The following is a 144,179-nucleotide window of genomic DNA, read 5'->3' on the forward strand; positions in this document are numbered from 1 at the left end:
AAATCCCATGTTATTTCCAGGTATTCAAAATATAATTCATCCATACCATTAATACTTTGTAAAACTACCCAATTGGATGTGGAAACATTTGTAATAGCTATAATATTTTTAATAAATGTCTATGTCTTTTAAAAATGGTACACACAATACATTTTGCTGAGTATAGAAGCTGGAACCAATGAAATTATGAACAAATTTTTCTTCCCATGGCAGTTTAAGCAGTTCTGAGTCTCATGACAATTTTGAAGAGGATGAGAATAGGAATGTTTGGTGATAATTGAAACAGATCATGTCTCATTGTTTTCGGTTTCATGTCAGTTTCGAAAATGAGGGGATGCCAAGGTCTGAGGTTCTCTGGTCATAGGGAAATCCAGTGTGCACTCCTGTCCTGGAGGATTTTAGGGCTGACATGATTTCCTTGAGAATTTTCAATTCCAGATTGCCATTTTACAAATGCATATTTCTATTATATGTCCATGTGTGAGTTTTCTTCCTATTTGGTAGAAAATTGAGGTAACATTTAAATATTTTAATCTAAAATTACTGTATATATTTTTTCATTTTGGAAGCAGGAAGAGGAAAGAAGGAAAGCAGTAAGGGAGAAGGTAACTTTCTTTCACAATTCCAGTAGAGCCTTGTAATTCAAGATTTGTGAAAACAACTGTAATCTTAAAAAGTTTCAAGGTCATGAAAGACAAAGAAAGTCTGAGAAATATTTCACACAGAAAGAGACTAAAGAGATAGAGCAATTTAATGCAGCATGTCATCTGAATTGGATCTTCTACTTTCCCAGGGGATATTGGAACAGTTGTCAAAACTTGGATGGCTCTCTAGATTAGATGGTGATAATGTGTAATGTTAATTTCCTGATTTTGATGTATTTTGGTTATGTAGGAGAATGTCTTTGTTTGTAAGAAATACCCACTAAAGTGTTTAAGCGGGATGGGGCATTATGTTGGCAATTTATTTCCAAATGATTCAGGGGAAAATAAAAAGAGATTCTTTGCTCTAGCCTTGCAAATAACTTTACATTTAAAATTATTTCCAAGCCACAAATTAGACAAAAAAAGATAAACTAAAGTTATTTTATTAGACAAACAAAAGAACAATTTGCAAAAACAGTGGAAACTTTTGTTTATCAAAACTTTTAATTAAAAAAGGGAAGGTGATTTATTTCATTCCAAGGCAACTAACCTGAAGTAGTATTATTACATACCTTTATTTTGACTTTGTATTTTATAAAGTCTGCAGATGTCTAGGTCAGAATTGTCTGATAAAGGAAAGACATTTATTAGGTATTTATTCCATGTTGAAAGATGATAAAAAGGTTGACTATTCTGTTAGAAGTTACTTAACAGAAATCTTGATATAATATCTGTGTAATTCTTGTTCCTTAAGAACATCTTGTATTAAAGCTTTATCACACAAAGTTCAAATGAACCTTGGAAGAGAGATACCAAAAAGAATATTGGGCTTCCCTGGTGGCGCAGTGGTTGAGAGTCCGCCTGCCGATGCAGGGGACACGGGTTCGTGCCCTGGTCTGGGAAGATCCCACATGCCGCGGAGCGGCTGGGCCCGTGAGCCATGGCCGCTGAGCCTGCGCGTCCGAAGCCTGTGCTCCGCAATGGGAGAGGCCACAACAGTGAGAGGCCCACGTACCGCCAAAAATAAATAAATAAATAAATATATATATATATATATATATATATAAATACATTTAGAAGTGTTGTGAGCATCAGAGGAATGCTATAGTCTGTCGTAGATAATAGGAAAAAAAGTGTGGTGCTTAAAATAGGTGATTCAGATTATAGTAAATTAGTAATTTTCCATAGCTTGGGGTGAGCATGATAAAACCTTTCATGACAAATGCACGCTTTCATTCTTACTTACCACCAAATACTAATTCACAGTCACTATTAGACAGCAAAAATTATTTGATGAAGACATTGCTTAGCCCATCAGAAATGTGTTACTCAATTTTCTAAAGCTGTTAGTGCTTTGAGAGAATAAATCCCTTGAGCCTTTTCCAGCTTCTCCCGTGTTGGTGTATTTACGTCACGTTTTGAATTACTTTGAAGCTATTCAGATGTTTTAGTCGCTTATAAATTTGCTTTCCTGAACATTTGTTTCTGTGCTGTTCATTGTGACGGATGTGAGTTTTTTGAGGATAATTTAAAACGTGAGATTACTTATTGATTATTCTCATGGTCATTTGCACTCATGATTCCACGATAATTCTTTGTGCACAGAACCCTTTTGTATTTTACTTACAAGTTTTTTTAAAAAAACATGTTTATTTATTTTCAGAATGAAACACTTGGAGAAGAAGAAAGCAAACCCGAAGAGCAGATGCTTTGAGTGATTTCAGAGACCCATCTGGAATGAAGGGTCTTAGCAAAGACAACCTCTATATGTCTGCTTCACACTTCTCTCTGCAGCTGGCTTTGCCTGTCTCACTTAAGGCTGTCAAAAGCTTCCAGCATGGTAAGGATACAACCTTGAGAAAGAAATTGCATCGGTCTCTTAGCCCAGTTCTAAAGTCCTTGGGAATGAGCTGTGATTAGCCTAGTCTAAGTCAGTTCATTGCAGCCAAAATGCAAGACCATTACACATGCTGGGAGTCACCCATGTGACCATGTGAGTTTTCAGAAGGGTCAGTTCTCAGTAAAAGGATTGGGGGAGGGGAGTGGGCAAGTAATCCAGCAATTGCTTGTTATAATTATGATGGAAAACAACATTAATAATTATGGAAACACATCTGATTAACTAAAACACCAATTTAATAGCATACCCAAAGCTCTATTTGTATTAAAAGTAGATTCCTATCAGGACAGAACATCTCCAATTCCACATTTCTTCAAAGTCAAAGTTAATTTCAATGCTTATTTGAGTATATATATGGTACCACCTCAAAAATCTGCAAGAGACCAAATGTTGGATTTGATGACCCGGAAATTCATACCACAAAGCACAGTCAATTTTGTCTTTCCATTCCTCTCCATCCTAACAGAGAGCAACATCTGGATTGAATTTTTGTGTGTATATATATATATATTTATATATAGTTTTATATATATATATATGTATAGAGGCTTGGAATATAATAAATGTCAGAACTGGTCTGGATTTGACAAGCAGAGCTAGAGATCTGAGTTTCCTAAAATTACAGCATGTACCTTCCTAACAGTCTTTGTAATTCATTCCAGAGTTCAGCTGCCCCCTCATGAAGTAAGCCTGGCATGATTTCTAAAAAGACCCTTGTACAAGGATGACCTCAATTGTGAGTGAGGATTTTGAAGTACATACCACGCTTTCAACAGGAAAATACATTTAGAGTGTTTATGGGGACAACTCTTCTCCACTGTATTAGAAAGCAGATTCAGAGCAGAATGGGTCTCATGCAATAGCACCTAAGCAGGTGTAACACTGGTACTAATACTTCTGTGATGTTTCTGTCGGTGCTGTTTCTACACAGAAAAGTTACATGCCTTTACTGGGCGTGCTTGCCATCACGAATGGATACAACTTCCAAAATCAGCACCTGTTTCCTCTCTCCTCACGGGCTTTGAAATCCTACTAAATCTGCTGCCAATTTCCTTTTTTTTTTTATACTCAGTGAAGTGGGGAAGTAAGGTGATAACAAGATAAAATAAATGAGAAAAAAGAACCTCTCTTTAAAATAATGCTACTTATTTTTGCTAAAATCAGTACTCTACATGTATTCTCATTTATATATTTTTTATTTCAAATTGGAGCAAATATTTCAGTACAGTAGAATTTAAGTTAGAATTTTTAAACTTTAATACAGTATTAAGAAGCAATATTGGATTTCTGGAAGTGTCAAACTATTTTCAGGTTTGACTAAAAACCTATTAATTAAGAGGAAATGCAAAAAAAGTGTCATAATATAGTACCTTGAGATGTTGAAATAGATTTGCAGATCCCCCAATTCATAAAATCACAGAGTCATCCATCCAGATCCTTTTACTTTTAGCCTTGCATTTGAGCTGTGTATTCAAAGCAAGAGCTGTTTTTGGAAGATTCTTCATGGAAGACCTTTCTATTACTGAATTCCTGGCAAAACTCTGGGCTTCCCAAGCATCAGCAGAGCATCACTTCCGTGTGTAGCTTGTGTGATTTCTACTCCAGGATAAATGTATCTTTTCAAGTCCAAAGTGAAGATAATAGCTTGTTACCATGCCCATATCCATAGACAAACTTTCTGAAACTAAGGGGACTCTGGTTAAACTTTAATTTCTATGATTATATTATTGTAGGCCCTATATTCCATTTTTATATGCCCCTAATTTTATTTCAAATATATATTAAGGAGCTCAAATGGGAACAATTTTAAAACGAGGTTGTCGACGGTCAAATTAAGTCAGCATCATGAATGCATTAGGACTTTCAAGACATTTTCAGACAGCTGAGTAGGTTCCAGATCAACAGTAAAATTAAATGAGACGTGTATGAGAAAATGTGGATTGGACAGTGAGCTATGATAAGCTCCAGAAGTCTCTGGCTGTCCACCGCAGCTTCCGTCTTCTGAAGCAGAAGGAGGTGGACGAGGCTCGGTGACTTCCCAGCCATGGGAGGTGAGGGCACCTTGCAGTGTAGTAACCGTCTCAGGACTCCACTTTTAGAGTGAGCCAGCCTGACCCGGCCGCAGTTCTAAATGAATCCACTTTGAGAACTTGGGCAGGTTGTACGGCCTCCCTGCCTCTAATGTGGAAACAGTAATTGTACTGACCACCCAGTGTCATTTCGAAGTTATAATGAAGTAATGCTGGGAAATCACAGTGTTAGACACATAATGCATGTGAAATAAATGTTCACTGTTGTAATTATTTTGAAAGTCCCATTCTCATCTCCTCGGCTGGCTGGCTCAGAGCTCCTCAGAGATAGGCCAGAAGCAATACACCATCAGGCTAACACCCCGGGTCAAAATAGGATGCACTTTCCTATAAAATGACCTTACATTGTCAAAGCAGCCCTGAAAAACATCAGGACTCAGCTTCCACCAGATGAATTCAGGGAGTTCCCTGTATTCTTCCCCCAGATTGTCGACTTAGTCAACAGTAAAGAAAGGTCAAGGGATAAATGTGTGGGTCATTCTTCCAATCTCAGAAAAAAAAACCAAGCTCAGATGACAAGAGTAAGGCCCTACTGCTTTTGAAAACAGTCATATCCCAGAAGGTAGATTGTGCTAAAATAATAAAGGTCAGATGTCGAAAGTTTCTTAGTCCTTGTAGTGACTTGACTTAAAAAAAGTATCTGCTCCTTCTTTTGTCTTTCTCTGTAAGGCCTGATGTGGAAGCTGAGGGGGAAAGGAGGGTTAGGGAGGGTGTGTAAACTTGCCTTTTGTTCCCTCCTTGGTGATATGCGAACTTGGCTTTGGAAGATAGACTTCCCAGGGCCATGCAGTAAATTCATACTCTGTAGGTGCCCACAGCTCCAGACCATCTTGAATTCCTCCATTTGAAATGCATGTTGCAAGTCTCAGAGGTGAAGTGCATTTCATCTTTTGATCCAAATATTTCAGTTCACTGAAGCCCTGCCACCTGCAGAGAGAAAACATCTCACCAAATCCTCATTGGAGCTCCAGTACATACAGGCTGGTGTCTCCCTGTTAAAATAAGCAAATTCTTATCAGTCAGCATCTGTTTCCCTTTTTTTTTTTTCCAAGAGCCTGTTTACCAGATTTTTCATTGAGAGACTTCCCCGTGGAGTATAATTCACTTCGTTTTTGCTCATTCATAAGATTTTTTTTTATATATCTCCCAGCTGCAACTATTTTAGGCACATTTCTGAAGACATAATTGAATGTGAGTCGTTTGAGTGAAGCAGAGCTGCAGTGCAAAACTGAGGCAGTCTGAGCTCTTTTGAAATACAGTAAATGGACACAATACGTATTTGTTGGTATAAGTACGTGATTCATTTGGTGAAGAAGTTTCTCAATAATGTCTTCTTCACGTCTATTCAAAAATGAAGTGGATTGTTTTTTAATATGCAAATGTCTGGAAAAGACTGTTTAGTTTCTTTTTTTCCTCCAGAAGTTGCCAGTGCAAGGAAAATAATCTAGACAAAGTAAACTCATCACTTTCATACAACACAAAATCAAATCTCTATTGCCAGGCGTTCCCATGGCAACTGCCTTCCTAAGCAAACTTCTCGACAAAATATACAGCTGTTATTTTATCTCGTTGCTAAGTTCCCTTGACAAAACCACACTATAATAACCACTCACATATATGTGGTTAAAGGGGATAAAGCTCCCATGGGCCTCACATAGCTTATCTTTTAAATGATAACTTAGGAATTCGACCTTCCATCTTCAGCACCATATGGGTCTTTTTTATTTTTTTGCCTTGAAACTCTGCCATATTAGGAAAAATCCATACAAATCTTTAATATATCTTACTGTTAGTTGTGTGAGTAGAATTTTTTCTTTGTTTTTTTCATTATCTAACAATGGAAAAGTATTTTAAATTTCCAAATTTTCATTAAATGAGATGATGATGTGTTCTAACATTTTATATCTACACAGTAAATATGTATCTATCACTATTTATTCTCATTTTTTAAGCATTAGCATGACTGAACTAGTCTTTGGGTACCAATTATTTTGCCCGTCTCTAGAGAGGAACCAGTAAGAAAATTGAACTCATTTTATCAAACTGCCAGGAGAGGGGACGGACTACCTATTACATGTCCAACCATAACATATTTTAGCACCAGCACAAGCTGTAAATAAGCCAGAAGAAAAATAGGCTCAAGCCCTAAAGGAAAGTCAGATTGCCATGAAATATTCAGTGAGATTCCCTTCTCTCACTAGTGAGGCGGCCCAGGATAGCAGGGGAGGGATGTTCCATATCTCGTAGGAGGAGGTCAATGAATGACGTCCCCTTGACAGTAGAGCTCGGGGCAGTGACACTATTAGCCTGCTGCATTTCTCCATTACTTTCCTTTGAAGTAATGATCTTTTTCTTCAGCTTAATTTCACTGTATTTGACAAGAAAACTGGTTGTTGATGCTCCTTAAGATTATGCTATAGCTTTCAGAAAGATTCATTTTTGGCAGTGCTAGAACATAATATTTTATTTGCAAATGAGAGCCAAAAATAGCTTATCCCCACAGTGTTTTCATAGAAGTAAAATGCAAGGAAAATCCTGGTTGTAATTCCTTATCTAGGTCAAAGTTGGTCATCGAAGCCTCTACTTTCATTCTGGAAACGGACAGAGTGGCATTTTCCCTCCACAGTCTGTCTCTGGATCCATACCTATATGCATAAATTAAAAGGGACCCTAGTAACTTCATCTTTCTGGAAATACACACACACACACACACATTAGCTTTGTCATCGTCTCACATGGATTAAGGTGAAATCATGAAGGACAAACCTACCTTCAAATTCACATCTGAATCAGTATTCTTTCAGATTCTTATTATTTATTTATTTATTTATTAGTTTCAGGTGTACAGCAAAGTAATTCAGTTATACATATACATGTATCTATTCTTTTTCAAATTCTTTTCCCATTTAGGTTATTACAGAGTATTGAGCAGAGTTCCCTGAGCTATACAGTAGGTCCTTGTTGGTTATCTATTTTAAATATAACAGTGTGTACATGTCAATATAATAATAACATTTATATAATTTATATACTATTGTTATATAATATTTACACACTGATAATATATTATATACATACTATAATATTCTCCCATGCACTTCAGTGACATTGGAGCCTTGACAGGAGGAAGCCCCAGTCCTAGTGAGCAAATCCACTGTGATGCCTGTCAGGTTCTGCAGGAAACTGTTAGAGAAATATTCTGGAATTGTGTCTATCCATCTCCATTAATTCCAGAATGCAACCTCTTCCTCATTGTAGAAATTAGAAGTTTCCATATTTAAGAGAGTTAGGATATTTCAGAGTATTTCATAACTCTGTTTCTGACCACAATTTTACTATTATCAATGTAGTCTAGAATTTATCAATTTAACCTGTAATTTGACCGTTTATTTCCCAAATGCTACATCACACAATTTCCAAAAGTATAAATTGGCTCAGGGTTTTCTCAATTGCTTGTGTGCCCTCCACTATACTCAATAACAATGCAATCTTTCATTCATTCATTCATATATTCATCCAGTATTCAGTACGAACTATGGGAAATACAAATGACAATAATCCAGGGTCCTTGCCTAAAATTACAACTTAGTTGAGAAGGTATTATCAGCAAATATAATGCAAAGAGAAAAACACTCTCATAAAGTGATGAGTACGGTGCTGGAGAATGCCACAGGAGAGACTTTGAGAACACTCATGGAAGATGAGACCTAAACCAGGTGTGATGGTTAAGTCAGATCTCAATAGACACAGAGAGAAGATGGCACTTCGAGGATGAGGGAGCAAAAGCAAAGTGGTGCCAAATGTCAGGAATATTCAGGAAGAAGAGTGGAGTCCAGTGTGGCAGGATATAGGATGTGCGAGGTTATGGCAGAAGACAATGCAGAAATGAAAGGCTGTTTCCAAATTGTAGAATGACACAAACACCAGTATCGTGTGTGCAGTGGGGATCCATTGACTGTTTTTGAGGCATGAAAAGTCCTGAAATATTTAAGCACTTAAATGCAGTAGGAAAGGCGATCAGAGTACCTGAGTTGGGGGCCAAGGCTATGGAACTCAGTGAGGTTAAAATGATGCCTATGGGAGGGCCCTGGAACTGATAAGAAGAAGGTTTCGATTAGAATGGGTTTGAAACCCACAGCGATTTGTTACTCGTGTTTTCTTGGCTGGAACAGAGATCGAGGGAGTCACAAATGTAAAAATATTTCTAGTTTTGATATTTCTCAACAGTCCTTCCTAGAGATAGTGTACACTCAGAATGAGAGCATAGCACCTGAAATAAAATGAAATATCAGACTATGTTTCACCTAACATCTTTCACAGACCATTGGTGATATGCACACCACCCCTTTAGAAACAGTTTACTGTTGTTTCCTTGTACTGCAATTCACATTTTATGCTTAGTAGCTTTTGATGTGTGTATATGCTGGTTCTCCCAAATAAATGATCAAAGGAAGATAAATGTCCTGATTGGGAATGATCACTTGGAACCTTGATGCCACAGCATAAGTTTTAAGGGGAATATTAATGAGTTCAGAATTGGAAATTTTGAGCTTTGTCATATAGGCAAGAGAAACATGGAGATAGGAGAGAGTTGAGTATTTGGGTCTGGACTCATGGAATGAATATGGTTGAGAATAAAGGTCACCAGCTTTAATAATTGTATATATTACCTAACACGAAGTCTTATACATAGTTCATCATTAAATGCTTTGACTGCTAATAACATCAGTAAAAGCTTGTGGTTCTCTAAGTCAGTTTTAAGCATTGATGTTTTATTGATTCAGAGAAACTTCATGTAAAATCTCTGTTCAATGCCACAGTACTCAAGATGTAGACATTTACAACCTCAGAATAGTACCCTCGAGAGAAATTTGCCAAGAACTAATAATCGAGATGCTATACAGTCAGCCAACTGTGATCTTTTTTAGACAGTAGAACCATGAAATATGTTTCCTATTTCAGGACCTACAATAAAGATTTTTTCACTATTGTAATAGGAAATAATTCTGTTCACTACATAGCATGTCAAGAGGAAATTTATGTTTGAAAAATATTTCACATTCTGTGTATTTTAAAGAACATCTAGATTCTCATTTAAGGCATTGGAAATGTGCAATGTAATAAAAAATAATAAATTCATATTAACCTTACTGTTACTTTTTTCCTATGGGAAATTTAATAAATGTAAAAGGGATAATGGGGAACCATTCATGCTCTTCCTAACATTATTTAAATTAGACGAAGATCAATTAATGAGATATAAATATATTCATGTATGTTTAATATACTTTTTTTAATATGATGAGTGTAGGAAATCATTTAGATGCAGTTGGTTATGGATACAGAGAAAAAGTTTCTCAAGGCAATGTAGAAAATGAGAAAATGAGATGGACATATGAGACAAATTGAGGAACTTATTGACAATCTAGTTTCTAAAAATAATTTAGTGATAAAAGTAGCGATATTTTTATGGAAAAATATATTTTCTATATTTATCTTCCATCTATCTATCTATCATCTATCTATCTATCATCTACCTATCATCTAACTATCTATCTATCATCTATCTATCATCTATCTATCATCTATCATCTCTCTCTCTCTCTCTCTCTCTATCTATCTATCACCTATCTATCAAGACTTGCATGCAGAAAAAACAAACCCTTGGCAACCACCTCATAGATACACATCCAAGGACATTCAAGCATTTATTTTCCTCTCGGTTTCCCAATTCACACTCTTCACTATTTAGAAGTAGGAAAACTGATACCTGGATCCCTCAGCTGTTACCCTCACCTGTTGTGTGATGCTAGTCAGGCCTCTCCTTCCTGTCATATATAAGGTTAAATTCAACCTCATGCGTTGAGGGGTGGAGAACACCCTGAATATGTTTAAATGAATTCTAGACAGATGTTTAAATGTGATTTAGTCTTCATTGTATTTGCTCCTACTGTTCTTCTTTTATTTCTCTGAATTTAATTCTCATGGCATACATTTAAAGTAGATGGCCAGGGCTTCCCTGGTGGTGCAGTGGTTGGGAGTCCGCCTGCCGATGCAGGGGACACGGGTTCGTGCCCCGGTCCGGGAAGATCCCACATGCCGCGGAGCGGCTGAGCCATGAGCCATGGCCACTGAGCCAGCGCGTCTGGAGCCTGTGCTCCGCAACAGGAGAGGCCACAACAGTGAGAGGCCCGCGTACCGCAAAAAAAATAAAAATAAAAGTAAAATAAAATAAAGTAGATGGCCAGTACATTCAGGTTTGGCAATGAGGATGCATAGAGAGTATCATTGTTATAAAATAAAGTGGAAAAAAAAAAAAGCAATAGATTCTCATTAGCAAATGGTTCCTCCATGGGCAAGTAGAAGACTGACAAAAGGTCCATAGCAGTCCTTGTCATAATAATTAATTAAACAGATAAAATAAATATACTGGATGAAATAAACACTTTCAGAATATTAAAACAAATGTCAAAAGAAAGAGTGCATGAGCAGGCAGAAAGGTAGGTGCCTGGAGTTGTCTCTCATCCTCCACAGCCAAATACTTGCAAGCCCTGCAAGGAGCCTGCACACCCCTTTCCTCTGCTGCTTAGTTCAGAACATCACTCTTCCTCTTTGCCTCTAATCGCACCATTTCGTCAACCTTCTAACTAGACAATGAATGTCTTTTTTTCCCATTACTTTTTAAAAAATGACTCATCACTATTTAAAACACTTAAACAGACCCCCTTCCTCCGGGATGGAACCCATCCCCTCTGGGTGGCTTATGAGGATTTTCATCATCTGATTCCTGGAATTCCTGCCACTCTAGGTGGAGACCACATTCTCCAGCCTTACTGAACTAATTACTTCTCACTGAGTCTATCTTCATTTCACATCCCTATCTCCTCCCACTTAATGTTTACTCTCCTTCTTTTTCCAGGTAACTCCAAGGTTAAGACTCAGTTCATGAGTCACACATTCAAAAAGGGGGTTTGTGCTGTCTGTTCGTTTGAACACCTCTTTTAATGGGCTTATGTGCGTGTATATGCAAGTTTATCCATATCAGCATTACAGTCTACAACTGACAAATCACGGTGTTAGAATCAGGTGGGTTCAGATGCAGACAAGAAGATGGAGTTTTGTGGTTTTATGATGACTGTGTTCAAAGTTGATTCATGGTCTATTTTTTAAGCCTCTGGTTTCACCTCACAATTATGTTATAGATTTAGAAATACTTTGTTGTGATGTTTTCACTGTTATACATGATTGTAATATAGTACCAAGAAAGAAATTATTTTTCTTTGAAGGACTATATCTGAACAAAATCTAGATGAGCATTTGTTTCAGTATAACAAGTCTAAATTGAATTTTTGTCTTCTTTTTCTTTCCTTCTCATTAATTTGACTGCACATCAGTGAGGAGTGTGTTTAAACAATCTAAAATAAATAAATTAGTTGTTTAGATTAATTTGGGAAAAAAGATGAAAAAGAAGGCGATCAAAGCAATAGATGTCCAAGAGTACATAAACAAAAGAAAACAAAGAAAGTTGGTGAAATAATCAGCAGGGTTATGCAAGAAATAGGGAAAAATCTAAAATAACTAGGAAAAAACACAGAGCCATATATTTGATATGAAGAAAAAATCTGAAATAAAAGCAAACTGTATGCAATGAGAAAACTTAGAAAATGGAAAACATTGTTAATGTAACAGTGACAAAATTCTGTTCTCTCACAGGATAATATATAAAATATTTAGAAGATATTTTCTTAGTAATAGAGAGTGGGAAATAGAACAGAATTTCGTTTTGGCTTATTTTTAGTTTGAATAAGATGTGACAAATTTCTTCTCTTAATTGTTTTCCAGGATATCTAGCATTCATGGTCAGGGATAAATGGCAATTTATTGTTAACTTTAGGTGTTTTGTAATTTATATCTTTCCAGAATATCTAAGTGTCTCTTAATGTTCCCATATATGAATTGTATATGACCCCATTTAACACCCATGATCACATATATTTTTCAAAGTGTTATTAACTGATAAATCTCTGGAGACAAGAAGAAAATGGGACACAAATTGAGTGCTTAATTAATATATTTTTATTGAGTGAATTTTATTTTATGGTCATACTCATTTAATCTTTGACATTAACAGTAGTAAAGGCAACTCCCAGAAAAATAAAGTAACAAAACCACACTTCTTTTTACTTCTTTCCTGAAAAGAGATAAGATGGTCAGGTAATTTTATTTCTGTGTGATGAAACAAAAACACTACTCTAAGCATGCCCAGGAGATTTTCCTGTCATGAGTCACATCAGTGACAAGGCATTGTACCTTTAAGAAATTGATTAGTACCAATCACTTCAGAAAGACAGTCTGTTCTTCGTAAGGGCATGTTGAACTGGACAGTAGTTTACTGTTGCCCGGGGTTGCCCACACTTGCCCCACGTGTCTTCGAGGGATGCTTTAGTTAAATCTTAAAGCACATATTCTGTTCTTCTGTGAGAGAGTTACTGTATGTTTATTTATTTATGTAATTTTTGCTCGTTCTAACTTAGATGTTATATTTTTTGCTTTGGATGCACATAACAGATATAACTCACACTAACCCAAGTACAAAGTGGGTTTAATGTAAGAATGCCTGAAGACTGAGAAATTCAGTCTCATTCAGGCATCTCTCAACAGAGACAAATCCAACTCCTGAGCTACATTTCCAATTTCAGTCTTGAAAAACATAGCTAATGAATCGTGTGGTCCAGTTCATCTTTCTACCCATGGTCATAGCGTTCCGGCTGGTCTGCTTGTTGGATGCCCACTCCTAGTGCGATCCACTGAACCGAGGGTGAGTTCATTCCTGATGCATAAACTATAGCTGGAAAACAAGAACAGGTGCTGAATTTAATTCTCATGGCATACATTTAAAGTAGATGGCCTTAGCAGGTTGGCCTTAGAGAAGAATGTGAGAAGAACACTTCACTGTCATGTATATTGAATACTAGAGGTGGCGTGGCTAGTACTTGTTGAGTACTTGTTGATGAGATATACCCATTTTATTCACTCATCTATTCCACAAATATTTGTTGAGTTCTGCTCTCAGCAGGCATTGGATTAAAAGCAGGCAAGCCACCTACTTTCCTCACTCCTACAGTGTTGAGTAGAGGCAGATATGAATCAACTAAAATATGATCAAGATAATTGCAGATGGTGATAAGATGTATAAGGAAATAAACAATCATATTATGAAGCAGGGTCAGCAAACTTTTTCTTTAAAGGGCCAGGTAGCAAAGATTCTAGGCGTTGCAAGACATATTCTCACTGTGTCTGCTACTCCACTTGGTCATTGCAGGGTGAAAGTAGCCGTAGGCAATATTAAAAAATGAGTGTGGCTGCATTCCAAGAAAATTTTGTTTACGAAAACAGGCAGTGAGTGCAATTTAGCCTGAGGGCCATAATGTGCTGACCCTATGTCATAGAGAATAACAGAGTGATGGTGGCTCTAGATAGTATAAAAAGAGACCTCTCTGAAGAAGTAATATTTGAGCTACTTTACAAAAGGTGAGAAGGAACCAGTTATAGGTAGGACTGCAGGAATTGCTCACCAGAAGGAGTGACATGGTAAAGGCCTTGGAGGGAAAGAACTTGGAACATTTAATGAAGAGAGAGGAGGCTGGGATGACTGGAGTTTAATGAGAAACTGAGAAAACATTATACTTAAGTTTTGAGAGATAGACAGATGTCAGCTTATGTAGCTCATCAAACTGGAGACAAACCTGAATAACCTGTAAGAATCAGAACCAGGTCAACCAGAACTAATGGGCAGTCTTCCTGGGGCATTGATATGTATCGGTCTGTATGTATCCCCCTTCCTGTCCCTTCATAGGATTCTAATTCCTTGGAAAACAATCGGATTGTCGTTTAGTATACATGTTGAGTCACAGTCTACAAGACTGCACAGAATGGAGGAAAGGACATTTCCCAAAGTGAAACTGAAGGAAGGATATATGGTAGGCTTGCAAGAACACAAATGCATGCCCACTGCTGCTCTTTAGAGAGTGCCCAGAATGGTAAAGAAAACTTTGATCTTCATTATACTTATTTAATATTTATTTAACCCTTACTGATTAGCAGATGAAGCCAGAATGATGATGCACTGAACCATCCTTTATTGTTAAATGACCATCTTTATCCCTGAGAATATTCTTTGCTCTGAAATATATGTTGCTTGAAATTATAGCCATTTCAGCTGTCTTTGACTCAGTAGTGCCTTGGTCATGAATAATTTTTGTATTCCTGTAAATATTTTTGAGCTGTGTCCCAAGATGCAATTTCATTACTTGGTCATAGTTCAATCTTTTGGAATCTCACTTTTGATCCTTGTTAGGTAGGACCAGTGTAGCATTTTTTTTCTAGGTCTAATTTTCTCCCACTCCTTGCGGGAAAACCCTGATGATTATTCTACCCAAAGCCTTGTGAATAATAAGATTTTCTACTTTGGTTTTGGGGAATAGGAAATATTTCTGACTCTGTGTGTTTTCAGAGATTGCTTTTTCTAGACCTCGCAGGTGGTTCTTTCCCCAGCCATGAGTCCTTTCCTCACCACTTGCACTGATGATAATACTCAGCGGAAGTTCAGGATGGACCCTCTGCAAAGCACCAGAGCTGTCTCTCTGTCCACCTGTCCTCTGGTGCTCAGTCCTGTGTACTTGAGCTGCCTTGGCCTCTCCAGGTTTTGTTTCCTTAACTCGGGCAGTAGGTCGCATCCCTCTGCCTTCCCATCTCGAGCTTCAGTCTGGTAACTGTCTCTAAGCAATAAAGGACAGCAATCCCGGAGCTTACCTCATCTTCTTCCTTTCTCTTTAGGATAGCTCTACCGTGATGCCTCCTGCCCTGTTCTTAAAAACTGTTGCTTCTCATGTTTTGCCTATTTTTAAAATTGCTTCAAGAGGGAGGGTCAATCTAGTCCCTGTTACTCCATCTTGGCTGGAAGTGGAAGTCCTCAGTTGCTATGATTTTTTTTCTCAATTTTTCCGTATATACCCCCAGGCACTTTCATTTGTACACATCAGTTCCTAGGTGATCACATCATGACTTTTAAGGAATCCTGTAATCTGAAAAGTTTGAACAGTTTCCTTGAACTCTCCAAAGGTGCTGTGAGACCAGCATTTAGATTCCAAGAGGGAATTAATGAATAATAATGTTATTTATTGATATGTTTGCAAAAAAATCTCTTCTAGGTTAAGAGAACTTTTCATTTTAATAAAGAATTGAAGATCTTAAAAATGCAGATGTCAGTAATTATTTCTATAATACCTGCTTGAATAATTTATTTAATAACGTTTCTTTTGGGTCTTTTATACCAGTTTGTATAGATGACAATTTTGTCTTAAAATAAGAACTCCCTGGGCCACTGTTTGAAAATGGATGGCATGTCTATTATATGCTTTATCGTAAGATAATCCAAATTGATAGTGCAGGGGAATATAAATATGTACATTTTGTAAGAGTCAACTCAGTGTCTCGAAATTCCTTCCTCTCCAGTCCTCTTACTTCTAGCATGAGGTGGATGAATGCCTTCTCCATGGAAGAACAGAGGTCATTTCTCATGGTCAATCTAAAAAAAAAAGTATTTGAAATCGCTGAATAAATTTTAGAGTGTTAGAACTAGAAGGTATATCAGCTAATCTAGCTGGATCATTGATTATGATATATTTTACCTAGTAAGCTTATAAACCACAATGCAGATTTTAATAATTAAGCAAGAAAGAAATTATTCAATATATCATCAAATGTAACATTCCATCATGCATCTATATAAATTATTGAATAGCTCCAGGAATGGAATTTTTAATAAATTATATTCAAGGATACCATGTTGGTATCCTCATAGGAAATAAAAGTGTTTAAGACAAATTAAAAATTTTTAATTTTTGTGCTTTTTTTTGTAGGCAATACACCATTTTTTAAGAAAATGATGATGTGATACTGATCAAGGAGCTCTATTTTAATGATTTTTATTGGTGTTGAACACATTTAATAATTTCACCTTTTATATATATGTATATATATCTTCTTATATATATACGATATATATGTATTTTAGAACATCAAAATAAAATTACCTTGTTATTTTGAAATACTTTATAACTTTTATATGTTATACCAGATGTTTAAATATATATTATATATACTGTTTACTTCTCAAATGTTATTATATATTCATCTCAATTTTCAAATTAAATAAATGCATTTTATTTATGCATTTATCTTATGCAACTTACAGATGCATCCAAAATATTAATTAATCACATGGATTTTTGCCTATGTGTCAGTTAGCTATTGCCATAAAATGTCATTTAAGAAACCATCCCTAAATTTAACTGCTTACAACAGTCATGCATGGTTATAGCCAAGGCTCGGAAGACACGCCAGGCTTGGCCAGGTGGAGCTGCTGGTCTTGACCGGGCTCTATCACGCATCTGGTACTTAGCTGCAGATGGACTGGTCAAGGTTGGGCTGGACTGCGGTGTTCTAGCTCCCTTCCAGGTGTCTCTCATTTTTCTTCTGGAGTCAGTAAGCTAGTCTCATGAGAATCTTTGCAGGGCAGTGGCAGAAATGCAAGAGAACAAGCTTGACTGTTTCTCCTCAGCCTGTCATTCTCTCCCTGCTGTTCCCTCTTCCCCCTCCCGTTCCCCTTCCCCCTCCCCCCCTTCTCTTTCTTCTTCTTCTTCTTTTTCTCTCTCTTCATCTTTCTGTCCGTGTCTATCTCTGTCTCTCTCTCTCTCGATAAAATGACATTTTATTTTTCTGCTAAGTTGACAAATTCAAGTAAAGATGATAGCTTTTAGCCTAAGCATTTAAGTAACATTTTAATAATAATTTTTAAAACTCTCCCTTCAAAGATTTTCTGAAGTAACACAAATTTATTGTATTACTTACCAAGGGTCGTTTTGGCTCCACTCCACCCGTTGCTTCAAAAGTAATGACTTAAATGAATCTTGCTCTGTACCCATGAGCTAGTCAGGTTCGGGAGGCACATCAAAATGTCTAGCTTGAGCTGCCGGTAAACTGTGCTTCATGTGGCTGTGCTGACCTTTGCCCACCCAAATGATAATTTGCTGTCTTTATTTTTATTTTATTTCTGATGGATGCTAACTACAGCCAACATATATGATACCAAGTTGCTCTTTTTGAAATTGCTTTCATTTTTCAAAAACCTAATTGGCATCACAGGCATGTTTTCTTCCCAAACTCCTTCTCCAGAGTTCCAAGTATATATGGTCCTACTCATTATTTCAGGAGTCTCTATTTGCCACTTAAATTTCATACGTTAAATTTTTAAAAAGCACGGATCATTGTATTTTTTTTTTTGCTATATTACATTTTTCAGGTAATTTGAGAAGACATACATAGATGGTTACATTATAAAAAAAGATTCCTTATTTTAAAAAATTACTAATAAACTTTCACCTGACTAGAGAAATTAATAAGAATTTTGTATAGATAGGCTGATTTTCTTCTACCGTTTAATTTTCTTAAAGGGTTGAACATAACCATTTGCCTGGCAAAAATTAATACAAAGGAGTTTTGCTATAAAACTGCTAAACATAAGGATAACTCCTTTCATAGAAACCTCTTCAGAAACACGTAATAATTTTCTTTCACTTCAGAAGATATTGTGTTGGTGATATTTCAGTGAGGTCACTTAATACTCAGTGGCTTTGCATTCCCAGTATCCCCCCTTCCCCCAACCAATAACAAAAGCAAAGTTGAGTGATTAAGTGGTTACTTTTAAGGTATTTCAATTTACTTTGAGCACCAGTGCTCAGATACTAATTAATCCGATCAGGCAGAAATAGAGTAAGGGATACTTTTAACATATAGTCATCTCATTAGACCTTTCCTAGAATTCATACTGATAGACATGTGCTATATTGAACCTGAACAAAAGTTCCTTAATTCACTGTTTGCAGAGCCGTGGTTTATATCCCATTCCAGATATTAGATTTGCATTGCAATTGAATGAGGTATAATCCTGATACATGGACTAAACTGAAACTAATGTTTAGTGAACTTGTGTTACACATTACTGCATTCTGCTCAATTCTTTACATCTACTAATTCATTTAATTATCATTATAATTCTAGGGTACTCCTCTTTTTGCAGATGAGGAAACTGCAGACTGGAGAGTCCAAATTATTGGTCTATCAAAACACAGCCAATAGGAAGTAGTACTAGGTTTTCAACCAGATCTGCCTAATCCAGGAGTCTGCTTTCTTTCTTTCTCTCTCTCTCTCTCTTTTTTTAAATCGAAACTTTCCCTTTTATTCTTTCCTTGAGTGCACATATAATGCTTGGATTTGTGGCAGCCTTCATGTGACCATACAATAAGCATGAGAATGAAAAGCCGATATGCAGAGGATGGTAGTGAAGAAGATATAAAGAGTCTGGATCCTTGACTGCATCATTAAGCAGCTAAACAAATGCCAGCAGCCACTTACCACCAGATTGCTTTCTTTCTATTACGTGCTGGGACTATAGTGACATTTGCTCTTCAGTTCTTTTATGACTGAGGCAAGAAAGCCTCACAGAATAGAATTTTCAATGGCAAGACTCATGGGCCTCTTACTCCAGCCTACACTTTCCAGTTTTGCACCTGTGCTGGTCACAGTTTACCTGCTCAGCCTCCTGCACCACGTCTCCCCCCACAGACCTCTGAGCCTCACTTCCGCCTCATCTCCCGAGCTGCTGGGCAATGGAAATGCCACCCACACATCTCACCTGACCACCAGCCTCTCTCATCTTCTCCTTCAGAAAGGGTCCAAATTATTTATCCACAGCTCTTTGTTCTCGCTGCTGACATGACAATTAGGCATCTTGAGGACAGTGACCAGGTCTCAAGGTGTTTATGAAGTTCCTCTCAGGGCATGTGATAGTGACTTAGTGCCCCCAGGAAAAATAAATGTAGGACTAAGAACTAGAGACCTCAAATTTCAGTTGGACAGTAACGTACTGTATTCTAATATTGTAGTTACACTGCAGAACAGTGTGAACTGCTCCGGTCTGCTCACACGGGGACTTGTTTCCATAGTAAATCTTGCAGTGCTATGCGATCCGCGGTTGGTTGAATCTGCAGATGCAGAACCAGGGATGCAGAGGAGCCAGGGATGTGGAGAGTATATGCGGGTATCCGATTGTGTGGAGAATCAGTGCCCCAACACTCAAGTTGTTCGAGGATCAACTGTATATAAATATACTATAATATATAAGTTGCCATAATTATAATAGTATAATTCTATACTCACACAGTATAATTGTATTCACTTTCATTTCAATCACTCTCGTGGGCCCTTTCTTACTCACCATGGTACGTGCTCTCTGTGCAACGTCCGGTTCACCCATCACATCAACACTCTGACAAGTGTCAATATCCCCATTTCACAGATGAGCTGGAAGATTAGCACATTAAGTGAAATTGCCACTGACACAGAGCTCCTCAGCAGGGAAGCAGGGATGTCTGATCTAAAGCTTAAATTCTACTCCACTGAGTTTCGCTACCTCCTGGAATAGCAAATAGGTTCAGGGATGTCAAACACCAAACAGCCAATAGCAATGGTAGCAGTTTACTCCCAGATCCTGCAAGGCCAGTATTTATTTTACCTCCTCAGGGTGGCCTTCCTACCATGTATATCCTTGTAAGTCATTTAGAAGATGCTGGCTTGAATTATTGTCAAAGGAAAATGGTTCTCAAAGGAGCAGAAATTTTTTCTTCCATTTCCAACTTAGCAATCCAGATATTCCACAATCAAGATGGTCCGGGCTAACATTAAAAATCTATATTTCACTTATTTGTATTTATGTATCTTTATGTAGACCCGAGCAACAGTATTGGGGAAGCTAGAACGTAGGAAATCTACAGTACAGGCATTTTGAAACTTGTATTTGCCCACGGGCCAAAAAGAATGCAGCCACTCTCATCACTCACGTTTTTAATGGCTTGGCTCCTATTTGGAGTTTGTGCTATAAAGTGCAAGGTCATCTTGTCACTCTGACCTTGATTCTAGTTTTCAAACCTAGTTTTAGAAAGTTGCTTTGATGGGAGCCTGAACTATTCCATTACAGAGATTTCCACCTATAATTTCTCCAATAAAACGACTTCAAATGAATCACAGCCATTCTAACAATTTGTGGCCATGCCCCTTTGGCCATAATTCAGAACATAGCACAGGGCTGTCACACGACTTTAAGGTTAACTATTTCTTTAAATATCAGGTCAAAAAAAGCAAGGGCTGCGTAAGGATCAGGATGGACATACTCATTTAGGCAAGCAGGAAAAGTTTTTATAGAGAATTAATCACTGCTAATAATTAATGATTCACACATGAATTAACTTTGTGATAAACCTCAGCCTTGCTTTGCCAACAAATGATAAATCACTTTAGATGTGACAGAGTCATTAAAAATAGATTGCTACTGTGTCTATTAAAATTTCCATACTGTCCCTTTGTATTTGATTATCTATTTTTTTCCTCCAGCAGTCACTTCAGAGTATCAATTGATTTTTTTATACATTTCTTGTAATATTGTTTGTAAACAAGGTTACTAAGAAGGTTTTAAATTATACCAGCTTTTTCCTTATACGGTTTTAGATCTGAATAAAAAACTATCACTATGAGTGAATTTCTTCCTAAGAGCAGCTCACAAGAAGCTGAGAGGATGTGATGGTCACCACTGACCCAGCAGCTCAACGATGTGAAATCCCACGTCTTGGTGACACCCTCAGCTCTCTGGATGTCACTACTTCCTGGTCCCATCAGAGCTGTGACACCTTCAGGCATCACCTCTGTGTTCAAAGCAGGAAGAGGTGGAGAACTTTGCCAGCCTCGTCTCCACATTATATGGGCAAAGCAAGAGAAGCAATGCTTTTTCCAGTAAATTTCTATTCCTTTTTAGGACCAGCATCAAGTCTCTCAGCCACCTGGTAACTGAAACGTTTAGAAACAGTTTGCACAGGCATGGTGAAAATAATTATTTTATTCATTCAAATATGTGTTTAGGATCTACCACGTGCCAGCCACAAGGCTGTCTGTAGCCTTACCTAGATGACCCTTGGAAGCTTTCTCAGCTTAGGGGTCTGTGAGGACCTTGCTTTCTTTGGTTCAAAGTAGTGACACTGAGGGCTTACACATGGAGATCCCATAGAGGCCAACGTGGGAAAATGAATTATTCATGACCCTGCATTAGTGTCTGGGAGGAAGTTGAGAATGTTAACTGTAGGATTAGATGTGTGGCTTTAAGTACAAAGCAGGAGTACAAGCTACATGACTGAGTCAACACCTTGGTGACCCAAGATTCACGTTCAGTTTTTCTACTCAAAAGCAAAACTGCAAAATTGGCAATTTCGGGTGCAGGTTTCAGACTTCATCTCAGTTTTTCTGACTCTCTGACTACATCTCAACTTCTTCACCAGTAGTATATATTGCTTAGTTATTTATAAAGGAATACAGAAAACTTAGAACAAGTTAGCAAAGCTATCAGAAAAGCAGATGCTAAGAACAACATTCGACTGTATTATGGACTGAATGTATCCTCCCAAAATTCATATGTTGAAGACCTAACCCTCAATGTGATGGTATTTTAAGGTAGGGACTTTAGGAGGAGTTAGATGAGATTAATGAGTGTGGGGCCCTCAGGGTAGGATTAGTGCCCACACCTTATCTTGGACATCAGCTTCCAGAACTGTAAGAAATAAATTTCTGTTGCTTTAAGCCATCCAGTCTGTGGTGTGTGATAGTAGCCCCAGCTGCTAATATAGGCTGGGTTAGATAGTCTCTAATGAGACATGCAAAGACCATCACGGTTTGTTTGGGAAGCTTTTTTTTGTGGTTGCTCTTGTTCCTTTAGTCAACAAGTGTGCCACTAAATGTTAGCCAAGCAAGTGTATGCGACTTTCTACACAAGCATATAAAAGAGAAGCATCCTTCAGGGTGGGCTCGAAGTTTCAATCCTAATGAAAGAGAAGCTACTGATTAAGGAAAGCAGCCTATGAGAGCTGGTGCCTGCTTTATAGATACGTGGTTAACATTTAAAAAAATTGATCCATTAGTGTGGCTTGATTTAAATAACAAAAGTTGGATGAGTTTCAGGGAATGTTTGGAATAAATTAGGAGGGGAGAATGCATGTTTAAAAAAATAGTTTTATTTTAGATATTAATTGTAGACATCTTTGAAAAGGAGTCATCATTCACTTAATACATATTTATTAAGCACCAGTTATGCACAAGGCACTGTTTCAGTGTCTGGATTTATCGTTAAACAAAATACAAAGATATAGCTGAGGGAGACAGATGATAAATAATAAATATGAAAATGAGTAAATTATGTACTATATTATAAGTTAAAGAAAAACTAGTAAAGCATGATAGGGAGATTAGTATTTCTATGGTAGTTATGATGTTGAAGAGAATGGTCTTATTGAGAAGGTGAGATTTGAGCAAAGCCTTGAAAAGGTGTGGGATTTGCCAATTGGGTGTCTTGAGGCGAAGGCAGAGGACCAAATGCATGTAACATAAATTGTACGAGTTATTGTAACCACATTTATATTGTATGCAGTCTACTGAGAACCCCATTAGAAAGCTATGGAAACCAGAACAACAACAAAATTTAATTTTCAAAAATAAAAATTTGATTAGGAAGCTAGATCAGACAACTGAATTTTAAATGACATCTAAGAAACATTGTGCAAGTATTCATGCTTTCAATTTCCACTACACTCAAGTTCCATGAGTGTAAGAGAAATCCGTCTACTGGTACCACTCATGACCAATAATTATTCTTCTTTATTTTGTCTTTAGGGAGGTATACTGTAGACATCATGGGTGTTTAAACATTTGGTTAAGGTAGAAACATAGAATTTTGGAGAAGAAAGAAATGCAACAGTTACACTTATTTTACAAGGGCAGACTTGTTACCTGCTCTTATGAAGAATACATTCTAATAGAGAAGATTGACATTAATCATATAGTTTCTGTCAAGGGTGCATAATGCTTGGAAGGGAAAGAACAATTGTTATATGAAATTGTACAGTAATGAAGAAAACTTCACAAGACAGGAAAAGCTTCCCTGGATATAGATCTGCCTTAAAGTCTCATGGAAAAAAGGGTAATAAATAGCTAAGAGTTTTAGGATGGCAACTGCAGAGAGACGATGGCCTCATGGCAGAAGCGAGCCTGGTGTGCTCTAAACCCTAAGAGGCTCAGCACTGCTGTAGTGCAGGGGTGAGGGGGCAGAGATACCAGATGGAGCTAAAGGGCAAACAGGGGCCAGAGTTGGGAATTTTGCTTTATTTTTCTCTAAGAGTAATGACTGGCCATCAAAGTCTATTAGTGGTGGACTGGAGTGTCTCAAACTTGCCTTTTGGATAGATGCTCTGATTGAAGAGTGATGAATGTTTTGGAGAAGGTAATGAATTAAGAGGGTGAAACCTATAACCTAAGGTGGAGATATTAACAGTTCAAACTCAGGGAGCAGTGGAGGGAATGGAGAAAAGTTGACAGATTTGAGAAATGCGTAGGAGAAGTAAATCCAGAGAGGTTTTGTACATGTGGTGTGCAAGGGAAAGGATGATTTCAGGTCTAGGATGCTTCCAGATTTCTAGCCTATGGACCAGGATGAAGGGTGGAGCTGCTGATGTAGGGATTGCCCTTAGCTGATGGCCGGGCCTTGACCAACCAGACTCTAGGATCTTGTGGACCTTTGATGGCTTAATGGTCAGAGAAGATGGTTAGTGTATGCAGATGTGTCTAAAAACCTTTGGAACACACTGAAAGCAATTGCATAAGTCGCAACACTAAAGCCCATCAGGCCAGGATCAGAGGAACTTGCTGGAATGAATGGGTTTTATGGGAATCTCCCCGTCTGTGCTGCACTAAATGTTCCAGTTTTCTATCTTCTTTCCCTGTCGAGAACCACCTTAAACATTCCTCAGAGGACCAAATTCCTAGGAGATGAAGTGAAACTAAAAAGAAAAAAAATTCAGGACCCTGAAAGCTGTGAATTTAGTGGGATCGGCATGTGCATCTTTGCAGGCATGTGTCAAAACACAAGTAGAAACCAAGCTGCCGATTTTCCTCATTAGTAGATATTTGGAAAGTTAATCTCTGATTTTGATTAGGGGAAAGGAGGGAGCATTTGAAAGCCCCATTAGCCTTCAGTTGAGGTGAGATGCAGCCCAAGTAAGCTTACTGGTTAGACGTTGGTGGGTTAATCTGGGGGAGAGTGGGAGCTGCTTTTAAGGATTCAGTTGGGTGGATGGAATTAAATTTGTAACGGTATCGCCAGTGTAAAGTGTTGCCATTGGATTTAGGATATAAAACACACCAATATTTAATGCAAAGCATGACTAAGTCCATTTTGTCTGATCAGAGTTCAGCAAACACACTGCAATTATTCTAAGATCAGTAATACGCTGCTATAAATAATTATATGATTAAAGGAATGAGTGTTGATTATAGCACATTTGCATTTCTTTCCGAACTTTTAGTGTTGGAAACCAATAGATGACTGGATGCCAGTCCTCAGGACAGGGGTGACCTTAGCCGGGTCCCTCACTCCCCGTGTCCACAACTTGACCATCTGTAAAATGAGGCAATGATGGCACCTCCCTCATGAGATCGTCATCAGGTCTGAGACAATGAGGAAAACACGGCAGCAGACAGCACTGACGATAGAAATGACAGCCACATACGAAATTTAAACTTTGTAGGAACCTTTTTAAGAGCAGAGAAAAAGACATCCAGGTGAAATTAATTTTAACGTTTGCTTTGCTTAACTCAATATATGCTACCATTCAACACATAATGAAAATTAAAATTATTGCTATATTTTACATTCTGTGTTTTTCATACAATGTTTTCCAAATCCAGTGTGTATTTTACAACACATTTCAGTTTGAACTAGACACATTTCAACTCCTCTGTAGCCAAACATGGCTAGTGGCTACCCTATCACAAACTTAGAACCATGCCTGGGGCTTAATAGGAATTAGCTACTAGTATTTTATTTATTTTATTTTATTTTAGCTAATATGTCCTTGCCTAAGTTGATGTTTTAATAACTTTTAAACACCCTAAACTTGTAGTGTAAATATTACATATTTTTAAATTCCTTCTATGACCTTCCTTCCTACATAAGCACACACACACAAACACACACACAACTTTTAAATAAAAGGGGTTTTAAGTTATTGTTTGTATTTTCTTAAAGAGAAAATAAAATTGAATTCTAACTTAACATAAATGAATTTGTCAAAATATCAATGTGGAATTTTCATCACATCTGAAACTGTGGATTAAAAATTTTAAATTTGAGACATTTCAGAACAACTAACATTTCACTAGAGGGAGTTTTAGGTCCCCATTTTGAAGAAGTAGAGTTATTTGTATAGAGTAACTATATTGAGCTAAAATTTCAGTAGATAAATTTAGCATTTATATATTAGTTTGAAAATGTTTCATCCTAGAGGAATTAAAATATACTTATGATACTTTTGAATGGAAATGTCAAATAGGTTGGCTTTTTCTGCATCACAAATATGTAGAAAATAATTTTTCTCTCTGAGACAGGTATTTTTGTCATTGTTTAGAAGATCGATAGCCATTGGTATTATTCAAGGTAAATAAACACAGGGCTTTTTTTTTGGACTGCCTCTTTTGACCATCCAGGACCTGTCCAGCCTGAGCCTGAAGGGCCATCAGAATGTCCAGGAACAGGTCAATATCCTTACCTGAGGGCAGCTCAACCTTAGAGTTAAGGGAAAGATAAATGCTCTCTGGATACATACACATTCAGTTGAAGAGCATTTTCCAAGTAAGAAAAGTAAGGATGTTTGGGCCTGATCAATAATAATGTCATATTGTTCATATCAGCTGGGGGAAGTTTCACTGGGTCCCCAACTTGCTTGTCATTTCTGGTTCTGTGCTAGTGGGCTCTCTCCATAGTTCAGGTTTTGGAATGGAATCAAGATCCTTGGACGATAATGCCTCAGTCTGACTCTCATGTTTAAGAATGAGTGTTGGCACGGTGGGATGGGTGGCAAAGCTGAGACTCAAACCCAAGTCTTCGCCCACTTAGTGAGGGGTCAGTCTCTCCAGTGCTGCCAAATGCATCCTAAACTGGGGTGTGATATATTTCAGGCTGTGTGTGTGTGTGTGTGTGTGTGTGTGCGCGCGAGCCTGGGGATGGGAACGGTGTGGGGTTGCATCTTAGTCAGCTCAGGCAAAGTACCATAGACTGGGTGTCTTATCAACAGCAGACATTTATTTCTTACAGTTCTGGAGGCTGGGAGTCCTAGATCAGGGCACCCGCATTCTTGGGTTCTGGTGAAGGCCCTCACCCCTCAAAGACCTCACCTCCTAGTACCATCACCTTGGGGGTTAGGTTTTAACACATGAATTTTGAGAGACAGAAACATTCTACAGCAGGTGGGGACAAGACCTTTAAGGGTTAAAATGTGCTTCAGAACAAAAGGAATAGCACACGTCAAGAAACGGTGAGAAAGCTGTGATAAATAAATATTACAGGCTCCAAGAAAGTAATATAAAAACTTGTCATTTTCATAATATTTTGGTTCTGTTAAATTTACCTAGATATCTTCAAATGATCCAATTGACCACAAAAGCACTAATGTATACATTTTAATAAATCGAAATGAACTCAAGTTTCATAGAAATTGTCTCCAACAGATGCATCTGCCATAATACACAAGTGTCGGCTGATACTTGAGACCTCTGTCTCTACACTGCGAATAAGAACTCTTGCCTGTCTAACCAACCATGTGATTGTGGGAATTAGAAGTCTCCCATGTGGCAAGATGGTAGATTCTTTTTAGGGAGTTCATGAAATTTAAAACTGCAACCATAAGACCATCAATTTGAGCTAGGAAGAATGGAAGCAGCTTCCCAAAGAAGCCAGCCTGCCCGTCTATTAGAGTATTTATTTGGCCTTTGGATTCCTAATTGTGTGTGCAAGACATGGAAAAACCTGACAGCAGTTTAGGGAAAAGCAATGAAAATGATGAAGGGGCTGTTTGCATTGATTTATGAAGACACGTTAAGTGACTGCAATATGAATAAATGTCCTCAATGACGACTGGGGAAAGACAGAATAAATGTCTGCAAAAATCTGCTGGGTGTAAACCCTGAAAAGGGAGATAGATGAGGATGCAGAGGAATGTGATAAGGAATAATGAGATGGAATGGGGAGAGTTTCCACAAAAAGAAATTGTAGTCATTTTCTTCTCCTGAAAATTGTCCATCAATGAAGAAGCTCGATACCGCGATTAGAAGCTCTCAGACTAGACACAGTCAAGGCTGCGGAAATATATTGTAACAACGTGTGCAAGTGAGTGGGGAAGGCGGTTGATGTCTCTGCCGGGAGAGAGAGGAGCCGGGCGATCGTGCTCACGATGCAGTCACGCTGGATCCACGTTTTCTTCTCTCTCCTGCGGGAAAACAAGCAGGGACTGAGAACTTCTGGGTCTTGATTCTGCCTCGTGTACCTGCACTTCTCTCTGGACTCCCTTAAAGAAGCACAGAGAACAGCTCTGCTAAGCAAGCAGCCTTGTATAAGGTTACTTGTTTTTGCAACGCTCACTCCTCTGACCCAAGGGCGTGAGGCGTAGTATTAATGAACTGACATAAGGTTCCTTTCTTTTTTTCACTCGTATCCTCTCTCGCCTGTCCTCCCACTCTGAGGTCTGAGTCTCTGTAAGAAATAGAGAGAAGCTAGGGGAGGGGGCAGAGCATTGGAGTCAGAGTCTCCTCAGCCTCCTTAAATAAAGTGGGGAGCGATGTGGCCGATAATTTCTGACTTCAGCGGAGACAAATAATGAAGTTTCAATAAGGCCTTAACAATTAGCATCGTAACCACCATCGCGTGGGAAGCGAAACGTTAGATTAGTTACGCTTGTAGGAAGTAATCAGCTAAGAATTACTGCACTCATTTTTAAGTGATCATAGAATTACCCTGTTTGCTTCTATTGAGACTTCAACTGAGAATCTCAGCCCGAGTCCATACCACAGCCAAAAAAGGGCAAAGTATAATCATTAAAATGTAGCTTTGGATTCACTCTTAAAATGAAAGCGTGATGATTTAAAAAGAAGTTGTACTAATGTCTGTTTAAATGTTTGTAGCTTATGAGGAAAGACGAAAGCAGCCTCTACATCAATCAATTTGTAGTTAAATGTTTTGAGCCAGAAAATTTTGTAGAATCCAGACAGGTCATAATTCTTTGTCACATTTTGCTATCAGCTGTGACCCTAGCAGGAAACTTTGAGCAAGTAAATAACTAAAAGGTATCATTTCTCAGATGGCTTATACGAGCCAAGATTAAAATGGGAGATTCCCTCGTCGGTGAGATAATCATCAGCTGTATGTTGCCCAGAGTTATTGGATTTTGCATTTTTTATATTTACCATTTTTATTCTTAATATTATGTTTCTATTATTTTGTCCTGTGGGTGGGATAGTTGAATGCATAGTGGTCAACATTTTTCCTTTAAAAGGTAACTTTCACGGTTTTAAGAGTGTTTCTAAATAAGCTAGAAGAAGACATTATGAGTGAAATACATATGGTTTTCTAAGAAAAAAAGGCATTTTAGAATTTGTTGTGAAACAGGAAAACGTGGGGAATCACTCTTATGGAATTAACCCCGGGGAAAAAGCATTTACGAAATTTAAAGGAAACAGATTCTAACATGTACAACATGAAGTAAAAATACAAAACTATTTAGCCATTTTTCCATCTACCCATCATTTATCCTCAGTGATGATCTAAAGCTATTTAGTTACCAGTTGCTCTAAAGCCCATATGACATTCATTTTGAACTTTTAGGTCAGGAAAACTTTCCCTTGCAAGCCAGAAGAATCCTACTTTCATGTGAACTCTTGGGACAGTATACGTGCTTATGCAGAAACTCTCCTTTAATTTCGCATGACTATCTAATTAAATGAATGAAATCCACTTACATTTAACCATATAGTTTCCAGGGATTTGAAATCTTGCTCAGGGCTCTTGAACTTTAATTCAATGTCTGGCTATATTTAAGTCTCTGGTGTGATTCTCTGAGTGTCTACATATCTAAGTTTGTGAATAAAAAGAGACTTGCTTCTATACAAATGAAAATGAAGAATTGATTTCTTAAAGCCTTGAAAAATCCAGTTCTAATATTGTTGAGCTCTATTTAATGTCCTTAAGTAGATGGATAATCAGCCAGTTTGCTACGTCAGATTATAAAATATTCTTTTTTTTAACTGAAGATTTTTTTAAATTGTATATTCTTTATTTTTAATTAATTAATTTTTTAAACATCTTTATTGGAGTATAATCGCTTTACAGTGGTGTGTTAGTTTCTGCTTTATAACAAAGTGAATCAGCTATACATATACATATATCCCCATAACTCCTCCCTCTTGTGTCTCCCTCCCACCCTCCCTATCCAACCCCTCTAGGTGGTCACAAAGGACCAAGCTGATCTCCCTGTGCTATGCAGCGGCTTCCCACTAACTATCTATTTTACATTTGGTAGTATTTATAAGTCCATGCCACTCTCTCGTTTCATCCCAGCTTACCCTTCCCCCTCCCCGTGTCCTCAAGTCCATTCTCTACATCTGCATCTTTATTCCTGTCTTGCCTTTAGATTCTTCAGAACCTTTTTCTTTTTCTTTTTTTTTAGATTCCATATATATGTGTTAGCATACGGTATTTGTTTTGCCCTTTCTGACTTACTTCACTCCGTATGACAGACTCTAGGTCCATCCACCTCACTACAAATAATTTTGTTTCTTTTTATGGCTAAGTAATATTCCATTGTACATGTGTGCCACATCTTCTTCATCCATTCATCTGTCAATGGACACTTAGGTTGCTTCCATGTCCTGGCTATTGTAAATAGAGCTGCAATGAACATTGTGGTACATGACTCTTTTTGAATTATGGTTTTCTCAGGGTATGAGCCCAATAGTGGGATTACTGGGTCATATGGTAGTTCTGTTTTTAGTTTTTTAAGGAACCTCCATGCTGTTCTCTATAGTGGCTGTATCAATTTACATTCCCACCAACAGTGCAAGAGAGTTCCCTTTTCACCACACCTCCAGCATTTATTGTTTGTTGATTTTTTGATGATGGCCATTCTGACTGGTGTGAGGGGATACCTCATTGTAGTTTTGTTTTGCATTTCTCTAATGATTAGTGATGTTGAACACTCTTTCGTGTGTTTGTTGGCAATCTGTATATGTTCTTTGGAGAAATGTCTATTTAGGTCTTCTGCCCATTTTGGGATTGGGTTGTTTGTGTTTTTGATATTGAGCTGCATGAGCTGCTTGTATATTTTGGAGGTTAACCTTTTGTCAGTTGCTTCGTTTGCAAATATTTTCTCCCATTCTAAGGGTTGTCTTTTCACCTTGTTTATGGTGTCCTTTGCTGTGCAAAAGCTTTTAAGTTTCATTAGGTCCCATTTGTTTATTTGTGTTTTTATTTCCATTTCTCTAGGAGGTGGGTCAAAAAGGATCTTGCTGTGATGTATGTCATAGAGTGTTCTGCCTATGTTTTATGCTAAGAGTTTTATAGTGTCTGGCCTTATATTTAGGTCTTTAATCCATTTTGAGTTTATTTTTGTGTATGGTGTTAGGGAGTGTTCTAATTTCCTTCTTTTACATGTAGCTGTCCAGTTTTCCCAGTATCACTTATTGAAGAGGCTGTCTTCTCCATTGTATATTCTTTTTTTTTTTAATTAATTAATTAATTAATTTACTTTTGGCTGTTGGGTCTTCGTTTCTGTGTTGGGTCTTCGTTTCTCTGTGAGGGCTTTCTCTAGTTGCGGCAAGTGGGGCCACTCTTCATCACGGTGCATGGGCCTCTCACTATTGCGGCCTCTCGTTGTGGAGCACAGGCTCCAGACACACAGGCTCAGTAATTGTGGCTCACAGGCCTAGTTGCTCCGCGGCATGTGGGATCTTCCCAGACCAGGGCTCGAACCCGTGTATCCTGCATTGGCAGGCAGATTCTCAACCACTGCGCCACCAGAGAAGCCCTCCATTGTATATTCTTGCATCCTTTATCAAAAATAAGGTGACCATATAAGCGTGGGTTTATCTCTGGGCTTTCAATCCTGTTCCAATGATCTATATTTTTGTTTTTGTGCCAGTACCATACTGTCTTGATTACTGTAGCTTTGTAGTATAGTCTGAAGTTTGGGAGCCTGATTCCTCCAGTTCCGTTTTTCTTTCTCAAGATTGCTTTGGCTATTCGGGGTCTTTTGTGTTTCCATACAAACTGTGAAATTATTTGTTCTAGTGCTGTGAAAAATGCCAGTGGTAGTTTGATAGGGATTGCATTGAATCTGTAGATAGTTTTGGGTAGTATAGTCATTTTCACAATGTTGATTCTTCCAATCCAAAAGCATGGTATATCTCTCCATTTGTTTATATCATTTTTAATTTCCTTCATCAGTGTCTTATGGTTTTCTGCATACAGGTCTTTTGTCTCCTTTAGATAGGTTTATTCCTAGGTATTTTATTCTTTTTGTTGCAGTGGTAAATGGGAGTGTTTCCTTAATTTCTCTTTCAGATATTTCATCATTAGTGTATAGGAATGCAAGAGATTTCTGTGCATTAATTTTGTATACTGCTACTTAACCAAATTTGTTGATTACCTCTAGTAGTTTTCTGGTACCATCTTTAGGATCCTCTCTGTATAGTATCATGTCATCTGTAAACAGTGACAACTTTACTTCTTTTCCAACTTGGAGTCCTTTTATTTCTTTTCCTTCTCTGATTGCTGTTCTAAAACTTCCAAAACTATGTTGAATTATAATGGTGAGAGTGGGCAACCTTGTCTTGTTCCTGATCCTAGTGGAAACGGTTTCAGTTTTTCACCACTGAGGACAAGGTTGGCTGTGGGTTTGTCATATATGGCCTTTATTATGTTGAGGAAAGTTCCTTCTATGCCTACTTTCTGGAGGGTTTTTAATCACAAATGGGTGTTGAATTTTGTCAAAAGCTTTCTCTGCATCTATTGAGATGCTCATACGGTTTTTCTCCTTCACTTTGTTAATATGGTGTATCACATTGATTGATTTGCATATATTGAAGAATGCTTGCATTCCTGGGATAAACCCCACTTGATCATGGTGTATGATCCTTTTAATGTGCTGTTGGATTCTGTTTGCTAGTATTTTGTTGAGGATTTTTGCATCTATGTTCATCAGTGATATTGGCCTGTAGTTTTCTTTCTTTGTGACATCTTTGTCTGGTTTTGGTATCACGGTGATGGTGGCCTCGTGGAATGAATTTTGGAGTGTTCCTCCCTCTGCTAGATTTTGGAAGAGTATGAGAAGGATAGTTGTTAGCTCTTCTCTAAATGTTTGATAGAATTCGCCTGTGAAGCCATCTGGTCCTGGGCTTTTGTTTGTTGGAAGATTTTTAATCACACTTTCAATTTCAGTGCTTGTGATTGGTCTGTTTATACTTCCTACTTCTTCCTGGTTCAGTCTCAGAAGGTTGCGTTTTTCTAAGAATGTGTCCATTTCTTCCAGGTTGTCCATTTTATTGGCATATAGTTGCTTGCAGTAATCTCTCATGATCCTTTGTATTTTTGCAGTGTCAGTTGTTACTTCTCCTTTTTCATTTCTAATTTTTTTGATTTGAGTCTTCTCCCTTTTTTTCTTGATGAGTCTGGCTAATGGTTTATCAATTTTGTTTATCTTCTCAAAGAACCAGCTTTTAGTTTTATTGATCTTTGCTATTGTTTCCTTCATTCCTTTTTCATTTATTTCTGATCTGATCTTTATGATTTCTTTCCTTCTGCTAACTTTGGGGGTTTTTGTTCTTCTTTCCCTAATTGCTTTAGTTGTAAGGTTAGGTTGTTTATTTGAGATGTTTTCTTGTTTCTTCAGGTAGGATTGTATTGCTATAAACTTCCTTCTTAGAACTGCTTTTGCTGCATCCTCGTCATGTTTTCACTGTCATTTGTTTCTAGGTACTTTTCTGCTTTCCTCTTTGATTTCTTCAGTGATCTCTTGGTTATTTAGTAGTGCATTGTTTAGCCTCCATATTTGTTCCTTTTACAGATTTTTTCCTGTAATTGATATCTAGTCACAAAGCATTGTGTTCGAAAAAGATACTTGATACAATTTCCATTTTCTTAAATTTACCAAGGCTTGATTTGTGACCCAAGATATGATCTATCCTGGAGAATGTTCCATGAGCACTTGAGAAGAAAATGTATTCTGTTGTTTTTGGATGGAACGTCCTATAAATATCAATTAAGTCCATTTTGTTTAATGTATCATTTAAAGCTTGTGTTTCCTTATTTATTTTCCTTTTGGATGTTCTGTCCATTGGTGAAAGTGGGGTGTTAAAGTCCCCTACTATGACTGTGTTATCGTCAATTTCCCCTTTTATGGCTGTTAGCATTTGTCTTATGTATTGAAGTGCTCCTATGTTAGGTGTATAAATATTTACAATTGTTATATCTTTTCTTGGATTGATCCCTTGATCATTATGTAGTGTCCTTCTTTGTCTTTTGTAGTAGTCTTTATTTAAGTCTATTTTGTCTGATATGAGAACTGCTACTCCAGCTTGCTTCTGATTTCCATTGGCATGGAATATCTTTTTCCATCCCCTCACTTTCAGTCTGTATGTGTCCCTAGGTCTGACAGCATATATACGGGCCTTGTTTTTGTATCCATTCAGCCAGTCTATGTCTTTTGGTTGGAGCATTTAATCTATTTACATTTCAGGTAATTATCAATACGTATGTTGCTATTACCATTTTCTTAATTTTGGGGGTTTGTTATTGTAGGTCTTTTCCTTCTCTTGTGTTTCCTGCCTGGAGAAGTTCCTTTAGCATTTGTTCACCCACCGCCTGCCCCAGTGGGTGAACAGACAAGCCTCTCGGGCTGGTGAGTGCTGGTCGGCACCGATCCTCTGTGCGAGAATCTCTCCACTTTGCCCTCCGCACCCCTGTGACTGTGGTCTCCTCCACGGCCCCGAAGCTTCCCCCCTCTGCCACCAGCAGTCTCCGCCCACGAAGGGGCTTCCTAGTGTGTGGAAACCTTTCCTCCTTCACAGCTCCCTCCCAGAGGTGCATGTCCCATCCCTATTCTTTTGTCTCTGTTTATTCTTTTTTCTTTTCCCCTACCCAGGTACGTGGGGAGTTTCTTTGCCTTTTGGGAGGTCTAAGGTCTTCTGCCAACTTTCAGTAGGTGTTCTGTAGGAGTTGTTCCACATGTATATGTACTTCTGCTGTATCTGTGGGGAGGAAGGTGATCTCCATGTCTTACTCTCCGCCTTCTTGAAGTCTCCTCTATAAAATATTCTTGACACAAGTAAGTTGTTTAGGGTAATGTTTCAGTCAAATATAACTATCAGCTAAGCAAACATCAACATTTACTGCAAAAGAGGATGGCACACTAAAACACCACACTTTTTCTCCAAAAGTCTCTATATTCCTGTTATCCTGATTCTTTTATGTTCCCATCTCTTCTATAACGTTTGCCAAAAATCAAAGCACTTACTGTGCATAAATGTGTGCATTGAAACAGTTGCTGTTTACAAAAAGGTTAACACGTGGACTGTTGGTTTTCAGGTTTTATTAATAATGAATAATCTTTTCTGTCTTACAAATTTGTGTGTGTGCGTGTGTGCACATGTGTGTTTTAATATTAACTTTGCCAGAGTCCTTTGGTGGGAAGAAGAAAAGGCAATGAATTACAGGTTCTATAAATTATTATCAGGACAAATTCCCTGTACAAGGGCATTTCCTCATGTGAGTCAGAAAAACTACTTGGTGTCTCAGGTTCTACCTTCACAAGAGGCATGGGATTTGCTTGTGGCATGTTGAGATTGATTTAATAAACATTTGCAAAATAAAGTGTGACTCTTACAAAATGGTCATAAAGTAGAAAAGCCATACCCACAAGTGTAAGGCTGTGTATCCAGCCCCATGTGGTTATTAACGTAAAGTTTCTGCATTCAAAGAGGGGACTTGCTGTGACAAAGGCTGGGGGCCAGCATGTCTAAAAGCACTGGGTAAGGGTACTATGTACTTGAAGAAAGACTTCTCCCTGGTGGCTGAGCTGGGGCTGCCCATGCCAGGGGTCATGTCCTTCTACAGCAAGGTCATATAGTACCACACGCCTGCAGTAAATGTGATATGAATTATCTATGTTTGCAGACAACTCATTTCTGCTTCCTGTGTAGCAGACATCCAGAGAAACAGTGTATCGCAGAGCTGCAAAGAGATAATAAATTTTAGATGTTTCTAATATTCCAGAAAACAAGGTCAATGAATGCTCTCTGGGTTTATCTTTGTATTTGCCTTGTGAATTCCGTTTTGTTTTTCCAAGGATCCTCAGCTTCTTCGATTTTTGAAAGGATGAGGATAGGAATTGGAAACCCACGGAGCAGCAGGATTACCTGAAAGCACATGCAGAACACTCTCAGAGCTGTTGTCCACTGTGTTCTCTTTGTCAGGTGTAGATAAATCACGTGTTGTCCTGTAAATTGGGTGCCCAAGGTCATGTGAGTGAAAGAAAGCTCCCACAATGGAACAGTGGAGGCCCAGGCTTTGAGTCTGAGTCTAATGGCCTCAGCACCACTTACTTCAGGTAGCTGACCACCTGGCCACCGATTCAGACAAAGGAGATTGCAGAGGGGATAAAAGCAAGACCTGCGTAATGGATGCACAGCACTCACAGGTCCTGCCTGGATGATAGGAAAGCACTTTGTGGAAGGAAAAAGACCATCTTTTGGATAAAAGATCTTTCTGTTGGCCAAATGGAGTCACCTTTATCGTAACAGTTCACTCTTGACTAATTGTCCTTCATTTCTAAAGAGCCTGCCATCCTTCTGTCTCCATTTTCTCACCCAAGTGCCATTTTCAGATTAGTTTTTACTCCCTCAATGACATTTCAACAATCATGTATATTCCTTCTTCTGTATTCACTTTTGTAATAATAGCTCTCGGGACCTAAATAGAGCCCAGGAACTACAGCTCCACGTGTGCAGGAGTGAAGGAGTCCTCTCTAAAAGCACAGAACCTGGACTGTAAGGGAGGCTCGCATCCTAGAGAGCGAAGAAAACCAGATTGTCTTCTGCCTCTGTTGATCAGGTTACAATCGAGGTCACTTGGCTGCTTTCTTGTAGGAAGGAATCAGTTCTAGGACGTAATGTACAGCGCGGTGACTATATACATGGAATCAATTCTCAACGCATTATGTCAACTCAGACGGAAATTCTAAGCAAACACATTTTGGTGTGTGTGTATGTGTGTGTGTTACTCACTTGAAAATAGGTGCAATCGAGAATTATATGACTCGCCCGTTGGAACACAGAGTTTAAAGGGAAAAAAATGGGAAAGTTAAAAGGACACTAAAGCATTAAAATAATGATGGTAGTGACAACCAATATATTATTAAATATAGTGTCTCTCCTAAGCCTCAGCTCAGCTTTGCAAGGGAGGTTTAATCTCAACAGTGTGCACTGTGGGGATAAACAGCTAATATGCCACTGTCGGTCTCCTTGAAGAAACAGTGACTTCCATGAGTTTGAATTCTTTAGATTCCACATATAAATGAGATCATGCCATGCTTGTCTTTCTGTGTCTGTCTTGATTCCCTCAGCTTAAGGTCCTCCAGGTTCATCCATGTCATCCAAATGGCAGGATTTCCTTCCTTTTTAAGGCTGATTAATATTCTGTCCTGAGTGTGTATATATATGTATATATACACATACCACATAGAATGGTGGTTGCTGGGGGTGGGGAAATGGAAGATGCTGGTCAAAGGGTACAAAGTTTCAGTTATAAGATGAATAAGCTCTGGGAATCTAACGTTCAGCATGGTGACTATATTTAACAATACTGTTTTCTGTTCTTGAAATTTGCTAAGAGGGTAGACCTTAAGGGTTCTCACACAGAAAGAAAATGCTAATTGGGTGGTGATGAATATATAATATAATATTATATTATATTATAGCTTGATTATATCATCATTTCACAATATATATATGTTAAAACATAACATTGTACACTTTGAATATACAGAATTTTTGTCAATTAAACCTCCATTATATAGTATTGTTGTGGAGATGCTAGCAATGCCTTGATAGAGTAAGAGCAGGGAGAGGACAGCTCTGGGAGCTAGATGTGTTAGAACAGATCTGCTACACAGAGCCAGAGGACGCACCAGCTGACTGTGTCCTGGGAGGACCCAGAGAGCGTTCCAGCCCCACAAGCAGTAAAGGAACCCAGAGGCTATTTGTTTGATGACCAGTTCACCATCACTGCCATGTGGTCAGCATGGCAGTGGAGTGGGATACTGTGGACCAGAGACCCCCCAGCATCCATGGGAGTGGCAGGATTCTGAAATGACAGAGGCCAGGTGGTAGCCCTGGCAATAGAATGGCAACTAGTGGATCTGTGGCCAGGGCTGAGGGACAGGGTTTCCATAGGTGTGAAATAGATGGGCAGCCAATTAGGGAACTGCTTGGCCAACAGAAAAAAACAGGTCAAGAGTGGGTGAGCCAAAGACTTATGTTAGTTACCTCAAAGAAAAATCATGACGCAAGGAAGGAAGAAAATCTTGTTTCCCCTACCCTCCTTGGTTCTCTGTCTGGGGAGTCTATAGATGAGACTGACAAAAGACAGATTAACAAGAGAAAAACAAAGATATTTATTAACATATGCAGAGCTCATATCCACAGGAGAATTCAGCAACGAGTAACTCAAAAGGGTGGTTAGAACTTGGGCTTATATAGCATCTTAACAAAGGAATAATACATTTTTAGAGAAGTGACAAAACAAAAGAAAAGGACTTTGAGTTTCTAGGGTAGCAAGTGATGGGAAGGTAAATATATGGGGGAGTTAATGGGAGATAATGGCTAGTTAGTAAGGTTTGCTGTGTGGATTCCTCTAGTGCCGGCTCTGGGCTGATCAGGGTCTAGAGTTGTCCCTGGTGGTTAACTTCTGTCCTTCCTGGTAGAGCTGGGAGGGGGACACCTTTATACATTTATGTCCTGTTTTTAGGCAAATGGGGGAGGACAGCTTTTCTTGTATCTGTTTCTTCTCACTTGCCTTCAGCTCAGAATAATCCCTCTGCCACAGTGGCATATTCTGGGAGGGTGCATTCTGCTGTCCCACAGAATGAAGTAAGGAGTCCCAGGTGTTAGTCAAGAGTGTAGGGACCTGTGCGTGGGAATGGGCAGTGACATCCTCTTGAAGGTAAAGAACAAGTTTACACCTTGCACCTCTTATCACAAGGAATGAAGCACACTGCTTTTGTAGAGCCCTTTGGGTTTGGAGCCAGTATAATCTGAACCTGGAAATACTATGCCAACCCATTATCAGGTGCCTGGGAAGGATGCCTTTTTGATAAGGGCCTAGAATAAGAGTTAACATTGAAGCATGTTCAACATGCAGTTAAAGAAATCCCCCACACACACCAGCTTGAGCCAATGAAACAGCAGATCCCATTGTTGGGAGGGACCTGTGGTCCATACGCATGCTGTGTAGACCTCTGCTCAGCCTCAGTTAGAGCATCGCAGTGTAGACCTCTAGAGTCCTGAAGCCTAGCTGACATCCTGCAGTGGAGAAGCTGTGATTTCTGAGTGTGATAGAGGAAGTGGTGCCAGCAGAGACTTTCGATGCCCTGTCCTGGGCTGGCAGGGTTAAGAGCTGTAGCACCTGATGGCAGCAAGTCTGGCGGCAGTGTCCTTATGGCATGTTTGAATTTTTAGAAACCACTGTTTTACTGTTTCATAATTAATGAAAAACATCACAAAATTATGCATAACTCAATACTTTAAAAATCATTGTTTTAAAGAAACATGGCATGTTTCTCTGTGTTCCTGGCTCTGAAGATTCTAAGCATGGCTCTGAGCACCTCTTGAAATTCTATGGACTGTACAATATTTGTACAACAAATTCCTTTACAAGCCTAGGCCATCAGAGCTTGTGTCTGCTGCTTGTCACAAAGAATTCAAACATTGAGCAATGGTAACGATGATCCAGTCCTTTGCTAGGAAAGTTCCCAGGGGATGCAGGAATAAGAGCTGTCCCAAGATTGGTCTGATGTTACTGGTATTTTAGAAATCATATTTTCTACCGCCCTTATTTTGCACATTAAGGGATGAGTCTCCTGGAAGTATAGTTTGCTGGCATTTTCATGAGTGCGCCTGGTCTTCTTAGTAAAAGAAGCCACGTCTCCCAGTGTCCAAGCCAGACCACTCTCGGCCCCCTGACTCCTGTGATGCTTCTGTATCTCTGCAAACACACAACCAGAAGTGACTTTCCCTTGTTCATTTTACTAACCTCCAAGATGGAGTCGAATATTATGCAAATGGAGGTCATTCCCCTTATGTCTGAAAAATAATGGTGTTGCGTATGTCTTGGTGGCTATCGAACTCCTTATAGATTACTTGTACGATAAGATGAAAGACTTTAACAATTTTGCAGTAATGATAATTGGGTCAAGGATAAATCACGGAGTTAATCAGAAGGGTTTATTAATCAGCACATCTCCAGTGGAGCCATTGGGACTGATTAATAACTTGGTACACAAAGAGAATGTGAAGTTTAAAAATCAATGACCCAATCGACAGCACTGTGTCTTCTGCATCAATGGCATTGAAGCTGTATTAGAAAATTTTCAGATTATTAATCATTAGCCCAATATCCCTGAATAGAAGCTGACCAAAGTAATATGTACCTAGAGAAAAACAGCTAGAAATGCCCTAGGAAACTTTCTATGAATTTGTTTATGTTAGAGCAGAAGACTGTCTCTTCATACAGATATAGCTGTACTGTCTAATTTTAGTTTTAAATAGCAACAGCAATTAGTCCACTAAAAGAACTAATTGCTTGCAAATTTTCATATTTAAACATAAAGCCATTTTTTAAATGACAGTACTGAATAACATTTCAAAGTCTAGGCGAACAATGATTTTTAAAGTATTGAGTTATGCATAATTTTATGACATTTTTCATTAATTATAAAACAGTAAAGCAGTGATTTCTAAAAATTCAAGGAAAGAATGAAAGAAATCATTACTTTGAAAATTTTTATAAATCAGAGAACATTACCAAGAGTGTGATTATAATCAAAGCCTATCTTAAATAACCTATTTCTTATTAACAAACATCATTCTAGGCATGTATGCTAACTCACAATGGACTTGTAATGAGAGGAGCATTTTTTCATGAAATCTACTCCTGAAGATTATAATTATTTTTACTGCTCAAAAATGATAAACTTCCCCCCCCCCGACCCAATTCAAACCCATTCCACTACTGCCCTTCCTTTCTTGAAAATACCTTAGGTGTTTAGTTCACAGAAATAGAATGAGTGACCACATACTTGCATTCATTGGCTTGCCAAAACTTCAGATTTCTCAGCATTAAAATGGTCCTTTTGGTGAAAAGTTGTTCTTCGAAGGCCCTTCCTTCTCCTTAACCGGATTTCAGAGTTTATGACCAAGAACTTTGGAGCCAGCCAGACTGGGTCCGATCTAACTCTGGTCTTAATTAAATGTGACCTTGGGTAAACTGCATACTCTTTTAAGCATCAGGAACCTCATCCATACAAATAATTGGACCACATAATCCATCTCTCTAGCTATGGTCAGGATTAAATAAAATAAGCCTATAAAGTAATTACTCAATAAACGTGTGCTTAATGTTTGTATTAATATTTCATTACCATGAATAAAATAACCATACATTAGAGAAATGGCATTTTATGACCCTATTCTCCATAAACAATGGCCAAGTAAAGACACAAGGATAAGCAACTGATAACAAGATAGTTAGGATGGGCCTCTAGTTAGGAGTACATCCTGAGTTCTTTTAAATGTCCTAGTCTTTAACGTCTGCCTCCAAAAGGGGCAAAAGAGAAAAATGAAGGATGGAAAAACAGGATGCTGGTGCTTTAAATCCGCTGGAAGTCAGGTCAGCTGGTCTGGGGGGGCAGCAGCAACAATGGCACTGCCTCTTTGTACCTCTGTGATCAGAAGCAGCAATCCCAGCAAGATCCCTGATATTTAGAGTACAGGGTCCTTTTTTGTCCATCCTGGCTCCTGCTTGCTGAGTGCAATTTCTCCTGGAACACCTGGACAGGTGTCTACTAAGGAGCTGAGGGTGGAGGACGGGTAGCTGCTACTGTGCTAAGAGCTGAAATTGACCACAAGTGACTGCAATTCGCCATCCAGTTCTTCCCCTGGAAGTTGCAAGCCTTCAATAGAGTCCAGAGTTCCAAATAGTTACATCAGACAGATTCTGCCAGAGCAATTATTATCTGGATGGGGAAATAGATTCCCGACGCTTCCTACTCTGCCATCTTCCCAGAACCCTCCCTGAATGATTCGCTTTTAATTCTTACATTTGTTATCCTTTATACACATAATATGAACAAATATATGGATAATAAATGCAGAAATTGCATGAAATAATGCAGTCCCATTTCTTTTCATATTTTTCTATTGGATTTGAAAATTATGTTTAGTAAATCACATTTTTAGTATTTAAGGAGATTTGTAAAAATGATTTTAATTTTTAAATAATACTTTGTTAGAAATGTCAATGAATTGTATCCTTTTTTTTGAAATCATCTTTGTAGAGCATTAAAAAGGATTTAATTTAGCTTAGTTTTGTATGACTTTCTTAGAATTTTTTCCACATTACATGGTATTTAATGTTATGTTATTTTTACATTCTGAACATAGGGAAAATATTAATCCCTTTTCTAAATTGAAACCAAAAGAATTTTAGCTTCTTAATTCAAAAGTGTTCTCAGGTGTATAACAAGCTTATTGTAAGTCTGAGCTCTTTCCTGTTTACCTCTCATTTAAAAAAAATGATGGCCAAAAAAATGCTCAAATTTTAGTGTACATGGGAGTAACTGGGAATTTTGTGAAAATGAAGATTCTGATTTGGTGGGCCTGGGGTGAAGCCTAGGGTTCTGGATTTCTAATAAGCCCCCAGATTATTCTGATGCTATTGTTCTGCAGACCACACATTAAGAAGTATAATATTACCTCAAACTGGTTACCCTCTGGAGAGAAAATAGGAGAAAGCTTATGTACCTGTTCAGACATTTGTTTCCCCTCACCCACTAAAAGTAAAGACCCAGATAAGAGTATCATCAATCTGTCCACCATCCACCCATCTATCCATTCATCCTTTTATCCAGCTACCTACCCATTCATCCTCCTATCCACCCATTTATTCACCCATTCATCCATCCATATTTCCATTTACCACCCATCCACCAATCCATCCTTCCTTCCATCCACTCATTCATCCATTCATCCAAGAAATATTTATTGAGTATCTTCCATGTACAAGGGACTGTTCTGGGTCCAGGCATCAAAGTCCATATCATAGTGAACCGTAGCTTCTGATAGGGAAAAATAGAACATAAATACCTAAATAAATACATGAAAAAGATCATTTTAGAATTTGATGATTGCCATAACTAAACTAAATCAGCAGAAAGCAATGGAGAGCGATAGAGGCAGTATATCCACCACTTGGGTCCCCAGGACTGGATTTGTATTTGTATAAACGTACACAGATGACTTGATGGGTCAAGGCTACATATTCGTTCTCTTACAGCCTCCTCTTTGAAATGCAGAATGATTGAATGAGATGATCCAAGGAAGGACTTGGCAACATGCTGAAAGCACTCGATAAGTGTTAGCTGTTATTATTTTCTGAGGAGATGATATTTGCGAACCACACTTTGCAGTAATACAGAGAAAAGCCTCTCATGCAGAATGAGAATTTATGAAAATGTTAAAACACCTCATATGCCCAGAGATTAGAGAGCAGTGAATAAATTGAGAAGCTCGATGTTTCAAAAACTGTAGGGTGAATATGGCTGGAAATGAGATTTTGAAGGTAGTTAAGATGATAAGAGTTGGATAATGAAAGAGAATTGTGTCTCATACGAGAGAGTTTGGCTATTGTCCTGATCTATAGGACCATGGTTTTCAGGCTCTAGGGTGTAAAATAATGTGGGGGACCTTGTGTTCACCCCAGAGCTTCTCATACATTTTGTTTTAAGAAGATTTTGAAGCAAATATTCCTTTGGGCAGGAGAAAGCCAGTACCGGCAGTTTTTAAGCCAGTTTTAAAGCAGTGAAATATGTAAAATGCTATAAGCCAAAATGTAATAGTGCTAATATAATGATAAGCTGTAAGAGAAAGACCAAAGATTTACCTCGAGCAGAACATAAACAAAAATAAGTTCTATGACCTGAGAGAGAATAATAGAAAGACATTTTGAGCTGACCAGATCAAATTATAATATCAATTGTTAAGAAATGATACTTTTATAAGTAAAAAGAACAATGGGCCAATAGTTAAAACCAGCAGAGAGTTCAAATAGAAACTGTCTTGTACACAGAAAAGTTCTAGAGATATGTGGTCTTTTCTATGATATGTGGTCACCTGAAGGAAACTGGGCGAAGGCACAGAATATGAGCTGACCTCATGTGTTCATCTCAGAAACATGAGAATCACCTTTGCAGGTTTGAAAATAATCAACATTACTTTCTGGTAATATTTGAGAAAATCAATTTGTCAGAGATACTTTCTCCTTCCCCACGTCAGAGATCCTGAATATAACAAGGACATTTACTTGAGAAGAATAAAGTGGTTTTGGAGAAGACAAAGATGAAAGAACTCAGGAATCACCTTCATCTCTGGGTACATCGATTGACTAATAGAACACAGGACACATGGAAACATTTAACCAAGATGCCTGGTCGAGTGTAAAAGAGCCATTGAATGGGTCTGGCAGAAGACCTTCCAGCCTGCTTGAGGATGAATCTGCCACCTGTTTCTTCATCAGGACAAGAGTGGCCACCATTTTTAACTATCTACAGAGAAACCTATGTGTGAGTGTGCTTTTCTGTGTAAGAATCTTTAATGCTCTGACTTATAAATACCTCGGACTCAGATTTCTGTATTCACCAGTATTTCAGGCAGATTCTTGCATTTATAGAAATCATTTTTTCCCATTTTATTGGGTTGTGGCAGTACTATCTTTGCTTTTGGAGGAAGAGGATTCTGATACCAGTGTGGTAGATAGACTGGAAATGCAAGAGTGCTAGTATTCTGATAAAGCAAAGAACAAAAATCAGAAACAAAAGACGAAGCCTCAATTTGTAGTGTTTGTGGATTTCCATATGTAAATTATTCCACTATAGTTAATTTCAAGCTAGCAATTATTTGACACCCAGCTCACAAAATTCATGAACATTCAGCATTGGGCTCCTCCACGACAGCCCAAGCTGTCGCCAGGACTCCACTGGACAAAGCTCCTAGCCAGGAGGACAGGTAAGAAGCTATGAAATAACACAAGATATTGAGGACTAGTGGTAAGTGACAAAGCTAATGGAATGGCATTAGAATGGGGGAAAAACATCTAGAGTTGATAAACACTTTTGAGTTTGATAAAGTTTGCTAAAACTAATAGATAAAGTTTGGTAATTGATTGCATATTAGAATAAAGAAAAAAGACAAAGCACAGGGCAATACTACAGTATATGTTTTTAATGTGAAAGATTGACTGGATGGTGGTGACTGTGATTGTGAAAACGGGGCAAAAATTTAGGAAAGAAGGGTGGTCGGTTTTATTTTCAACATCTTAAATTTTTTAAGCACTACATATGATGGTCTAGGCTTGGGAAAGAGGACTCAGCTATGAGATGCCTTAACGTATAACCAGCATAGAGATATTTTAATTACTAGGAAAAACTTCTCTCTCTAGCAATTCTAATAAACATCTCTAAGAAAACATATTCAATGTACTATGAATGTCCTTCTATAAGTAAATTTACTCTACCCTTTATGTTCTGATTTAAAATTAAGGTATCAGGACTTCCCTGGCAGTTTAGGACTCCGCACTTCCGCTGCAGGGGGTGCGGGTTCAATCCCTGGTTGGGGAACTGAGATCCAGCACGATGCATGGCGGAGCCAAAAAAAAAAAAATTTTTTTAAATAAAATTAATGGTACCATCTACTAACCTTTCAAAGTAGATCTTGAAGGTGTCCTTGAGTTTTTCATCGCCGTGGTGTCATTCCGTAAAGCGATCATTACTTCCTTTGATTCTGTAAATAGTCAAGGATTTACTCTCTTCTCTCCATGTCAACTGTACTATTTTAATGATCACTCATTTCAGCCATAACCATTAGTTAGGGGGTCTGATTACACCCCCTAGCAATCAGTTCTTCATGTCTCTTGCACATTTAACTTCTTTTAAAAGTCACAATGCCCTTGTTAGGAAAGTTGCGTTATTTGGAGCATAACAAAATTGTGGCCAGGATAACACAGGAAGGGCACGTGAGCTGGCGTTTTAGCCTGGAGGAGAGTGGGCTGGGATGCAGGGGCATAGGATGATGGAGAGGGAGGAGACGTGGTGGTTGTCATCAAGCATTAAAAAAGGGTCCTCTGAACGAGTTATCAACCTGTGGGTCCAAAGGAGCAAATCTGAAGTGCTTGGGGAGGACAATAGCGAAAGGATTTTGGTTTTGTGATGGGGGCTGCCAATCAGAGCTAGCAAAATGTGGATGGGAGGGGCTGGTCAGGGAAGGTATTTAGAGGGTTGGATAATCAGCCAGGAAAGTCATTTTAAAAGGAAATGAGCAGACAAGCAGTATTGGGCTGAAGGACCCTTAAAGACCCATTTAGATGGAGAGATCTATGATTTTCTGAAGTCAGCTTTCTCTACAAACTTTTCGTTTTTCCTGGTGAAGATGTTTGTGCTTTTCCCAAGCACTTTAAGGAAGTCTTGGTTTGTGAGCCAGTAACACTAAAGAAACATTAATATTCTCTTTGGCAATAGATGTATGTTGACTAAAAGACCCTTGATGCTAACGGAGAGAATGTGGGCTTTCTAGTTTGGTCCATGCAGACAGTTCATTAGTTCTAAATTTAGACATAAGTGTTAGTGTTGGAGTGACTCCAAGTTTGACTAATACATCCGAAGATGTCCTTGTTAGAAAAAATAAATGATGGAGAATTCTATTTTTCTACTTTGTGTTTGTGGGTGGAGACGGAAAAACATGCTCTTTTATATTAGCTGATTCCATCTGTTCATGATTATTGAGTAGATGTGAAATTTAATGATGTTAAGTACACAGTAGGTATGCAACTGATGATTTTACATTACAGAATAGTTCTTACTTGGCAGAGGTGAATCAGCAGATTTTCAGAGCATCCTGATTCACATCAACTGCTGTATGTTTCCCCATGTCAAGTTCTCCAGAAATGGAGCAGTGGCCAATGATAAGATGTCATCTTGTTTCAGCAAAGTTTTCTTGAACACCTACTAGGTTCAAGCATAAGTAAGCAAAGATGAACAGGCTGCTGCATTCAAATTTCTGCTCTCAAGGAACTTAGTCTTGACTGAGAGACACATTTCAATGAGCAAACAGACATGTCACTATTACTGCTCAAAAAGCGTCTTATTTGGCATCAATTCTCCCAAACCTCTTAAAAAATAACTGCATGGATAATTCAAAATTTTCTAAACTACATTAAGCATTTAGCATTATGCTTAAAAGCATTAGATAACCTTAAATAAAATAGTTCTACTTTTCATAGATTCTCTCTTCATTAATATCAGAATAAATAATAAAAGATAATTTGTTAGAAGTTTTATATATTTTAATAATTTATTTAATAATAATAATAAATTATTATTATTTAAATAATTTAATTATTATTAAATAATAAATTTAATAATTTATTATTAATAAATAATATTAAATATCAAAAATAGCCCAAGATAGTTAAATTTTAATTTTTATTTGGAAAACACAATTATTACCAATAGAGATGTTGGTCAAAGGGCACAAACTTCCAGTTATAAAACGAGTAAGTTCTGGGGATCAAATGTGCACCTTGGTGACTATAGTTAACAATACTCTATTGTATACCAGAAATTTGCTAAGAAAGTGGATCTTAAAAGTTCCTCTTCTCCTTTAGTTTTTCTTTTCTAACAGGACTCCTATGATTCAGACATCAATGTTTCCACTTGTGAATGTTTATCCATTTCCGCTATTTTTGCTAGGCTTCCTCACCTGCATCTTTCACCCCAATCATTCTGCAGTTTTACCCATCTTACTTCCCCCCCCAGTGCTTGCTTCCTTTATTTCAACTCCTACCTAATACTTCTGTCCAATATTTTGTAAATTCTTATTTCTATTTCAGATGAAAAATAACCTTCATCTTCTTGAGAATTTTTTATCATAAACTCCTTGTCTTTTACAAACATTCAGGCTCCTATGGTCTATGTTGGTTCATCCGTTGTCACTTTGGTCATAGTTGCAATCCTCAGGATTTTAGTCGTTGGCATTTGAGCTTGTTCTCTCTGGGGATCTCACCACCATGCGAGACGCGTGTAAGGTGTGTCAGGGAGAGACCAAAGGCAGGTGGTTGTCTATGACCCTCCAGGTGAGATTAAGTAGAATGGAGAGGAAGGGCCAAAGTAGGATGTGCAGAACCACTGCTGATAACATACCTCCATTATGGTGGACCCGTCCAGCCACTGTTTCATTTTTAAACTTTTCAGGGGGTACAGAATCGACAGGCAAATTTCTTTAGTTTGTGTTCCTCCAGCTTTTTTTCTTTTGAAGGGGGTGTTCTTCAGCAGTGAACTCCCAAAGGCAGCTGGTCAACCTGTTCTCATCAGCAGCTTACCCTAAGAAGACTTCTTTCCAGTTTATGTAATAATTGGACAGCAATAATCAAATAATCATCCTGACGTAGAACTGGGGACAAGCAAGAGCAGATTTTTTTTTCTCCTGCAATTTGTCTTTTTCCACTGCTGTTTCCAGACAACAAATGTCACACCCTGTTCCCTGCAACCCATACACACAACAGCTTACCTCAGGCCTTGCTGTCTCCCTGGGTATTTCACTGTGTGTGAGTGTGTGTGTGTGTGTGTGTGTGTGTGTGTGTGTGCATGCACACACGCGTGCATGCTGCTCAGATCATGTTTTCCTCCAAATTTTGTAGCTTCCTCAAGGTTGATTTGGGGAGAGAACTAGTCTAGCAGCCTGTGCTAATTCACCATTTTGTCCTGGTTTTATCTCCTTGAAATACAGATTCCATTGTTTTATTCTTCTGTTTGAAAACATCCAAATATGGTCCTTTCCCAGTGAATCCAAACTTCTGGGCAGGATTTTTATAAGCTCGACTCAGCCAATTTTGAGCTTTACAATCTGCTGTTCTCTGCCATTTACTGTGTGATCTGGTCACCCACATTTTCTGGCATTCCCTGATAGGCCACAGTCTGTCACATCCTCACGCCTTTTCAAGTGCTATCTGTAATTTACAATATTCCATTCTCTGTCTCTCTTTTTATTTGGCAAAATTATACTCAGTTTTTAAGATTAAAGTCAAATTGTTCATTCTGTGAAATATCGCCTCTTAGAGTAATAGAATTATGTTTTACTTTCTTGACGTGGTGAGAACATGGAAAGAACACTAGCATAACTTTCTTGCTTAGTTTTTAGATATTGTTAAACTTGAACGATTGTTAAACTAAGCTGTAAGTTTACTTTTGTTAATGCATAAGCACCAGGTAGATTCAGCTCCTTAATTCATAAGCACTAGTCTCTAATCTTATAAATATTTATAACTTTTGCTTGAAACCTGATCAGTGTATCAGCATGTTCTTTAAAATTAATAGCCAAAGACCAAAACTAGGCAAATACTGGATGCCTGAAGGTAACTCATTTTAATAAAAGAAATATTTTAAAACATTAAAATAGACTCCTTAACTATTAAGTTGCCTCAGTAACTCCTATCAGTAATAATTCCAAATAAATTCACTTCTCTGTGAATCTCCACGCCGGCTAGATGTAGCCATGATCATTTCTTACCTGTGCAACATCAAATAGCTGCCCAATGATGCACCTGTTCAGGCTCTGACTCCTTACAATTCACTTTTGACACCACAGACAGTGTAACTTTTCTAAAAGAAAATTGTGATCATTCCACTTCCTTCCTTTGTATTGTTCTGTGGTCTCAAGTGCATTGAGAATACAATCTTCAAGGACTTGAATGTCTTGAATCTACACCCCCTGGTTGAGTACAATCTAGACATACTATCAGTTTCTCAAAACTCTTAGCAACGTTCTGCTTTGGAGGCCTTTGCACTTTCTCTGAAACTGAACTTCTCTCTGGAATGTTCTCCCCCAGATATTCACGTGTCTGGCTTCTTATAATAGAAGCCAGACTTAGTATCTGATCAATTGCTAACTTTTCCAAGAGAGTACTCTGGAAACTATACTATATCTGGCTTTTCCATGAGGACGCTCTGTGATAATATCACAGTCCAGCCAGCCCCTTCCTTGCGCTACATCCAGGTTACATGGCAGTGACCCTGCTCACTTGCTTGTTTACGTGCTTGAGCTGTTTTTTACAATCTAGAATAGATAATCCATAAGAGCAGAGAAGAATGGGTCTTTATCATTCTAAAACCGGGGCCAGCCACAGGAAATACCACATAGATAGTCTCAAAGTCTTATTAAAATATTTTTTGTTGAATGAATAGGTGATACTTAATTACTTAGAACTTCTGTGAAAGCAGCTTTTCACTATCTTTTCAATATATTTAATGATGACCAGGATTTATTCTTCATATTATCTATCTTATTTTCTGGGACAGCAAAAATATCCAATATTTGGGGTATCTATTACACTAAGTAGTGAAGAGCTGGTAAGAAATGAAATACTGTGACTGTCTTATGTAATAGTTTATCCCTAAGTGCTTCCCATGATATCTGGAATAGGAGGCGATCAAAATATCATGTGAATAAATATGAGATAAATTATAAATTATTAAACATTCTTTTTTTATTTTATTGAAGTATAGTTGATTTACAATGTTGTGTTAATTTCTGCTGTACAGCACAGTGACTCAGTTATACATACATATATATACATATATATGTATATATATATATATATATATATCCTTTTTCCTATTCTTTTCCATTATGGTTTATCACAGGATATTGAATATAGTTCCCTGTGCTATATAGTAGGACCTTGTTGTTTATCCATTCTATATATAATAGTTTGCATCTGCTAATCCCAAACTCCCCATCCATCTCTCCCCAACCCCCTCTCCCCCTTGGAAACAAGTCTAAACATTATTTTTTCAATTTAATATAGAATTCATGACCAGCAATCACTTCAAATTGTATTTGTTCAGAAGTACAACCAGGGATTTTTAGAAACTTCCCTGTAGTTGCTCATGAAGTTCTGTTCTTCTGATGAACAACTTTCTTGTTTAATATTGCTTGTCATATTCTCCAGCCCTGTATTTGCTGTTACTTCATCTGCTATTAAATGATGCAACACTATCTGATGTTTGTCAAATTCAAAGCTGAACTATGTCCATAGCACCCTTTCTTCTCTCTTGGATCATGTGAAGACCCAAACTGCCAGGCGCCCTCTTGGCTGCCACATGTAGATTGAAATGATCCGTGAAACTCATGTCTGACAATTTTTGTTGTTTCTTCAAAAGTTTTCTTTCTTTCTAGACAGGGACGGGGGAGCAGGAGAAATGGAGCACGTTGGAAATAGGTCCTGATTGTGATCAATGATTACAACACAAGGAAGCCCAGCAGCTTCAATAGGGCAGATCGTTCTAGTACTTTTCTTTTGGAATTCAGTAGCAAGTTTAACATTTATAACTTGGGAGTCACTTTTTCTTTAACATACAAAATTCTTTATTGATGCACTCTGGACATAGAAAATGTTCATTTATCTTCCATAAGTCTGTGATTTATGAGAGGAATAAAATACGTATTAATCATTGGAATTCAGGATATGAAATAATTTTTCAAGTTGCCCAGACGAGCCCATCCGGTGAAATTCTATCATCAATTGTAGGAGATGGAAGAACCTTAGCCTTGAATGTCAATCTGTCTTGAGACACAGTTTTAATTTCAGCCTCTACCAGTGCATCAGTAACTTGACAGTGAGTTATGAATTTCCACTCCCTCAGCTGGACAAGCTGCCCACAGATTTTCTGATAATAGGACCATATGCTGGAGAAATTATCATAGATGAATGTGATTGTTTTAATGAACATAAAAATCTCTCTTCTGTACTATGTGAAAATCGTGTGTATAAAATTAGTTATATGACATAGCATAGGAGCTGTATTCACTGTGCATTTCTCTCTGTTGAAAAATCTTGCACTGCATACTAAAAATCAATTTTCATCAGTGGAGAAGAAAACCTGTGTAGCAAAGTAATATCATTCTACTAATAATTCCCATAGGCCAAAGGCAGACACCACTGCCAGTTTACTCCCCAAAGTGACAGTATAAATGGCAAGAATGCATTTAAATACACAATTTGATGTGATTGCTGTAGAAGACAGAAAGGAAAATCAATTAAATGTATTGTCCGACACTGATGAGAACACAGAAAAATAAAATAGAATGACAGGATTTATTTCAAAGGAGGAATTTGAGGTAAGTACCTTTTAATGACTCCTCGTTCTAATAGAAATCAATGGCTGAAAATATTTTTTAAAATAAAACAGATCAACTGATGCTGAATAACTTGAGGAAGATGTATTAAGCTATGCTAATGGATACCTTCTACAGCCTTTAAGGCATTAGAAGTTGAAGTTCTCAGTTTGTTTGTACATCCTGCCCAGGTCTATATATACCTCGAGAAGACATTCCGTGTTAAGGGTAAAATTGGACTATGCACGTGCAGAATTTAACACAGTGTTTTGTGCGTACTGGGTGCTCAGGATAAGAAAGGTATTATTGTATTGTAGTTACTATTAATAAATTACTTTGCATACCATTTAATGCCAAGCTATTCAAGTAACTACATATGAAATATCCTTCTGAATGTAATTTCTTTATTAAAAGGTACTGGCTCTAAACCAGTGGTCCTCGACTGAGGATGATTTTTGTCTCTGTAAAGATGATATTTGACAATGTCTGGAGACAGTTTTGATTTTCTTGTTGAGGGAGGAGGTTGTCACAAGAATCTAATGGGTGGAGGCCAGGGAGCCTGCCAAACATCCTGCAGTGCCCAGGGCAGCCCGGCAATGACGAGTGACCCAGCCCAAAGTGTCAATCGTGCCAAGACTGAGAAACCCTGCTCTAAATCATGCATGGGATTTCTTCTCTTTCCGTAGCTGCTGTGGCAACTGGGAAAAGTCATAATGAAAACTTGAGAATATCATTTCAGTTTTTCTCCCTTCCCCTCATCAATGCTACAGGAAAGCTGAGTCAGAGGATGTAATAAAAGAGGAACTACTTTAAGAGAAGAGGGGAGAAGCAAATGAACAAATGAGTTGATTTGCCAAGAAAATTAATTAATGCTTCTTCCTCCAAATTACCATTGTGACACAATGGACTAAAAGTGAATGTAAACATTTAGAAAGCAAAAATTCAGAAATCTAACCAGGATTCACAAACACGGTAACCCAACATTGGCCCTGAAGGCCTATGGGAATATGGAATGCACAGAAATGTAACCTAGAAATTATGCATATGGAAATCCAAATTGGAACACAAAGGTGATTATTTTTTAAATACTACTGCCTGCATGTACTGACTTAGTCTGTTCTGACTGCTATAACAAAATACCACAGACTGGGTGGTTAAACAACAGACATTGATTTCTCACTCTTCTGGAGGCTGGAAGTTCGAGATCAAAGTACCCGCAGATCCAGGGTCTGGTGAGGACCCACACTTATACTGCAGAAGGATACCTCTTGTGTCCTCACATGGTGGAGGGAGCTCATGTCTCTCATGCCTCTTGTAAGGGCACTATTTCCATCATGGGGGCTCCATCCTCATGACCTCGTCACCTCCTAACACCTTCACACTAAGGATTAGGTTTCAACACATGAAGTGGGGGGGGGGGCACTACATTCAGTCCATAGCAAGCACCATGATCAATGCCATAATAAAGAAAAAGCAGACATTAATTCCAGAAACTTTCTGTATATTATTATTTATATAATTACTTTATCCTAGATTGTAAATTTCCTCACTGAGTGTTCAGTAATTCTCCATTTTTCTGCTCTGTCAACAAACTCATATCAGTACTGTTAGAGATAATTCTCAGCCATGTGGGTACCACATGATGGTTTTGCCAACCAACATGATTCGAAACATGCTAGAAAAAGCACTCTCTAAAGAATGCTACATTTGCAACGTCTGTTCCAGGTTGTGTGTACAGACAACTCTCTTGGCTAGTTTTTTCACACTCATTTGTAAAGCTGAGTGTTATTAGCTACAGACAAAAAATATTTTTAATCAATGCTTCTCATGAATTTGGAGATGATGGGTGTACAAGAACCAAGAAGAGAGCAGAGACACTTAAGTGAAAAACAACTTGAAATAATTTGTAAAAGTTTATGTTCATGGTGGTGGGCGCCAGCAAGGTCTCCGTCAGAGAGCAGGTGAGGGAACAGATATAACAACTTGTATACAGGATGGGTTACATGGGGTTTGTAGATTATGTGTACCTGCCCCATCCTATATTTTGGAATAACAAAGTATCACATAGACTATGGACATGCTTTGGTGAAATAGTAAACCATGAGTATTTTCAAAATGCAAACATTAGAGAAGGATTTTAACAATTATTTTAACTTATGGGCACACACGCATATATTTTTAATCTCACTTTGTTTCCAAAAAAATAAATAAATAAAAGCTTTGTGATGGACTAAACATCCTCATAATGGCATTTGTTCCCAACAGTGCTCCGGTGGATCAGCTCACAGACCTGATAGATGTTGTCAGAGCTGATGAGATGCTCAGGAAGACAGAGCAGTGATAAAAGAAAGGCTGAGGGTGAGAGAAAGAGGAGTGTGGCCAGAAGCTCTCCAATCTTTCTCTTCTTTGTAGGGAGGTCAAAAAGTCTACCAGGAATGATGAAAATTTTAATTAAATATGTTTAAATTCGAGTTCAAAATGTAGTTTCACTATCCATTGAACTCTTTGAAGTCTCCAAGAAGATAATAAATCTCTGTTGCCATAGGAATTTCACTCCCTGAAATGTGATTAAAAGCAGTTTTTTGTTATCTAGCAAAACTCATTATATGGATTAGTTGTCAATAATGGTAGAGAGGTTTCCTGTTTGAGGCAGTGAGAAGGAAGGAAATTGGCATTTGTTGAGTGGCTAGTAATGTCAACCACAATTACTTGTTTTTCAGGCATGATACCACTTGCTTCTTTTTGCCATAATTGCAGGTGAGCATTACTATCCATTTTATATGTGAAGAAGTTGATGCACAGAATATTTTGTACGGGATCACATAGCCAAGAAAGCAGAAAGATCCAAGGCTCTGAAAGCTTGACGTTTACTCCACACTGTTTGCTTTCTCCAATAATGCTGAAAGAAATGCATGGTTTACTTTCTAAAATGGAACTATCAAAATTTAAACATACTATTTGTTGCAGGTCGGAAGGATTCTACAGAGCAACAAAATCTTTAGACACCATTAAAGCGAATTTTAAAGATATTAAACAAATTTGCTCAAGGAGCTATAACTGTTCTAGAATTACTGGGAAATATGACATCACGGATTGACCATGTCTGTACACAAGCATTTTGGCTTCAACAAAGGGAATTTCAAGAGAAAGAAATCCTACAAATGCAATATCCGCTTCCTTGGTCCTGAGGTGTTGTTTCTTTGCTTTTAGCTTTATACCATGACATCATTCTAATCAGAAATGGAAGGACGCCATGCCAAATTTAGAACATACTTGAACTTTGTGATTTCGTACATTAGAAATAAATTCCAATCTTTAGAAGTCAGCTGGTGAACTATAAAATAAAAGAACATTACTTCCTTTTTCCAAGAAAAGTACCTCCCAACAGTTTCTTGGACATCACATTGCCTGCACAAAACCACACTTCCATGAGCTAAGTGCAAGTCAATTAGAAACACATGTACTATATTGTCCCTGGATCTAAGGGTTACAAAGGAAACACTCAAAGGCTATCATGATAAATGCACCAATCTGGGGATTTGAGTACATATAAAATGGGCTAAAAACTAACTTAACACCCTTATGGAGTATATGTTACTTGTGTTCACCAATTAGAATACTTAGTGCTCATGTTACTGATTTTTGTAAAACCAAGTCAGTACAAGTTAAGATAAAACATTCCCTTGTGGCAGTTCTTCGAAGCAGCAAAACCACTGCAAAATGGGAAAAACAAAACAACTCGAAAATATCAAAAAAATCCTACTTTTCATATAGGCACTTCCATTTAGGTTTATCTGCAAGGTGAGATAGAATGAGATATTCTGTATATTAGAAGTAAATGGTTATCAGGATTTGATGTTTGTCTTAGAGATACTAAATTGATCTACACTTGATAAGTAGGGTATACCACGGTACAAACACAATAAGAACTTATAACACTGTTGTATTTAAACATCAACACTTATCAACTCATCAGCACATCTCCCAAGAAGTTCACACTCTGATTTATTTCTGTTATTGGGAGCTGACTGTAGTCGTTTTCATTAGTAATTGAGAATGCATGTATTCCCAAGAGATTTACCTTAAAAATCTGTATTTTCACAGGATTTAGAGTGACAATAGCTATCGTTCTCTTGATTTTATTTTTGTGTGTAATTTTATCTGTGATCAGTAGTTCTGAAAAAAGTTAAAGAAGTTATGCAATCCATAATAGTATGTCCCAATTCTCACTCCACATCTTGACATTGGCACCCCAATTGTATGATAGCATCTTTGACAAACTCTGGGCTTTACTCACCTCACAAGGCATCATTTCAGAAGCAGTGCAGCCAGCCTGGTGGATTTCATCAGCCGTCACAGACTGGTGCAGTTCCAGGGCCACATTACCGTGTTTCGGTGAAGAGCAATGAAACTTTGAGTACGTGGATAATTTAAAACCAATGTAATCTTTCATAACAGCTCCAATTTTCCTTTTATTTTTTAAGTCTCCAAATGATAAAGATTGGTCATTCAGCTGACTCTAAAGAGATCAGTAGATTGTTTTTATAACTGATGTTTCCTTCTTAATTCGGGCCTTTATGTTTTTCTTGTAATTGGAACAGAACTTTCCCTTCAGTAGGAGCCAGGGGACTGTGAGAGCTGTGGCTTTTGTACATTTCTGTGCCCCTTGGCTTTGTTGAGACAGGGCTGTGTTACGATGACATTTAAGGAGGAAAAAACAAGCTGTCCTGAAAAACGTCAGTCTCACTTGTAGTCTATTTTTGAACCATGTACTGTAACGACATTCCCATCCACACAGCACTGGTGATTTCCCCTCTGGTGGGTTCTAGCCTTCTAGCTACTTGGCAATAAATAAAGTCAGAGCAGAGAGAGAGTACAATTAAAAATTAACTGCGCCCAATTGGCTCCACACTGCTTTCATCTTTGCATGCTTGTTTGATGAGGTGCTTTTCAAGTGTCTTAAATTGCAATATAAAATAAGGCCTCCAGGGCTTCCTTGGTGGCGCAGTGGTTGAGAGTCCGCCTGCCGATGCAGGGGACGCAGGTTTGTGCCCCGGTCCGGGAAGATCCCACATGCCGCGGAGCAGATGCGCCCGTGAGCCATGGCCGCTGAGCCTGCGCGTCCGGAGTCTGTGCTCCACAACGGGAGAGGCCACAACCGTGAGAGGCCCGCGTACCGCAAAAAAAAAAAAAACTCAAAACAAACAAACAAAAAAAAGAATAAGGCCTCCAGTGAACAAAAGCTCTAAAATAAGGAGGAGGAGGTCATCCACCTTGGTTGTCCTCAACTCTTCCTTCCCAAATTTTTACCCCTTAACCTTGAAGCAGTTCCTAACTCCTGGGGGGGATGCTGGACTAAGGAAAAGCTGGTGCTACCATCACCAGATCGAGAATCCAGGAGCTCTGATTTTTCTACTAACTCCTAGCTTGCTATGGAAACGTTCCTGGCCCTTTAATTCAGCCAAGACAAGGTTAGACAAGTTCCAGAGATGTGCCTCAACAACTGAACGAGAGAGAGAGAGGTGGTGGGAGTGGGGAAATGGGGGCAAGTGTACAAAACAGAGAAGCAATTCACTCCTACACATTTCTAAAATAATTATTGGTCATAAATGTGTTCAGTTCTATTCACCAAGGTTGACAGGCTATTGCTCCTGCTGAGAGCCCAGTTCTAAAGGAGAGACCAATTCCAAGCATCCTTGGACTGCACCATCCCAGGAAGGACTAGCCCTTTATCCAATGGCAGGCTGATTACATTAGACTGTTGATAATGTAGAGGGAAACTCTTTATTTTATAATATTCATATGAATTTTCCTTCACTTGCTGCAACACTTCTGCCAGAATCACCATTTGTGGACTTTCAGAAAGACTTGTTAATCACTAACAATAAACACCTCATTTTATAGCAAAGAAAGGAGACAGGGGCTCACACCCAAGACATTGACTAGCATTGCCAGCTGCCTCTTATCCTAAAACAGGTAACAGAATGGTAGACCGAACTGCTGAAGGCTTGGCCAAGGGACAACACCCTTTGAGTTGGGGTTGTGGCCCTAAAATATTCTGTTTGACTCTCAAATCCACAGTCAGTGTATTGTGTTGTGGATGCCATAGGGAACAGTGAGAAAGAGGTGAGAGCAGCCCCCTCACTGTTACTGTAATAGACCACTAGTAAGTGTTTTGCTTTCCATTCCTACAATCTTGGGTCTTAACAAGGTTTAAAGGTTAACATTAGCCAAGAGAACAATATTTCACCAGAGAACACATATACAGTCCTATCAAATTGTAACCAGGACAGCCCACATAGCCAATCAGGACTCCTGGTACTGTTTTTTTGTTGCGTTTTTTTTTAAAGATTTATTTATTTATGGCTGTGTTGGGTCTTCGTTGCTGCACTTCGGCTTTTCTCTAGTTGCAGAGAGCAGGGACTACTCTTTGCTGCGGTGCACAGACTTCTCATTGAGGTGGCTTCTCTTGTTGTGGAGAATGGGCTCAGTAGTTGTGGCACATGGGTTTATTTCCTCTGCAGCATGTGGGATCTTCCCAGACCAGGGCTCGAACCCATGTCCACTGCTTTGGCAGGCAGATTCTTAACCACTGCACCACCAGGGAAGTCTAGGGCTCCTGGTACTGTTGGAAAACAGATGAGGGGGAACCTTCAAGATGGTGGAAGAGTAAGACGTGGAGATCACCTTCCTCTCCACAAATACATCAAAATTACATCTACATGTGGAACAGTTCCTACAGAACACCTGCTGAACACTAGCTTCCCAAAGCAGAGGACCAGTGCCAACCAGCACTCACCAGCCCGAGAGGCTTGTCTTCTCACCTGCTGGGGCGGGCGGGGGCTAGGAGCTGAGGCTCGGCTTCGGAGGTCAGATCCCAGGGAGAGGACTGGGGCTGGCTGCGTGAACACAGCATGAAGGGGGCTAGTGCACCACAGCTAGCCGGGAGGGGGTCCAGAAAAAAGTCTGGACCTGCCAAAAAGGCAAGAGACCATTGTTTCGGGGTGCGCGAGGAGAGGGGAATCCTTCCCCGTCTGCCCACAGAAGGCAGAGCACAGCCTAAATGAGCTCCACAGATGGGCGCGAGCCATGGCTATCAGCTCGGACACCAGAGACAGGCGTGAAACTCTAATGCTGCTGCTGCAGCCACTAAGAATCCTGTGTGCAAGCACAGGTCACTATCCACATGCTGCCCCCCGCCCCAGGAGCCTGTGCAGCCGACCACCGTCAGGGTCCCGTGATTCAGGGACAAATTCCTCAGGACAACACATGGTGCACCTCAGGCTGTTGCAATGTCATGCCGGCCTCTGCCGCCGCAGGCTCACCCCACATTCCAACTATAACTACAGTACCCCTCCCTCCCCCTGGTCTGAATGAGCCAGAGCCCCCTAATCAGCTGCTGCTTTAACCCCATCCTGTCTGGGCGGAACAGAGGCCTGAGGGTGACCTACACGCAGAGGTGGGACCAAAACCAAAGCTGAACCCCAGGAGCTGTGTGAACAAAGAAGAGAAAGGGAAATTTCTCCATGCAGCCTCAGGAGTAGCAGATTAAATCCCCACAATCACCCTGATGTACCCTGAATCTGTGGAGTACCTGAATAGACAAGAAATCTTCCCAAAATTGAGGCGCTGGACTTTGGGAGCAACAATAGTCTTGGGGTTTGCTGTCTGTGACTGACTTGTTTCTGATTTTATGTTTATCTTAGTATAGCTTTTAGTGCTTCTTATCATTGGTGAATTGTTTATTGGTTTGGTTGCTCTCCTCTTTTTTTTATTATTATGAGGATTTTTATTTTTTTTTATTTTAATATTTTTTTCCTCCCTTTTCTTCTGAGCCTTGTGGCTGAGAGGGTCTTGGCACTCCAGCCTAGTGTCAGGCCTGAGCCTCTGAGGTGGGAGAACTGAGTTCAGGACATTGGACCACCAGAGACCTCCTGGCCCCAAATAATATCAGTTGGTGTGAACTCTCCCAGAGATCTCCCTCTCAAAGCTAAGACCCACAGGGAGACTAGCTCAGTGCTTTGTGACCACCTAAAGGGGTGGGATAAGTAGGGTGGGAGGGAGAGGCAAGAAGGAGGAGATATGGGGATATATCTATATGTATAGCTGATTCACTTTGTTAGAAAGCAGAAACTAACACACCATTGTAAAGTAATTATACTTCAATAAAGATGTTTAAAAAAAAAAGCTAAGACCCAGCTCCACCCAACGGCCAGCAAGCTCCAGTGCTGGATGCTCCATGTCAAAACAGTAGCAAGACAGGAACACAACCTCCCCCATTACCAGAGAGGCTGCCTAAAATCATAATAAGGTCACAGGCACCCCAAAACACAGGACCAGATGCAGTCCTGCCCACCAGAAAGACAAGATCCAGCCTCATCCACCGGAACACAGGCATTTGTCCCATCACCAGGAAGCCTACACAATACACTGAACCAACCTTAGCCACTGGGGGCAGACACCAAAAACAACGGGGACTACGAACCTGCAGCCTGCAAAAAGGAGACCCCAAACACAGTAAGTTAAGCAAAATGACAAAACAGAGAAACACACAGCAGATAAAGGAGCAAGGTAAACACCCACCAGACCAAACAAATGAAGAGGAAATAGGCAGTCTACCTGAAAAATAATTCAGAATAATGATAGTAAAGATGATCCAAAATCTTGGAAATAGAATGGAGAAAATATAAGAAACGTTTAACAAGGACCTAGAAGAACTAAAGAGCAAACAAACAATGATCAACAACACAATAAATGAAATTAAAAATTCTCTAGAAGGACTCAATAGCAGAATAACCAAGGCAGAAGAACGGATAAGTGACCTGGAAGATAAAATAGTGGAAATAACTACTGCAGAGCAGAATAAAGAAAAAAGAATGAAAAGAATTGAGAACAGTCTTAGAGACCTCTGAGACAACATTAAACACACCAACATTTGAATTATAGGGGTCCCAGAAGAAGAAGAGAAAAAGAAAGAACTGAGAAAATATTTGAAGAGATTATAGTTGAAAACTTCCGTAATATGGGAAAGGAAAGACTTAATCAAGTCCAGGAAACACAGAGAGTTCCATAGACGATAAATCCAAGGAGAAACATGCCAAGACACATACTAATCAAACTATCAAAAATTAAATACAAAGAAAAAATATTAAAAGCAGCAAGGGAGGGGCTTCCCTGGTGGTGCAGTGGTTGAGGGTCTGCCTGCCGATGCAGGGGACACAGGTTCGTGCCCCAGTCTGGGAGGATCCCACATGCTGCGGAGCGGCTGGGCACGTGAGCCATGGCCACTGAGCCTGCGCGTTCAGAGCCTGTGCTCCGCAACGGGAGAGGCCACAACAGTGAGAGGCCTGCGTACCAAAAAAAAAAAAAAAGCAGCAAGGGAAAAGCAACAAAACATAAAAGGGAATTCCCATAAGGTTAACAGCTGATCTTTCAGAAGAAACTCTGCAAGCCAGAAGGGAGTGGCAGGACATATTCAAAGTGATGAAAGGGAAAAACCTACAACCAAGATTACTCTAGCCAGCAAGAATCTCATTCAGATTCAACAGAGAAACTAAAACCTTTACAGACAAGCAAATCTAAGAGAATTCAGCACCAACAAACCATGTTACAGCAAACGCTAAAGGAACTTCTCTAGGCAGGAAACACAAGAGGAGGAAAAGTCCTACAATAATAAACCCAAAACAATTAAGCAATGGTAATAGGAACATACATATTGATAATTACCTTAAATGTAAATGGATTAACTGTTCCAACCAAAAGAGATAGACTGGATGAATGGCTACAAAAACAAGACCTGTATATGCGCTGTCTACAAGAGACCCACTTCAAACCTAGGGACACATACAGACTGAAAGTGAGGGGATGGAAAAAGATATTCCACGCAAATGGAAATCAAAAGAAAGCTGGAGTAGCAATTCTCATATCAGACAAAATAGGCATTAAAATAAAGACTTACAAGAGACAAAGAAGGACACTACATAATGATCAAGGGATCAATCTAAAAAGAAGATATAACAATTGTAAGTATCTATGCACCCAAAATAGGAGCACCACAGTACATAAGGCAAATACTAACAGCCATAAAAGGGGAAATCAACAGGAACACAATCATAGTAGGGAACTTTTAACACCCCACTTTCACCAATGGACAGATCATCCAAAAGGAAAATAAATAAGGAAACACAAGCTTTAAATGACACATTAAGCAAGACGGACTTAATTGATATTTATAGGACATTCCATCAAAAATAACAGAATACAATTTCTTCTCAAGTGCTCCTGGAACATTCTCCAGGATAGATCATATCTTGGGTCACAAATCAAGCCTTGGTAAAGTTAATAAAATTGAAATTATATCAAGTATCTTTTCTGACCACAACACTATAAGACTAGATATCAATTACAGGAAAAAATCTGTAAAAGGAACAAACACGGAAGCTAAACAATGCACTACTAAATAACCAAGAGATCACTGAAGAAATCAAAGAGGAAAGCAGAAAAGTACCTAGAAACAAATCAAAATGAAAATACGATGACCCAAAACCTACGGGATGCAGCAAAAGCAGTTCTAAGAAGGAAGACTTTTCTTTTTTTTTTTTTTGTGGTACACGGGCCTCTTACTGTTGTGGCCTCTCCCATTGTGGAGCACAGACTCCGGACGTGCAGGCTCAACGGCCATGGCTCACAGGCCCAGCTGTTCCACGGCATGTGGGATCTTCCCGGATCGGGACACGAACCTGTGTCCCCTGCATTGGCAGGCGGACTCTCAACCACTGCACCACCAGGGAAGCCCTAAGAAGGAAGTTTATAGCAATACAATCCTACCTCAAGAAACAAGAAACATCTCAAATAAACAACCTAACCTTACACCTAAAGCAACTAAAGAAAGAACAAAAAACCCCAAATTTATCTGAAGGAAAGAAATCATAAAATCAGATCAGAAATAAATGAAAAACAAATGAAAGAAACAATAGCAAAGGTTAATGAAACTAAAAGCTGGTTCTTTGAGAAGATAAACAAAATTGATAAACCATTTGTCAGACTCATAAAGGAAAAAAGGGAGAAGAATCAAATCAAGAGAATTAGAAATGAAAAAGGAGAAGTAACCACTGACCTGGCAGAAATACAAAGGATTATGAGAGATTACTACAAGCAACTATATGCTAATAAAATGGACAACCTGGAACAAATGAACAAATTCTTAGAAAAGCAGAACCTTCCAAGATTGAACCAGGAAGAAATAGAGTATATAAACAGACCAATCTCAAGCACTGAAATTGAAACTGTGATTAAAAATCTTCCAACAAACAAAAGCCCAGGACCAAATGGCTTCACAGGCGAATTCGATCAAACATTCAGAGAAGAGCTAACACCTATCCTTCTCAAACTCTTCCAAAATATAGCAGAGGGGGGAACACTCCAAAACTCATTCCACGAGGCCACCATCACCCTGATACCAAAAGCAGACAAAGATGTCACAAAAAAAGAGAACTACAGACGAATATTTCTGATGAACATAGATGCAAAATTCCTCAACAAAATACTAGCAAACGGAATCCAACAGTACATTAAAAGGATTATACACCATGTTCAAGTGGGGTTTATCACAGGAATGCAAGCATTCTTCAATGTACGCATGTCAATCAGTGTGATAAACCATATTAACAAATTAAAGGAGAAAAACCATATGATCATCTCAATAGATGCAGAAAAAACTTTCGATAAAACTCAACTCCATTTTATGATAAAAACTCTCCAGAAAGTAGGCATAGAGGCAACCTACCTCAACATAATAAAGGCCATATATGACAAACCCACAGGCAACATCATTCTCAATGGTGAAACACTGAAAACATTTCCTCTAAGATAAGGAATAAGACAAGGTTGCCCAATATCACCACTATTATTCAACATAGTTTTGGAAGTTTTAGCCACAGCAATTAGAGAAGAAAAAGAAATAAAAGGAATCCCAATCAGAAAAGAAGAATTAAAACTGTCACTGTTTGCAGATGACATGATACTATACATAGAGAATCCTAAAGATGCTATCAGAAGACTACTAGAGCTAAACAATGAAATTGGTAGAGTAGCAGGACACAAAATTAATGCACAGAAATCTCTTGCATTCCTATACACTAATGATGAAAAATCTGAAAGACAAATTAAGGAAACACTTCCAATTACCATTGTAATAAAAAGAACAGAATACCTAGGAATAAACTTACCTAAGGAGACAAAAGACCTGTATGCAGAAAACTATAAGACACTGATGAAAGAAATTAAAGATGATACAAACAGATAGAGAGATATACCATGTTCTTGGATTGGAAGAATCAATCTTGTGAAAATGACTATACTACCCAAAGCTATCTACAGATTCAATGCAATCCCTATCAAACTACCACTGGCATTTTTCACAGAACTAGAACAAACAATTTCACAATTTGTATGGAAACACAAAAGACCCCACAGAGCCAAAGCAATCTTGAGAAAGAAAAACGGAGCTGGAGGAATCAGGCTCCCAGACTTCAGACTATACTGCAAAGCTACAGTAATCAAGACAGTATGGTACTGGCACAAAAACAGAAACATAGATCAATGGAACAGGATAGAAAGCCCAAAGATAAACCCACACATATATGGTCACCTTATTTTTGATAAAGGATGCAAGAACATACAATGGAAAAAAGACAGCCTTTTCAACAAGTGATGCTGGGAATACTGGACAGCCACATGTAAAAGAAGGAAATTAGAACACTCCTTAACACCATACACAAAAATGAACTCAAAATGGATTAAAGACCTAAATGTAAGGCTAGACACCATCAAACTCTTAGAGGAAAACATAGGCAGAACACTCTATGACATAAATCACAGCAAGATCCTTTTTGTCCCACCTCCTACAGAAATGGAAATAAAAAGAAAAATAAATGGGACCTAATGAAACTTCAAAGCTTTTGCACAGCAAAGGAAACTGTAAACAAGACAAAAAGACAACCCTCAGAATGGGAGAAAATATTTGCAAACAAAGCAACTGACAAAAGATTAACCTCCAAAATATGCAAGCAGCTCATGCAGCTCAATATCAAAAAAATAAAAAACTCAATCCCCAAATGGGCAGAAGACCTAAATAGACATTTCTCCAAAGAAGATATACAGATTGCCAACAAACACATGAAAGAATGCTCAACATCACTAATCATTAGAGAAATGCAAATCAAAACTACAATGAGGTATCCCCTCACACCAGTCAGAATGGCCATCATCAAAATATCTACAAACCATAATTGCTGAAGAGGGTGTGGAGAAAAGGGAACCCTCTTGCACTGTTGGTGGGAATGTAAATTGATACAGCCACTCTGGAGAACAGTATGGAGGTTCCTTAAAAAACTAAAAATAGAACTACCGTATGACCAAGGAATCCCACTACTGGGCATATACCCTGAACAAACCATAATTCAAAAAGAGACATGGACCACAATGTTCATTGCAACTCTATTTACAATTGCCAGGACATGGAACCAATTTAAATGTCCATCACCAGATGAATGGATAAAGAAGATGTAGCACATATATACAATGGAATGTTACTCAGGCATAAAAAGAAATGAAATTGAGTTATTTGTAGTGAGGTGGATGGACCTAGAATCTGTCATACAGGGTGAATAAGTCAGAAAGAGAAAAAAAATACCATATGCTAAAACATATATGTGGGGAAAAAAAACGGTTCTGAAGAACCTAGGGGCAGAACAGGAATAAAGACACAGACATAGAGATTGGACTTGAGGACATGTGGAGGGGGAAGGGTAAACTGGGACGAAGTGAGAGAGTAGTATTGACATATATACACTACCAAATGTAAAATAGTTAGTTGGAAGCAGCTGCATAGCACAGGAAGATCAGCTCAGTGCTTTGTGACCACCTAGAAGGGTGGGATGGGGAGGGTGGGAGGGAGGCCTACGAGGGAGGGGATATGGGTATATATGTATACATATAGCTGATTCACTTTGTTATAAAGCAGAAACTAACACAACACTGTAAAGCAATTATACTCCAATAAAGATGTTAAAAAAAAAAAAAAGAAAAACAAGGCTTCCCTGGTGGTGCAGTGGTTGAGAGTCCGACTGCCGATGCAGAGGACACGGGTTCATGCCCTGGTCCGGGAAGATCCCACATGCAGTGGAGCGGCTGGGCCCGTGTGCCATGGCTGCTGATCCTGCGCGTCCAGAGCCTGTGCTCCACAATGGGAGAGGCCACAACAGTGAGAGGACCACGTACAGAAAAAAAAAAAAAAAGAAAAACAGATGGGAAATGTATTTGTTCACAGCGCTTTTCGTTAGCATAAAATACATACTCATATATATGTAAATATTAAAGCAGATGCAAATTACATATATAATATAGGTATATATTATATTAGAGACATTATAGGATTTATATTATAATATATTATAAGCACGATTTGAAAGAAAAAGAGAAATGCATTCATATATAAATTATTTGTTTAAATAAATTTTAAGAATAAAAGACTTAGTACTTAGCTGTCTGTTTCCCTAATGAGTTCTACCATTTATTAATAGTCTGGCTATAGGCAATTGACTTAATTGCTTTTGACTTGATTTCTATGACTGCAAAATGGGACAGTGGTAGTAGTTATCTCATAGGGTTATTAAGAAATCTAAATGACACAATTTATATAAAGTCATAATTCATGTGAAGTGATTAGCACCTCCTTCCAAAGAAATGCTCAGTAAAAATGATCTATTATGCTTATATATTTATAGAGATATATTTATGCACAGATATGAATATACATATCAAACATAGATGATAGATATAAGTAGAGTGACGATTTATCATGTATTTTTTCGAATATTTTGTTTCTAAAAAAATCACAGTGGAATTCTAAACCTTCCTTAATACTTTTCAATTTAAAATTTACAGTTTAAAAATGACAGGCATGAAAGTAACAAATTGTTTTCTATATATGTAATTTATTCTCTGAACAATGTCAAGAGGAGCAAGCAAATATATTAATGTTTATGGAATGGAAATTTTAAACCTTTAATATATGCTTAGCTACTTTACATTCTTTGTATCATGCCCAGGATGATTTTTCATTCTGCACTCTAGATTCTTGTTAAGTATTAGTAATGATGTTAAAATTATCATTTCTAAGTGTTTCATGGAGTTATACATTTTGTCAACCATCAGATTTTCTCATAGTTTCAGAATTTATAGGGCAGATTTTGCTAGGAACACATCTATAACCATTTTTAAAAAATGCTTATATGGCTTTTCCAAAGTGTAGGTTGAAATTGGTACAGATTTTGTTTTAGTAAATCACTCCCCTTGAATGTCATTATTGGGATGACAGCTCTCTTAGTCCAGCCTTCTAACCCACAGACTGCCTTGGTGTGGGAACTGCAGGACTATAATTAATCCTGAAGCAAACTGAAATACCCGTGATCATTGCATGGAATGTATTTTAGCTGTATAATTCCTCCCACATTGGTGTTCAGTCTGTGCGTTTTCCAAATGTGGTTGCCAAAGAAAAACCACTGATGAGAATAAGCTTGAAATAGACAAGGTCAAGGGAAAGTAAGTGAATTTAAAAGTTTAATGAGAACCAAAATAAGTTAATGGAGTTAGGAATTCTTTGCCAGTTTTTGGCCAATTGCAATTAATCAAGCCAGCTGTCATTAAGACTGAGAAGGGGGAACTTCCTGTCTTAAAAAATTTTAGGGCCACACAGACAGTGAATGAAATATTTTTAGAGTTATAAACTATCAAAACTGAAAGAAAACATTCATATTAAGTAGTCAAAACCCTCATTGGACAGATACAAATACTAAAACTTAGAGATGTGAAGTGATTTTCCTAATAGCCCTGCATGTTATCAATAAAATCAGGACTAAATTCAGGTTGAGTTTTCCATCCAGAGGTCCACATGATACACTAGACACCAGACATATATCTACTGTGCTATTGTAGCCATAGCTCAATATTTATAAAGCTAATTTCAGTGAACATGATTAAATTAGCTTTAAAAAGTGGAGGTAGGAGAGGGAAAGCCTTATTTACGGTGCAATCCCAACTAATAAATGCAGACAGAATGATGGAGGTGCTAAAATCACCAGTTTGCAACTGCGGCAGTAATAATTGATCCAGGCAGGAGCCATCAATGAATGCTAAAACCATTTCGTAAAAGTTTGCTGGGATCAAGATATTTGAACAGCCTCAAGGTATGTCCCCAAAGGTAGCTTATTCATGACGATGGGAAAACGTAACTTTGCAACAGAGAAAGCTGACAGATGCCACCGTAGCCCCGTGACTACAGTTCATATCCACTAGTGGGACAGATACGTGTCTCCCAGTGTGGTGAGCTGAGGGTGTTGCACAGCTCAGGGAGCATCTCTGCCAACAAACCAACGACATAGACCCCTGAGTCTCACATAAGGAAGCTGTTAGAAATCCGCAAATGAAGGGACAGTTTGAAAACATTCCTCAAAAACCTAAATGTCATAAATTACAAAGACTGACAAGTTGTTCCAGAGGAAGACATGATAGCTAAGTGAAACGATGGACACCAGATTGTGTGTTGACTTGAAAAACAAATGCTGAAAAAGAACTTTAACAGAACAATTAGTGAACTATGAATATAGTCTATAACGCATACCGGTGTTGTATCATGGTACATTTTCTGAATTTGATAATCGTATAGTAGATGTGTAAGGTGACGTCTTTGTTCTTAGGATATAGATGAGAAAGTCTTTAGGGCTGAAGGATTGGGATGTCTGCAACTTACTCTTTATGAGCGGACCGTAATAATAATGAGAATGATGTCATGAAGGGGCAGGAGGAGGAGGGGAAGGATGACAACTATATACACGTACCTTCGGAGACAAAGAGGAATTAACGGGTGAATCTAAACGAAGGATACATGGGTGTTCATTGAACAACTTTTGCAATTAGTCTGTAGGTTTGAAATTTCTTCAATAAAGAGTGTAAAAATATTTTCATCATTATAATGAAAATTGAAAGTTTATATTCATACTACTATGCACAGTAAGATCTTGTGGATTATTTCTGTTTCCTCTGTGCCATGCTACCATTGCCACTCTCTCCCTGGAAGAAACTATTCCTAAAAAAGAGAATACTGTCATTATTATTCTGCACTGCGTTGGGAGTTGGAATATAATACTTTTATTACAGACTCTATAATGTTAGAATGACCATATACTTGGTCAATTTAACCTAAATCTCTCATTAGCTATTATGATGGTGAATTTTATCTGTATTTTGGCACTGTATGTTGGTGTCAAAAATGAACATGGCACCTTCATTAGTCAAAAGTCCAGTACAGTGGGAGATAGAAAGTTTGAATGAGTAAGAATTAGACAGGATGAGAGTTGGGAGAAGAATAAGTCAAGAGAGTGAAGAACATGGGATAAGATCCTGCAAAAAGAGAGGGCTTCGTGTGATCCAGAAAATAATAACAGGCCATCATGTTGGAACTATGGCATAACTGATTCGAGTGGTTTTAGAGAAATCGGTTCCTCTTCTAAAGATTCCAGCTACAGGACCAGCACTTTATGGCTATGCTAACATAATGTAACTGTATCCTAAGTGCCATGGGAAGCTGCTGAAAGCTTTGAGTTCATCTAGTGAAATGAATATATTTCAGAAAGAAGTGAGGTGCTATGTGAGGGATGAATTTGAGGGTATTCTGTGGGGAAAAGGAGGACTTTGCTGGGGCATCCACAGAGAGGAAGGCGCCGTGGGATGGGGTGGGGGGAGGGGAGACAGAGACTTGCTGAGAAGAAATATATTGTGGAGATTAATATGGAGAACTGAGTAAGGATGTCCAAGAGTGAAGACCTAAACAACTTTGACGGAAGGGCCCCCTAGGGGGTGAGCACTTCCAGTCACTGCCTTTCTGGAGATGTCTATTCTCTCCTTACTGGATAGATCTGATGAGCATAACTTCTAGGAGGAAAATTATTTTCTTTCAGAGCTGGAAGGGCACGTTCTATTTTACTCCTGGCTTCCAGTGTTTGGGAGGCCTGAGAGGAATCAATTTTAATTTCTCTTTCAATGTATGTTGAGGTGGAGAAATATCAATATAAATTTGTTTTGATTTCTGTGTCTCCGTAGGAAACTTGCTTTTTATTTCTGTAAGCTATTATAGTTTTTTCTTCATCCTTAGTATTTTCAGATTTCACAAAACATGGCTTTATTTAGATCATTGCATTCATTTTGTGGGGTACAGGGCAGTTTCATTATGGCGATTTTGAGTTCTTCCATTCTAACAATTTTTCTTGTACTATTTTCTTAATATATTTGTCTCCATCATTTTACACACACATACACACACACACACACACACAAACACACACACAGAGACATAAGTAGGGCTTTGAACATAACTGCTTGATACTCATTTTATTATATACAAATATTTTAAAGCCATTTTTCTTCTCTTTATTTTTATACTAATTCAGAGAAATTTTCCTGCTTTTACCATCCCACCCTCAATTCAAAGCATCAAACTTATTCCCTTATTCTAAACTACCATGACGTCTTTCATGTGTCATGATTTCCCCTTACTTTTACTTTCCTGTTTTTTATTTGGTGGAGGCAACCTTTCCTCTCAATCTTCCAGGCGTATTAATCGTAGATTGTTTGACTCCCTTGGTTCTCAGCCTGCCCTGGATTTTCCCTTACATTTTCCAACTTCATTTCCAGTCCTGAATGCTGGCACCTTTCCAGCCTGGCACCTTTAACTAGTGAGGCTGTGGTGTTTCCTACCTTTTTCGGGGTTTTGCAGTTTTATCTGTCTTAGCTTTGGAGATTGATTGAGCCGTGGACCTGATAAGTCACAACTTATAGTTCTTCCAATTTCATTTTCCGAGTTTCAACTCTCCCTGTTTCTCTTTGCTTTTGGATGCTTCCCAACATCTTCAAATATAATTTTAATTGATTCATTTAGTGATTGTTCACATGATCACTTCACTCTTCTCTCTTAAGCAGATGCCTGATGTGGTTTGAACAGACGATACTAATTTTTTGTTTAATTTTCTAGTAGTCCTCTTTAGATAAATTACACTAAAAATAAAGTTGAAAACGCTACAGTGATTTGTGCTATAGATCTTTGAAAGGATGAAGGTTAAGAAGGGAAAATGGGTCCTTACTGAATTCAATTTTGCCTAGAGTCATTTGCCAGAAAATAAATTAAGGCTAAATTAAGTAGCATTTAAAGGGTAAATTGTTATTGAACTTGAGTGAGAGGATTGAGCAGGTTAAAAGTAAAATTGATCCTTTCCCATAATGATCGAAACATCTTTCATATTTTGTATCTTGTGTCATGTTAGCAGGGAAATGTTTGACAGTCCTTTATGCAGTTAATCCATTGATATGAGGGTTTGTCAGATGCAGAAGTCAATGTTTTATGTTTACAGAGATAATCAGGTTAGGAAACCTTTTCCAGAATGGATTTTGCTCACATTATTCATCAGATTCCCCAAGTGTTCCCATGGAAATGCCACGTATCTGTTTCATCCTCTTTTATAACCAGTTTTCCATTTTGTAGCTATGAACTATTTCAAATTGGTATTTACTTGTATTTTGAGGATTTATAGAGATGTATAATCCCCCAATAAAAGAAAATGAGTCACTTTTATGATTTTAGTCTGTGTGCTTAGTCCTCATATTTGAATTTCAGGCACTATTTTAAGGCTGATCATTGAAAGTTTTTTCTTTATCATGACGAAGAAAAATAAGCCTATTTTCTATAATTAAAAATAAAGCCAGTTTCATATGTGTATTTTCTTCTAGACTAACCAGAGACATAATCACCCAAACTGCTATGACTGATTAGGATTTCTTTTCTTACAAAATGTTTCTAAATAATGGCCATTTTATTTTAATTTTATGTTATTAAGTGAATATCATAGATTTTTTAAAGCTATTGGATTTGTTTGTGCTGGCAACAAATCCATCATTTCTGATTTCAGCATCTCACCCTATGTGGCAACCACAACATTCCTAGCTATAGTCCTAGATTCCATGTAATTTAAAACTTTATATTCATTTGCTAATCATCTGCAGATTCTTCTATGGTTGTTGTTTCATCATGTAGTTGGCTCATTTACATTGAGACATTCCTGGGTTTTTTTTAATTGAACATTTCTTTATTTCCCAATTTTACTTTTGTTTTTAATGTTATTTTTATTTCAAATGTGCTTTTAATTTCTAGGTCCAATGTAACTTATTAGAGACATCTAATTTATTAACTTGTACTCATTTTTTTTAAAGTTCTACTCTCTTGAATCACTTATATTTTTCTCTATTGTTTTTAGAATCATAGGATTTTAAATTCCAGGGCCATCTGAATCTTGCTCTCTCCTAGCCATGTTAGGGGAAAAAATACAGTTGGATGGGGGTGCATCCTTCATGATGAGGTATGGTATTGGTAACTACAGATATTTTTCATCAATATTAATGGTGTCTTAGATAAGAGTACTTGTAGAATATAAGAAAGTGATATTCCACATGTATACAATGGAATATTACTCAGCCATACAAAGAAACAAAATTGAGTTATTTGTAGTGAGGTGGATGGACCTAGAGTCTGTCATACAGAGTGAAGTAAGTCAGAAAGAGAAAAACAAATACCATATGCTAACACATATATATGGAATCTAAAAAAAAAAATGGTTATGAAGAACCTAGGGGCAGGATGGGAATAAAGATGCAGACCTACTAGAGAATGGACTTGAGGACATAGGGAGGGGGAAGGATAAGCTGGGACAAAGTGAGAGAGTGGCATGGACATATATACACTACCAAATGTAAAATAGATAGCTAGTGGGAAGCAGCTGCATAGCAAAGGGATATCAGCTCGGTGGTTTGTGACCACCTAGAGGGGTGGGATAGGGAGGGTGGGAGGGAGGGAGACACAAGAGGGAAGAGATATGGGGATATATGTATATGTATAGCTGTTTCACTTTGTTATAAAGCAGAAACTAACACACCATTGTAAAGCAATTATACTCCAAAAAGGATGCTAAGAAAAAAAAAGAAAAGAAAGTGATATTCCAAGCTGTGCTAATTAGTGGTTTTCAAATAGCTACTATTTGTCATTCTTCTCTCAAGGGTATTTGGTTTATGTTGCAATAGCCAAGACATGGAAGCAACCTAAAACAGAGGAAAGGATAAAGAAGATGTGGTACATATATACAATGGAATATTATTACTCAACCATAAAAAAGAATGAAATAATGCCATTTGCAGCAACATGGATGGACCTAGAGATTATCATACTAAGTGAAATTAAGTCAGAGAAAGACAAATATCATATGATATCACTTATAGGTGGAATCTAACAAAAAGATAGAAATGAACTTATTTACAAAACAGAAACAGACTCACAGACTTAGAAAACAAACTTATGGTTGCTAAAGGAGAAAGGTAGGGGTGAGGGAGAAATTACAAGTTTGTGATTAACATATACACACTAACTATATATAAAAATAGATAATCAACAAAGGGCCTACTGTATAACACAGGGAACTCTACTCAAAACTCTGTAATAACCTATATGTGAAAAGAATCTGAAAATGAATAGATATATGTATATGTATAACTGAATCACTTAACTGTACACCTAAAACTAACACAGCATTGTAAATCAACTATACTCCAATATAAAATAAAATTTATTTTTAATTAAAAACAAAAATATGTTTTAAAAATTAGGTCTCTGTGGTTGGAATCCAAATCTTGTACAGGTCTCCTCCAGAAGAAGGTGGACCTTTATTGTTTGGGTAGTTTGAACCCCAAATCTGGACAAGTTATGTGTGTGTATTGGACACTGTTGTTACTTACTTTTTTCCCCCATATGACATATGTGATAAGGAAATACCACTCCATCCTCAGTTTGAGGGGTAGTGTCTGAATAGGCTTAGCAGACCAGAGCAAGCTCATCAGCTCTGCCACGCCTGGTTCCCAATCCCAGGCTTATACCAGGCAAAACACAGCAAACCCTTGTTACATCTTAGTGGTTCAGTGTTGGGGCACAAAACTTACTTTGGCCTAAAATGTCCAAACTAAAAGACTTTTATTCCATGGTAAGGAGAAACATTTTCTCTCTTCCTCTGAATGTTATAATGCTTTATACTGGAAGCGTTCTTTCCACTTTTTTGTTTTATCTGATTTCAGATTATTGACATACTTAAGAGTTCATGTTGCTTTTTTTTTAACCATTCCACGTTCTGGATTTGTCTAGTTGATTCTCATGAATAGGTTCAAGTTTAATGTATTTTGGGCAAGAATACTCCATATGTGATTGGTGTATTTCTGCAGAGTTAGGGGGTCTCCAAGACCATCCTCACTTCTGACACCAGTTGCGAGTTCTGGATCCCCAAGACCACTGTCAGATTTGGTAATTTGCTAGAACTCGCAGAACTCACATTGAAAGCTGTAGTACCCACAGTTATGGTTTATTACAAAGAGACATGAGGACCAGCCAAGCTAGAGGGGTGTGCGGCAGGGTCCAGGAAATCCCCTGCACAGAATCTCCAGTTTGCCTCTCCCAGTGGGTGCACCTTGTAATGATAATCTACATATTTCCCATTTTATTCATTTCAATTGAATGTTTGAAGCCTTGTAAATATTAACCGTTGGTCTCCAAACCATGTTCTTTGGGAGAAAATAAAAACATGACTTATTTCTGTTTCATCATCAGGGCAAAATTTTCTTGAGTTGACTAAGTTCTGTTCTTTGGATTATAATGAATTTTACATAAAATACTTTAGAGAACTTAAATAAACATCATATACACTAAATTTTAAATAGTATGTATCCTTAGTAATATAAACATATCGCAAGCAATATGTACATACCTATAATATCCTTGGTACCCATTAAGAACATGGAGATGTATATTGTTCCTACATTTTTCTTCATTATTTCGGGTACCTTTTACCTCTTCTTCTCTTTCTTTTCCAGCCTCCCTAATCTGATCTATATTTCTCTTAATAAAATACAGGAATAATATCATTTACTGCCAGTTGGAATGCTAACCTTATTTTAAAATAAAAACATTTTTTAATGAAAGCAATGCCTTTTCGTGGTTGGATAGAATTTCAGTGAAAGGTTAAATTAAAGACATTTTTCCCACTTCTTGGAAAAACACATCCTCATGAGTATTAACTTGCACAAGGGAACAAATGGAAACAAATGTAGAAATAAAAGAGATAATCAGATTAAACCACTCATTCACATTTTCTCTAACTGTATGAACTCATGAGGTTTAGATACAAATTTTAGCTACCTCTGACTGATCAAGCTAATCAAACTGACAAGCAAAACATCTTGTGTCACATCATAAAATAATGCTGTCTTGCTTTGATATGGCCTCTCTTAATTATAATTAACATTTTTACATCCCTGGTAAGAAACTCACATTTCACAACAAACACAATATAGACAAACTCAATTCAGAGGAAACTAGAAGCATCAGGAGAGATACAAATAAAGTGTGTTGCTGATGACAAATCTACTAAGGGTTTTCAATCAAATCGGCTTCTTCTAGCACAGATACCTTTGTTTACACAATGTCTTAATTTATTACTTCAATTTATTTGCTGGCTTATTTTATTTGTAGGCTTAGTCTAATTTTAACACTGTCAAGGATAATTCAAAGAGTATCGAGTAAGTCTGCTTAGAAGAGAGAACTTACGTTAATCTTTTCTGACATTAATAGAATTAGACCTTATTAATTCTGACATGATTTATTTCATATTGTGTAAATACTAAGTGCAAGCATCATGTTCTCATTGAAACAAGTGTTTTACATGCCTCATATACTGCAATTTAAAACATGAATTGAAAGTGAGCCTTGAAAACAATTTGAAATTACATAAATCTGTCAAACTTAGAAAGATTATTACTGCCAAACAAGAACTACTGAATGCTGACAAATAGTGCTCAGGGAAGTATCTGGAGAGAAAACAGAGGTTTGTCCCTCTTGTAAAGAAATAGAACAAATGCTTATAATGCTTGTTGGGCTTGCCCATGTGATTCAAGCACATATTCTTTGTAGGTGAAAAAAATTCTTCTTAATATGCCTATGTGTGTTTAATGCACACTTATTTTTCTTTTTTATAACAGGAGAACTAAAACTCAGACAAATGCGTGTTTGAGTTTTGTTTTGTTTTTCACTCGGGAGGACAGTTTAATATAAAATTGTGTGGCTTGATGCAAACAGGTTGTGCTTGCAAAGGGTAAAAAATGTACGGCAAAAAGAGATTTACCTGCCTTACTACTTTTACCTCTGTTTACCTGAGATTTCATGTCATATGTCCGGACATTTTTTTTTTTGTTAATGAAGAGAAACTACGCTTAAGATTTTTTTGTCTACGTCTCTGATTGCTTAAGTGAGCTTTTTAAAGAAATGACTGGGAACATAATGGGGGTGTCATTTCTACTCTACTTGTTACTAAACAGCAAAGTCTCATTTTTTACTTCTCTTTCCCTTGACTCAAGCTGATGTCACCAGCTGATTAGCCAGATGATTTAGGCCAAACAGTTGGTTGACAGTCCTTTGGAGAATCTTTAAAGCATGAGAGTGTTAGAATTACATCTTTTGGGGACGTGATATATCTCCATCTAAGTTGCAGATGTGTGGAAATCGTTTGAACTACTTTTTAAGCACACGAAGATGAAAAGGAAATATTCATATTGGCTTCCGTCAAATATGTGACTTGATCTATGATGCAAAGAATTTTTTTAAAACTAGAAAAGATGTTAGGCCTTTGTTCTTTTGAAACAAGAGCAGAGATAGCATTTCTCTTAAGCCTCAATTATTTATTTGCCAGAAACATATGGGGAGAATTATTAGACAAAGCTTTCATATTTCTGGAAGGATTTATTTTGTAGCTGTCAATTGGGATGTGAATTATGCAGCTTAATATAGTACGTGAATGACTGAAAGTAAGTGAAAGGATTTGCTACATTTGTACATTTTATATAATATCCATTGTTAACTTGAATTAACACACCTTATGCAAAGTCTTAAAGCATACACCACATTAGAGACTGTTTATCTTTGAAAATCATGCAGGACTACTTGATAAAGCTTTTATGTATTTAAGACTGTCTTTAAGAAGTTTGTTTTTTTTCCCTCTGTGTTTCTGTGTCACTTCTTCCCTTTACACAGTAATTTCTAATGCCCTTGATTTCTACCACATTTTAGGAAATAAGCGATGATAATGAAGAGGAGCTGGTGTTGTTCTCTCCTTACAGAATTTTAAATGACCTTTGAAGGATTGGTCGATGTTACAAAGCTTTAATCACTCTTTCAGATAGTGGTTTCTATACATCAAGTTTGCTTTGTTTTCTTTTAACTTAAAGCTAGGAGTCTTCCTGTAGACATATGCTTTCATTTCTCTTGGGTAAATGCCTAGGAATGGAATGGCTTGGTCATATGGTAGATTTATGTTTAACTTCTAAGAAACGGCCAACTGTTTTCCAAGGCAGATGCACCCTTTTACATGCCCACCGGTAGCAGAGGGGAGATCTGATTGCTCACGTCTTCATGCACAGGTGGTGTGGTCACTCTTTGACCTTAGCCATTCAAGTGGGCATGTAGAGGTGGGTTTTTTTGGCGTTTTTTTTTTTTTTGTATTTCCATAATGGAGAAATACATTGAACATTTTTTCATGTGTTAATTAGTCATCCATATATCATCTTTGGCAAAGGGTCTGTTCAAATCTTTCCTTTTTTTTTCAAATTATGTTATCCTGTGGTTATTGAGTTGCAAGAGTTCTTTATATATTTTAGAAACAAATTTTTTCTTGGACATATATTTCACACATATTTTCTTCCAGTGTGTAGCTTACCTTTGCATTTTCTTAACAATGTCATCTGAAGAGGTTTTAATTTTGGTAAGTATACTTCAATGATTTGTTTTCTTTTATAGTGCTTTCTTTTTATTTCATAATTATGAAATATTTGCCAAACCAAAGAAAACATGTTTTCTCTTAGAATTTTTATTTTTTTCGCTCTCACATTTAGATCTAGGGTTGTTCATAGCAGCTTTATTTGTGATAGCCAAATTGTAAACAACCCAAATGTCCATGAGTAGATTAATACATAGGTAAATTGCATATCCATAGAAAGGAATCCTACTCAGAAAGGAAAAGAAATGAATCATTGATACATGCAAAAAAATAGATGAATTTCAAGATAATTATACTGAGTGAAAGAAGTGAAACGAAAAAATAGAGTAGATGATATATAACTCTGTTTCTGTACACATAGAAAACGCAAGCTAATCTAAAGTGGCAGAAATCGGATTAGTTGTTATCTGAAGATGGGTGAGCAGGGGGTGCAAGGAAAGATGTGTAGGATGCATTACAAATGTGCACAAAGAAATCTTGGGGGAGCAAGATATGTGCATTATCTTGACTGTGACAATGATTTCACACTTAAAATATGTGCAGTTAATGGACTATTGATTACACTTCAATAAAGCTTAAAACATAAATAATAAATAAATACAAATTTGAATGAAAAGAACAAACTTAACACTGCATTGACAGCCTTAAAAGTGAACCCAGCAAGGATTTGAGGACTTACAGGATGGCAGATTTTGTACTAAATGTTTCATATAATTTATCTTATTTATTGTCCACAGCAATCCCATAAAACTGGGATTAATAGGCATGAGAAAAATTAGCACCAGTGAAGGTTATTGACTGTATGGTATCAAATAGCTATGAGACATCAGTGGATTGGCATTTAATTTAAATGTTAATCTTTTAAATTCTGTCAGTTCTTTGAATTATGAATCAGAACCGTGTTATATTTGTACACAAGAGATACCATTTGTTTTCTGACCTTGATTCTTGCTAACTGTATCCTAGTCATAGAGGTTTTGTAGTACATAATTAAAAGCTAAAAAAAAATCATAGCAGTAGGCTGATAACCAACTTCCATGTTACAATATCATATATCAGAATGGATATTTCTTAGTCAAATTGCTGTTATGTAACCAGACATCTCCATTGCCAGATGTAAACATGTTATCTGTCATATCACACAGGCTGGCTTGAACTTTGAAGTAATAAAAACTATGAATTCTTGAAATATGTGAACACTTTTATCCAATTTAAAAAAGGCAAAAGGAAGGAAAGAACAGAAAACTAACAGATCATAATCAGGTATTAGGGGAAAGCTATGAAGATCCGATATGAACTCCTCTGACTCCTTTCTGGCTAATAGTTATCCAAAACCATTCTTCAACTGGAGAGTGTTTCTCCTCCAAAAAGAAGGAGAAAGTGTCCAATGGGTAATATATTATGGCTTTAGTAGATATTTTGGTAGAAATCTTATAAATGGTTTTGCCCCCTGGGAGGAGTTGAAAGCAATGTCTGAGGGAGACCCTCTTTGTTCTAGGGGTTCAGCCAAGAGTGGAGTCACCAACCACTGCAGCTGGTGATCAGCCCAATAATTCAAGTGTAGCCTCGACCAACAACAGAAGAGGAGCGAGACAGCACACAACGCATTCCATGGATGCTACCGGAAAGGGAATCCTGGGCTCCTTTATTTAAAAATAAAATAAAACATGAAAAGTCAAGTATGGACTATATTAACCATGAATGATGATGATATCCAATAAAATAAATAACTGTGTGATTTATTACTTATTCTGCCAGGCCTCACTTTCCCTTCCATGCTGGAACTAGAGCTAATAAAGGAAATGAAGATGCTGAAGATCATTGGAGGGATGTGAGCTCATGGGAACATTCATTTCGTATCTGCATCTGACAGTGGCCTTTCGTTTCTGAATGTTCTTCTTTTTCTCTTTTCTTTTCTTTGTTTATTCAAGAATAGTTGATTTACAAAGTTGTGTTAGTTTCAGGTGTACAGCAGTGATGCAGATATATATATATATAGTTTTTCAGATTCTTTTCCATTATAGGTTATTACAAGATATTGACTCTAGTTCCCTGTGCTGTACAGTATGTCCTTGTTGTTTGTCTATTTTATATACAGTAGTGTGTATCTGAATGTTCTTTAGTGTCTCCTGAATCTTCTGGGAAATGCAGCTTCAGAGAGAGAACTATGTGAAATGTGTGATATTTGGGATAGACAAGTTCGTTTTACCAAATTTACATCTGTTAGATGTTAGTTGAGGTGACTTCAGATAACAGATTAATATTTCAGAGATGTCAGGTTTGGCTATGTAAAAGGGAAATTCACCCCAAATACTGAATTTCCATATAGTTTTGTTCAGCAAGGTGTATATGAAAATGGGCATTATCACTGAAGATAAAAATCAAAGAAGCCCAAAGCAAATATTTCATAAAACATCCTTCCTACTGAGGAAATGGGTGTCCAGTGTCATGGTAAGAAGTCAGGCTTTGGAGAGTCCTTGGCTTGCCCCAGGCTTGCTGTTTCCTGCAGGTTGCTGGTAATAGTCACATTGTCTATTTTGAGAGTGACCTCAATTTCATTATTACTTTCCAGCAGCTCTGGAAAGGAATCACAGCAGTCATTCTCACGTTTATAGATGTGGAAGCCACAGTCCAGAGAGAGCATTTGACTCATTGATATCTTGAGGCTGATGAATGGGGTTAGCAGGCATTAGCACCCAGGTCTTCGGGCAACCTGTTTCCTGTTCTTCCTCTTTCCATCAGACAGAGACACACGGATCATTAGCACACGGAATTGACGGTTCACAGTAATTAGGGAACACAGGACGTGTAGGTGTCTACAAGTGTATCTCTTTGTAAAGGTGAGGTTCTAATACCTTCGAGACTATTTTAGGTTGGGTTTCACAAGAGGCAGACTCATACGAGGACTTGAGGGCCAATAGTTTATATGGGGGGGAGCAAAAGCAAGCGCCATCAAGGGAGCGGGGAATAGAGACAAGGAAGGGAGGACACGGAGCAGGGGTCCTTGTGGAGTGGACCACTTCTGTGGACAACCACGCTCAGTTCTGGGGTGTCTCTGGGAGACACTGAGGAACACACCTCTGGACCACCCACCTCAGGCAACGATACTGGGATGCTTGTGCTCCAGACCCCACCTACCATTTCCCAGCATTTGAGGCTATCCCCAGGGGCTCTAACACCCCAATGCCTCCCCGGGGAGCCGGGTTGGAGCCGCAGCTGCTTTGGGAAGACACGGGAGCAGAGGCCTAAGGATGCACCTGGAGCACCTCCCACAGACACCACTGAGAGTGGACTGGAAGGGTTTGGGGCCAGATGGCTAAAAAACTACGGCAAACTCAAATGTCTTCCTAAAAGGATAATGTCCTCTACTGCTCTGAATAACTTTCCAAACTCTAATCAAGTCAAGGGAGTCAGATGTCCACATGTTGTCCCAGAGCAAACCCTGCTCCTGTGAAAAGTGTGTCCGCCACCCCACAGACAAGGCTCAGGAGAGGGTGCTATGGGCTGAGTGTCTGTGTCCCCCCAGTTCATGTTGAAACCCTGTCCCCCAAGGTGATAGTGTCAGGAGGTGGGGCCTTTGGGAGGTAATGAGGTCATGAGAGTGGACCTGCCACGATGGGATCAGTGTCCTTATAAAAGAGACCACAGAGAGCTCCCTCACCCCTTTCTCCAGGTGAGGCCACAGTGAGAAGATGTCGTCTATGAACCAGGAAGCCAGTTCTAACCAGACGCTGAAGCAGCCTCTGCCTTGACCTTGGACTTCCAGGCTCCAGACCTGGGAGAAATCACTCTCTGTTGTTTAGACACTTCCAAGCTGTGGTATTCTGTAATAGCAGCCAGAATGGACTAAGACAGGTGAGTAGGACTGACATATTTAGGGAAAAGAATCTCAGGCAGGGGGATCAGTATATGCCAAGTTGTCCAGTCTGTCATGACTAGATCACGGGGGCTGGATCAGGAAATTCACTTTGGGGCAAAGTGGAATTCTGCGTGATTGGGCTTGCCAGGTTCTTGAACATCAGAATAAGAAATCTGAATTTATCCTTGCAGCAAATACAGTGTCAGAGAAAATTTTTGTTCTGGAGCAAGAGTCTTAGAAAAAATATGGAAGCCTATTCCTGACACAATGCCATGTCCCTGGGAAAGAGGAGGTGTGAAGAGTGAAGAGGATGCTTTTACTCCTAGTTGATGTCACCCTTGTCCCCTGTTGTTTAGATAAAAACAAACAAAAATTACTTCAAGGTCCTTCTTTAGCAGCGATTGTGGCAGCCAATGGGTGCAGAGTTTGGGTAGTTTCAAAAATGATATGAACTATCATTTTTAAATAGTATTATAAAATGAAAGAAGTGATTAAAAATAAATTCGAAGTAGTATTAAAATGTTAAATTCACTTGGAAACCTGGATGGAACAAATGTTCATTTGATGAAAATCTTTGCTGAAGTCTAGTGGATATTCACTTGAATGTAGGAATTTAAGTGCTGAAAGAACATATTTCTCCCTGGGTCCAAAAACAACACTGGTGGAGAAGTTGAATACGCAAAATAATAATAACTATCATGATAATAATGATAATTTCCATAACATAAGGTAAGCAAGGCTAGGAGTGGATGGTATGGCGTTCCTATTGATCGAAAGTGGAAATATTGTGGAGGCTATGAAAAAAATGTTACTTTGAGATAAACATTTACATGTCTTATAATCAATTTTATTTTTTGGAAAAAAATGGATAATTTTATTGTCATTTATAAGTTGAGAAAATTGGCGGAAAATTAGATTTATCTGGCGTGAAGAAATGGTGATTATTTTCGGAATTAAAGGAATACTGTAAATGTACATTTAACAGACCGCTAATCAATTCTGCCACATAAATAAAGCATGATTACGTTCATCTGGAATGAAAGAATGGAAAGGGTTTAAATAGCCATGCTTTTAAATAGTCGCAGCCCTCTCTTACCAAATTATTTTTAGTTCTATTTGATTTGTCCAACTCAAGTCCTGGGATGTAAAATATATGAATGGGTCACTCTTGGAGCTACAACAAACAAAGCAGTTTCCAGTGAGATTATGAATATCGTTCCCCAAATTTTTATCAATGAACCAAGGGCAGGACAAAAGCTGCACACTTGGATAAGCTGAGTGCAGCATTTATGGTGCCTTTAAATTATTGTACAGATTCTTTCCCTCTTGTGTTCCGAGTGCTTGTTCCTAGATTTGGCAGCGATGTAAAAATCAACTTAATTACATACATCTCATTTTCTAACTGTATTAGCCAGGAGCTGTAGAGTTTAATAAACATTGGGGCTTATGTAAAAATAAAAGAAATACTTTAAAATGCTAATAGAATTCAGATGAACCTCAGGTGCTTGTAATTAGTAAAAGACAGTAAGCATCTTATAGGTACATAGATACTTGTACTGAAACAAACACAATTGCTTAAATACTGAAAACAACTTAAGAATGAAACCCTGAAATAAAAAAAAAAGAATGGATTCAGCATTGTAGTTTAGACCTAATCACTTCATATCCCAACTGTTGTAGTTTCCTCTAATTCATCTTCCAACATTTTATTCTTTAAATATCTGTCTCACAATTATTAGATATTTCTCTAGAATTGGTCTTGAAAATCATGTTCCTCTCATGCTTAGAATATTTCTGAGACTGTTCATTTGCAAATATATTAGGAAGCACATTCTCTAATTTGGAATTCCAGGCCATCTACATCTGGCGTCACAACAGGTCCAGTTTATGTGCCCACCTGCCTCCAGCCTTGCCCTGGACGCCTGCACTATGGCATCACTTAACCTCTCAATACCTCCTGGTACCTCAACCTTCAGGGATGCTTGGGCTTCTGCACCTGGTCCATGCGCCAGCCGCAACGGGAGTCAGCTGATGCTCTAGCACCCACGTGCTCAAGAGGCAGGTGAGGCCACCAGGACACACACGTGCTCAAGAGGCAGGTGAGGCCACCAGGACACACACACCAGGACACACACACCACTGCCATGCAGTGGTATCATCTGCAACCAATGAGTGACAGGAAATGAAAGAAGAGGGATGTAGTGGCCAAGTTCTCCAGAGAAGCAGAACCAATAGGCAATATACAGAGATATATAGAAGCAGATGTATTATGAGGAATTCACTCACTCAATTATGGAGGCAGAGACATCCCACTACCTGCCACCTAGGAAACTGATGGTATAGGTCCAAAGCCCTGAGAACCAGGAGCTCTGATGTCCAGGGTAGGAATAGATGGATGTCTTAGCTCAAACAGAGAGAACTAATTTAACCTTCTACTACCCTTTTGTTTTATTCCTGCCTCAACAGTTTGGATGAGGCCCACTCACATTGGGAAGCAGATCTGGTTTCTTCAACCCACCAATTCAAATGCTAATCTCTTCGAGAAACACCATCACAGACACACTCAGAAATCATGTTTCTCCAGGTACCTGGGCATCCTGGAGCCCAGTCAGGTTGACATATGAAACAAACCATCACAAGGGCAAACAGAATTATTTGTCTTTCCCTGTGCCCCCTGACCCCAACCCAGGAAGTCAGGAGTCCTACCACTTCCCAGTGTACACAGGCTCCCCCTCCCATGATATCCTTGAAGCCACACTTGGGACAGTAATAGGGCACGTCTGCTTGTCAGCCTGACTGCCCCCCCACCTCCAGCAGTAACAAGTACCCCTTCACCCTGGCCAAGCCAGGAACTGAGACTCCGCCTTCACCTTAGAAGTAACAAGCCAGACCCACCCTTCTCCCAGTGGTGTGGGATTGCTGCTAACAGAATATTTAAGTAAGCTCCATAGCCTCATAACACTACACCCAGAGTGTCCCAAAATTCAATCCCAAAATCAGTCACATCAAGAACCAGGAAAATCTCCATGTGAACAAAAGGACACAGATGGTAGAATTATCTGAAAAAGAACGGCCAACAGAAAATTACTGCAATGAAGCACGCTTGAAACAAAATGAAAAAATATACCATTCTAACATTGAACCAGAAGAAACAGATTTTAGACCTGAGAAATACAGTAACAAAGAAAAGATTCAATGGGTGGACTCAGCAACAGATTGGCGAGAACAGAGGAAAGAGAATCAGTAAACTTGAAGATAGAACAACAGAAATGAGCCTCTCTGAACAACAGAGAGAAAATAGGCTGAAGGACAAAATGAGCTGAGACTCTGGGACATGCAGAATTCTGACAAAAGTTTTAACATTTGCCTCACTGGACAACAAAAGAGGAAGAAGGCGTACTGAAAAAATACTCAAAGAAATAATGGCTGGAAATTTCCCAAATTTGGCCAAAGACCAATCAACCCAAACAGGATACATCATATTTAAACTTATGAAAACTAAGACAAAGAAAAACATCTTTTCCTGAATGAAGAAAACTAAGAGAATGTGTCATACCTACACTCAAAGGAAGTTCTCTCAATAGAAAAGAAATGATGAAAGAAGGGACCTTGGAACATGAGGAAGAAAGGAAGCACTCAGTAAGTAAAAACATCATTAAATACAATAGTCTTTCCTTCTCCTGTTGTGTTTTCAAAGTCATATTTGACAGGTGAAGTGAAAATTATGATGGTCTGATGTCCCTCTCACTGTACGACATAGAGGAAATATTGCAGACAATTATATTATAAACCGGGGAGGGTAAAGGGATGTTTTCTACCCTTACCCTCTAACTGATCCAACCATGCTGGAAAACAGTTTTGGAATCTTTTCCCAAATTAAACGTATATTTAGCATACGACCCACCCATCACACCCCTGGGCATTGATCCCAGAGAAATGAACACCTTTGTTCACACAGAAACCTGTACGTGGATCTTCACAGCAGCTCCCTTTGAAATAACCAAAAACTGGAAACAACTAAAATGCCCTTCAATAGCTGAATGGTTAACAAAAAATACTGGCCCATTTATTCCATGGAATACTACTGAGCTATAAAAAGGAGCACACTTTTTTCTAGTTTAATGGATTCTATTTCATTTTTATTGACATATAGTTGATTTATAATATTATATTAGTTTCAGGTGTCCAGCATGGTGACTCAGCATTTTTGCAGATTATACTCTGTTATTCGCGGTGGGGAGGGGGGGAGGGGGGGAGGGGGGGAGGGAGAGGGTATGTGTGGCCTGAACTCTGCTGTCCTGGAGAGGCATCATTCAACAACCTTCCTCTCTATTTCTGATTTCTGCTCTTTCCCTGTCTTCCTCCCTCCCTCATTTCATTCCTTTTTTCTTCATTTTCCTCTTTCAGTGTTGGAATTTTCAGTATTTAATTGTGGTTGCAGTCAGACAGATGGAGTATGTGACCGGACTCTAAAACTTCTTACTATCATTCAATTTTTATCTAATGCTCAAGTGCCAGGTCTTGGGAATTTTATTATTAGCCTTGAAATTATCAGCATTCAGCATTTGCGTCTGCTTCCAAAGTATAACGATGACCGAAATGAGGAGCACCAATAATTCATGTGTAGGAATGGAGTGTGTAAGGGTGTGTAAGGGTGCAGCACCTATCAGGTGATGTCAGTGGTGGGGGTCACTGGAAGGGGCTTGATTTGGTGGATTAGGAAAGAACGGTGAACAAAGTCGCCGAAGAAAACTACCTCCCTTACGATGACAACCATGTCCACGTCTTTGATCGTGCTTTTCTCATGAACCCCATCCTCCCAGCCCTATGGTGTCTGCCATTCTGCTTCTCAGCCTCTTGGACACATAGTCTGCTTACCTGAAGATGCTTCTAGCTGTAAAATCACTCCATATCCCAGCTCACCTCCAGTGTTTCCTTGTTATCTCATATCTTGGCATCGTAATATTTCATTGTGTTGTTAGATCTTTGATAACTTCTGTCTGACTTTTAAGATTTTTCCCCAGTTTTTATTGTCCTCTTCATTAGAAGAATTGAATATCCGAACCCACCATCCCCATATGCAGAACTCCCTTCTCTACTGATTTGAGATGACTTTTTTAAAAAATATACAATGTTGTATAAGTTTAACCCAATTTTTAGATTTTCCTTTCTGTTCTATAATTTTTTTTCTATATATAATTTTCCTTTCTTTCTATAATTTTTTTCAGTAACCAACTGCTTTACTTATTGAGGCTTTGTAATATGTTCTAATAACTGTTAGAACGACCCCTCTTCATTGTCCTATGATTTTTTATTAGTCTTCATTATTCCAGTTTTTTGTATTTCTGTTTATTCCCCATGAACTTTAGGACAACGTTAACTAATCCCTGCCAAAGCTCTGTTGTAATTTTGGGGGAATAATCTTATATGTACATATTGAAAGAAGACAAAACATCTCTGTGATATTGGATCTTGTTGATGGACATGTTCATAATTTTTCCATCCTTTAAAAGTTTTCTTCATACAGATATTGTCATTTTTGTTATGCTGATCTTACATAGTTTATCTTTCTGATGTTATTCTGAAAGGAATATTTTCCCATTATTATTTGGTGTTTGCATAAATAAAAGCTGTTTATTCAGTATGTTAATTATATAATACCAGATTTGGGTTGTGGTGCAGTCATTAGCAGTAAAAATTATCTTGGCTTTTGATTTAATTAACAAACTTTTCATTGTTAAATAATTATAGATTCACAGGAAGTCACAGAGATGGTACAGAGAGGTCCCTGTAGCATCGCCCAGTTTCCCTCCATGGTTACATCTCACATAATTATAGTGTAATAGCAAAACCAGGAGGTTGACTGGGTACAATGTCTATGTGTAGTTCTATGTCATTTTATAACAAGTGTAGTTTGTATAACCACCACTGCAATCAAAATACAGACTGTGCTATCACCGCAAATATCTCCTTGTGCTGTGCTTTTATAGTCATACCCTCCCACCCATCTCCACCTTCCTCAACCCCTAGCAAACACTAATTTGCTCTCCATCTATATAATTTTGCCATTTTGAGAATGTTACATAAATGGAAACGTGATATATGACCTTTTGAGATTGACATTTTTCACTCAGCACAATGCCCTTGAAATCCACATGAACTGTTACATGTATAAAAAGTGTGAGGATTAAAAAAATTGTGAGATACACTTGAAGAAAATGTCCAGAATAAAACACAGGAGAGAAAAGAATGGGACAGAAGCAATATCTGAAGAAATAATTTTTTCTTCTTTCTAATAATTTTCTGAAAATGACAAATCAAGCTGCCAATAAAAGAAATCATGCTGTTGCTGTATATGAGCAACAGCATGATAAATATGTAATTTTTAGATAGTGCTTTATAACATCATGGTAACACAGCTGAAACCACTGAGATGAGAAACCGTAAAAGCAACCAGAGGGGGAAAAAATCCAGATTATTTTCAAGTGAACAATGATAAAATAAATACCTGGCTTCCAGGAGAAAACAATAGAGTCAAGAAAACAACATGTTTGAAGTTCTGAAAGAAAGTAACTCCAGATCCAGAATTATATATCCCGCAAAGAAATCCTTTAAAGATGAAGGTGAAATAATAGTTATTTTTATACAAACAAACCTAATCCAGTTCATCGTCCTTAAATTTTCACTAAAGGAAATACAAAAAAAGTGTCATTCTGGCAGAAGGAAAGATTTCCAAAATGTTGGTTTAGAGATGCAGGAAGAGTGAAGAGAAAAAGGTAAAGATTTGGGTAAATGAAATAAGGATTAACTATATAAAATTTTTTTTTAACTTCTGGAATGAAAAATGAATTTAGAATCAAAACAAACAGCAAAAACATCGTATGGGTGAAGGTTAAATTGAGTAAGAGTTGTAAAGTCTTTGTGAGTATCTTGACTGAGGTAAAAGTGCCAATTTATATTAGGTATTAATAAGTCAAGAATGCATATTACAGTGTCTCTGACAATCATTAAAATAATAAAAAATAGATAGTACAATTAAAAAGCTAATGGGGGAGAGAGTAACAGAACAATCTAAAAAACTTAATCTCAGAGAAAAAGAGAACTTAGAAATAAGTGACTAACAAGATGGCAAATCTAAACACAAATACGTTAGTTATTAAGTATAAAAGGACTCCAATTAAAAGACCAAAAATTGTCAGTCTGAATTAAAGCTTGTGCATGCACACGCACACACACCAATTCTATGCTGTTTACAAGAGATTCACCTAAAGATTACGTGAAGGTTATATAAGATTATACAAAGGTTAAGGTAAAGTGATGGGAAAAGACCTATCACGGAAACACTATAACCAAAAGGCCTTGTAGTTAGATTAATATCAGGCCAAGCAGACTTTAAGGCAGGACACAGCACTAAAGAGGGGTATTTCAAAATGATAAAAGTTCAATTCACCAGGAAGACGTAATAGTTACTAATTTGAATTCATCAAACAGTATTGCTTCAAAATATACATGCAAAATAAAGAACTAAAGTATGGAGAAAAATTCACATCACAGTAGATGATAGCACACCTTTCAGAGTAACTGATAAAACAAGCAGATGACAAAGATGAGCCATAAAGACATAAAAGATATTGGCAAAGCAGACCCAACAGATGTATCTAGAATATTGTCTCCAATGTCTGCAAAACACATGTTATTTCCAATATGCACAAAACTCTTACAGAAATAGACTGTATTCTCTGTAAACCGAGTTTCAAATTATTTCTAAGGATTAAAATAATACAAAATATGCTTCTTGAAGATAGATGAGTTAAGCTAGAAATCAGAAAACCAAACAATTCCCAAACCTTTGGAACATACATCATATATTTCTAAATAATCCATGGTTCCAAGAAGAAATCAAAATTAAATTTGGAAAACATTTTGATAGAATATAATCTTAAAATAATCTGATTAGTTCAAAACTTGGATATGGATATGGCTAAAGACAGGAGTATGGATTTTGTGGGTTTTTTAATTGTGAATAATATATAGAGAGTATAAAGAGATATTAGAGTATGTTAGAAATATTATGTAGATATTTAGATACATCAGGAAAAAAGGAATGTATAAAATCAATGAGCTAAACACTCACTTTAAGAAATTAGAAAAATGACAGCAAACAAAACTTGAAAGGTGGAACAATGGGAAAAAAAGAAAAAGTGAAAGAAGTAATTAATAAAATAGAAAATAAACAGACCCCAGAGACGATCACCAATGCCAAAGTTTGGTTCCTTTTAGATACTACTAAAACTGGTAAATTCTTGGTGAAATTGATCAAGAAAAAGAGATGGACAAACAACCATTATCAATAGTGAATAAGGACATATTACTATGAGTAACATGGAAATGCACTTATTTAGTTATTTATTTTTTTAGATTGAAGAATTTATTTTTTGGTGCAGAAAAATTAAGACATTATACTAAATCAAAACTCAGCTAGTTAGCAATTCGTGAATGCCAATTTTAAGGATTGTTTCTAGACAGCTTCATATACCTGTTTTGTTTATTTGAAGGTTAGATTAGCATTAGGGTCATATTGAAATATGCAATAGAGGGTATCCAGATAGGTAAAGAAATCTAATCACTAATGACAATAATAATAACTATTAACATTTGATATAAATTATGATGATCTGTGCAGTGGTGAATCTATAGAGTAGAAATTTTGAAAGAATTAAATAGCTGAGTATTATATGAAAAATCTCTAAAATATATATATGTAGATATATATATATATGTTTTAGGTGAACAAAAAAAATCAAGGTACAGGAAATGTGTAGTTTATGAAAACATTTTATTAAAAAGGTCTAAAATAACATTATATATTCATATATGCTTTAATAGACATATAAAAATTCCAGAAAGATGCAAAAGGCAGGGGTTAGTCTTGTGGGGTTGAAAGTGAGAACCAGATGGCTTGGGGACAAAGTGGCCATAAGACTTTTCCCAGTGCATCTTTAAACATAAACATAAAAGACATGATAGATGTAAATCTATATATATATTTTTTAAATGCTGTGCATTGCATAATTTCGATGCCCTTCATATCAGATTCTAAGTGCATGAGATCCTAGGGGGAAGCATTCCCTAAAACCTCCTGTGAATGGGATATGAAAGGGCACACTCAGGTCATGCACTACAGCAGGCCTGTTTTAGATCCATGTGATATGTTACATCATTTTTTTTAATTACATTGGAAATAGAAAATAAAATAAAATGAATTAAAATTGCAAGAATTGGAAAGAAAGGAACAAAGCAATTATTATTTGTAAGAGATATAACTGCCTCCGTAGAAAGGGACAAAAAGTCAGCAAAGATTGAACTAATGTTCTTTCAATTTGCTATCACTGCAAACAGGAACACTTCAGTACCATATTGTTAATTAAAACAATTCAAGCTAATTCAGGCCACACTGAATTTTCGGAACTCCTAGAGTGGGTATAGGTCATTCATTTTTAACACTTTGCTGTGTGCTTCCTTGAAGTATCATAGAATGGTGTCATACGTTAGTTTGACCTGTCTCCTTGGACAGCAGGATCCCAGAACGCAGAGATTCTATTTTATGATTCTTTCTTTAGCCCCATAGACTGTCTCAACTTGTGGGCAGTTTGTGTTGAATAAGTGTACTCGTCTTCAAGTGATACTTGGATTGAGTAAATAAATCCAACAGGACATGGACATCCTAGGTTTTGTGAACTGTCAAGATCATGCTGTCATGCAGGACAAAGTATGTCCCCAGACCAACAGCATCAGCATCAGTTGGGAACTTAGAAACACAAATTTTTGGAACCCCAACCCAGACCTACGTAATCAATGGGTGGGTTTTACTGAGACCCCCAGGTGTTTCTGATGGATGCTGAAGTCTGAGGGCTCCTGGTCTAGGAGTAAGAGTATCACACAGAGACAAGATGACAGATATCTCAGAAAATTAATGATCTGGAATCACTTTTTCTGGGCAGTAATTGTTTGCACCAGTTCTCTTTTTAGTAGCCTTGTACTCATCTAATTACTTTGCAGAAAGTTGCCCTTGACTCTCATGTCATACATTTAGGGTTAGACGCACACACCTGCGAATTTCCCACAGAGCGGCATTCCTCAAACTTTGCTGGGCAGAGACTGCCATGTGGAGGGCTTGCTGAAAACTCTGCCCTACACTTGGAACTTAGAGTCACTGGATCTGGGGTCATCTCTAGAATTCTGCATTTAAAAAACAAAATAAGCCATCTAATGAATCTGTAGCAGGTGGACAGGGGACCACATTTGAGACCTATCACCCTGCAGCACTGCTATACAAGTTGTGATTGCAAATCAGTGGTTGGCATCATCTGAGATAGTGTTAAAAATCCAGACTCAAGAGTCCCATCCCAGGCCTATAGATTCAGAAACTTCATTCTAGCAAGATACTCAGGGCATTTGCTACGCATATTAAAGTTTGAGATGCCCTGTTGCAGGCAATTCGTGAGAACACTAGGGCCCATGACTCTGTGTGAGAAAACACTGGCCAGAGGGAAGGTGAACTAATTTCCAAACAACTATTTCCGATTGCCATTTCTAGCACTCTGTTGAATGACACCATTCTTACTCTACTTCACTTCTGATTACTCTTTTCTCCTCGATGACTCTACTTCACTTCTGATTACTCTTTTCTCCTCGATGACTGCAGTTCTAGGAGAAACCTAATACATACTATGTTTATAACAGTACACATATAAATAGCTCTAATGAAAGCTCAATGGAAAATATACAGCATTACAGATGAAATTGATGTAATTAACAATAAATTACGTGGAATCCTTTATGTTTTAGTAGATCAAAATAAATTAGTTGATTGTAGGAAGTTAATAATTAATTTGAGATGTTTATGGCAAGTTATTGACCCAATAATGTATTCTGTTTTCTTTCTAGATTTTAATATTTATATAATTTAGCAGTTGTTTTTTTAAAAGGGGAATATTTTAAAGTCTTATAATTGGATCTATTTCTATTAATTTATAGTCAAGTGGAGTACATTTATTTAAGATTGAGAAATACCATTTGCATTGCATTAACATTTTGCTAAGAGAGACAAAATGTTGATACTTATTAGTATAAAGGAGCTTATTAGACTTCGAAGACGTGGCTTTGAATTGATTTTAGTATAAGCGAAACTTTTCATTTTTTAAAAAATATGGTTATTTGGATACTTAGCCACTTTTCTTGTTTTCTTTGTAGTTTTTTTTAAACTCTATTTTTTTTTGCTTGTGATTTTCATAATTTATTCATCTTTTTCTCTGTATTTATACCTTAGGGACTGTCCTGCAGCTCTTGGTAGTACTTAATGACTAAAAATATCTAGATGTCTCAGAATTAATGATGCACTTAGAGTCTCTAAATATTGCAGAAGGCTTGCCTAAACTTGGGCAGAAACCTGGCCTCCTGTGGGGTGTTGTATGGGCACACATCCCTTTGGAAGTAAGATGGGATATAAATAAACACATGCGTAAATAGATGTGGCCTGATGGAAAAAACTACAGGCGGATTCTTCATCTAAAATTATACACATGACTATCTGACATTCCATCACTATAAGGCATTCCTTCAAGAGACTGCATCTTCAGAATCCCACATGCCCTTGAGAGGGATACACCTTATGTCGTGCTTCTGAGCGATTGTCTTTAGATTGCAGAGAGTGTGAGAATAAGCATCGCTGGGAAGGGATCAGCAACCCAGTCAGGGAGCCACAAGCATGCCAAACACAAGTTCTGCCTATTTGTTAAATTTTCTAACTCAGAGACTTTAAAGACAAATGAAGGTCTTTTATTAACAGAGAAATGTGCCTTTTTAAATTTGCATTTACATAGAGAGAAAAGCCCAGCAGGGTTGTTTGTTTTCAAATTAAAGAAGCATAAGAATAAGTTATATTACATCTGGGAAAAGATGGGGCCCCTGGCTGGGATGCAGGCCCTCCGTCCACTAGACTCGAAGACCTGATTATCCACTCGACTTTGCTAAGTATCTGGTGTATTTTGGGTGATTGGCTTTGTCTCTCTGGGCACAGGTTTTCTCACCTCTACAGCAAATAGGACTAGATGATCCCGAATGTCCCTGCACTGCGTTTGTTTCCCAAAGAATGAAAACAAGTGAAAAAGAAAATGAGTAATTCAAATTTTCTCTTCAGCTCATTCTAAAATTACCTCCTCAGGCTTACAGATCTGGAGTTGTTTTCTATAAATCAGTGAATTAAAAAAAAATTATTGGAGAAAAGGGAAAAATAATTTAAGCAAAGCAATAAAACCATTATTTCATGTTGAAGCTCCAGGCTTTGTGGGTTTCGAATAGAATTTAAAGCTGGATAAGTATTTTATTTCTGACCACGCATTAACCCATTCTTTAAAAGTGACTTCCTATTTTTCGAAGCACCGCAAAATTTCTCATCTCTTTCAGATACTGTACTAAACGCATTATTAACTGCATATGAATTTCATTTTTAAAAGTAGGAAATGAAATGACTGCTAAGTTCTTGCCTGAAGAGTTGAGAGCATCCTATATAAGCTACTGAATCCCATTAGAATGAATTTCACAATGAATACACACGTGAATAGTAATTATTGATAGAAATACAATAAATCCACCAACTTTCAGAGTGCCAAATGGTAATAATGAGTGAGTACAGTTGCGCCTGGATGAAATTAGCTAAAAATATGATTACAAATGTTTATAAATATAGATTTTAGAAGGAAATTTATATTTCAAATAATTTTCTCTGAACAAACCATACTTCTTTAAATATCCCCAGTATCCATATTTTTGCCTTTTTAATATCTAAGTCTCAAAGATGATAATGATGTTTGGTGTTTGGTTATCTATAGAGTGAGTAAATGCTACTTAAGGTGATAAAAGCAAAAAAATTTAGGAGAGGAGATGATGATAAAAGCTATATTTGTGTGTCAGGTGGAGCTACCTAGGAGATGCTCTCTACATCGCCCTTAGAATATTCTCTATCTACTTAGCCAATCAGTCGTTCTTTATAAGAATGTTAAATCACTTAAGCCATAACTAATAATAGTACAAAACTTGAAATGAATTTATAGGTCCACTCTTTTAGGATTTGGCAAAATGAGGAATCTTCCTCACCAATGGACTGAGAGTTTCTATGAGACAGACATTTCAGAGCACCAAGAGATGGAGACTCACTTCAATGACTTGATAAATGGTGCCTTTACAAAGCAGTTTTAGGGACTTTTAGTTTTAGGGACTCCCCAGCTCAGGAGAGAGTCCCCTGCCCCCACCACAAAACTGGCCTGCCCATCAATCAGGCAGGTGGTCACAGGGAATTATCCACAACCCACAGTTCAGTTTTATGGAGAAGACCAGATGACCGCTCTTGAGAGATGGGTGCTGGCGAAGGGCCAGCAGACCCTACTAATCACACCAATTATTTACAATTCTCCATTCACAACCCTCTCAGTTAATCTGAGGAAAGTGCAAAGACGACATCCACCTAAAACTCTCTTAACTTAATGAGGCACTAAGAGATTGTATTTTTCACTGTTCTCTAATGGAAACATAGAACAGAAGCTTATACAATCCCTTAACAAAGAGATGCTACATATTTTACATTTCTTTCTTTCTTTTTATAGAAAGCCTGTGGGAAAGAGGTACATAGATCTTGGAATAATTTACTCAAGAGCAACCGACAAGGCTCAACACCAATTAATTCTGATTTTGAATTTTTTTAAAAGTGACATTTTAACATGCTGAGTGCCAAGTTTGTTTTGCTGTCATTTCAATGACAACAAAATGTATTGGCTAGTCTTCATAACAACTTCTTAGAATATTAGTATATTATAGGGAGATCTTATATTTTATATATGTGATACAAGAAAGAGATTTTCCTAAGTAAGTGTTTATAAAAATTACTTGTCAATTCTGTTACTGGAAGAGCAGAATCTATGGCTGGTGATTAAAAGCATTTTTTTTCCATACCATACCTAACACAGACTATGAACAACTGTGTCATATTGGTTTGGAGGATTCATTGTGAGAAGAACTAACTCATCTATTGGAACCAGTGACTTACTAGAAATTTGTAACTTCCACCCTTGACTTTCTCATTTTTTACAACGAAAGTTCCAGAAATAGCCTCATATGACCGAAAAAACAGATTTGAAGTTCAAGGCAAATTGTTAGCCATTATTTTTCCAGTGGGGAAAGAAAAAAGTGAAGAACGTCATATATTAACCTTATTGTACAGAGCAGCTTGAATATTAAGATGTAACCTCCTAACTTAATCCATTGATAAGGACACTCTTTTGAGTATAAAGAAATTAGAGACGTAGAAAGTATGCAGAAATCAGGGCTTCAAAGAATCTTGCAGTTTGATAAAACTGAACACATTTCTTTTGCTGAATTGGCAGAATCATAAATCAGTTGGTTGAGGGTATACATAATATGACTTTTTTTTCAATAAGAGGATTCTGGTGGTTGGGTTGGCAAGTTTAAAATTTGATTTTGAGATAAATCTTAGAAATTATAAAAGTCAGATTGAATTTCCAGCAGATTCCACAGTGATGGAATATTCTATCATCTTCTTGACTGCCTCTCTTGCAGGATTCATAAGCCTCCCAGCTTGTGGGCGGGCACAGCTGGAACAGGAATTGTTGTGCCTACCTGACCTGATTATTTCTGGAGTTTCTAGTTCTTTCCACTTAGCTTCCTGCTGTCACTTTCTGAAACAGCTTTCGCAGGTGCGTTAGCCCATGGACAGTTGTTTACTGCTGAGCCATTCTCTGCTAAAATGGGCCAGTAGCCCCTTTGCAACTGAGAACCAAGGACATGACAGTAGAGTATTTTTCATTCTAACCAAAGTTGGAGGCCGTGGATTTAAAGCCGTGTCAATGTGCATGTTCTCATGGGTGTTTCCTTTAAAACTACATGCAGAACCTTAGAGCAGATATTCCTAAAATTCTTGGTTACTGATGTTAGTTAACTATACTGAGTTCTTTAAAGGGCACTGTCCTTTGAGCCCTCCTAGACCACATGCTTAAAATCCAAATTGCTTCTAAATTATTTAGAACTAATGTGTCACAATAATATTAAAAACAATTTCTTAGAGCTATCATAGCTATCTTCTAACGACAAAACGCCTGCAACCCATTGGCTCCCTTATTTACAAAAGTATGAAAAATGTTGGTTATTGTGTGATGGAAATAACACAATTTGTGGTGTTGTAACACTGCCAGGCATTCATGATACTCATGTGAGCCTTAAAATTCATGTCAACTGTGTATTCGTTCTGAAAAGTCATAAAGGCATAGAGGAAATATTAAGGATACATTATTGATGAATGATTATATAACAAGCTTATGTAAAAGTGCATGGCATCTATTTTTGACCTGAGACCTGTAATTCATGGAATCACATTCTTAAAATATTTTATTGTGCTCTGAAAAAAATGTCCCTCAATGAATACACTAATATGGGGATTTGGCTCTTCTACCTGCCTTTGCAGCTTTGAGAATCAATTTTAAATGAAGAGAAAAGCACATTTGTAATAACTTCTTTCTCTATCTAACAAGCTTATTGTGTGTCTTGGAAATTAAGAAGCTTCTTATATTCCTACTAGTGAAATGACTCTCAAATTCATATAACATTTGTGTAAATTTACTCAGAAGAATATATTATGGCTCATTTTCAAACTGCCTCGCTGTTGGGGTGGTATTGGGCATAAACATGGATAGAATAAAATGCATGGAATATACTAAAATTTGTCACGTAAATATCTCATTTCACTGGATAGAAAAGATAGAATTGTTATTCGGCCAGAGAATAGAAAAAATAAAACATAAAATACTCTAAGTTGGATGCCCTCCATCACCTTCAGTCAAATTACATAGACAAGTTATACAGTTACACAAGCTGATTTTTTTCATACTTGACATTTGAGTAAAGCTACTTACTTTCTCACAATGTTAAAATTTTATTTTGCAGTTACCTATACTAAACATGACAGAAGCTATGACTAAAGTAAAATAGAATTTAAAATTAGCTAAAAACTCATAAAAGTTTGGATTGGGTTTCTTAACCTCCTTGAAATCAAGTACCCTAACATTTTAATTAAACAGAGAAATTTCAACATACTGAACTGAATCCTATTTGCCTAGTCAGGGAAGGAGATTTTAGGATGCTGGACTCACTAAATTATACTGGTTTGGTTGTACATTTGACATACACATGGATAATCTGCCAGGGGAAAATTCTAACAGTGGGAAAAATATTTTAGTCTCATAAGCAATGAATTTGATATTCAATTTTGTTGATAACAATCCAAGTCTCCTGTCTGATACATCCAAAAGAATAAAGATATAGATGCTTTAGGTGGTGAAGGTGATGTTACGTCCTCTGTTAGAGTGTTCTGTTACTTCTCTATGGATTTTCAACAGCCTTTGCACATCCTCAACTTCCAAATATCTTTTACATTATCCAAGGTCAGAAAAACCATATGGCTTTATAAAGATCAAAGAGTGAAGCCAGAAACCCCACACTTTTAAAAGTAAAGACAAACTCCCCAGTACATATTTTAGCATCAAGTGCATATGGCACACGCTAACTGAAAAAATTTATGTGGCAAAGTTAACCTACTTAGAAGTGGAATAACGTGTCCTTTAAGGCAGAAAGGACAAGCCCATCTTCCAGTGGGAAAGTGATACAGTTAGAGACATCAGGGGAAGAAACGAAAGAAACTGGATTACAGAGACTCCAAACGACAGGTAGGAGCAGTACAAAGTGGAGAAATTAAGTGAGAAATTAACCTCCAATCTCTGAGGTCATTCTTCGTATTGAAATTCAGTTGTTTTAAGGAGTCCTTAATGCTAAAGACATGATTTTCTCATAGCCAAGGGGGAAAGTTCAATTACTGTACCCATGTAATCATCCATTTTAAATCATTTTTGTGTAAAGATCGGGTGTATTGAATGGATTTGTCATACTCAGAATGAAACTGGTGCAAATGAAATTCCTGTTAAGGGGCATTAGCTTTACTATTCTCTCATTTGCTATAAAAGCCTTTAAGTACCAAAATTTGGGATAGACTGGCTTATTATCAGTCAAGTAGGGGAGGGAGGTGCTTCCTGACGGGTTTAAAAGCAAGTGGCTTTTTTAGTTTATCGTCTAGGGAAAAACATCAGTCTTCCTCTTGTTTTTAGGGTTAATTAGATACTATTCTTTTGCTGTTCTAACTCATTTGTTTTCTAGATCTTACTGCCAAATATATTTTAATGGTATTTTTTAATGTCAACCTCATTTTCCCTGTCATTACCATCCATGGGCTAATCAAACAATTATCTTGTCATTTATTTTATAAGCCATTCTATAAAAAACCCATAGAATCCTTTCAGAATTAAGGGGATACCATTATATTGATCATAAACATTATTTTATTGAATATTTCACAGATAATTTTAGTAAAGAAACAAAAGTCTATGTAAATAAAAGGAGTATGTAAAAATTATTGAAACATTAAGAGCTGATGTATGTTGTTATTACAGCTTTTAGAGATTCCTGATAAAGTGATCTATGAGCAATTTTAACTGATGTATTTCAACAGTTGCCCGGTATAAGTTCCTTAGATTTTGACCATTAAATTATCATTTCTTTATTATTTAATGTGATCATTCAACATTATTAATGCCTGATGGGAGAATTTTTCACATACTGAGGTATGGGAAAGTCATTCTGGCTTATACACGATTTGGCTTGAATTTTATGCTAACCAGAACAGACTCTTACAGCCTGTAAAACATGCATCGTACATCTGCTTTAACCATTAGGGAAAAGAATGCATTTTAAAATCAAAATGGAGTAACTGTGGTTCAGGCATTCAAAATGGAGGTGGGTGGCCATAATTTCAGACATGTTCCTGCATCCCTGTGAACATGAGTTTTCTGACCCGTGTCAGACTGAAGGACACCACCAGCCGTTCTCAAAACAGTATCTGTGAATAGCTGCCAGCTGCAACCGTATGGTCTCAAGGTCTCCCCTTGTAACTATGCAACCATTTCAGACCCCAACCAATCCTTGCTTAACAAGCACCCGTACTGCTTGCTGGCTCCAATTATAATTCTTGACAAGCACCTTACGTAACTCTGTGGTTTTTGCCTTTATAACCCTCGCCTATTTTGTAGTCTGGAGAACACGATTCAAGTGCTTCTTGGATCTGTGTCTCCTGGGCTAACGTCCTCAGTTTGGCAAGAATAAAACTCTTTTCTATTCCTATTATAGATTGTTTATTGATTATTTCCATCAACATACCTAAACCTAACATTCCCCTTGAAAGAAAATTTACCCTCGTTTTAAGTCACTGTGATGGCTTTGGCAAAATTTTAAAGAATCAAATCATGAAGGTTAAGAGATAAGGACTTCATCTACAAGCAACGAGATTTTGTTGATTCCCTCCTACTCTGGGGAAAACCCTTAAGCTTGTCTCTCCAGTCATTCTGACCAAGGACAATGTGACATTTAGGGAGGAAGTCTGCTCCATTGGAAGCAGGCATTTTTACCTCCCCAGAATGGATTTCCACTTGGACCAAAGACCAGTCTACACTGTCTTGGCCACGTTCAATTTTAAACATGGCTTCTGTCATCACCAGTCCATCGAAACTGAAAGCACCGAAGGGGTCCACCTATAGCGTGTCCTAAAACCAGGGTCTATTTTGGCTTCCTGGACATGGGCACCTGCTGTATTTCCTCAGTTTGTCTGAAATTCACATCAGGGACTCTTTCTTAGTTTCTTACTCCCCTGGAACTTCTAATTTTCAGGGTTCTTCTACATCCTTCTATTCTTATCACTCAACTCTGGTGTCCTCTCCTGGCTTCCAGGCCACACATCTCCAACCTGCATCTTCTGCCAGTCTCACTGCTGAGCAGTGGGTGTTTGTCCAAACGCTGGCAGGCCAGCTCCACTAGGGTTTCCATCACAGACATCTCAAACTCATGACGTTCAAAACAAAACTGTCATTTTTTAAATTTATTTTGAAAAAAAATTTTAAATCTATTTTACTGAAGCATAGTTGATTTACAATGTTGCATTAGTTTCTTCTGTACAGCAGGGTGTCTCAGATATATATATATATATATATATATATATATATATATATTCTTTTTCATATTCTTTTCCATGATGGTTTATCAAAGAATATTGACTATAGTTCCCTGTGCTATACAGTAGGACCTTGTTGTTTATCCATCCTATATATAAGAGTTTGCATCTGCTCATCCCAAACTCCCACTCCATCCCTCCCCCACCCCCACCCCCTTGGCAACCACAAGTCTGTTTTCTATGTCTGTAAGTCTGTTTCTAAAACCGCGATTTTAATCTCACCAAACCCGTGTCTCCTTTTGGGTCTCCCAACTTCCTGAAGGAACCCATTAGACATTAAGTTGTCAGAAACCTTCTCCTCTCCAATTCCTACAGCAACATGATAAATAACAAGTAAAATGGTACAACCTCTCTGGAAACAGTTTGGTAGTTTCTTAAAAAACTAAGTATGTGGCTACCATACAAACTTGTAATTGTACTCCTAGACACTGATGGCAAAGAAATGAAAACTTATGTTCACACAATATCATCCACACAAATATTTATAGACACTTTATGCTTAATAGCCAAAAATTGGAAGCAGGCCAAATGTCTTTCAATGGATGAATGGTGAAATTGTGACACATCCATACCATAGAGTATAGTCAATGAAAAACCAAGCTATTGATACAACTTGGATGAATCCTTATCTGAATTATGCTGAATGAAAAAAAAAAGGCAATCTCCCTAAGTTATATTCTATATGATTCTACTTACACAACATTCTTGAAATGACTAAATTATAGAAGCAGAGAACAGAGGGCTGTAGGAAGGCAGGAAGTCATGTGATGGGGATGGTCTGTATCTTGACTGTATCAGTGTAAACATCCTGACGGTGATACTTTGCTATAGCTTACAGGTAGATTATCACTGTAGATAATACAGGTAGATTACATTGTAGAAAGATTTACAGGTAGATTTACATTGTAGAAAGCTGGGTAAAAGATACCCGGGTTCTCTTCATATTATTTCTTACAACTGAATGTGAGTCTCCAGTCACTTCAAAATGAAAATAATTTTTAAATTTAATTGAAAAATACATAAAAATAAATTTGTCTGTCAAACCGTCTCATGAGTCAGGAGCCATCCAAAAGACAGAAAAACATACAATAAAGATTCTTCTCTATTCTTGTTATTTTCTTTGACCCTAACACAATGCTACACACTTTCTCTGTATTTTAAAACCAGCTTAGAGCACAGCTGGGATACCTGAGCTCCAACTTTGTCATGTAAAGACCAGAGCATGTTTGAAGTCTTCATTCAGAAAAACAATGCAAAATTGGCATCCATCCTGGTCAGAAGATGAAACTATTTGCGCCAGAAATGTTAACAATGAAGTTCCCTTCTTTGACAACAACGATTTTAATGTGATTGCAAATAAATTAAATTTGCAAAGAATTATTTTGTGTTATCACATGGACCTTAACTATACAAGGTGGCTGTCCATGTCCTGGGGAGTAAGGGCATATTTTCATTTTGTAGATTAGATCAGTACCTCAACTTGGGTGCACCTAATGCAGCTTTAGTCAACAAAAGTTTCCTTAAGGCTGATAAGATTACAATGCTAAGGAATAGAAAACCACTGCTGTGTTGTAACAGCTGGTACAGATGTTGACAAGACAAGAACTTCCTATTGTGGGAAAAAATTTTCATTACATTGCAGCAAGTAGAGAAATTGATGTAGTGCAATTACCCAAAAACGGCTCCATTTATGATGCAGTTTGGAATTTGTACTATTTACCGTGTCACGCCTGCCACATGTGATTCTGCATTTAAGTTGGGACTGGTTGTCCTAAGGCAGACTGCGACAGCCCTTGTGGACACATGTTAGTAGCATCTGAACTTGACAGTCTGAGGAGATGAAGGAAGTGTACGATATTGCAAACTACAAACTCATTTCTAAACCCGTCTCCTCTAAATATTCTAAATATTTTCCTTGGTGCCCAGGTGGTGAGCACATTTTAACGATCACCTGTCCTCTTGGATAATGTGTTAACACTGGGTACGAGATTTGGCATTAACCCAGCTGTATCTTGCACAATTAGGATATACCTTCAAATGCAGAAATATGACAGGTTTCCTGGCAGCCATTTTTGGATAGAATATTTACAGGAAAGGCAATAATTTACCAAGCAGTTCTAAGTGAAGTCCCAGTGAAGAATATAAACTTGCGACCGCTTATAAGTTTTAAGAAATGAACCAGTCACCGATTCTGAACTGCATGAGGAAGAACAATCCCAGAATAAGAAACCACCACCTGGAAAAGAAAAGTCACCAACAAAAACAGCCGTTAATAATTAAAGGATGCATGAGGCTGAGACAGCAGAGAGCAAGAGGGGACAAGAGTCCAGATTTGACTCCACTCCCACCTAGCAAAGCCACCATGAAAGACAGCCTCTCAGTCACCTTCCAGAGACGCTGAGACAAACAGACCCAAAACCTAAAGAAGAAGATGTAGGCAATTGAACAGCTGAAAGAACAAACAGTACGTGGAAAACAGCTACAAAAACATCAATGGGAGAAAATGCAGCAAGAGAGAGCCTTTCTCCACAAGCCAAAGACGTGGAATTGGGAATTTAAGATACACAGAAAGCGAGCAAGTTACCAGAAACCAGTGCAAACATTTCTTCTGTTAAACACACTGACATCTATGGAATACCTATGTGCCCATCCTTAATGTTCATCTATAACTTTAACAATTCATTCAAGATTTTTTTAAAAAAATAGAGCAAGAAACCTAAAATACTTAAGAATAAATCTAACAAGTAATGTCCGAGAACTCTACACTGAAAACTATAGGAAAATTAATTAATTAATTAATTTTTTAAAAAGTTGCAGAGGGAAATTAAAGAGAGCCAAAAGTATATCATGTTCCTGAATGTGAAACCTCAATATTCTAGATGTTCATTCCCTCCAGAACATATCTACACATTCTGTGCAATTAAATAAAATTCAGCATGAATTTTGTAATAATTGACAAGTTGTAACTAAAATTTATATGGAAATACAAAGAAGCTAGAAGAACCAAAGTGATTTTTTAAAAACAGACCAAAGTCAGAGGATTTACCCCAGCCGATTTCAGGATTTATTCTAAACCCCAAGTCAACAAGACTGCACGATACTGGTGACAAAGTAGATCTAAGGAACTGAAGAGAAAGCTGAGACAATAGTTTGTCGACTTTGGCTCTATTCATATTTGGGGACAGATAACTGTTTGTTGTGAGGGCTGTTGTGTGCATTGTAGAATGTTCAGCCACGCCCCTGGCCTCCATGCACTAGATGCTGGGAGCACCCCTGAGTTGTGGCAGCTTAAAATGTCCAGACATTGTCAAATATTCCCTGAGAGGCAAAATCACCCACCAGTTCAGAACTACTGGTTTAGAACTACTGGTTGACCTACACATTCATGGTAAATGACAAAGATACCAGATAATTCAATGAGAAGTGCAAAGTCATCTCAACAAATGATAACAGAAAATTAGACATAGACCCTTCACTCATGCCATACACTAAAACACTTGAAATGGATCATAGGTGATAATATAAAACCTAAAACTATAATATCTAGTACAAAAGGTAAAAACAAATTTATTTAAATACCTTATGATCTTGGGTAAGCACACACACACACACACAAACACACACACACACACACACATGAATCTTAAAAGAAAAACGACTGATAACTTGGGACTTCATTAAAACTAAAACTATTTTTCTTCCAAAGAATTATGAAAATCACACAAGAAAATCAAAGGGGAATGCACAAACTGAGAGAAAATATTTGCAATACATATATCAGGCACAGGACTAGTCTTCAGATTATATAAAAAATTCTTATAACTCATTAATAGGAAAATAATGACCCGATAAACTGGGTAAAAGATTACATGGGTCTTCACACTATAAGATATACAAATATCACTCCTCTCCAAAAAAAGAAAAAAACACACAAAACAGATACCACTGCACACGTTCTATAGAGTGGCTGAAAAGATTCACAGGAGGATATAGAATCCCTGGGTGTCTCATACACTGTGAGTGAGAATGATAAAACTGCTTTGGAAACAGTTTGACATGTTTTTAAACACTTTAAACACACACTTACCATAAGAAGCAGCCCTTCTACTACTAAGTATTTACCCAAAAGAGAAAGAAATATATGTCCATAAAAGACTTACACCTGAGTGTTCATAGCAGCTTTATTTGTAATAGCCAAACACTGGAGACATCCCAAATAAGATTATAGGTAAACAAAATACAGTATACTTATTCCATTGAAAACTACTTAGCAATAAAAAGCAACAACCTCCTAATACATGCAACTTGGATGGATCTCAGAATAATTATTCTGAGCGGAAGAAAGGCAAAATCTCATAGCTGCTCTACAATTCCATTTGTATGAGATTCTAGGAAATGCAACTAATCCATCCTGACAGAGAATAGATCATCAGCTGCTGGGACAAGGGTGGGGGGTGAGGGGAAGGATGGGGCAGGGGCATGAAAAAAACTTTTGAGATGAAAATGTTTGGTATCTTGATTATGACTACAGTTTCATAATGCATACCTGGGTCAAAATTCTTCAAATTGTACAATTTAAGTATGTGTAGTTTACTGCAAGTGAATTATATCTCAATATAGTAGAAAAAATAAAATTTAAATTGACATACATTTTAATCCACTGAAGCAAATTATAGTTTTATTCTGCAGCTTTATTTTCAGTTTTTGAGCAAAGCTCAGATCAAGAAATTAGCTCAAGAATAAGATTATTCATGAGTGTCATACATTCCTTGGGGTTACTTTTGGAATTCTTCCCCATCATGTAATACCATTCAGGATTCTAGCATGGTCAATGGCTGCTCAGAGAGGGCATGTGTTGTCTCAAAATTCCTATCACACTTTCTATAATAAAAATATCTGGTTAGAAAAATATCATTTGGAATGTCACTAGCAGGCTTGAAAAATAAACGCTAAAGGAAAAATACAAAAATAGGCACATTTTCAGTTAAAAAATTTCAGAGAGAGTAGGTGCTAAAAGCAGAAATCTAACTAGAAGTTAATTGATTGCCATTTAATATTTGACATTGTTCTTAACTTGTGCATTAAGAGCCTTGTCTAAGGGCTGAAGATGATTTACACCTGGAAGATACTAGCTGAGTCCACTGATATTAAAATGAAAGAAAGATTATATTTAGGAATATGATAACATTTGTTGGATACGAATTGAACATAAAAAGTGGAAATTAATTCTTAGAGTCTTTTTTTTTTCAAAAACTTGAGAGGCAACAGGTGGATAGATTCCACATTTCAAAGCAAATGTCTTGACCGTGATAAATGCGTGTGTGAAGTGCCATATTATTAAAACTCTTCTGTAGGGTAAATAACATTTCATTGCACAAATTAGAGACAACTTAATTTTAAAAATCTGGAATTTGGGGCTTCCCTGGTGGCGCAGTGGTTGAGAGTCCGCCTGCCGATGCAGGGGACACGGGTTCGTGCCCCGGTCCGGGAAGATCCCACATGCCACGGAGCGGCTGGGCCCGTGAGCCATGGCCACTGAGCCTGCGCGTCCGGAGCCTGTGCACCGTAACGTGAGAGGCCACAACAGTGAGAGGCCCGCGTACCGCAAAAAAAAAAAGAAAAAAAAATCTGGAATTTGGTGGGAAAAACAAATCGTACTAACATCTAGGACATTTTACTGGGATCCAACCATTTATATATAATATCCTCTGCAAGTCATATCTGACATCTGAGATCTTGAAGCAACATTGGCTTCTTTACCAGAGAAATTGACTGCTGAGCTACCAAAGGAAAAAAATTAAAACCCATAATGTGAATTACTAAGGTTTGCAACCAACTAATCACTCACATACACACACCCCTCAATAGCACTAATAACTTCTTAACATAAATGAGATTTCCTTCAAGATGAGACGTTGAGATATTCTAAAGTGCAGCAGTTATCTACTACAAAATGTGTTGCATTTAAAAACCACCTCAACAAATAAGCTTTTATTTAGCTTATGGCTTTGTGGATTTGTGGTTTAGACTGGCCTCAGGGGACGTGTTTTCTTAGAGGGGCTCACTACATGTCGGGCAGTTGGCGGGCTCTGAGATAGGGCTGGGGGAGTGTCTGTGCCCCATGTCCTTCACCCTCTATCAGGCTACTTTGGACATGTTCCCCGATCATGGCAGAGATGCAAGTGTGAGGGAAGCCCTCACTGTGACACCTTCATTGATCTGAATGTGACAACAACCACCAAGTTTAGAAGCAGACCCTCCCCCAGTCCAGCCTCAGATGAGACCACAGCTCCAGGTGATGCCTTGACTGTAGTCCTATGAGGCTCTCCATCAGATGAGCCAGAGTCCACACTGAGGGAGGACCAGGACCATGATGAGTGGTAACCGAAAAGGTGTCTTGAATTCTGAGACCTATACATCAACACACTGGAGCATCAAGTACTTCATGGCCCCCTTATTTTTCCAGAGAAAAGAAAAGAACACATCATTTTTAGTGATTTTTAAAATTTTCATGCTGTTTTTCCCAGGGCTTCGTTTTTGTTATTACGTTAATGTCTTAAATTGGTTGGATTTTTTGCCATCACTTCTGCCACTCTTGCCTTAGGTATCTGTCTTTACTCATTGCTTGTATGTTTGCTGATGCTGTCTGTGCTCATTGCCCTACACTGGGTTTTGTTTTATAAATAAATAAACAAACAAATAGTTTACTCTTTACTGGCAACCTGATATATTTCCTTACCAGGTTGCCAGTAAATAGTCTGGATCTTTCAATTCTTCTGAACCCCTCATGCAGAACTGGGTTCAAGTTTAATCAAGTGTCCCTAGACACTGTCACACATAAAACCATTCTATATTACTTAAAATAAAAGTAAAGTAAAAAAGGTAACCCAAAAGAAAGTTGTTTTGTTTGGGGTTTGTTTTTCTTTTACTTTTCAATATCAAGGAATTGTCCCTCACAACTTAGACTTTCTCCTTGGAGAATAGAGCAGACTTGTTTCTTCCTCCTGAAAATTTCAGTCCTTATATTTGGGGTCCTTATTAGCAGTACCAAGAGTTCAACTCACCATTTCTCTCAAGAGACTAAAGACACCAAGTAAGTGAATATTCAGTGGCCAGCCCTCGTTCTCCAAAACTTTTAGGGTGGACCAATAGGCTTTTACTGCAGACTTTTGCTGCACGTGAAATAAAAATAATGTTTAGCCTAGAATATGAGCTATCATTACTTTGATAAATATGAAGATATTTATTGAACTATTTCCCGGTGTCCTTTACAGGAAACATTGCATCAAAAAAAAAATCCTCTAGGGTTTCATGACCTTTCAAACCTGGGTTTCTAACCCCTATTCTCCTGAAATATTGGAAACTGGGGACAAGGGGGTAGCTGATGCTCATGATTAGGGTTGGGTAGCAGGTTCAATAGTGTTCAATAACTGCAGCAACAGCAATCATAGCCGTGGCAATAGAAATGATCAATGACCTGCCTTCAGGCATAATGTCACTGATAATTGATCCCCGGTCATCATTGAGGAAGGGTGTTGATTTCTGTTTTGTATAATATGCTCTTTTGAAGGTCACAATATTAAACTTTTACAGTCTGTTTTGTGTGTGTGTGTGTGATTTTAACATTAAGCATTTCATACTTCCAAATAATGCCAGTTTTTTAATCAGTTTTGATGGGAATCCTTTTGCTGCCATACCAAAAGATACAGGAAAAAGTAAAAAGTTGCTGTTTAAATTCATAAACCCTAATTGTAAGACTACAGCTAAAACATAGATCAGGGTTTGGTGCTTCACCGTTTTCAATTTCCACTGGTATCAGCCCTTTACCAAGATTAATGATACTTATAAAACATTATCCTCGCTATTGCAAAATGTCCAAGTATTACTAAAATAAACCCTTCTCTTACCATTTATTAGGATTAATTTTACCATTCTTTCCTCCCTAATTACTTTTATTGGTTGCTTCCCTTGTTAATTTAATGAAGGGAGTCCTTTTGTTTAATACAGCTGAGTCAATGCAGTAAGAATTAGTCTCTATCTAATCAATGTCTACTAGAAATAAACTAGAAGTAATATTGCTGTAAATTCTAGTGCAATACATTTCCACAGACTTGGACTTTTTCTAAGTTTTCTTTTGTTTCTATTTTATACAGAGTATATACAAAGTATATACAAAATATACAACAAAGTTGAAGAAATTTAATAGCAATGACACAAATATGGCATAACCTATCATAATTGTTATAAGTTTACTATGTTGTGCACCTGAAACTAACATAGTGATGTAGCTCTATTATACCTCAACTTAAAAAAATATATATGAAGAAGGGGGGTGGTGAAGGGACGGACTGGGAGTTTGGGATTGGCAGATGCAAACTATTATATAAAGAATGGATAAACAACAATGTCCTACTGTATAGCACAGGGAGCTATGTTCAATATGCTGTAATAAACCATAATGGAAATATATATATGTATATAAAACTGAGTCACTTTGCTGTTACAGAAACTAACACAACATTGTAAATCAACTATTTCAATTAAAGGAATGTAGACACTGGGAGGAAATGCATGCAAAATGCTAATGATGGTTTTCTCTGTGGGTGGGGTGAGGATGATGGGTGATTGTTAATTTTTACTTTGTGCTTTTATGTATTCCTACCTATCTACAATGAACATATATTGCTTGTAAAATTAGAAAGAAAACAATAAAAGTCATTAAAAATGAAAAAAGCATCAAGTTTTAAAAGTCCAATATCAAATAATCCATAATATAAAGTGAAGATCTCACTAATACCCTTCAATAGATATTTTTCTTAAGTTTATTAAAATTATTTACCTTGATCTATCTTTTAAAAAAAAGAGTTGTTATAAGAGTCGGATGCATCTCATCTTTATATCTTTCACAGAAATGTTACTAAGAATGAAGTTCATTATGTCACAGTACATCCACCTGTGAGCATCTCCCAGGAAAAATCTATGTAGTTCTAGGACCACAAAGCACCATACTTCTCCTGAACAACTGGCTTGCGTTTAACCTTATAGACACTATTAAATAAGTGGCCTGATCTGTCCAGAAGCTGAAAGACAAATCTGGTTCCAACTAATGCAGTTCTTCTCCTGCCTTGGCTACAGATTCAAACCACTTGTGAAATTCTCAAAAATCTCACATTCCAGTATGAGGTCCACACCTCATAGGACCAAGCAAATCAGACTTTAAGGATGAAGGGGTCTGGGAATCTGTCTTTTTAAGCTGCCTAAATGATTCTAATCTGCAACTGTGGTTGAGAAATGCTGACACTGAGTATAACCCATTAACAGGAATGCATCTTAGTCACATACTTATGCCTGTTATGTATCTCCACTTTTGTTTCATCATCAGTTTTAACATGTTATCTTGCTGTAGTTTATACATTCTTACAAGCTGCCTTACATAATTTTCAGAATCAAATAAACAATACTGTATGATTGATTTGAACAGAGAAGATTAGGCTCAAGAAGAAACTTGGCTTTGGGTCTTGAGCTCAGAATACAGAACACAAAAATCTCTATGCTACCTTATATGTCAATAAATTAATGTAGAAGATAAATACTTATATATTTATTTGAATTTTACGTTGTCAGTTTTTATGCTGGGTAACATTTTTTAAAATCTAAAATATGAATACAAAAATACCATAGGGTGCTTCTTAATAAAGACTGCACTTATACAATGTAACAAAATGGAATTGATCCATTGGAATTGATCAAAATGGAATTGAAAAGATAAAAATACCTTACACTTCATAATTGATACAAATGAATCAAGAGCTCAGAAAAGAATAGGCTCAATTATTAATTCTTCCCATTCAATAATATTTTTGATACTGTATAAAACCACAGATGTACTCGCTTTACCCCATATAGTAACAATAAGTCAAGAAAGCTGCAACTGACAGAATATAAAATTCGTGACGGCAGAATTTTGGTCTAAATTTTACTGAAATATCCCCAAAATCTAGAAGACTGATTGACACAGTACAGGCTCGATAAACATTTGTTATAACTGAGATGCATAAAATCCCTAGATGAGCAAACCTAAACACAATAAGTGATTTTTATTTTTTAATCCAGATATTCATAGATATATGCATATAAATATTTATGCTTAGGGACTTCCCTGGTGGTGCAGTGGTTAAGAATCCGCCTGCCAATGCAGGGGACACGGGTTCAAGCCCTAGTCCGGGAAGATCCCACGTGCCGTGGAGCAACTAAGCCCACGAGCCACAACTACTGAGCCCGCGAGCCACATCTACTGAGCCCACGTGCCACAACTACTGAAGCCCGTGCGCCTAGAGACTGTGCTCTGCAACAAGAGAAGCCACTGCAATGAGAAGCCCACACACTGCAATGAAGAGTAGCCCCCGCTGGCTGCAACTAGAGAAAGCCCACGCACAGCAACGAAGACCCAACACAGCCAAAAATAAATAAATAAATAAATTTATGAAAAAAATATATATTTATGCTTAGATGTAACATAAATGTAAGCATATAAATATTTATGCTCAGATATACATGTAAATATCAAAATCTAAAATATGTAACAAAAAATAAAATATGTAAAACCTAAGCATATAAATATTTATGCTTAGATGTAATGTAAATATAAGTACCTACATGTATATACACACATAGACACACAGAATGAAAAATAATACTTGTCCAAATTGGAAAGAAATGCAATAAATTTAAAAGTGATTCATTATACAACATGGAGAAAACAGGGATAATGTATTTCTATCTTTTCATAAGTCTCAAAGTTACTATTCTGCTTTCAAATCATAGGGAAAAATCCTATATGACAGAGTATGAATTGTGCTGCATAACTTATAATTTTACATTAAAGTGTATACTAGTAAAGGTAAAATAGTTGAAGACATATTCATCCACCGATGGTGTTTTTAAAACAATATTTGCATGAAAGGAGGTGGAGAAATAGATTCCATTTCAGACTAAAAGCCTATTTTATAGTCAACTGCCACTTCATAGAGTGGCCTGGTGTTGGAAAAGCAGAAAACATTTGGAGTTCATCACATTTCACCCCTTAATGGACCTGAAATGCCAAGTGTTCTTGACTCTGTTCTTGGGAGGCTTCCAAAAGGACGATTTAGGCCAGTTTCACCTCTAGTGAAAATCTGCCCGTGGTTAACTCAACTGCTGAGTGTGCTTTGGAGGACAGTTTCCAAAACAGAAAAAGAAACAAGAAAAAAAAAAAAAAACAGAAATGAGACACTCTGAGTTCTTTTATTTTTGTAATTTTTAATTAACGGCTCCTTTATGGAAAACTTGGATGTTTAACTGTGTGTTACCCTTGTGTGTTTGATGGAGTTGCCCAGACACAAAATCTGAAAGCAGGAAAGCCTTACTTGGATTGGTTATCACCCCAAACACCTCAACCTCATCACAACTGTCTGTCACCTGAGTGCTTCAGGCATGTCCTCAGAGGGTCTAAAACTCCCATGAAAGCCTGCAGTATATAATGAAGTGTCATGTTGGACGGAAGGGCTAACTCTGCCTTTTGTCCTAAGTAAAGAACTGGGCAAAACCCTTTTCTTCTTGGTCAGATTGAATGAGTCAGTATGCAGACCTGATCAGTACTTCAGAGCTCGTCCACAGACCACATGAGAGAAACAGGGTCCAGACATAGAATAGAAAATGAAGAGGTAAAACTGTGTTTATTCTCAGTGATCATTATCCTTTATATATACAATCCTTAGAAACCTACAAAACAACTATCAGAACTAATAAATAAAAATAGTATGGTGTCTGGTCAAGAAACAAAAGCAATTGTATTTCTTACTATAGTAGCAAAAACATGGAAAAATAAATGCAGATATAAAGGGAATTTTTAAAAATCTGACTTAGAGTAGCATGAAAATCATGATACCTTATAAAACTAGCAAAAAAAGCATGAGTATAAAATAGCATAAGTAGCATAAAAATCATGTTACCTTATAAGGGTAAGCTTCTTTGTCTATAAAATTTGAATAGAAAGACTGCCGGCTTCTTGGATCGTTTTCAGGAGGCAAAGTTCTTGGTACAGTACCTCACATATACACTCAGAGTAAAAACTGTTATTAACATTATCACTTTTATTATGAAGTGATTTTGTCCTTTAAAATATCCTGGACAAGATGGTTAAAAACAGGTTGCACATTCATTTTTCAAGTGTATTTCAAGGACAGGGATTTTTTCCAAATAAAAGAATCTTTAGATTTTTATCTCAGTTACTTGTGCATGCACTCTACCAATTGTCTATTTTCTGATCCTTAGTTTATGTAACTTGTCCCAGAATGAATGCTCAGAATGTGTGTGATGGTGAATACAAAGTCTAAAATGCACACAATACAACGTATCTGTATTCTTCCTTTATTTAACTCCTATATGTCAATGAGAAAAATGTCAACACTACAATAGAAAAGTGGGCAAAGTATGAATGGAAGATACATATAAGAAAAAGCAAACAACAAGCAAACACATAAAAATATTGTATTGTTTTAATAATAAAATATGCTAATTAAAACAGCAGTATAACATGATTTTTACTTGCAAACCAATGTGATTTAAAAGGGCAAAATATTCCATGTTAGGAAGGAAGCTGGAGAATAGGATCTTTATACTGATGACAAAGCTGCAAATTATTGCAAACTTTATGGGTGGCAGTTGTCAATATAGATTGAAGCAATAAGTATTTAAATCTTTGGACCCAGAAATACCATTAGGAATACATCCTAAAGCAATGATAAGAAATACGTATAATGATTTACATTGAAAGAATTTTATCACATTTTATAATATGAGTGGAAAATAAACAATAACCTAAATGTCTAAGAGTATGAAACTAGTCATATAAATAATGATAAAGTTAGAAAAGTGAGAATTCAAAAGACTATATAATATGTTTTAGCAAGGACAAGTATTCAAGTAATAATAATAGAGTGGAGTGTATGATCCTAGTTTTAAGGTCTGTACATAGGTGTTCATTCTATTAATGCTGTCTCTGGATGGTGAAATTACAGGTTGCTTTCCTCTTCCTCATACGTTCAGCATTTTATAATAAACACACATTATTTTAATAATTGAGGAGCACATACATGCACATTTATTTCGAGAAATGGGTTACTATAGTAAGAATTTTGCAGGCTTGGGAATTCTGTCTCAAGCATAACAATTATTTTAATATTTGAAATTTCTATAGCATTCATCTTGCATTAAATCCTTATTAGGGAAGATGGTTAAGAAGACCAATATCTCTAGCTTACATCTAACTGGGGAGAGTAAGCGGTTTCCCTATAGTGTAGAGCACTATATGAAAATGGAAGGTGGTTTGCTAGCCTGAGGGAGGGCTTACTAGCTGGCCAAATCATTAATTAGACCAATAGTTTCTATGGAGAGGCAGAAAATCAGAGGCAGAGGGAAACATAGCATTTGCACAAATGGCCTTCGGTTGCAAACTGGATATGCATTAGTTTCATGAGGCAACAGTTCAGTCTAGTTCTACTAAAACTTTCAGTGTCCCCGAAATTAACGTCCTGGCATTGAGTATCTGATAAAGATAAAGAACTGTGTTCCTGGTGTGTTCACTGAATTTCACGGGATATCTCTAGTAACATAGAAGGAGAGACCAATAATAAAAAACATGTGCTTATGGATGATTTGAATACTTCGTATATATTTATACATCATATATACAGTTATAATATGTATGTTGCTTATTCTAAAAATGTTGATATTTTTAAGAAAATTGTGTACCGTCACAAAAATCAGACAGTGCTTTTCTGGCAAGTAATAGGTGTTAGAACTCATCACCTCTTAATTTCCTTGTGTAAGGATAATTGTGCTTATAGAGCAGTGGTAAGAATTAAATACAATTACATTCATGTAAAGCACAATATCTTTCAACCAATTTTACAAGAATAACAACTCTTTTGAAGTCATTTAATTGGAATTTTATAACATTAAATTTACTTTCCAATCTTTAAAATTTCCCATTAAATATAATGAGAATTATCCTCATGAAAAGTTGGAGTCTCAATTCTACCATCCTGGTAGAAGAATGGATTTCCATAAGCTAAGGAAGGAGGACTCCATATGTTTATTAAGGGTGGCGATCTCCCCCCCCCACCTCTTTCTCTCTTCTGTCTGTCTCTCTTTCTCACACACACACAAACACACACACACGTACAGTGGGCAGTAATATCCACAACATCCTTAAGATATTATAAAGTCTCTGTGAGTATTTTTGTTATCAGCATGAAGTAGCGTATTGGCATATACCGTGATTCATACAGTATGAATCTTTATTGGCATAAATCTTCGTCTGGAATTCTTTGAATGTATCTAACATAGATTGAAATATCACATAAATTGATCATTTTGGCCTTAAATTTGAATGCCTAAGAGAAAAGGGACCATTTATATGGTTTTATCACATATAGTTTCTGATTTTGTCATGTATAAATAATCATGTAAAAGTTTTTAAAATTCAATAAACCAGGAAGCATTTATTAAACATCTGTTGCAGCAGTTTTCAAACTTCGGCAAGCATTATATTTATGAGGGGAATTTATTCAAAATACAAGAATCAATCTACTACTTTAGACGCCTGCTGTAGCAACTGGTACAGGATGTTAAAAGCGCTGTCTACTGTATCTCACAATGGCCCCACTATAATTTTCCATAAGAAAAATATGTATCAAAACTGTCAAAAATTTTTACTTTGCTTCATGAACGGGTAATTTTTTTCTCTCTACAAGTAGTGATCCTTAAGCATTACCTACATTTTGCTAAAAAGGAAATCAGCAGTATCCTTTCGTATTGTTTGCAGTCTTGATATAAAGCACTGAAACAATCCTGAATCCATTTCTCCAAGACAATAGCTCAGACGAGCTGATGGGGAAGCAAGGGACTTGCCTTATTTGGGATAATACTGCTTGCCCATCCACAGTAGGATGCAGGAGGTGGGGAAAAAGAGGAGGCTGATGGACCAGCATACACACCTGAGTTTCAGCCTTCATTATCACAAATGAGGCAAGTCCCCTCATGGTACCCTGTACATCATGTCCACATCCCGTACATCATATTGCAATACATTTGAATGAGAGACCTTTTATCCAACATAAAATTATCATTCTACCTAAGTAGAAAAATTCAAATTTCCATTTAATAACAAGGCATGAAATACGATAATTTCTTAGAGAAGTTTATGGTGCATTTTTATTATTATGACTTTTGCAGCCTACCAGTGCTCTTTGATTCATGAGGCAATTGCAAATGCGGAAAAGAAAGTTGCCGTTGTTTCCAGTGGCAGTGAATGGTATTATATCTAACAATTAAATAGCAGAATCAAGTGCCATAAGAAAAAGAAATAGCTATTACTAGTTCCCAAATTTCTCTGCATCATGAGCAAATAACTGAGAGGAGTGTAATATTGCCACAAAGCTAATTGCAGGTCAGTAAGGGCTACACCTTTACTGTCTGTCTTAATGCACTGGCTTACATATGATAAATGCTAATTTGGTTGCTTGAATAGAAGATTTCTGTTTTGAGTTGTTTCTATTTTGACCAAGAAGCACTTATTTTAAATATACAGCTATATAATAATAACAATTTGTTAATGATATATTTTTGGGTGAAGTAGATTTTAGACAAGAGGACTGCCATACTTCTCAAAATATGTAGAGTAATAAAGTTTAATTCTTTCTGAAAAAGACACTATATCCAACCCAGTGCACTAGTTTTTATTCTACTGTAAAAATGACCTCATAAAATCTCCTTGGTAGTTCAGGTCAGGTTATTAGCATAGCATCCTTTGATCCTTATCAGTCTTTGTGATTTCTTCCTAATATCATCACTGATGTGAAATTAGACGGCCCGCATTCCATTTCTTTAAGACAGTCAGCACATGATATAAATTCTAGGAACTAAATCTTTTGTCTCTCTACATGTGTCACCTTATAGGAGGAAGAGTGTGCATGAGTGTGTGTGTGTGTGTGTGTGTGTGTGTGTGTGTGTGTTAGAGAGAGAGAATGGGGGAGAAATCATTCACTTTAGAAGTGACCTTTAACTTAAAAAACTGTGGAACTTAATACATACTCAATTCACATTGCACTAACACAGTCTTCAAAAGCAAATTTAAGAGTTTACTACAGTTCATGACTTGATCTGGAGGCTCCCTCCGGGTTTCTCTAACACTGGGCACCTACTTTCCTTTCATTCATGACCTTGTTGAAAATTCATTGGCGAATTGTCTGAAATACAGAACCAAAATATTCCCTACAGGTTTGATACAGAAAAGAGAAGGCATAGAATAGCAGTACATCCTTGTCCTCTCTTCTGCTTTTCTTATTTTTCTTTCATATAAAAACACTTGTCACCTTAAGCAAAGCAAGACTTTTGCAATAAACAAATAAGTTTTGGAGTCTTAATATAATGATCCAACATCTTACTGAATGTGCATCAGGTGGAGTCACCATTGGTGGTTTTTTATCACATGAATTCTCTCCCTACACACACTGTAAAACAGGTTCAACATTATTTAACCTAATTTTATTTCTTCATATCACAGGACACTTCAGTGCTCCTAGTAAGTTGCTGTTTAATGTCTTCTTATTTAACTATTCTTTCTTTTTTTGCCTTCATTGGGTCTTCGTTGCTGCATGTGGGCTTTCTCTAGTTGTGGAAAGTGCGGGTTACTCTTTGTTGCGGTGCGTGGGCTTCTCATTGTGGTGGCTCCTCTTGCAGAGCACAGGCTCTAGGCACGTGGGCCTCAGTAGTTGTGGCACGTGGGCTCAGTAGTTGTGGCACACGGGCTTAGTGGCTCCACGGCATGTGGGATCTTCCCAGACCAGAGCTCAAACCCGTGTCCCCTGCATTGGTAGGTGGATTCTTAACAACTGTGCCACCAGGGAAGCCCTAGCTATTATTTTTTATTTTGAAGAGCTTTGCTATTTCTAAGTCGATATCCAGAGACAGATAGGAAACCAAAACCCGCCTACAATTAAAATATTTAATAGAAATTTCAAATATTTCTTTCTTGATTTCTATTTCATGAACATTTTCCAAACAGTTATTGGATTAAAAGACTATGTATTCATATATTTTTTCCAGGCCTATTTAATTTTAGAAGTTAAAAGTAAAATCAAACAACACAGATACAAATCCCTCTAGATAAAAATTCCCCATCTTATTTGCTCTAGAGCATTTAAACTGCTACTCTTATACTCTACCTTGGGTGTTTTTCATCCTTTACTCACTTTAAATGATTGATTATATGTTAAATTCTTTGCCAAATTTATCTTTATTGTCGATGTTGCTGTATCATATTTGATGAATGCAATGCTAAAATTTTATTGAGAGATTTATTGTTGGGTATGATTTATAATAGTTTGTTAAGTGTAAATATTTTTTGTAAATTCTTATGACAATAGTAAGAAAAAATTTAAATAATGAATAATATTCTAAAGCATTTCCAAATGTAATTATATTGGGGAGATAAAAATTAGAAATTAAATAAACATATTTTCTCTATGCTTTGTCCTAAAGGAGAAAGTCTGTGAATGGGATTGATTTTTTCTTTAACTCAGAGGATATCCTATGAGAGATAACATGACATTAAAAATGATTGATAAGCTTATCTCAAAAAGTTGAAGTGAAAGATAATTTCAAATGCTCCATGGAATTGGAATGGATTATGAATTGTGTCTACTCTAATGGACTCAGTTCCCTACTTGGATATTGAAAGAGCTTTGCAACTCCTATGTGATCTAAAATGAGGATGACCAAATATTTTGCCTTTCAAAATAAGATTCTTTGGGGTTAAAAAGGAAGACACTTAATAATTATACTAAGATACTAACCATCAGTGCAGATTGTCTCAGACAATCTGGGACACTTACATACATCCCTCCAGCTGGAGAACATGTATTTCTTTGGAGGTAAATTACAATAATCCAAATAAAATGTTTAGTTAAGATGAAGTAAAAAAAATACAAGGAGCCCAAAATAACCGAAACATACTGGAAAAGGGAACTAAGTTCAAGGACTCATTTTCTGATTTCAAATGAACTATAGCAATTAAGAAGGTATGGTTCTGACCTAAGAATATCCATATACACGAATGGAATAGATTCAAGAGTCCACGAATAAACCTCTACATTTATGGTTAATTTCGACAAGGGAGCCAAGACAATTCAAAAGGAAAACAAGAGTCTTTTCCACAAACGGTGCTGGAACAAATGGATATCCACGTGTAAAATAATGAAGTTGGACCCTTGCCTCATACCATACTAAAAAATTGACTCAAAAAAAATGAATCAAAGACCTAAATGTAAGAGCTGAAGTATAAAACTCTTAAGAAAAAACATAGAGGTAAATTTTTGTGACTTTGGATTAGTCAAGGGTTTCTTAGATAGGACACCAACAGCACAAGCAACAAAAGAAAAATGGATTCGATTTCACAATAATTAACAATTCTTGTGCATCAAAAAACACTATCAAAAAAGTGAAAAGGCAACTCACAGAATGGGACAAAATATGAATAAATCCCAGAATATACAACTCTTACAACTTAACAGTAAAAAGACAAATAACCCAATTTTTTTCAATGGACAAAAGATTTGAAAATACACTTTTCAAAGTAAATATACAAAAGACCAATAAACAGCTGAAAAAAATACTTAGTATCATTATTTGTTGGGGAAATGCAAATCAAAACCACAATGAGCTACTACTTCACATTCACTAGATAATAAGTAAAAAAGACAGTAACAAATGTTAGCAGGTATGTTAAATTGAAACGTCATACCTTGCTGGTGGGGATGTAAAATGGTCCTGCCATTACAGAAAACAGCTTTCCAGTTCTTCAGAAAGTTAAACACAGAGTCACCATATGACCCAGCAATTCCACCCCTGAGTACATATCCAACAGAACTGAAAACACATGTCTACACAAAAAATTGTGCATGAATATTCAAAGCAGCATTATTCATTATAGCAAAATAGTACAAACAACTCAAGTATCTACCAAGTGATGAATAAATAAAACAAATGTGAAGCTTTTAAAAAAAATGAAGCTAAAAAGTATGCAGTTTGAACAGTAACAACAACAACCATGACAATGTCAACTACCTTTTGCCTACCTACCCAAGTCAGGCATCGAACTAAAAACTCAGCATATTTCCACTGGGTAATAAACTTTCCTCTAATACAGAAATACCAAATATAACTTCCTATCTGTTGCTTTAACTTTAAAAAACTATTTGAATTTTATGTTTTCATTCTTTTAAAATAAATTCTTTTCACCCTTTTCTACCACAAAGCTATCAGGATCCTCTGTATTTTTACTCTAATAGATTTAATGGTTTTTTTAAGTACAGGTTTTAAACCCAAATTATTGTTAGAGGTTTAAGGCTGAGTTCTCACTTCCTTTTATTGACCTCTTCATCCTCCCCCCATTTATCAGCTCTCCACTTAAAATTAACTTTATGATAATAATTAATAATATATAATAATAATGATAATACACTCTGAGTGCAACACTTAAAATCCCATAATTTATAACATTTTTCCTCCTTCCCCACCCCATGGCTATATTTTGCATTATGTTTCTTTGTTTGTTTGTTTTCGTTTTTGTTTTTTGCTTAGTGAAAGTATTGGATTTATTTAGGTGTATATTTATCCTATATTGAATCCTCTATTCAATAAATGTGATTGAAAAAGTCTATCCTATTTTTTAAAAAACATATAATTGGATTTATAATATGAAAATAAATTCCAGGAGAACCAAACAGTAAACTCCTATTTTTATTTGTTTTTAGTAAATTTATTTATTTATTTTTGGCTGCGTTGGGCCTTTGTTGCGGTGCATGGGCTTCTTATTGTGGTGGCTTCTCTTGTTGCGGAGCACAGGTTCTAGGCACACGGGATTCAGTAGCTGTGGCACACAGACTCAGTAGTTGTGGCACACGGGCTTAGTTGCTCCACAGCATGAGGGATCTTGCTGGGCTCGAGCCTGTGTCCCCTGCATTGGCAGGAGGATTCTTAACCACTGCACCACTAGGGAAGTCCTCAAATAGTAAACTTTTAAAAATAAACCCACAAAAGTTTTAGAAGAAAATGTGGAACCATTTATCTATAAACATGGAGTGGAGAAGTGCTTTCTCAGCTGGACATAAATACACATGCCATAGACAAAATATATTACTTAAATTACACAAACAGTTTAACTTTAAAATATCATAAAGTCATAAGAGAAACACAAATTGCAAAAAAAATGCAATATAATTTTTAGGCAAAGAGCTAATTAAAACAGTAGAAAAATGAGCCATGGACATAATCAAAATGTCACAAAAATATCTATATGATTGGATTTTGCAGAAAATCATGAAATTTCCACTGTTCATTATGCTTAAAACAATAGGGTAGGACAGTGAAGATTTTCAAGCTACAGAAGAAAGTATAAAGTTTTGTCTACTTTTTTTACCATTCTCTGCCACAGCCAGACACACAGTGGGGTTTGTGGATTCTCCTTGCAGAGTTCACTTCCTCCTACTTCCTCATTTTTACTGCAAAGCGGTCTACCATCTGAAGCAGACCAGGCTACGGAATCTGGTGTAGGTTTTAATATCGGTGCAAATGATGATGCGGGTTCTGCATCATCTTGTTTGCACTTCAGTTATCAAAAAACCAATAGAGGCACAAAGCACACACACCAGTCAAAAGCAGTCAGAGGTAAATGGATTCAGCTCTCCAGGGCTTTTCAACCTCCTCAGGGATGCACACCCCAAATTATGACCCTCATGGGAGGATCTCTCAGGCTCAGGGAGTGTGAAATCTTGGTCTTGCTGCCCTTTAAACAATTAGGTCCGTGCAGAGGCCATGTCCAAACCAAAAAGTCTGCTTACTGTGATTAAGAGTGTTTTTTTTAGAGTCACGATGTGTTCCTCCCTGTGGTATGAAGCCTTCAGCAGGCTTGGCCCTGACCTGGGCACCATCCTCACCTGCCTTGTGTGTCAGCAGTGGACCACGGAGACTGCAGAGGCCACAGTGCCTGCCACGGAGGAACAGGAGTGAGTGGGATCCATGGGACCAGCGTAGCCCATGATGGAGCCTGACAGGCACCTTGCCTTCCAGGAGGGAAAACTTCAAAGGGAGCTCCTTCCACACCTGTGTGCAGAAATGGTCACCTCCCCTTCTAGACCAGAAGGACTTGTTTTTTATCTCTCCCTGAACAGAGGAGGGAAATTAAATCTCATCCCTTGTGAGCACATAGCAGTTCTTTTCTCAGCATAGGTGTTAAATCTTTGCTGGTTGAATAGTGGATATTTGGAGCATTAAGCCACAAAAAGAAATACACCGGGGCCAATTCATGTCTCCACCAAGAGCCACTGGTTCTCAGTTTCTGGCCTGTATTATAATTTTCTTGTGGACATAACTGCCACTCAAAACCTTCTTTATTACATTGACACATTCTAAACAAAAAATTTTAACACAGAAGCCAACTAGAAATATGGCTTCGATTTAGGATATTCTCGTGGCTGCATATGATTTGGCAGGCCTGATAATGAACAATTAAAGAAAAGCATGAGTATTTTCTGGAAGAAGTGTCAAGATGCTATCCTAGCCATTTTCTAGATCCTTCGGATTAATGGATATCTACAGCTTATAACCACTAGATTTATAAAAGAGAGTACTGAGTATGAACTATGGATTCCTGTTGTTTATTCCTAAATCAATACCCATAAAGCATTGAAATAGTTGGCACATTTGGCTGCCTTTGAATTGACAACGTTGTTCACAGCTCTGTAAAAACATGGCACTTTTTGACATTTGTAGAAATAGCAATTACCCGTACTAAGGAACACAGAAGAGCCCCAGTCAGCCTGTCTGACTTTAAAAGTGTCCAGTGACATGATCAAAATTGCTTCAGAAACACAGTTACTCAAGTGAATAACTATTAAAATAATGAACCCTGGGAGGAGACTCCATCTTTACTGAACCAAGTAGGAGTTAAACACAAGGCCTGCATCATTGCAACAAAGCAGAGCATACGTTTACCTTAAAACAAGACAAAACAAACAAAAATGAAGGTTTTCAGCATTTTACCTTATTTCTCCATTTTATCCCTTCCTGAGACAAAATTTAACATGAAGAAAGCAACCACATAGCCTGGGAAACAAATATGACATGTTTCATCCTCAAGGCCTGGTCTGATCCTCTGCGGTAGAGTTGCTGTCAATTAATGTAGATGCTTGGAGCTCAGAGGTTGTTATCCAAGCGATAAAAATACCGGCCCAAGCTCCATAGTTCAAGCTCTGCTGCCAACGTACAAGATAGTTCTGGCCATTTCATTTACCCGTTCTCTAATCTACTCTCCTAATCTGCAGAAAGGATCTAGATATTCCCCTCTAATTCATTCTTCTAGTTTTAAAAAGGGATTAAAATCCTCCTCAACCTTACAGGTATATGGCTCAACTTTAATGAAAACAAAAGAAATTAAGATAAAAATCACTGCTGTACCAACACCTTGACTGTTATCATTTTTAAGTCCCGGTAGACCCAGCAGTTTTTAAAACAGATAGTAATTAGATATTTTAAGGGTTTCAGAATATGCTATCAATACTTTGTACCCTAATATGTTTACCTTCTGCCCTCTCTGTGTGTGTCTGTCTGCTTGTCTCTCTGTCTCTCTGTCTCTCTGTCTCTCTCTCTGTCTCTCTCTCTCTCTCTCTGTTTCAGCAAATTGCAACTGTGAGGCTCACATCTGCTTTACCAGCCTCTGCGGGGGGTTTACCAAGAGAGACCTTCCCAAGAAATCCTACAGAGACAGGGCTTTGCCTCACAGCCTGTTCGTTGGGGACACCAACCTCACACCAGATTTACCCCTAAGAAGGTGATAAGGTCACTTCCCATGACAGGTAGATTCTTAAGCAGCACTGTGTCAGCAAAGAACAATGGGGAAATGAGTTGGGGGTAAACAACAAATGTCTGACATTTTTCTAAAAACTAATTGGCTTTATCCCTGACAAAGTGAAACCCCACTGCCTTAAAAAAACAAACTTTAATCACAATATTAAAGACACTTAGTGACAAGTAATGGTCATCAGGTCTTGTGAGAACTATTGTAATCATAGGGCAGGTCTGGAAACCTCGCAGAGGTTTATTGTTACTACTGCTCTAAGTCATAATCCATTTTATATAGTTGGAAATATAATCCCACTTTTGACAGATGGAGTAACAAAGGTGCACTGTTTGGGTGATTTGTCAAGGGGTCTGTGTAGGATCAGAGGGTGTCAAAGTCACAGGTAAACCTAGAGTTGCTCACCTGTGTACATGTGCTGTCTAATAAGGCAGCCACTACCTGATGAGCTCTAGAAACGTGGCCGGTCCAAACTGAATGTGATCATAAGTATAAAATACACATTGGATTTTGAAGATTTAGTGCAAATATTAGAAAGTAAGATATCTCAGAAGGTTTTTCGGCCATTTGTTGAAATGCTCTATTTTGGATATACTGGGTTAAATAAACTTTATCATTAAAACTCATTTCACCCATTTGTCTTTTTCGTTTTCTTTCATGTGGCTAATATAAAATTTAAAATTACATACGTGGGTTTCCTTTGCAGCTTGTATTTTTTCTGGAGGAAGGTGCTGTGTTATGTTTATCTCGTATGCTCTAAGAACTTTTACCTCCTGTTTAACACACACACACACACACACACACACACACACACACACACACACACACACCCCTCTTCAGAATTAGTCATCAAGAGAAAATTATACATATTTTGTTTCTTCTTCAGGCTGAAATGTCAGGTGCCAAATCCCTGGTGTATTTAATTTGTCTACAATTAGAATTGAAATGTTCCTTTTAATCACAACCAAAAAGACATCTTTGTAATCGGTTACCTCAATTACCATTGTTAGGATGATGTAATTTGGCATGAACTCATGAAATTAAGATTTAGCAAATTCAAATCTTTCCCCCTTGAAAGAAACAAATACAGTGAATAAATCAAATAACCCCCAAATTCTACATTTAACAAAAAGTCCAAACCTACTGTTTTTCCCCATTATTGAATTGATGTCTTTAGTGACAGTAGCAGCAAGGATAAAACAATAATTTGGGTTTGAGATTTCACCTTTTTTTAACTGATGGAAGCAAGTACTGGATTTATGTAATATGATGAAAGTATAGGACAAGAAGAAAATGAAACAAAACAAAGTAAAATATAAAATATGCCAAAAGGCAGTTGAATTGCCTTAACCTCTGATAATCAAGTAACTGGAATATTTGAGTTGCTATCTGATTATATCTAAGGATTTAAATCTGAATTCCTGATGCTCACAGAATACATTTTCCTGCCATCTTTCATGTCACCAGCATTCTGAGAGCTGAGCTGGCAACTGGCTGAGTCCAGTGCCTGGTTTAATAATAGCTGGATTTGTCAAAGAAGATGGCTCGTTCTCTCTCACAGGCTGATGAAGTTGATTTAATTTAGCTCCCTAAATTACCTCATATTGTGAATTTCAATATGCATGTGTAAAGGCTTCCTTTCTAGTGAATTTTTCTGTAGAAATCATTGTTGCCATTGGATTTGGGGGTATATTGTCTTCATTTTTCATTCTCATAGGTGCTGAATTTGTGCTCACTTAAAATTACATGATTAATGACGCTGTTAGCGCCATGATAAAATTTGAAAAGAATAAGCACAAACCACTTAACTAAAACAAATAAGACTTTTTTTGGTTAATTAACAGTGACATATTAAGGTCATAGGCTGCCCAGTTGCCAAATCACCCTTTATTTCCATCTGACTTAAAATTCTTTTTACCTGTTTCATTTATTATTAAGGAAATTAAACACACACACACATACATATTTTTTTCTTTTCTTGAGAACTCATAATTTGAGGTTTATGTCCACTAAGTTAATAATGTACTTATACAGTCATTATGACAATAGAACTTAAAAGTCACAACATTCCCTTTCCTCATAAAAATATAATTCCATGTCGTATCAAAAGACATTTTATTTGTTCATAGAAATTGCAGTTAGTTTCCTATTCTAGATCCCCAGAATCTTGACAAAGATTCTGAAGGAGGTAGAGGCAAGGGACATATTCTTTTTAAAAAAATTTTTATTTGTTTAGTTGATTTACAAGGTTGTGTTAGTTTCAAGTGTACTGCAAAGTGATCCAGATATAGATAGATAGATAGATAGATAGATTCTTTTTAAGATTCCTTTCTATGATAGGTTATTACAAGATATTGATTATAGCTTCCTGTGCTATACAGTAGGTCCTTGTTGGTTATCTATTTTATATATAGTAGCGTATATCTGTTAAGGAGCATATTCTAATCAACTGTATGTTCTTTCCCTATGAATTTGCTGGGAATGAAAAAATCAAGCAAAAATAATTCGAAGGAAGTTTTATACTATCTTATTAAGTCAACAGAAACAGCCTGGACACGTGCATTCCTTTGCATGTATAATTCTGTTGCCCTCATTGATTCACTGCAGGGAGTAATTTGGGAATATTGGGGAAGAGCAAAATCTGACACATATGCTCTCTGACTGGTCACTGGTTGAGGTGAGAACGCATTGTGTACATTAATTGTCCTGCAGATCCCTGAGCAGATATACAAGGCTAATCACAGAACTTCAGATTACAGAGAGTTCACTTTAGTGATTTTGCACCTAATCTTTCTTTGCTTTTACCAGTATTCAACGAAGATATATTTCATTTCTATTCGTTTTGAACTTTCATAGGCACTGGGATCCTGCTTGCATCCACGAATTATCCAAATGGCAAGCGACTCAGATTCTTGCTGTATGCAACCCTTGCCTTTTTCTGTAATGTTCCACGTAACATTTTTTTACTTAACACATTTGACTCAAAACAAGTACAATTACAATCTGATGCAAACACTCTTTTTATGCCTAGATTATGTATCAGTTATTTGATTTATTCAACAGATGCAGACTGGGCCAGATATACTGTGGTTCGGAAGCAGAAGGCGGTCTGAGGCTGACACCCAGAATCCGGATAATGTGCCATTTCATTAAGTGGACCAATATATTTTTTCCTTCTTCTTTCACACTTAATAAAAAAGTCAAATTCAGTAGGTTATAATTGAATCAAACATATGGTTTATCTAACAGGTGTGTTCTTTTGGTGTAGCCTAATATTATAAAGTAAAGCTCACTGTATTGTTTATGAAATTCTAATTCCATCTAGAGCTTTCCAAGTGTGTTCAGGAAAAAGTTATGTTTTCCTACCTAAATTATTAGGAAAATTTAGGACAAAGAAAATGATGTATCATATCTTTACCTCATGCATGAAAACTTTGACCACAGCATGGATACATGTTTAATAATATCTGTTTGAAATCAAAGCTATTATTCAAACAAGCTATTCAATGAGTTGAAACTTATTCTGCTTTCATATTGTAAAATATCTTTCCATTGGTCCTTATCTTTTAAAGAAATGGTAACCATATTGATGATCACAATGTTTATCTTTTAAAGAAAAATATTTGAAAGAAAATTGTCTTTCTTCATTATCCCATCATAGGTTTGCAAAAGATTCTAAATAAATCTTCATGTAGTAGTTTTCCACTTTATCCACCCCCCACCACAACCCAGCTTTTGAATTTTTAAATTCATGGGTGATCAGAAGAAAACTAAAATCTCATTTTTTATTTGCTTACAATTAAATCATCCAAATGTATTTTTAGGAGAGCTATTTGATGTTCAGAAAACCTCATAAGCCCCTTATAATGTTTTTCTTTGAAGAAGGAAGTTGGCTTTTGCCAAGGATAAACAAAATTCGAACCCCAATATCTTTCAAGTTCAGTTGGAAAGACTCAAAAAATATTATGATAAATTATTTTTTGAAGAGATATTTATTTACCCTTCATATAGAAATGACTCTACAGTAGGATACTCGGGTATTTTCTTTCAAATGGAGAACGTGTCATATGCATCCTTTTTAATTAATTTTCAGAAAGATATGAAGTCTAGAAAAGGAAAATAGAAATAGGATGCAGGGTGTTTTTCAAACATTAAAAGACAAAATCTCTTATTTCATTTTGCCAAATATCTACTTCTGCTTCATTTTTACTTCTCTCTGTTTCTGCAAGTTCTGTGTCTACCAGGCTCAAACCCAGAAGCACTGAGGCAGACACAAGTGAGGACCTGAAAAAATCCTCCTCCTATCCCAGTCTCAGTTTTGTTTTAACATGATCTAATGGAAAACATGCAAGACCAAGATATTAGTGGAATCCTAACACTGGTTATCTTATATTAATCAATTTTCAGTTATTTTTACTTATTCATTCCTTTTTGAGGCCAAATTCATATACTGTAAAATTCACCCTTTTAAGCATATGATTCAGTGGATTTTAATATATTCACCAAGTTGTGCAATCACCACCACTGTCAAATTCCAGATCATTTTCTTCACCTGAAAAAAGAAACAACAAGCCCACTGACAGTTAGTCAAGGCCTGTTCACCTTCCTTCCCAGTACCAGGAAATCCATAATATATTTTCTATCTTCATAGATTTGCCTACTCTGGATATTTCATAAACATGGGATCAGACAACGTATGACTATTGTCCAGCTTTTTTCACTTAGCGTAACATTTTCAAGGCTCATCCATGTTGTAGCTTGTATGAGTACTTCGTTCCTTTTTATGGTTGCATAATATTCCATCATATTGACACACCACCTTCTGATTTTCCATTCAGCCACTGATGAATGCTAGTGTTGTTTTTACTCTTTGGTGATTATGAATAATGCTGCAATGGCCGTGTTTGTACACATTTTTGTGTGGACTTATGTTTTCAATTCTGTGGGTTAAGTCATATGACAACTCTGTTTACTATTTTGTTAAATAGACAAAATATTTTCCAGTACAGTTACTATTCCAGGATTTTAATGCACTGTAGCAATTTTATATCCTTCTAAATATCAATGCCAAATTTTGTCCATATATTTGATAAGCAAAATTATCATATTAAATTCTTCAAAACCTTTCTTCCATCTTTTAGAATGTCACTGATATCAGCAATTTTTAAAGGTAAGAATTTTCTTGAATTAGATTAGATTGTAAAAATTATCTTTATTTTCTGGGACAGTAGTCGGGTGAGGGTGAGTTTCAGTGACTATGTCATTTGTATTTATTGTCTATCAAATACGGTGAATTTTTATCCCCAACAAACGATGCCTTTAGAAATATACACACTTTTGCAAAAGTATCTTCTTGGCAACAATTGCAAAGTGAATTATTTCGCTATAATCATTCATTCAGGATAAACCAATAAAAAAATTCAGCCCATTTTCCATAATGAGCACAATTCATGAAGACCATAAAAAAGTATGTGTCAAAAAATTAGCATTGTGTCATTGACACCAATGTGAAATAGCATATAACTAATGAAACGAGTGACATGAAACTAATGAAATATCAAGGAGAATTAATACGATGCCCTTCCTATTTCTAAAAGCATTTAGGGAAAAAAGACCCCAACTCTAATGGATTGTACAGGGTGATTATCTTCAGCTTGTAATTCTAAAACAATCATTGATCATGTGCAAGAAATTTGCTAAAAGCCTTCCTTTACTGAAGTTAAGAACCTCCCTGCCTGCAGTGACTTTGAAATACATGACATGTCAGCTGCCAGTTATGCTAATTTCAGAGCAGAAGCCAACCAGTGTGTATTACTGAGCTGCCTTCTGATGTTAGTTCCACATTGCATTGTCAATTTTTCAGCCTTTGTTCTGATTTCTGATTTAATGAGAAACATTAAGACTGTCTCTGTCTCTCTCTTTTTCTCTCTCTCTGTCAGTCCCCCCCATGCATCTCTCTGTCAGTCTCTTTGTTTATCTATCTATCTATATATCTATATATCTATCATCTACCTATCATCTATCTATATCTCTCTCCAAGTCTTTCTCCATAACATGTCATTATGAAATTAATGTATTAATCCCTCAAAAGAAATTGCCATTCCTGGCAATTTCATACCTGTTCTTTTATAAAAACTATTTTCGCATCATTTTTCTATAAGAATGACTACATCGGATAAGTGAGTTTACAGGTTGAAAAAAAGCAGAATATGGTTTGAAGTAGACTATGCTTTAGGAATCTAACCAGGCTCTTAAATGGAAAAAAAAAAAGTCTTTGGCTCCTTATTTATATGAAGACCAAACTGATTTTCTTGCTTCTATATTTTTTAATAAAAATTTACATCACTTTTATTACAATCATGAACTCTTCTAATTAAAAGCAGTTTTATTTATCTTCACTTGGGAAAGCATCTATCACTTATTTACCCACCTATTTTAACCTTTCTTCTTTTTTCATTTTTGTACATATTTTAGTTTTGCACAGAAAATACCAATATTGTTTTTGTGTCTGAGTAGTGTGTTTGTGACCAATCTGCACATAAGTTGAGTTAATTTCCTCTTTGCAGTTTCTGTATCACTTCCAGCTTCTCTACTTCTATATTGGGATAGGTTTCAACAGGAACCGATAACTGAGATTATGAAACAGTAATAGATTGATTAGCAACTCTCTGCTGATAATAATACTAATAACCTAGTAATCTCAGGGGAATACAAGGAAGCTATTGATACTGTTCATTGCTGAGAAATTAGTGTCACCATTAACAAAATAATGACACATGAAACGGTTAGCTGACCTGGGGCAAGGGTGTGATGAGTTTAAGTTTAGATGTCTGTAGTCATTACCATACATGGAAATGTTCCTTTATGGACGTTTTCCCAATAAACACGTGGGTAACTCAGACAAAGTCATATCTCTTCAGGGTCAGCTCAGCCCAACATCACATTCAAAAGAAATCATATTCTCAAACCAACATCCTTGAAAAATAATTTACTGTAGATCTTCCCAAAGTGGTGAATCAGGGGGTGACATAGTCATTCACACATCCAAAATTTCCAAAATTATTCTTCAGACATCTCTCACTCTCCCCGTTTGAAACTGAAGTGTGAAATTTAACAGCTGCTGTTAAAATTTTCTCCCCCCAACTTCTGGTTTCTTTGCTTAAAAATGCTTGTGTTTTCTTGTTCTCTTTCGACACAGCTGCCTCCACACCACTCACAAACAGCTCCTGCTCTGGCAAGTGACACCACATCTCACTGGTGTCTGGGAACTGTCTTCTGCTCTTGCTTAGATGGATTTTCTCATGGGCACAGCTGTGCTGGAAAATTTTGCACCTTCTGTCACATCTCTTTTCCCCAAAGAAAACTATCTATTGTAAAATTCTCTCAGAAAGTTGGGTAAGAAGAAGACAAAAGACAGTGTTACTTGTAATAATTGAGACACTTCCAACTAACAGTGCATGTGCCCTTTTCTTTTCCTTCTCCTATTGCTTGGGCACTACGCTACTGACACCCCTGGGGCCTGATGGGCATGAGTCTGCATTTCTATCAGTGCTCCTGGAAGTCACTATTCTGTAACTGTTCTGGGAATGAACACCTTCCCGTGCCCTCAATCTCTTACACTTCTCTTCCTGTGTCTTTCACTGGCTCACTCTAAAACTGACACAATACTGGTTTTGTCTTCTTTTTTGATTGCTACACAGCTCTTCCTGTAAATCAAACTTTTCCAGATCTTTTTAACAAGCAGACAATACCTAGGACAAGAGAATAGCCCAGTCACCAGGGGTCTGGCACCTACTGCAAGAGCAGGGGAAAGCCTGCCAACCTCTTCCCTCCTCTACCCAGAAAGAATCTGAAGTTTTAAAGCAATCGGATGGCTATAGCTTTTATATTAAAAGCTAATTTCCTGATTGTGACTTCACAGAATAATTTGTTAGACGTGCTCAGTGTAGGGAGGTAATGTAAGGCATAAGTTTCATTTTTTGATATGATGGATCTGGTTCTTCACTGTGCATTCTCCTCCAAAAATGCAATTATCATCTCATGGTATTCTACACAATTTCTGTTTTCCTTGGATGGTATTTCAAGAATCATAAAACATACGGTGAAGCGGCTGCACCAAACACTCCCTTCTTGTATGATTGTCAGCAAATAACCTAATTCTACTCATGATACTTCTAAATGATACTCCTAATCTAAATGAATAGGATGAGAGCTATTCATTTGGAACTTAATTGCCAAATTATTAAAGTTTATTAAAATGTATTATTCTTGAACCAAAATTAGCACTTTTCTGGAATTTGAGAGGATTTCAATGAACTGGTCTACTGGAAAGTCTGGCCACTTCACCAATCAGGATAAAATTCAGTGTTTCTTGGTCAAAGAGCATGGTGGAATACCTACAGATACATCTACATAATATCTACAGAAATCACACTGTGGTTGTGTTTGTTTGAAATGGCAGCTCTCTCTCTCTCTCTTTCTGTTTTAAATAATGTACGTCCATCATTTTCAAGCTAATTGTTGTGACTTGGTTAATCCGTAATGTATGGTGTCATCTTGCATATTTTCATCGTGTTTTATCAATTTTCATTAACCGCTCCTTAAACATGCACATGTAATGCAAAATTATTCATCCTCCTTATCTCGTTATTAAAGCCATTTTAACGTTATCCCTCCAAAATGTCTTTGGACATTATGTTTACTTGTGTTTCACTGATGTCTTTTTCTAGGAAAAGTTGGGGAATGTGGACTTTGCAATGTGGAAATTTTCACTCCTCCTTAGTGGGCTGCCATTTAGAAAGTGTGAAATCACTGTTTTGGATAGTGGTCGATTAATAGTGTTAAGAGGTAAACAGAGGCATACTAAATTTTTTTTCAAGAGTTTGAGCATGCATCAATTCAAATTGGGTAGCACCAAACCAAACCAAAGGTGTTTAGAAGCTCTCCATAGGAAGGAGCTGGGGGGAGGTTTTTATACAGAAGACACTAAAGCAAAGCAAAGCAATTATTATAGCCTAAGTGGTTGCCTTATTTGGAAACCTTAGCTGGAGTTTGTGACTAGTTGTGTAATAGGGAGGAACAAATCTGACTCTATATTAGATCTGTTTCTTTTACTTTAACCTTTGTATTCTATTGCTTTTGCAACAAGAATGCTGCCTATACCTTGAAATATACAGGGTAGCCCATTCTCAAGTCTCTGACCTTTAAAGGTATAACACTTATCCATTCATACAGACATAAAAGTTGAAGTAAAGAGAAAAACAGTTGTCTTGTTGGAGGTTTATAGGAACATTGTGACCTGACCTATGTGGACAGCTGTAAAAACAAAGGATTCCTGCACCAAGAAGTTTGCAGCTACCAACCACACCCCCTTCCCTTTTAGTATAAAAGAAGCTTAAACTGTAACTCAGGTAAGATGGCTCTTTGGGACATGAGTCCACCATCTTCTCAGTAAGCCGGCTTTCTGAATAAAGTCCTCTCTCGACTTATTGGCCTGTCATGTGGCGAGCAGTACAAACGTGGACTCGGTAACAGTTGTCCTCAGGTTTCACTTTCTCAGATTCGAGTGCGTTGACTCTGGTTTCAGTTTTGGTTGGTCATGTAGGCTACTGAGGCATTAGATCCACCTCAGTCCAATGGTCTTGTTCAGTTATTTTAACACCAGTCATAGGGATGGTGGTGGTAACAGAGTAGTAAAAATAACAATAGAATACTTTAAATAAGTTTAGAGGTACCTGCCAATTAATTTCTTAGCTCCTCTTATTTGTACAGTAAAGTTTTCTAGGCAATGGGCTTTACTGTTGGAAATAGTTGAGACTGTGCCCTTCTAATTGGCAAAGTGAAGGATAGGTTTTTATTCGTTCTTTCTCTCTTTCTTCCTCTCTCTCTTTCCACCTCACTTGGTGGGGGAACATTACTACAAAAACTTCCTCTTGTAAAAGTAGCATAACTTTCATTCTGAGATTGCATAATTGATTTTTATTTCACCATTCCTGTTTAGCACACAATGTTAACAATTGCATTTGGTGGAAGATTTCCCAAAGCTTTAGTAACCACAGGGGATAAAAAGTGACTTTTAAGTACTGATAAACAAGAAATTACATCCTAGAAACTTCAATGTAAAGCAGGATCACAGGTCATTGCCTTGAAAATTAAACAGAATATTCCCTTTTCTTTATCCAACTGGACATTACTACATCTTCACGTCGTACTAGATGAAGTGATGGCTGAAATTGCACTTCCTTTGAAGCGTAATACGCTTTCTTTTAAAGAGAAGCAGTTGAGTTTGAGAGTTTTGATTGAGTCAGCACATCTGTAATCAAAGCTGAGCTTCTGCTGAATGTGACTTTGGTCTGCATGATGATAATTTATGGAACAGGAGTACCACACAGGCCTTTGAAAAAGATGGATGGAAGGAGATAGTGAAAACGTGTGTGGTTTTGAGAACTAACGCCGGCTCCAGGTCACTTATAGGACGTGGCTGGCTCAGAGGACAGAGCTGAGTGCTGAGTGTGGTTGGGGACATGGTAGCAAAGAGAGACTGCTAAAGATTTTTAGATTCCTTATCCAATGGAGCAAATTCTTAAAATTTCCATGTTGGTACTATACGTTTTTTTTGTTTTTGTTTTTGTTTTTGCTCTACGCAGGTCTCTAACTGTTGTGGCCTCTCCCATCGCGGAGCACAGGCTCCAGATGCGCAGGCTCAGCGGCCATGGCTCACAGGCCCAGCAGCTCCGCGGCATGTGGGATCTTCCCAGACCGGGGCACGAACCCGTGTCCCCTGCATCGGCAGGCAGACTCTCAACCACTGAACCACCAGGGAAGCCCTGTACTATACGGTTTTGATGAAACCAGCAGATGTACTGAAAAGACCCTGAAGGCCAACTCCTTCACTTTCTAGTTGAGATCCTGATATTTCTGCTTGTAACCTCTCTGAGCCTCAGCTTTCCTATCTGTAAAATGTAGATAATTTCAGTAAAGCATAAAGTTCCTGAGATTACTAGATGGATAAATGCACGAATGTGCACCTAGCATCAAGCCTGGCATTTGGTAATTGTAACTTTAGATTTAATTCTTACTGATCAATGAAATTATTCTTCAGACTGGGCAGCATGACATCCTTAGCACTAAGACAACTGCATACATTTGGCCTCTGATTAGGGACCTGTCCCAAAGCTTCACATTGTTTCTAACAGCCCATTTTTGAGGTCTGAGTAAACAGGAAGCTTTCTGGATATTTGTTTTCCTAAGGAGATTCATTTACTGGAAATGAGGGGTGGGCTGCAGGGAGGGCTCATCATCAGCTCTGAGCCTGGGGGTGCTTCTCATTGTCAGAGGATAATCTTACAGTGGCTTCATAATGAGAAATGAGAAATGATGAGAAAGATGATTCAGTAAGTGTATGTTCATATACTTCTCTTCCTACACCTCTCAGAAATAAATCAAAAGTATCACAATCAAAAGAGGAACAAACAACTAAAGTAAAGTTTGGCTTTGCCACACCATGTGGTAGCAACTAAATAAAATCAGGATCAACGTTTAAGATCCATGCTTGCCAAACAGAATCCAACAGCACATTAAAAGGATCATACACGGGCTTCCCTGGTGGTGCTGTGGTTGAGAGTCCGCCTGCCGATGCAGGGGACACAGGTTCGTGTCCTGGTCCTGGAAGATCCCACATGCCACGGAGCAGCTAGGCCTGTGAGCCATGGCCACTGAGCCTGCGCGTCCGGAGCCTGTGCTCCGCAATGGGAGAGGCCACAACAGTGAGAGGCCCGCGTACCACACACACACACAAAAAAAGATCATACACTATGATCAAGTGGGGTTTATCCCAGGAATAGATCTTGCATTCTTCAAGATACATAAATCAATCAATGTGATACACCATATTAACAAATTGAAGGATAAAAACCATATGTTCATCTCAATCGATGCAGAGAAAGCTTTTGACAAAATTCAACACCCATTTATGATAAAAACCCTCCAGAAAGTAGGCAGAGAGGGAACTTTCCTCAACATTATAAAGGCCATATATGACAAACCCACAACCAACATCGTCCTCAATGGTGAAAAACTGAAACCATTTCCACTAAGATCAGGAACAAGACAAGGTTGCCCACTCTCACCGCAATTAGTCAACATAGCTTTGGAAGTTTTAGCCACAGCAATCAGAGAAAAAAAGAAATAAAAGGAATCCCAATTGGAAAAGAAGAAGTAAAGCTGTCACTGTTTGCAGATGACATGATACTATACATAGAGAATCCTAAACGTGCTACCAGAAAACTAGTAGAGCTAATCAATGAATTTGGTAAAGTAGCAGGATACAAAATTAATGCACAGAAATCTCTTGCATTCCTATACACTAATGATAAAAGATCTGAAAGTGAAATTAATAAAACACTCCCATTTACCATTGCAACAAAAAGAATAAAATATCTAGAAATAAACCTACCTAAGGAGACAAAAGACCTGTATGCAAAAAATTATAAGACACTGATGAAAGAAATTAAAGATGATAGAAAGAGATGGAGAGATATACCATGTTCTTTGATTGGAAGAATCAACATTGTGAAAATGACTATACTACCCAAAGCAATCTACGGAATCAATGCAATCCCTATCAAACTACCACTGGCATTTTTCACAGAACTAGAACAAAAAATTTCACAATTTGTATGGAAACACAAAAAACCCCTAATAGCCAAAGCAATCTTGAGAAAGAAAAAGGAGCTGGAGGAATCAGTCTCCCTGGCTTCACACTATACTACAAAGCTACAGTAATCAAGACAGTATGGTACTGGCACAAAAACAGAAATATAGATCAATGGAACAGGATAGAAAGCCCAGAGATAAACGCACGCACATATGGTCACCTTATCTTTGGTAAAGGAGGCAAGAATATACAATGGAGAAAAGACAGCCTCTTCAATAAGTGGTTCTGGGAAAAGTGGACAGCTACATGTAAATGAAGGAAATTAGAGCTCTCCCTAACACCATACACAAAAATAAACTCAAAACGGATTAAAAACCTAAATGTAAGGTCAGACACCATCAATCTCTTAGAGGAAAACATAGGCAGAACACTCTATGACATAAATCACAGCAAGATCCTTTTTGACCCACCTCCTAGAGAAATGGAAATAAAAACAAAAATAAACAAATGGGACCTAATGAAACTTCAAAGCTTTTGCACAGCAAAGGAAACCATAAACAAGACCAAAAGACAGCCCTCAGAATGGGAGAAAATATTTGCAAATGAAGCAACTGACAAAGGATTAATCTCCAAAATATACAAGCAGCTCATGCAGCTCAATATCAAAAAAACAAACAACCCAATCCAAAAATGGGCAGAAGACCTAAATAGGCATTTCTCCAAAGAAGATATACAGATTGCCAACAAACACATGAAAGAATGCTCAACATCATTAATCATTAGAGAAATGCAAATCAAAACTACAATGAGGTATCCCCTCACACCAGTCAGAATGGCCATCATCAAAAAATCTACAAACAATAAATGCTGGATAAGGTGTGGAGAAAAGGGAACCCTCTTGCACTGTTGGTGGGAATGTAAATTGATACAGCCACTATGGAGAACAGTAGGGATGTTCCTTAAAAAACTGAAAATAGAACTACCATATGACCCAGCAATCCCACTACTGGGCATATACTCTGAGAAAACCATAATTCAAAAAGAGTCATGTACCACAATGTTCATTGCAGCTCTATTTACAATAGCCAGGACATGGAAGCAACCTAACTGTCCATTGACAGATGAATGGATAAAGAAGATGTGGCACATATATACAATGGAATATTACTCAGCCATAAAAAGGAACGAAATTGAGTTATTTGTAGTGAGGTGGATGGACCTAGAGACTGTCATACAGAGTGAAGTAAGTCAGAAAGAGAAAAACAAATACCGTATGCTAACACGTATATATGGAATCTAAAAGAAGAAAAAAATATGGTCAGAAGAACCTAGGGGCAAGACAGGAATAAAGATGCAGACCTACTAGAGAATGGACTTGAGGATACGGTGAGGGGGAAGGGTAAGCTGGGACAAAGCGATAGAGTGGCATGGACATATATACACTACCAAACGTAAAATGGATATCTGGTGGGAAGCAGCTTCATAGCACATGGAGATCAGCTCGGTGCTTTGTGACCACCTAGAGGGGTGGGATAGGGGGAGTGGGAGGGAGGAAAATGCAAGAGGGAAGAGATATGGGGACATATGTGTATGTATAACTGATTCACTTTGTTATAAAACAGAAACTAACACACCATTGTAAAGCAGTTATACTGTAATAAAGATGTTAAAAAAAAAAGAATAGAACATGTACAAGGGAAAAAAAGAAGTAAATCAACACATAAGAGGGTCACAGTATAATGTGATAGGATAACATCTGTATTGGACCTCAGAAAATCTGGGTCTAATTAAGACCTTCACCATTTCTTTTGCAAGTGACATTTCTTCACTACTCTTTAAGTCAGTTTTTTCCTCACTTAAAAATGGGAATCGCCCATCTGGTAGGTTACTTTGAAGACTTGATATAATAGTATTTTTAAAAATCCCTATCACATCCTGGGTGTTTAATAAATATCTATTTCATCCAAAAAAAAAAAAAAAGAACCATGCTTGGAAGAACCTAAATATGGGACTGCTATGTGTCCAAGGCATGCCTGTGTTTCCTCAAATTATATCAATGGGCTGGATGGGACGGGTTTGGATTTCATGTGTGTGTGTGCGCGCGCACGTGCGCTCATGAGTGTGTGTTGGGCAAAGGGGGTGTAGGTGTGAACTTTGTCTTGTATTCTCTCTTTTTTAAATAAATTTATTTATTTTATTTTTATTTATTTTTGGCTGCGTTGGGTCTCTGTTGCTGCACGCAGGCTTTCTCTAGTTGCAGCGAGTGGGGGCTACTCTTCATTGCAGTGCATGGGCTTCTCATTGCAGTGGCTTCTCTTGTCGCGGAGCATGGGCTCTAGACACGCGGGCTTCAGTAGTTGTGGCACACAGGCTCGGTAGTTGTGGCTCGTGGGCTCTAGAGCACAGGCTCAGTAGTTGTGGCGCACAGGCTTAGTTGCTCCGCAGCATATGGGATCCTCCCAGATCAGGGCTCAAACCCGTGTCCCCTGCATTGGCAGGCATATATTTTAATAGAAGCAATTTCATGAAAGTTAATTAGTCATCTGAGTAAAGAGCCTGGTAATGTGACCACCAACTGAAAGAGCAAATCCCAAATCCCATCACTGGAGGCAGTTCCTACAAAAGGATTTGACATCCTCATGTTGCCTGTTGTCATCTACAGAGAGTTGAGGGCCACCAGCCCCCTGGGAGGGGGAGTCTGCTCAAGTACTAAGACTCATCTCTAACCTGCAGCCATGTGGGATCCTATAAGCGGGACACTGCGGCTTTGGGATCTTTTGCTTTTAAGCCTGAGGACAAAGGAAAAGGGAGCCGACATTGATCAGCCCAATGATTTGAGTCCCAGTCCCCTTAAAACCACAGTTACATTGTATTTATGGAAGTACTTAGTTTCCCGAATGTGGGTCTATGCCAGATCATGGAAAAAGAAAGAAAATTCCCAAATCATTTTCATAAATCAGGTGAAACATTGATCTGAAAACTTCACAAAAATTGTACTGAAAAAAGCTCACATTGATTTCGCTTATGAATATTTTTGGAAAAGAATCTTAAATAAAATGTAAGCAAGCAGAATCCATCAGTGCAGACGTGATTATAAGCAGTGTTTGTTTTGTAAAACAAAAACAAAACACAGAATATACTTGGCCCTTCTATTCCAGAAAGCCCTCTCTAATAATAGTCGACTTAATTTAAATAATTTGGTAGATGTTTATTGATAAATTTTTAAATGTAACTAATTATCTGCAATTTAAGGAGTAATACTTAGCATCCTTTACTGAGAATGTGGGTATATTGACAATTTTTTAATACGATACCTCTGTAGGCTAATAAAATGGGGCAAGAGTGTTACATGAAAGAAATCCCACATGTAGAGCTTTATCCATCATTCTCTACAGCCCTGTTCCTCCATTTTCCTATTTTAATGTCAAATTTTAAAAATCCACATCCTATGATAAGCCTCATTATGAAAATCAGCCCCTCCCCCGTGCCAATCCCAATTCAGTTTTTTCTGGCGTTTCCCTATTTCTAAATCATATTTTCATACTACTATTACTTGGCTCATCAATTGTAGATATTAGCCTCGACTTCCTATTATGAAATATTAGAATTTCACTCCTGCAAAGCCCCACTCGCTAGCATCCTTCTTTTTGTCATTCTTTCGATATTGTTAAATATCTATTTTTCTTTAAATCAACATGCATTGCTTATATTTTACCACTATAGGCGTTGCTTACAACTGAGCCAAATATTGTGCTACATACTTGTTTGTCCTCATTGAGTAACTACTATTTTTCCTACTTCCACTGCCCTGCTGATGGCCTGTCTTCCTCTGCAAGAGAAGTTAATAAATTCGCCCAGACCAGGATCAAGTCCACTCCAGTCGGTTCTTCTTCTCCTGACCATTGTGACTCTCTGTGCTCTTAGAAGGCCAACTCTTAAAAGCGTGCACTAAATCATCCTCAAAATATTGCTGTTCAGAAAAATTATTCCCAGATTTGAGATATGGTGTGAAATGATTGCATGAACCTTTAATATCAAGCCGGAGCAGTTCGCAGACACCTACCTCAGGGTCACCCCACTGTCTGTGGACACGTAACTTTGTCAAAACTTCACAGTCCTCTAAAGTTAAAATTAACTTGTAGGAAACTAATTACAGAACTCATTAGGAGCAGAAACTTTTTTAAAAAGTCATCCTTTTTCCTCCTTTTCTTCTTACTAGATCATTCCCATCAGTATATAAGCATGTGAAAAATAAATAAACAAGTATACAAACCCCTCCTGATCTCACTTCACTGCCATAATTCCACTTCTCTGCTCCTCTCTTCAGAAAATATCCTCAAAAGAAGTATATATATATATTATATATATATATACTTACTGTCTTCCCACTTGCTCTTGAGCCTACTCAGATGAGCCTTCCCCGCAAGGTGATGAAATCCTGTAGACATTTCTTATCTTCCTTTTACAACTACACTTGGCAGTTGGTCACTTGCCCTTATGGAAACCACTTCATTTGGTTTCAAACACCACACAAGCCTCATTTTTCCTGGACCTCACTGGCTGCTGCTTTCATTTCCTTTACTGGTTACTTCTTGTCTCCCCACCTGCTAAATATCTGGGCAATGTGGAGCTCAGTCCCTGGGCCTATCGTCTGCCTACACTTACCCCCTCCTAAAGCAACAGGATGTGTGGCTTTAAGTGTTATGTACATGCCAACCACACCACGTTGCATTTAGCCTGGACACCTCTCCTGGATCCCTAACCTGTATATTGGACTGTCTATATCTCTACTTGGACATATGTCCAATAAACACTTAGCATGACCATGCCCAAAACAAAACTCCTGATTTTACACCACATCCATGGCCCCAGCTCAAGGCCCAAAATGCCTCCTTGAACAAAATTTTCCATATTCATAAATGGGAACTCCATCTTTCCTGTTGCTCAGGCCAAAACCCTTGAATTCTCCTTTTACTCATTCTTTATCCAATATCCAAGCCAAGTGCAAGACCTACCAGGTGTGCCATCAGGATGTGCCCAGAGCCAGCCTCATCTCACCACACTCCGTGATCCCACCTGTACCCAAGACACACACAGTCCTGCCTACACTTCACAAATAATCCTCCTTACCTGTCACACTGCATGTGCCTTTGTCCCCTAGATTCCATTCTCAGAACAGCACCAGTGTGATCTTGTTGGCATATAAGTCTGCTCAAAGCCATGAAAATGCTTTCCTTCTCCATCAGCGTAAAAGCCAAGCCCTTCAATGACTGAATGCTGAGTCCCACCTGCCCATCTATTACCCTCCCGACCTCCTTTCCACCTCATCCCTACACACTTCCCCTTTGGTCCTTCTTTCCCAGCCTCTGGCTTCCTTGCTGTTCCTCATAACACCAGCCACATCCTTGCCCTCACCCCCACCTTTGTCTCAATGCTGCATCTCCAGCATTGAGAACAGGGCCCTGGACAGAAGCTTGATCAATATCTGCTGAAGGGAAGAACTAAAATATGAACAAATGTCCTTACTTTTCTAAGCATCGATCTCTAATTCTCTTCAAACTCTTCAATATAAATGCAAAACACCTCTTAATAAGGTCAAACACATTAGACAATTTATCTATTTCATATTTTCCCTCCCAGGAGGAAATGAAGATAAAAACAAATGTAAGAACTCCCCAGTTTACCCAGAAATCCCTTTCCTTTATCACTATTTTGACTTCAAAAGATGCTATTATTTTATAGAGAAGAAAAAAATGAGTGATGGCAGATATAAACAGTGCTCTGAAAGGTTTTCTTCCAGTTTGTATAGTTCTGTCAGAGTAAATTCACGGTTTGGGCACCTCAAATGAATCATAGCTTACTTTTAGCCTTCAATCATCCTATACATCATATTGGGAACAAACAATTCCTGGAAATAAGGAGAAGAATATTTTCTCCCTTTTTATATCACATTCCAGTTTTTAGGGAGTTTTTTTGTTTGTTTGCTTGTTTTGCTCATTACATTTAGAAAATATGTTATATCCTTTACAAGGCTTTTAATTAGTTACACAATCCTGGTAATTTAATCACACTATCTGGGCCACAATTTTATATCCATACAATGAAAAGATTTGAACTATGCTAGTCTAAATCTGCTTCCGTGTATCATTCAATTTCCACAACAACCCAGCAAGTTAACACAACTGATTTTTTTGGTATCTATTTAAACAATAACTATCTGAGCTTGAATATTAAAGGTCACAAGGCCATGGAAAAAGCTATATTTAGAATCCAGTCTTCTAGGAAACCAACTCTACTGAAAAACAAAAATAAACAAACAAATCAACAATGACAACAAACATGGGAAGAGCATCTTTTTCACATTTAAATATTTGGATTATTTCTTTCCAATAAGCAGACCTACTATGTTCAAAAGTAGGAAATATTTAATATAAAATGATGAAAAGATGAATTAGAGCAATATACAAACATCAAGTATATGAATTCTCAACCACAGGACTGATACATTACCAATTGACTCAGACCGACTAAAACTCAGGTATGGAAAGCACTTGGAGAAAACAATCAGGGCTTATCATTTAAAGGATACAGAAGTCAGCAGAGTCGGCAGGGACAGCAGGTAGAATAATCAGTATTTACTAGAACAGAGGTTCAAGCTTCTAGACCCCAAAATCACCACCCAAAACCACACAGTTATGCATACTGACAATGTCTGAGTAAGCAAATAACACATTGCATCTTAAGGAAGAGCAACTTTCTCCCTTCAAATCCATATATGATGTAAAATATACATCAAGTCTGAGGCCATTAGTTCACGTAGGCGTGTAGTATCGGTATGTGTCAGGGAGCAAGTTACCAAGGCCAGTTGTGAGTCACTGATGAACAATCATACAACAGGAGAATTGCACCAGATGCAAAAACAGTGCACAGAGTTGCTACCACAAGAGCAGATAAGAACTGAATTTTTCTCACTCCCAGGCTGATGCAGTGTTGTCCAAGCAAAGCTCTGAGCTTGGAATTGCACAACTGGAATTAGTTGTTTTACAGAACTCTCTGTAAATCATGCTGGTTGGTTCTGGCCCAGCTATAGGGCCTGTCGTATTAGAGTTCTCTGCTGGCAGGAAACATGAAGAAACTTGACTAACAAGGAAAAATGGAATGCTTTGGAAGTACTTGGTGTACCTTCAATAAATGAGAACAAGTCAAAACTGACTTCAGAAAGGAAAGGGGCAGCTCTAAAACTGTTTGACCCAAGGGATTTGAGCACTTATGTCTACACAAAAATCTTCACACAAATATTTATAGCAATTTTATTCATAATTTCCTGAAGTTAGAAGCAACCAAGATGTCCTTCAGTAGGTAATGGATAAATAAATTGTGGTCTATCCAGACAATGGATTA

General features: G+C 37.5%; 1 pseudogene; it reads left to right on the forward strand.

Moving 5' to 3' along the window:
- The first annotated feature begins 17,006 nt into the window (after positions 1 to 17,006).
- LOC132528745 (eukaryotic translation initiation factor 2A-like) lies at positions 17,007 to 103,822 on the forward strand (annotated as a pseudogene).
- Positions 103,823 to 144,179: the final 40,357 nt, after the last annotated feature.

This window comes from Lagenorhynchus albirostris, chromosome 1, assembly GCF_949774975.1.
Source record: "Lagenorhynchus albirostris chromosome 1, mLagAlb1.1, whole genome shotgun sequence".
In the NCBI taxonomy this organism is placed as follows: Eukaryota; Metazoa; Chordata; class Mammalia; order Artiodactyla; family Delphinidae; genus Lagenorhynchus; species Lagenorhynchus albirostris.